The sequence below is a fragment of the Molossus molossus genome, unplaced genomic scaffold, assembly GCF_014108415.1.
Source record: "Molossus molossus isolate mMolMol1 unplaced genomic scaffold, mMolMol1.p scaffold_m16_p_16, whole genome shotgun sequence".
Taxonomy (NCBI): Eukaryota; Metazoa; Chordata; class Mammalia; order Chiroptera; family Molossidae; genus Molossus; species Molossus molossus.
The window spans coordinates 58,063,353-58,207,531 of NW_023425351.1; positions in this window are offsets into that span (position 1 = coordinate 58,063,353).

Below are 144,179 nucleotides of genomic sequence, written 5' to 3' on the forward strand. Positions count from 1 at the left end.
TATCTTCAGCAGTTACCTCACATACACTTCGGGAAGAAACTGTTAATTCATTAAGCTTAATGGCCCCCAAAGCATCCCAGGATGCTGCAGAAGCTAAACCTTTAATAAACAACTTTACTTCTAAGGAGGGAAGTATTGAACCTACAAAAGAAAAATTCTTTAAAGTGGAGATTAGAAAACTGAACTATTATGAAAGAGCAGAAACTAAGCCATTTTTTTTTTTTTTTACTAAGGGCAGTTAACAGAGGTGGATGCTATAAATTGTGTAACACCAGAAAAATCACTTTATAGTGATCAACTGGTAACAAAATAAATCTTAAAGGCCCAAAACATTCCCAAAAAGGCTCAGGAGGAAAAAATACTTTTATTGGGAAACATTGTGACAACATCAAAATATTTATCCTTGCCCTGGCCAGTTTGGCTCAGAGGGTAGAGCATCAGCCCAAGGACCAGCCCAAGTGTCACGGGTTCAATTCCCAGTCAAGGGCATGTACCTTGGTTGCAGGTTCGATCCTTGGCTCCACTTAGGGTTGTTTGGGAGGCAACCAATGTGTCTTTCTCACATTGATGTCTCTCTCTCTCTCTTTCTCTTCCACTCTATCTAAAATCCAATGGAAAAATATCCTCAGGTGAGGATTAACAACAACAAAAATTTATCCTGGGTGGAGCATGAACTAACCTAAAAGGTGATGGAGCACAACAAATGCATAGGAAGTGAAACTAGAGTCTTCATTTAGTGGTTTTCAAATAAAACACTCAAGGATTTCTAGTTCTGTGGTGATGGTTTCAGCATACAAAATGTAAAACTAAATGGAATAGTAAGATATGATTGCACATAAGGGGACAAGATGCTTTCTGACCTCCACATTAAATGCCACAGTAAGAAAAGTTAGCTCAGTGTCTGGCTTACAATAAGAACTCAAACACTGTCAGCTCTCGTAGTTGACTATTATCCTACTACCGACCAACCTTCGCAGATTTATAGGTGCTATTTGATCTAATTGCATATAAAGAAGAGCTAAAAAGACTGGTTGAAAACATCTTCCCAAATGAAAGAAAGAGCAATAAATGAAAATCTCAAGAAATCTAGATATGAATCAAAAAGACCCAATTCTATATTTGCCTACAGATAACGCCTTTCACCTGACCATCTGAAACTACCCAATTGAACTAGGCATGGAGCAAATACATGGCACAGCTTATACTGAATCACTTTTCTAATAGTTCAGATGTTTGTCTCCCTAATTTATTATGGCCAGACACTTATTTCCAGTTCTTTCCCCATCTTTTCTTCTGGCATTGAGGCTCAAACTTCCATCTGTCATTCAGATATACTCCTTGTCTCTTTCTTGTCCAAATTATTTCACAAAGATGCTATATTTTAGCGTGGGCGGCTTGAGTGAGTGCTACAGTTAAAATTATTGCTTGCCTAAGGTTTCATTTCGGAATCCTGATAAGTCATTTCGAATGTGAGCTGTGTCGAGTACATTTCAATTTATTACTTTTTCTAAGTGAACTAATCTAAATTAAAATCTCACCGAATCAATACCTCATTTTATCATAGAGCATTCTGATTCTACCTCCCGCTCATCCATCTATAGTTCACTGTGGCTTGGAAATTTCTAACAAGGAGTTACTTTATATCATACCCTGGAAATGACACATCTGGAGCCTGTGGTTTCATACACGTGAGCCCAAGTTTACAGTAAATGTTGCCTTACTTCAACCCCCTCGTTTTATTTATTCTGCAGGACCTTCCTATAATCCTTATCATGAAAATTAGCCGATGCTTATTACGGGTTCACAATGTGACCAATACAATTGGAAACTGTCACTAAAAATCATCTCATGTGTTTGGCTTCGGTTTCTTACTACAGTGACAGGCATCAGTCCAGACAAAGGGGGAGACACTTTTTGGTTTTCCAAAAGTTCTTCAGTGCCCTTTTTCCAGTGCATTCATTTTGAGTATTTCCTTTGGGTTTTTAAAGGTCTAGTGTTGACTCAGAGATATTGAAAAGATTTTTAATGCACATGCTACTCTCCTAATATATTTTCATTTCTGGTGACCTAGAAAAGAACAGAAGCAAAAAACGGTGCAAGGAAAATGTATTCTCATGACAGACTGTTTAAAAAAAAAAAAAAAAAAAAAAGGCTTTCAGGGATTTATTTAGTCAGGTCTCGTCTCTTCCATTATTCTTTTATATGCCACTTACATCGCATAGTCTATGGCTGATCCATAAAAGAATTATAAAAAGACCCCATTTTATGCAACCACGTAATAGCATGTCTGTATGAAATACGTGATGCATATATTTTATGTCCAGAATTCCAAATGGCCACTCATATTTCTTTTCTTTCTCAGCTTTCAAGGTTGGGTTCGTAGTTTTTCAAGAGCAAAAGATGTTCAACGCCTTAGTTTCATGAGGACAGGGGATGTGTCTGTCTTACTCTCTGCTTGATTCCAGGACCTAGGATGGATCCCGCCACGTAGCAGGATGTCAATACAAGTTTGGAAATACTCTTTCTTCTCTAATTATTTACCATCAGTCAATATCTCAGACAGGTGCTCTCATTGCCTAAAATTCTGAGAAGTAGTTTTGCAAGGCAACCTTTCAATTTTAAGAATGTATCAACACAGTGTTTAAGGATAGTAATACATTTGTCACCTTAGAAAAAAGGAAAGAAAACTCTAAGTACTGTGGCTTAGTGGGTATATGTCATATGTCATTAAAAAAATCTGCCCTGGCCGGTTTGGCTCAGCGGTTGGAGCATCGCTCCAGAGAGTCCCGGGTTTGGTTCCCACTAGGGGCAAGTACCAAAAAAAAAAAAAATCTGGACACCGATGAGGAGAGCCACAGAAGATGGTGAGAGTTTACTTAGTAGGTTCTAAGCCAACTTGATCATGCATCATCTATGCCTTTGTCCTACAGAAACTTCTAGAAAATGGGAGAGGATATATGTTACTAAAATCTGAAAGGATGAAAAGACAGCCACTGACTTCAAGATGCTTATCATCTAGTTGGATATAAAGCACACACAGAGTGATGTTAATGATAAACAAAAATACAAGGTTAACTATGGTGAATGCCTAATGAAATGAGAAAAAGGAGACTTATGGGTATAGGATGGTCAGGAGAGAGTTCTGAAGGATATTGGACAGGATCTAAGTCCTGAAGAATAGACAAAAACCACAAAATTAGGAAGGAAGGTTATAGAGGTGAGGAAAGGGGAGAAAGAATGGAAATTATTTTGGGAAGGAGAAATGGTGTCAGCTGGTAAAGTCTGGATACAAGAGTGAGGGCAAAACTAGCTAGTGTCATTTGCATATAATAATACAAAGGAGGCTTGCTCTGGAAAGTAATCAGCAGTACCGCTATGTCAGGGTTTATGCAACTATCATTGTCAGAATGAAACTGGATGGGCTCAGAGTTCTTTCAAAATAAAAAAATGATGATCGTGTTTATACACAAGAATATATTGGATCCCCAAGTGCAAATGAGTTACTTAACTATCGACTGACAAATTATATTCACCAATGGAAACGGGAGCTGAAAACTCAGTAGAGATGAGTATCACTTATTCCCTAGCAAACAGATGGGCCTTGGAGAGAGATTCTCTGTGCCCCAGGCGCTTCTTTGTTTGCAACCAGCCAATAGCAGACAATGAGTAAGAAGGGACTGAAGGCATCGGGCAGAAGAAGAGTGTAAACCTGGGTCTTGTGCAGTTAGCTCAAACGTTCCGTGGGCTCCTTAAGTGCCATTCAGGAAAACCATGCACATTATCCCAGAGTTCCTCAGCCTGGAAGGTGGAGGAGCAACCTTCAGCAGACTTTGTATTTAATGAAAATGTACATCCAGATCCAGAATGAAAGCAGGTGAAACAGAGCTGGCTGCTATAGAAATGCAGCAGCTGAAGCTTTGTCTGTCCTTGAACATCAAGCCCTCTTGCTCTAATTGTCACTATGGAGACACTATAAGATTTCCAATGCAGAGGGGAGAGGAGTGCACTCGGGTTTCCATGGAGCAATTTTGGGGATGTGCAGAAGGTTGATTTGTGGCTTATACATCAAGACCAGGTCAAGACCATGAATTCTATTTTTAGAAATCGATCTAAAGACAATAATCTTGGTTATGTGCTATAATTTACAAACAACGTTAAAAATGGCAAGAACTTGTTAGCAACTCAAATAGCCGCCAGTAGGAGCTATGCTAAGTAAAATGGTATAATATGCATACACTGGAATAGTGAGCGTGTAGTCCATAAAAGAGGAGGAGGGTCCATGGGATGTCAGCTGGAAAAACAAACAACAAAAAAGAACTCCCTGTTCAAATACACTTTAGAAACTGAGTGAAGCCAAGCTAAATGAATTTTGTTACTTAATATCTGAGAACCTTAAATAGGTGAAGATAGCCAATGATTCTCCTAGGGAGATGGAATAGGTAAGCTTTCCCAGTATCATTAACTTCCCTGGGGGTGAAGGATACCCTTGCATAGAACTTTGAACCCTGTGAAGAACTCAACCATTGTTGAAGGTCTGAGCTAGGTCTTCATACTTTAACTTTCTTTGTTTCTTTGTCTTGATGGGGAAAGAGTGAACAGCACCTTCTGCAGAGTCCAGAGAAAGCCACTTTTTGTTTGTCAGATTCCTAATAACTCTGGTGAACTCTGGTGTTCAGTTCTGGAATAAACATTCAGCCCTTTAAAAAGAACACCATTTAGAATCTTTAAAATTAATGTGAAAATATATGTATTCTGGGCAAGGGCTACACATTTTATTTAATCAGCATCCCATCCATCATTGTATAATGTATGCAGTCTCTGTAAATGCATAGGAAGGTATGCAAAAGCAGAGCTGATGAATTATGGAAACTTTATACGTGTGCTTAGTGCATTAAACACTTTCTGCTAACCCTTCCCCTCAACTTCCCAACAGATATGACCCAAATAATCCAAGGTAAACAAAGCTGCCTCATCACCTTTAATATTCAAGAAAAGAGAATACAGTTAATTAATATGCATAACAATTAAAAAATATGGTCACATTTTTCTGAGTGCTAAACTCAGCTATATTGTTTATACAGTTTTACCTATTGTATATTCTATCAAATTGAATGATTAGAAAGTAATTCATAATTTCAGTGCTTCTATCACCAATAATGTGGATCACATTTACCATCCAAAAATAAATAATGGGCACCTGGAACCAGAAAAGCTTTAACTTTCCAGTTGGTATTTAAATTAGACTAAAAGAAGGAGTTCTATTTATAATCAAGCAACATGAATAAATCATATATGGATTACATGAAAACTCAAAGTATAGGTCATTTATTTACTTAAAAGATTTTGTTTAGATAATTTTATTTTTATAGTTTGTGACCTTGAGAAATGATTTAATAGATATTTAATGTTTTTCAGTTGGCATATTTCATCCCCAAAACATTTCTACAATTTACTGAACATTTTCTATGTTCTAGGCACTGACTAGTCTTTCACAGACCTTATCTCATTTAAGCCTTATAAGAACCATATTGTATTACAGTTAATACATAAGGCAACAGAAATTCTGAGAAGTTAAGTATGACTTAGAGCAGGACTCAGATAAGAAGCTGTAGACGTGAATTTGAATTCAGACCTATCAGTCTTCTTCCTAATAAAATTCTTTGAAGTATTCTCTATTGAGCAAGGAGGATAAAAGTATTTGCCCTATGCATCTTCCAAGTTTGTATGAAGCTTGTAGCATATCATCTTCTCCAAAGATGGTTGCATCAGTACACATCCCATACATGTTCTTCTTACCATGTAATGTTGACAATTCTCTATTAAAAGGTAAGGTCTTGATACCCTTCACTTGAATCTGGACTGATTTGTAACTTCCTGAATCGACAGGCTACAGGGGAAGTGACTCCCTAGGCTAGGTCATAAATGGCGATGGCAAGATGACGTCTAGTGGCATTCTCTCTCCCCCCCTTTCATTGCTCGCTCCGGGGAAGCCATCATGCCATGAGGATACTCAAGCAGTCTGGGAGAGAATCCCACATGGTGAAACACAGGCTCCTGCTCAATGGCCATTACCAACTTGCCAACTATGTGAACACCTTGGAAATAAGCCCTCTAGTCTTCATTAAGACTACAAATGACCGCAGCCCCAACCAACACCCAAATGTGACTGTGTGAAAGACCTGAGACAGAACCACTTATCCAAACCACTCTCAAATACCTGGCCCACAGAGAGCATGAGAAATAACATGTCTTAAGCTACTAAGTTTTGGATAGCAATAGACAATCCAGGGCTCAAATAAAAGTGTGTATTTTAAGTGTTTCAGTGTTTTATAAACCATATGAATCACAAATCTAAAGCCTACTTTATACATGCAAATGGGTGTATATATTCTGAGAGAGGAAATTTAAATAAATATGCACTTTTAACAGAATAATTTAAGTTGTGGCTATGATACAAATAATTTGAATAGACTTTTCATCAGACAACTCCGGCAATGGGAAACCAGGAACAATGCCCTTCCTTTATATTGTACTTTATGGTTCCCAAAGACCTATAATAAACATCTCAGAAACTGATTTACCAGGAAGCTAAGGAAGCTTTGGCCTTTGGACCCTCATAGATAGAGGTGCCTTTCAAAACCCTGACAATGTGTTGACATGCTCTGTGATTTTGTAAAATCTGCATAAGTAGGTATTTTAAGTGCAATTTGTTAAGATGACTCTTTACTCTGACTTCTCTCATCTCTTCCTGGCCATTTACTTTGGAGTATTTTTGGCATTTGGTTAAAATCAATTTGAACTGGGAATATAGATTTCATAAAGAATTATAATTAATTTTTCTATCATACATTTCCACATTTATCTTACTTTTGTTTTTATAATATTGTAATCCTTTTTCTTAACCAGGGTGCTCCAAATCCTATAAGCTTCAGGCTCTACAGAACCTGGATCTGCCCTTGATCACCTTGAATTATAATCATAATAGGTTGTAAGGAGAGATTCTATTATCCTATTTCATAATGAGAAGAACTAGATTCTGAAATTCCAAATGACTTGCCCAAGGTCATGTAGTTATTAAGAAAACAAAGAAAATACTCAAACTCCAGAATTCTGATTCTTGGTTCAATGCTCTTTCCACCAACCCACACCTCTGAAAGCAGAAATCCTTTCTACTTCCTTAAATTTCTAATCAAAATTGATCTAGTGCTGGGCAGGTGGCTCAAGAAGGTTGTGGGTTTGATTTCTAGTCAGGATACATACTGAAGGTTTTGGGTTTGATACCCTGTTGAGACACGTGAAAGAGACAACCAATTGATGTTTCTCTCTCTCTCTCTCTCTCCCTCCCTCCCTTTCTCTCTCCCTCCCTCCCTTCCTCACTCTCTATAGTCAATGAACCTATCCTTGGATGAGGATTAAACAATCAAATAAACCAAAATCCAAAACTAATCTAGCTTTTGTCCCATCTTTTGCATCCCGGTCTCTCCTTGATTAATATGGTAATATAATTCAAACTCATTTAGCTAAAAATAATGGGAAACAAGATATGTGCTTCCACTGTTTTATATCTTCCTCTATTTCTTTTGTCAGTGTCCTGTAGCTTTCTGCAAATAGGTCCTTTACTTCTTTGGTTAAGTTTATTCCTAGGTATGCTAATTTTTTTGCCATGATGGTAAATGGGATTGTTTTTTCAGTTTCTCTTTCTGTGACTTCATCATTGGTCTATAAGAATGCCATCGATTTAAATGAATTTGGCAAAGTAGCAGGATACAAAATGAACATCAAGAAATCGACGTTGATTTTATATCCTGCTACTTTGCCAAATTCATTTATTAAGTCTAGTAGATTTTTGATGGAGCGTTTAGGGTTTTCTATGCATAATATTGTGGGAGACTTTTGCATGGCATCCATTCTGTTGCAGTCTGCTCTGCCATCTCCGGCCCCAGGGCGGGGTCTCTCTGCATACAGTGTCTGCATTCCTCTAGATAATTGTTTACTCCATTCTTTGCTTATCATTTGTTCCACCTGGGGTATTTACTGGAATTTGCTTCAGGTGGGATACTCATTAACTGTTTCACCTGTTTTTCCCCTACATATTATGTGAACTCCCCCTGAATAAACGAGACTTGATCAGAATCCTGTCTTGTCTCCATTTCTCGTGTCTCTTGTCCCTCCTCATCCTCACTCCCCCTCTAGAGTCCTTGTTGCTCGACCTGCGGGACGGGTCATAATATCATGTCATCTGTGAATAATAACAGTTTCACTTCCTCCTTTCCAATTTGGATCCCTTTTATTTTTTCTTCCTGTCTGATTGCTGTGGCTAAGACTTCAGTACTATGTTGAATAAGAGTGGTGAAAGTGGGCATCCCCGTCTTGTTCCTGTTCTTAAGGGAAATGCTTTTAGTTTCTGCCCATTGAGCATGATGTTGGCTGTAGGTCTTTCATATATGGCCTTTATTATGTGGAGATATGATCCTTCTATTCCCACTTTGCTGAGTGTTTTTATCAGAAATGAATGCTGGATTTTGTCGAAGGCTTTTTCGGCATCTATTGATATGATCATGTGGTTTTTATTCTTCATTTTATTTATGTGGTGTATCACATTTATTGATTTGCGAATATTGTACCAGCCTTGTATCCCTAGGATGAATCCCACTTGGTCATGGTGAATAATTTTTTTTATGTATTGCTGGATCCAATTTGCTAGTACTTTGTTCAGGATTTTGGCGTCTATGTTCATCAGGGATATTGGTCTGTAGTTTTCTTTCTTTGTAGTGCCTTTTTCTGGTTTTGGAATTAGAATTATGCTGGCCTCATAAAACGAGTTTGGAAGTCTTCCTTCTTGAATTTTTTGAAATAGTTTGAGGAGAATGGGTGTTAGTTCTTTTTTGAATGTTCGGAAAAACTCTCTCGTGAAGCCATCCGGGCCTGGGCTTTTGTTTGCTGGGAGAGTCTTGATTACCTCTTCAATTTCCTTAGTTGTTATTGGTCTGTTCAAGTTTTCTATCTCTTCCCGGTCAAGTTTTGGGAGACTGTGTTTCTAGAAATTTGTCCATTTCGCTTAGATTGTCGAATTTGTTGCCATATAGTTGTTCATAGTAGTTGTTAACGATCTTTTGTATTTCCGTGGTGTTGGTTGTTACTTCTCTTCTTTCATTTCTGATTTTGTGTATTTGGGTTCTCTCTCTTTGTTTCTTGGTGAGTCTAGCTAAGGGTCCATCAATCTTGTTTATCTTTTTGAAAAACCAGCTCTTTGTTTCATTGATCCTTTGAAATGCTTTTTGGTCTCTGTGTCATTTATTTCTGCTCTGATCCTTACTATTTCCTTCCTTCTACTTTCTCTGGGGTTTTCTTTTTGTTTGCTTTCTAGTTCTTTAAGTTGTGAAGTTAGATAGTCTATTAGAAATTTTTCTTGTTTCTTGAGGTAGACCTGTAGTGCTATGAACTTCCCTCTCAGAACTGCTTTTGTTGCATCCCATAGATTTTGTGTTGTTGTGTGTTCATTTTCATGGATTGAAAGAATTAACATAATTAAAATGTCCATATTACCCAAAGCAATCTGTAGATTCAATGCAATCCCCATCAAAATACCAAGGACGTATTTCACAGAACTAGAACAAATACTCCAAAAGTTCATATGGAACCAAAAATACCCCAAATAGCCACAGCAATCTTGAAAAAGAAGACACAATAGATGGGATCACAATACCAGGTATCAGATTATACTACAAAGCTACTGTAATCAAAACAGCTTGGTACTGGCACAAGAACAGGCAGATAGACCAGTGGAACAGAACAGAGAGCCCAGAAATGGACCCAAGACATTATTCTCAATTAATATTTGACAAAGGAGGCAAGAGCATACAATGGAGTAAAGACAGCTTCTTTAATAAATGGTGTTGGGAAAATTGGGCAGCTACGTGCAAAAAAATGAGACTAGACTATCAACTAACATCATACACAAGAATAAACTCAAAATGGATAAAAGACTTAAATATGACCCGTGAATCCATAAAAATCCTAGAAGAAAATGTAGGCAACAAAATTTCGGACATCATACGCAGGAGAATTTTCACTTATACATCACCGAAGGCAACAGAAACAAAGGAAAAAATGAACACATGGTACTACATCAAACTAAAAAGCTACTGCACAGCAAAAGTAACAACCATCAAAATGGAAAGGCAACCCACTGTATGGGAGAGCATCATTGCCAATGATACATCAGATAAAGGGTTAATTTCCTATATATATAGAGAGAGTGCTCATACAGCTCAACAAAAGGAAGACAAAGAACCCAATTAAAAAATGGGCAGAGGAGCTGAATAGACACCTCTCCAAACAGGACATACAAATGGCCAAGAGACATATGAAGAAATGCTCAATATCACTAATCATCAGAGAGATGCAAATTAAAACAACAATGAGGTATCACCTCACACCTGTCAGAATGGCCATCATCAACAAATCATCAAACAACAAGGGTTGGCAAGGGTGTGGAGAAAAGGGGACTCTAGTACACTGCTGGTGGGAATGCAGACTGGTGCAGACACTATGGAAAACAATATGGTGTTACCTCAAAAAATTAAAAATTGAATTGCCATTTGACCCAATGATCCCACTTCTAGGAATATACCCTAAGAAACCTGAAACACCAATCAGAAAGAATATATGTACCCCCATGTTCATAGCAGCACTATTTTCAATAGCTAAGATCTGGAAGCAGCCCAAGTGTCCATCAGTAGACGAATGGATAAAAAAGCAGTGCTACATATACACAATGGAGTACTATGCAGCTGTAAGAGAGAAAGATCTCTTATCCTTTGAGATGACATGGTGGGACCTGGAAAGTATTATCCTAAGCGAAACAAGCCAATAGACAAAGAAATATACCACATGATCTCACTTATTTGTAGAATATAATGAGTATAATAATCTGAGGAATAGAGTAGACCCCGAGATGTGGAAGTAGGGTACAGACTGACAACCCTCAGAAAAGGGGATGGTGGGAGGAGGGAAGAGCTAAACCACAGAACTTATATGCATGTATGCATAACCAATGGACACAGACAACAAAGCTGGGGACAGGGTGAGGGGTGATGGGTAGGAGGGTGTCAATGGGGAAAAAAAGGAGAAAAATCTGTAACAAACATAAAATTAAAAATAAATTAAAAAATAAAAATAAATAAAAATAATGGGAAACATCATTTAAGAGCTGCCTTCAAAACTATAGCCTTCGAAATGCCAGGTGGGATTTCGGGCACGGTTGCAGCAGGCTTATCCAGGTTACATTTCAGGCGCAAGACTTCCCCACTGCTCTCCAGTCCCATCACCCAGCTGTGTTTGGGACGAGGAAAAGGAGTCCTGGGGCACGGCACGTGTCACAGTACAAAGGCCTGCTGATGCTGAGCTGAGCTTTCCTGGGCAGTCATGAACGACACAGAGTGAAGAATGCCTCTCTTGAGAAGGACTTAGTTGGCATCACCTCGATGCTACTTCAGGAAACTGCCCTCAGATTCACGCTCTATTTGCCAGGGAACTTTGCCCTCAGGGAGTGTGTTGCCTCCTTCCCAGCACAGAGCATCACTCTGGGCTGTTGTTGATTCTTGTGCAGAGGGGAGTGCACCCCTATTCTGCATTCCAGGGACAGCAGTCTGTTTTGAAAGCTGAATGAGCTGTTGAGGCCTCTTGGCTCCTACAGATCTGCTGACAAAGGAGAACCCTATCTGTTGACCCAGGTGTGGGAAGAAATAACGATCTCCCGGGGGCAGAACTGAACTGGGTAGAGCTGAGGCACTGGAACAATTGATTTCAATTAGTCTTAAACAGTGATAACAAATGCTCAAAAGATCTCTTCCACAAGTGTCCTTCAGCTGATAATTTATTTCCACTCCTTCCCCTCTTCAGAGGGAAAACTTTAATGGACTGCCTTTTTGCAGCAAATCTTAATATAACAGTTAATATGCAGACAAAGTGACCGAGTCCCCTTGACACATGCGTCTGGTCTCCATTTAGCAGGAACGGGAGGGGAGAGCGGGAGGCAGGAGGAGGAAGTAGTTAAGGGAAGACAGGAGCCCTTTCCCACTACCCCGCAAAGCCCAGGCTCCGCTTGTCATTGGGATTCTTCTGTCAGTATCTCACGAATCTCTCTCCAAAGGCGGCAAATTGCGGGGCCATCCTTTTTAATTCCACAAATGGCATTGTGGCTAAAATGTAATTTCTCCACCAGATAATATAAATAGTATTTACAGTGGATATTTTATATTGTGTAAGATTTTAGTCACTGCATTTAATCTGTTTCCAGATGAACACACAAGACATTACTTTGTCTCGCTCTTGCTTCATTTTATGTCGCAAGTCTCTTACTTGGTCTCTTGTCCTGTCTCTTCTTTGCCTTACCCCAAATTTCCTAATGAACTACTCATTAAAACACCACTTAATCTGCATGTCATTTTGACCCTAAGCCTTCTTGTCCCGCTCACTTCTTAAATTCTCCTAGGATTCCAAGGCTTGCTCGTACTAGTTTTTATTTTTAGCTTCCCTCCTTCTTTCTATAATGAGATTTAAAATTATATTCACCAGTATTCCAAAGGACTGTCCCCAGACAGATGAGCAATCAGATCTGACCTGAGTGTGGAAACAGCCATAGGTCAGCAATGCCGTTGCCAGCACCGGGGCTTCGGAAGGACATGGGAGAGGGGAGCAGAGGAGAGAGGTCGAAGGGACAGCCCAGGGACACTGTGCTCTCCATGTGGACCCAGACAGGAGAATCTGGGAGAAGAGATTTGGGAACAATCCCCATGAAGGTGTCAGGAAGATGAGCACAATAAATTTTAGTATTCTCTGCAAGAAAACCTATACTAGATACTGTACTCTTAAAGTTTTTCTGTAACTGAGGTGTGTGTGTGTGTACCTGAGGGTGTGTGTGTATGTAACTGAGGGGTGTGTGTGTGTGTGTGTGTGTGTGTGTGTGTGGTTTGGAAGTAGTCTGGGGAGAAGTGGAAACTTCAATAATCAGCTTCAAGTTAGCCTAGAAACAATATAGGGGGGCAGATCTCTCTCTCTCCCCAAGTCTCTCTTCACAGCCCTTTTCTGATCTCTGTCTACTGAAGAGCACCCCCCACGCCAATAAGAGAAGTTCCCACCAGAGACGGAATCACCTTGGGTTACTGTCACTGAGAATCTATCTCAGACACATGGTTTGACGGTGGGCAGCACCTGCATTGGCTTTGACTTCTGGCGGCAGGCGGAGTTCTTTGCTGTGCTAAGGAAGCTGTTTATCAGATTCAGGAAAGAGTGGGCATGAGCACAGCTGTCGTGATACTTCCTTCACTCCCACACTCACTTCCTCGTCCGGTCTCTGAATTCTCTGTCTCCTCTGGAAAAAGGCTCATAAACCTTTCGACTACCCCAACTTAGCTTGCGCATCAATTTGGCCACTTGCATTTCTAGAACAAAGCCTTCTCATGAGCCTTCATAAATAAAATGAACAGAAAACTTAGTTATAATTGCGTGTTCTGGTGTTTACTTGTGTGTATGTCACCCTTGTTCGAGGAAGGCTTTCGGAGAAGACCCCTGGGCCACCTAAAGTCTCAGCGTCACTCATTCCTTAGGATGGAAAGGACTTTATGTGTCCTACTGACTTAAGGTCAGGAAGGACACTCAGCAGGTGTCTGGTTAGTGCTTTTAAAATGGTTTTAGGTGCCAAACTCTCTTTGTCAAACAGAAATCTTAGCCCAGACGCAAATAAGTGAAGGCGGTTGAAACAGAATGGTTCTGACCCCTGCCCCAGCCTTCTGCTCTCTCCCGTCACCCCTCACCACACTGCTGTGTGACCTTGGCGAGTTGCTCACTATATCTCCAGTGTCCTCCTGTGCAGAAAGGAAGGTCACAGGACCCACTGTGTAGAGTCAGTGCAAGGATTGAATGAGAGGGTGCTTGTGAAACCTTGGTGCCAATCCCTAATACACGTGACCATGACTACTCTTACTATGAATGGCAGAATGAAGACTAGAGACCTTCCCATGGGTTGTCTGGGCTCCTACATTTTCTGCACTGAAACATATACCATCTGTCTTAGCTTTGCCTTACTATTATTTTTACTATTCCCTCGTTGGCTGATTCCTAGTTATAGCAGCACCCGCCCAAGCAGCTGTCCCAGCCTGATCACCTACTCTATTAGCAAACTAGTGCCTGCATGTGCATGCACACACAAACACACACGTGCACACATAAACACACACAAATACACACATGTTCGTGCTCACAAAACACACATGTACACACAAACACACACATGTACACGCACACAAACACACATGTGCACAGAAGAACACCTAGACTTCCTCCCTGTGGAGCAGGAGGGTTCAAGCAGTCATCACTCAGTAGTGTTCATCTGGTCTCCCTCTCCACTGGTATCACTCTGTCTCTGTCTCAATCTGTCTCAGCTTTTCCCCCTTGGCCTTATAGAATAACGGGTTAGTCTCTGTCCCCCTCACCCTACCTTTTTATAATCTTTCTGCTTTTTCTTCCCTTACTCGCCTTGCAAGCCTACTCTCTCGTGTCCTCTGTCTTTCCTCTGCCCCTCCTGCCTGCTTGCTGACAGGAGCCTGTGTGATTACACCGCACTTCTGTTCCGTCCGACTGTATCCAGCGCTCGTGGTCTTTGCCTCACTCTGGAGGTTTCACGCAGGGACTGAAGACCATCCTGATGCTTGAGGCTGCATCATCACTTCACACCAGGGTCTCACGGCCACAGCAGGGGCACTGTTGGCACAGAAGTGGGAGCCAGGTGCCACCAGTGGTGCCAGCTCAGGGCCCCAATCCCCAGTCAAGGGCTCCGCACAGCCCACAGTGACATCCTAGCAGATGAACAGATGCCATCTGGATGCTCGGGTCTGGCCAGGAGGGCAGTCAAGTCGTGGTGCTCAGTACTTAATTTTAATTTCTCTTGAATAACCCAGGGGGCATTTTGTAATTTGCAATGTTGTAAATTTTGTCAACATGTGGGGAGCTAAACACTGGATAAACACTGTTTATCCAGTACATTCTGGCTAATCATACCCGGGCTGTCTTTCTGATTGCCAATTCATTTTATTCATACTTCTAAGGAGAGAAATTATTCCAGAGAAAGTGCTTGTCTAGATGAGCTTTGAAACTAAAGCCAAGGTTGAACCACTCGAGGATAACTGGGTTCAGAGTTCAAATATGCTGCTTCCAGGGAAAAGTAAGTCTATGGGGACTGAAGGAGTTGAGTCCTCAGGTACAACTGGGATCAAGAACTAAGGGATTTAGCTCACCTGCCCAGTCTCCCTGGTCATCCGTGGAATTACCTCTTCATCATCTGTTTCACTGGCCAGTGGTAAAAATATAACTTCTTTTACCCCCAATTCTGTTCACCAGAAACCTCTAATGTTGGTGCTTTGCTAGTATAATTTCATATAAAATATATTCGATATAATGTATATATAACTATATAGTTATAGGAGATATAATTAACCTATATAACTATATATAATTACATACAATCATATACTATGGATGTACTATATGATCTAATTACATATAACATGTGCTATATATATCACACGTATAATATATGCTTATTGGTGCTTTGCCAGTCAAGTTAAATATGCAATACGTATGGTTATAATAAAAAAACTCACAGTTCAGTTAAATTATGAGGAAACTTCTAATAGTTTAAGAAATTCATTCATTGATTCAACAAATACTTAAGAAACTTCTATATGTGAGCCCTGGCCAGTTTGGCTCAGCAGTTGAGCATCGGCCTGCGGACCAGAGAGTCTTCTATATGTGAGACAGAACTCCGAATACCAAATTTTGTTCAGTGAATTCCCATGTGAAGGCTAAGTTATTGGATTTTAATTACTATTTAAAGATTTGTGTGCACATATAAGATCAGATTTTGTTTCTCTTGCTTGTTTGTTGAATGCTGTGTATGGAATGATATGTTTGATTCAACATATATCATTTGTGCAGAGAACATTTGCTTCTTTCGTCTGCCCAGCATGACTGCCCTCCTGTCGTGACTACTGCCCCAGTTTATCTTTGGGAAACTAATCCTCCCCATTGTAAGCAGTAAAATAAAATGTATTTAAAGGAGATACTTTAAGTCAAATAGTTTCCACAAATAATTACTTATTTTTCCTCCTGGAGTATTTGCAGGTCAAGGGACTTCCTTTTGTCTCCTCTTTAATACATTCCTTCTTCCCCACAAATCAGTGAAATTGAGGCTACTGGGAAAATGTTTGTCTCAAATTCGCGATCCAGTGGTTTACGGATGCAGTTTCCTTTCATCTTTGCCAGTCTCCTCCCTCCCTTCCCGAGAGCTCATCATCCCACTGCCTGAGGTTTTCTGGGTCTCTATGACTTTGACTCTCTTCAATTAGGAAAGGGAGTTCATAGGGTCATGAGACACTTCAGCCTGAACAGGCGTATCACTGAGGTTCCCCTCTCCTGCATTTCTAGATAGGTTTGGGGATACACGTGAGCTATCTGTTCCCCCCGAACTGGGGGGATTCAGCCGCCAGGCCCACCTGCATGGCTTCGTTATACCTGTCCCCTGTAACGGAAGCCCACAGCCTACCCCAGCGCTGTGTCTTAGAAAGAAGGGCAGCATTATTAATTCATGGGAAAAGCTTAAAGCTTCAGTAACACTTGCTCTCCGTACTGCAAGTTTTACATCCCCACGAGTTTTCGGAGGATTAATTACAATTTTCTCTAAGAGCAAATTGTGAAGCTCAGGAGCTCTGCTGCAGGAGAGATTCTCACTGGGTGAAAATGAAAAATTTAAATAGATGCCCTAGGAGCCCAGGTAGCTTAAGATCTCCCCGGGTCCTCTTTACAGCTGAGTTATGTTCTACTGACTCCTGCTAAAGGAACTCCCGCAACTGCAGTGCTGCGGAGGCTGCTCCTTTTATCTACTTAGTAATACTTCTCTTCCCCATCTTCACTCCCTCTTTAGGGGCCCCACCAAGATGTCTCCTTTGTGAATGAGCTGTTTTCCTCCTGTGGTGACACACTCATCCTTCTAAGTGTCCTGCACGCATTTATTTATGTATCTCCTGCATTGTTTATTCTATACGATCTTGGACAATGAGAAGGCAAAGGTGGAGTTGCCTTGTTCGAGTGTCTGGTTTGGGTTGGAAGAGAAACACCTCCCACACACTCCCCACCCCATCCCACTAATCTGTACCTTACAGATTCTTACTGGGAGAGGCTTCTAGAAGCCTGGAGTCATTTTGGTGGCTCTGGAAGAAGTGGGTGTTTTTGTAGCATCTGCATCCAGACCCAAAGCTTCTTTGCATTCATTGTACTGCATCATCAATGGAGTCTTGAAATTAATATCGATTTTTATCTAGTTTTTTTAGTAAAAATCTAGTGATTTACACTCCCTGTGTTTGAATGTGGTCTGCCACTTACTAATGGTGAAAACTTGGGCAGGTTCTTCATCTCTCTGTGCCCCTGTTCTCTGGTACCCATCTCACAGGGTGCTAGTGAGGGTGAAATGGGCAATCTGTGAAGGCATTCGCCCCCTCTGTCGTACCTAGCAAGGGCTCACTTGATGCCAGGTATTCAGCTGCTATACGAGAGACTGTAGTTGGGTCCCCATCCTTGACTCAAACATGGAAGAAGCATCTGTGCAGGCCGTTCTAGTCACTTAACCACAGCGACGAATAAAATACCACTTCTGTTCTCCGGGAGAAAGCAGTCAGTCCAGGGGAGAGCTACATAGCAGTTAGGTAGCATACAATACGGTTATAAATGGTAGTCACCAATAACATTTATTGAATTTCTAAAACTATGCTGGCCATTTTACATGGATTATTGTATGTAATATTTTCAGAAACTTATGTAGTAGGTACTATTCTCGTAGTATTTATTATTTTGGCGAAGACACGAAGGCTTAGAAAGAGTAAGTAAATTCGGATCCGTCAGACTCCAGAAACTGCTTTCAGCACTTTTCTTTACTGGGTGCTGAGATACGAGCTCTTACCATGAGCTGAGTGCCCGTGGAGAGGCACGGACTGCGTTTTGAGAATCTGGTGAAGAGGAAGTGATGCAGGAGCCGGGTCCTAATGGAAGAAGGAAAACTTAAGAGGATGACGAGGTGAGGGAAGCATGTACAGCCACAGCGTGAAGGACCATGGGTGCAGACAGTGGGGACTGGCGACGGAAATGGGAAGGTTTGGGACAGGATGGTAAAGGATTTGGAGTCTGCTCAGGTGTTCGAGAGAGGTTTTTCAGAAGAAATAATACATGATGAAATCAACAACAACGACGACGACTTGGTCAATGCCATGCCGAGGGAAGACATCTGAACCAAAGTCAAAAATAAACTAAAGGCCGTGAGTCCCCCCACTTGGAGAGCACGTGTGCACACAGTGTTGGGCAGCGCAATTATCCGTGAGCTTATTCAGTGACTTTCTGTCTCCTCCACCAGATTGTTGATTTCATACGTTCAGTGGCCGTGCTAATTTTGCTCTTTTAATTCTAGGACCTAGCACAGTACTGGTACCTAGTAGATTCTCTATAAATATACATTGCTGGACATTTGGATGACTAAAAGATCAGAGAGGCGTGCCAGGCATCATGAAGGGCTAGAAAATCAAGGGAAGGGGACCTTGAAGCTGAGCCTCAGAGGAGGGTTAGACATGAGCAGGGAAATGGTGTGAGAAAGGGACACGCTGGAGAGAAAGGTCATGGGGCAAAGACAGGAGGCACAAGAGGACACAGTGCATTCAGACAACTCCAGCAGTTGGTCTGGCTAGACCAGGGTTTCTCAGCCTGAGCTCTGTTGACATTTCGGTGGGATAATTCTTTGCCATGTGTAGCTCTCCTGGGCATCGTAGGATATTTATCAGCACCCCTGGCCTCCACCCAGCAGATGTCAGTAGCATGCTCATTTCCCCCGGATGTGACAACCAAGGATGTCTTCAGACAGTGTCAAATGTCCTCCCTTACCAATTCAGAACCACTACCAGGGCTTTCAAGTGAAGAGATAAAAAAATATGGATAAGGACATAACACAATATGCTGCTGGGGAGGATGGATTTCAGAAGGCATGACCAAAGCGGGTGGGCTTAGCACGGGCACAGTGGGAGATGCCTGAGGATTTCAGCAGAGCAGTCCCGTGAACACAGCCTTGTGTTTCAGGAAAGTCACTTGGCAGCTGTGGTTTGCAGGGGGCAGGTTTGTATGCGCGGAGAACCAGCTGCTCCCGTCCTCTGGGCCAGAAGAGACGAGAGTCTGAACGGAGCCAGGGCAGGAGAACAGGAGGGAGCTGGCAGCTCGAAGGAGTTTAAACCAACAGGATGTGGTTCTGAAGGAAGATGGTATCATCATGGAGGAGGGGAAAGGAACCCTTCCAAGGACTAGGAACCGCTAACCAAGAGACCACTTGCTGGCAGCTAAACAGTTAATCACAAGAGAAGGCCGCTAATCAAATGAACAGTGTGAAGTGAAAATGCCAACCCCGGGGAGGAAACCCTGCCAACACCAGCACACTGCAGGCTGGAGAAAAACGCAGGCAGCCTCAGCGAGATGCTCCTGAAAATGGAGTCTAACTACCTAAAGGATTCAGAAAGGAAAACAGATGGTCACTGCGTTGTCCTCAGTCACTGGACAAGCTGGATGAGTCACTGTTGCCAGGGAAGGAATAATAAAAGCGGAATTTTGCCAGTGTGATGGCTGCCATGGCCTTTGGTTCAGAGCTGGCTTCTGGAGGCGAGGAAAAAGAAAATAAATATGGAGTGATGAAGGAAAATCAATTAGCCCCCAGTAGACAGGCCTCTAACATCCTAGGGACTGTTACTGTCACGAATAGGAGAGGGTAGTAAGGTGTGCAGAGAAAGCACGTGGAGGAGCCGTGTGCTGGGCTACAGGAGATCACCTCGCAGTGGCAGGAGCACCCGAGGGCCAGCTGTGGGGGCGGGGCCAGGCCAGGGTGGCCAAGCTCCCCTGGGAGGGTGGGAAGGCAGATTTTCAGAACCGGACCGTAGCCGTTAAGGGTTCCAAAAATTTTGTTGACTACAGAAATCCATGGGGCATGTGTGAGATTTTAGGGGGGGAGAGATGAATGGACTGTCGCAATATGCTGTTTTCTTCTCATTAAATATATTATTGCCATGAGTTTACATTACAAAAAATTAAGTTTGAAGTAAATATTCAGCACACAAGGCTGGCTCCCAGAACAGGAAGAGTACAGAAAAGAGAATAATGTACAAGTACATGTGAAGAATTATATAAAGTAGTTGAGCTAGACTCTGGCTTCATGTAACGTTCCACAAATTGAGATGGAGGAAGAGGAAGGGGAAGGGGGAGGAGGAGAAGGAGGAAGAAAAGGGAGGGGGAGGGGAGAGTGAAGGAAGGAGGAGGAGAAGAAGTAGTAATTTCTAAACAAAAATTATCATAATTTTTTTTTTCACCAGAAAGAGTATTTATCAAGACAGGGACTGGGGTAATAATTTGAGGTTTTGCTAATGTCTCTCTTTTATCATTCATAATTGAAATGTTATTGACATTTCTTGGGCATCTTTTTTTTTTATCATCCTCACCCGAGGACCTTTTTCCATTTTTTGTTCAGGTAGAGTGGGAGGGAGAGAGAGGAACAAAGAAAGAGAGAAACATCTATGTGAAAGGGACACATCGAGTGGCTGCCACCCGCACAACCAACCAGGGCCGGGGACAAACTGCAACCAAGGTACATGCCCTTAGCGGGAACTGAACCCGGGTCTCTCCGGACCGCAGGCCGATGCTCTAACCGCTGAGCCAAACCGGCCAGGGCTCTTGGGCACCTTAAGATGAGTTTACTTTATTTCCATGTTTTCTGAATTTGATATCAATATTATGCATGATGCCACAGGGTGTCGAAATGAGACTTCAAAAGCAGTTGCTATAATTAAAGAAATGACTTGCATCTTTTATAGCTCTTTACGTGATTTCATTTAATCCGATAACACCTCTGTGAGAAAGGCCGAGGTTCTATTAGCTTCACTTTTTCCCCTGCAGAAGATGTGACCGTCCAGACTCACAAAGCCTTCCAGGCTTTCTGAGCTGGTCCCGCGAGGGCGTGACTGAGACCAGACCCTCCGGCACCGGCTAGTTCTCCCTCCCCTGCAGCCTGGTGCTCGCTAGAGGAACCAAGTTTAAATAGACTCAGGAACCCAGAGTGATTGTGAGAACCCTTTTGACAGTTGTCTAAACGCTCTTTTTAATAATTAATAATTAATAAAAAAATAACGAATACAAAATTGTTTCTTACTCGACCGATTTACCTTTTAAGCAACTCACACACACTCTGAAGCCATACCTGCTGCTAATATGCCCTTCCTCAGTTTCCCCATTAACCCACATCCCTACTTTAAGACCAGGAAAACTCTCCTTTTCTAGAAAGTTCTCTTTGATTAATTCCATCATGATTACCCTACTTTTAGACTAAGGGTTTCTTAATTCTTAGTTTGCACCAGGTTGGGTTGCCTTTTTTTTTTTTTTTGAATAGTGATTTTAGCTATAGTAAGGTTTTTTCGTCCATTTTTGTGTAGTAGGAAGAGGTTTCAAAATGTTAAACAATATGAAACTGCTACGTTATAAGCAAAGAGATAATGAATTTAAGGAATAGATAAAAGTGTCAGAAAAAACATTTGGTGACCCGGGCCGCAGGTCGATCAACGAGGACTCTAGAGGGGGAGTGAGGATGAGGAGGGACAAGAGACACAAGAAATGGAGACAAGACAGGGCTCTGATCAAGTCTCGTTTATTCAGGGGGAGTTCACATTATATATAGGGGGAAAACAGGTGAAACAGTTAATGAGTATCCCACCTGAAGCCAATTCCAGTAAATACCCCAGGTGGAACAAATGATAAGCAAAGAATGGAGTAAACAATTATCTAGAGGAATGCAGGCACTGCACGAGGAGAGACCCCGCCCTGGGGCCGGAGACAGCAGAGCAGACTTTAACAAGATGGATGCCATGCAAATGGTCTCCCACAATTTGGGGTAAGAGCAAGGCCTTTCCATCGCCTTGGCTAGGAGGAAAAAAATTCCTCAGATCAGGGAGCAGGTAGGGCAGGAACAGAGCTGAAGGGGTCAGAGCCAACTCCGTGTGTCAGCCTGTCTGCAACAAGAGGGCTGGACCCAAAGGAACACAGACTGTGAGAAGACGGAGATGTCCAGAGAGATCACCAGGCTCCTCCCAAGAGAGCACTGCCCATCATCAGTGGACAAGCCGCTGGGAAGCTGACGCAGAATGAGGTACTGAACACCTAATGGGTCTACCTCAGAGTTACATTTCCTGTCCTTTGGTAGCCTCTAGCATGTTGTTCCTTGATCACCCCGAAAGGAATGACTCTACTCTGTGCCCCAAGAGTTAGTAGACTCTACTCTGTCTACTTTCCTCCCTAGAGCCAGCTCCTCCCCATTGCATCCAGAACCCCAGACCCAAGCTTTGTCTACTCAACACTCTGGCAACATGCTTGTCCAGGGCACCCAAGGCAGACATGTCATTCAGATACGCATGTCCCCTCTCGCACCTGCATATGAATTTACAGAGCCCAGAGCACTTTGCTATCCGATCTTCAAGTTTTTCCAACAGATTTTTTTCAAGTAAGAGAGAAAAGTGCTAAGAATTAAATTCTCTCTTTTTATTTTTCCCACTGAATTGGCATCAAGGGATACTGCCCAGCTGTTGAGACATATGTCATTTATCCCCCCATTTTAACACTGTGTTCAGAGTAAGGGAAGAGACTCAATGGCTGAGTCCCCTTCTAGGTGCCTCAGGGGGATGAATCTGCACTGGTGTGCGAGGTGGCTGGAAGGGGAGAAGCGGTTTGGGGAGGTTCCCCAGTAATCCGGGAATGAGGTGGTCTGTTCAGAGGTGTCTTATTGAACAAGGCTTTAAAGATGATCATTATTTTAGTGATTTGTCACCTAAGACCTGGGTTAGTCATTAGAACAAAAACATTATTTATTCACACGTTTCTCATTCTTTGGTGTGCTAAAATTACTGAGCCAGGAAAGATTTATGTGACATATTTAAAGGCCCAAGACAAACAGTTGAAAGAAAATCAATTTCACAGAGATTGCTTCCTTTTGTCATTAACAGTCACCCTCCTTTTTAAACGTTTTCCCATGTGGTATCTCAGTAGCATGTGACACCCCTCAGCTGAACAGGAATTGTAGAGGATTCGGGCTACATGGCTAATTGCTGATAAAACAAAAATTGACTTTCAGCAGATGTTAGCATGGGGGAAGTCACTTGTGGAAGACAGTATAAAACCTCCAACGTGTGTGCCCTGTCCAGTGTGGATCAGTGGGTTGGAGCATCCTTCTATACCCTAAAAGGTTGCGGATTCAATTTCAGGTTAGGTCACATACGAAAGTTGCAGGTTTGATCCCAAGGGTGGGCATGTACAGGAGGCAATCGATGTATTTGCTCTCTCTCTCTCTCTCTGCTCCCTCCCCACCTCTAAAATCAATAAACATATCCTTGGGTAGAATTTAAAAAAAATAAAAATAAATAAATAAGCCTCCAACACTTTCATGGGCTTTGAAAGAAGACTGTTGTTCCGAGACTGCTCAAGACGAACCTGGTCTTGCTCCAGTATCTGTAGGCTGTGAGCAGAACTCCAGCTCAAAAGGACTGGCTCATTGTTTATCTCGAATTTTATTTTTCAGGGTATTGCCTAGTTGCTGAAGCCAGAAATTGGACATTGTCTTCATTTCCCTTCCTCTCCTTCAACCGGCCTGTCCAATCAGTCACCAATTCCCAGAGCCTAGGGGCTCTCAAATTTTAGCATGCAACAGCAGTAGCCTGCTGGGCCCTGGCTGGTTTGGCTCAGCGGTTAGAGCATCAGCCAGAGAGACCCGGGTTCGGTTCCCTCTAAGGGCACGTATCTCGGTTGCAGTTTGTCCCCGGCCCTGGTTGGGTCGTGCGGGTGGCAGCCACTCGATGTTGTCCCTTTCACGTCAATGTTTCTCTCTCTCTCCCTCCCACTCTATCTGAACAAAAAATGAAAAAGTGTCCTCAGGTGAGGATAAAAATAAAATAAAATTTAAAAAGTAGCCTGCTGGGTTTGTTAGAGCACAGACTGCTGGGCCCCAGCCTCAGGGTTTCTGGGGTAAGGCCTGAGGATTTGCAATTCTAACAAATTCTTGATGCTGCTGTCCATTTGGAGACCACACACTGAGAAGCACTGCTGTAGACTGATTTCCGAGCATCTTCCACTTTCATCCATTTCTGCCTCCTCTATGCTGTTTTCATGCAGGTCACCCTCTCCGTCAGCTGTACTCTGGCCGTGGTCTCCTTCCAACCACAAATCGGATTGATTCCAACCCTGCTGAAAACTGCAGAGCCCAAACCATGGTCTCCCTACCTCTGTGCCTTCCTCAGAAGCAGCATTTTAATCCTTTATCTGATAATTTTGTTACTGAGCTCCACGTTTCAAAATCGTGTCCTTGAATTACTAGTTATATTTTTAGTCCTCAGCATTATCTATTGAATTACCTCTATAGAAAGTAAGGGCTTTGCTCTCTCTCGAGCTTTGACCCTTCTGAGCCCTACGCAGCCTCTTTTGCTCTCATTGCGAGTGTCCATCCTTTGCCTAACCACGGATACTCTGTGTTTATACTCTATAATGACTATGTAAATACTATTCACAGCTCAGCCATTTATGATAACTTTGTTTCCTGAACAACTTTTTGTTTTCCCTACAGCTAATACAGCTAATGAGCTTGAATTCATTTGCTTAATTAAAATATTTTTTTTCTTTATTGATTTTAGAGAGAGAGGAAGGGAGGAGAGAGAGATAGAAACATTGATGAGAAAGAACATAGACTGGCTGCCCCCTACTGGGGATTGGGCCCACAGCCCAGGCATGTGCCCTGACCAGGAATCAAACCGGGGACCTCTTGGTGCATGGGTCTACCCTCAACCACTAGCAGGGCCATTTGCTTAATTTTTTATACACGTGCTGAAATTCAACCCCAAACACTTCTGTGGTTTTAAATCTCATCCTAAGATATCCAGATACATCAGGGACTCTGTTTTTATTTAAGGATCTATTGACCTGTTGTCTTCTGGACTTAGCTGCCTTCTGTGTACAGCTGTCATCCTGGCTTCTCCCTAAACTAGCATCCTGGGCAGGAAGAGAGAGATAGAAACATCGATGAGAGAGAACATCAATTGGCTGACTCCTTCATGCCCCTTACTGGGGATTGGGCCTACAACATGGGCATGTGCCCTAACCGGGAATCGAACCAGCGACCTCTTGGTGCATGGGTTGATGCTCAACCACTGAGCCACACTGGCCGGGTGCAAAATTTTATATATATATATATATATATATATATATATATATATATATATATAAATAATAGTTATACATATTTACACATAGGTATACTGAAAACACTACAAATAAATAATCCTCAAATGTACACATCAGAAAAGATGAATGAAAATCAACAAAGTAAGAATACATGTATGTACATGTATATACTGCATACTACACACACACAAATACATATATGTATATATATATTTAGTGGAATTCAGTGGCACAGCATTTTCTTTGGGGTTTTTGCATTCTATTCATAAGTGAATGTTTGCCTGAATGTTTTCTTTTTCACCCTGCCCTTGTCTAGTTTAGAAAACAACGTTTCTCATCCTTTTAGAACAGGATAGGAGGTGTATTTGTATCCTGTGACTGTCATAACAAATTACCACAAACTCGGTGGCTTAGAACAACAGACATTCATTCCTACAGTGATGGAGACCAGAACCATGAACCCGCGGGGTCAGGAGGCCATGCTCTCTCCAAAAGCTCTGGAGGGAACTCTGTTTCTCGCCTCTTCCAGGTTCTGGGGTCTGTAGAAGCTTCCTTGGTTTGTGTGATCACATCACCCCAATCTCTGTCTGTGGTCACACTGCCGCTTCCTGTTCTGTCTGCAAACTCCCGCTGGCTCTCTCTTACAGGGTATATATCCAGAAAACACTGGATAAACTCTTCCTCTCAGAACCCTGAAATCAAGCACGTGCTGAGCCGTCCACGTAAGGCATAGTCACTCTTTTGTCATATCAGGTAACAAGCAGTTTCCAGGGATTACGACATGTACATATCTCTTTGGGGGTACTACTGAACCTATTACAAGGAGGTTTACTTCTTGTTTTATATTCTGGAAAGTTTTTATAAAGTAGCGATTAATTATTCCATGAAAATTCCTGTAAAACCCCCCACAGGTTTTGAACCATTTATATAACTAATCATTTAGATTTATATAACAAGTCATTTTTAACCAGTTATTTAACTCCTGTAATGTTATAAATCTAATCAACTGCTCTTTCCCTTCTCATATCAGTTTTGTCCAATTTTGTTTTCCTAGGAAATGATTTTGTTTCTCTAAGTTTTAAAATGTATTGGCATAATGGCATTTAGAATATTCAGTTATGGATTTTTCTGTTGTTGCTCCATCTCTAGTTATGTTCTTCTTTCCATGCCAAATGCTACCTGTGGAAATTTCCTATAATTTGCAGACAAACCTTGTCTGAGATGTGTTCACCTCCCTTTTCTCTAATCTTGTTTTTTCCATTTAGGAAAAAAAAAAAAAAAAAGATGTGTCCACCTTATTTCTTAAGAAAATAAAACAAATTTGTTTTTGTTACTACTCTAGTCTTTGTTTGCACTATTATGAAGTTTTACTCTCATCCTGATTATTTTTATATTTCTACTTTCTTGGTTTATTTGGTTGCTCATTTACTAACACCATGAGTTGTACGCTTATTTCATTGATTTTCATCCTTTCATCATTCCTAACATAGGCTACAAATTTCCCTCTAAATGCCAATTTATCTGCATTTGGGAAGTTTTGACATGTAGTGGTTTTATTATTTTTCATTTTAAATATTGCAATATTTTCTTTAACCCATGAGTTATTGAGAAGTACATTTAAAATTTTCCAAAGGGACACTTTTGCAAATGATTTCTAATTTTATACATTGCACTATCATTAGAGAATGTGATAAATGTAATATGAGTTCTTTGATGTTTATTGAGAATTACATTGACTAATTTTTTGTCACTTTTTGAGAATGATCCTTATAGAATCAAGTATAATATAGGGTGTCCCAAAAAATGCATACAGAGGGTCTATAGAGTCGATTACATTTTGCAAATAAAATGTATTTTAATAAACACTGGCTTTATAATTACACTTTTTTGTGTATACATTTTTTGGGTCACCCTTTATATATTATCTAGTTGTTGGATGTCAGTCAATCTAACTTATTTTGTTGTTCAATTTTATTTTATTTTCTTGTTCAAATCTTCATCTTACATATGTTCAATTTTTAATATCCTTACTAATTGTTTGATTAGTTGACTATATATTATAGAAAGAAGAATGATAAAAAGGTCTCATTATAGTTATGGATTTATGGATATACCTCCTTCTTGGAATTCTTGCAATGCTTGCTTTATAGTCTTTGAGTCTATGTGGGTAGGCATACACAATTTCAACAATGATGTAGATTTCTGCCAAAGTAGTCCCTTCATTATTATATACTACTTCTCTTTATCCCTAACATTGTATTTTTTTTTTTTTTGCCTTTAAGTAATATTCTAATATTAAGTCCTATCAGCTTTATTTATGTTAGTATATTCCAAATATATTTTTAAATAGTTTATTTCAATATGTTGGAGGTGTCACCTAATTTAGTTGTGTTTCTTCAAAAGAATATATAGTTCTTTACATGTGTTCATAAATGTTCCTGATAATATGAGTTTATTTCTCACATCACATTTTGAGCTTTTTCTTTACTTCTTTTCTCTTTTTCTGCCTTCTATTGGAATGTTCCATTTTCTGTTTATTTATTTATTTTTTTATCCTCACCCGAGGATATTTTTCCATTTTTTGTTCAGATAGAGTGGGAGGGAGAGAGAGGAAGGAGGAAGAGAGAGGAAGGAGAGAGAGAGAGAAACATTGACGTGAAGGGACACATCGAGTGGCTGCCACCCGCACGACCAACCAGGGCCGGGGACAAACTGCAACCGAAGGACGTGCCCTTAGCGGGAACCGAACCCGGGTCTCTCCGGACCGCAGGCCGACACTCTAACCGCTGAGCCAAACTGGCCAGGGCAATGTTACATTTTCTTTGTCCAATTTTGTTTTCCTAGGAAACAATCCTGTTTCTTTAGATTTGAACTATACATAATGGCATTTAGAATATTCAGTTACAAATTTTTTCTTTGCTACTGCATGTCCAGTTATGTTTTCTGTTTTATGCCAAAAGCTATTTATGAAAATTCCCTATAATTTCTAGATAAATCTTAATTTTCTTCATTTACTTATTTTCCTCCTCTAATGTTTTGGAAGTTTTATAATTTATTTCTACTTCTATTTAGATTTTATGCATTTCTATTTAGATTTTAGTTTTTTCACCTTGGGCAAGTTGCCTAATTTTTCTATATATATGAGTTTCCTTATTTGTAGATAAAAGTTGACAGTAAAATATTCCTAACAGAGTTTCTGCTAGAATTTAATCAGAAAATATATCTAACACATTTTCATATTTAGCATATTGTCTAGCTCAGTGATTTTCAACCTTTTTCATCTCATGGCACACATAAACTAATTACTAAAATTCTGCAGCACTTCAAAAAACATATATTTTGCTGATCTGATAAAAAAAAATAGGTGTAATTTTGATTCATTCAGACTAGATGTCTATTGCTGTGTTGGTGGTTGTCATTTTTTTATTTGACAAATTAAGGGAACAGAGGTCAGTGCCCTTAACTAGATAGTCAGATATTGCATGTTTTAACAATTCTTGCAGCACACCAATGGAAAATCGCTGATCTAGCTCGTAATGAACACCCATAAAAAAGATTGTGCCATCCGGCCCGTGTGGCTCAGTGGATTGAGATTCCTCCCATGAACTGAGAGGCTCCGGTTCGATTCCTGGTCAGGGCACATGCCCAGATTGCAGGCTCGATCCCCAGTAAGGTGTGCAGGAGGCAGCCAATAGATGTTTCTCTTTCACATTAATGACCTCTCTCTCCCTTAAAAAAAAAGAATAAAAATGTATTTTTTAAAAGTAGATTGTAATTATTATTAATATTTTGAATAGTTTTTATAAATAATCTGAAAATGTTTCTAGATACTCTACTAACTGGAAACAATTGAAAAGCAGAGTGTGTATTTCAGTGTAATAATGCAATTTGCTCGGATGCAGGGAGTTTAATTGCGTGCCTTCTGTGAAAGCCTTCAGTGGGAAGTCAGAATATCAGCACTCTGGGAAACTGATTGATAACTCAATCAAGATCATCCTCAAAGATGACTCCGAAAATGCATGTGATAGCTTGTGGCTGAGGAAATCAGTCAGCATTTGGGAGTCAGAGGAGTTGGGGAGAGGGATGGTTTTCTCTGAATTATTAGTGTGGCACTAGAGGGATATTATGTGCTAACCCCATGTAGAGAATGCTTCCTGTTACTTGCTGAGTTTTTAAAATATCTCTTCAAAATGTACTCCAAGGTGATTATTAGTTTCAACTCTGGAGTGCGGGGGTATTTATTTGCCCTTCAGAACATAAAACTGTTTCTGGTTGTTATTTTCCTCAACTTTATTGAAGGATTATTGAAAAATGTAATTGTATACCAAATCATCATGCCTATTTTAAATATTTACATGTACAAAGTAGAACGATGATCAAGATCAAGAGAATGAACACATCGATCACCTCACAGAGTTAACTGTTCTGTGTGTGTCATGAGCACACTTAAGATCTGCTCCCAGCCATTTTCAAGTGTGCAACACCACTTTAACTCTACAATAGATGCCACCGAGTAAATCACAATTTTTATAAAAATGTAAAGAGTCCATTAGGAGGCAGTGGCTTTGGCACAGGGAAGAATCTACACCAAATAACCAGAGGCACAGACCAACTGCTCATGTTTCCCGATCCTGAGAGAGTAACATAAACTTAGATCAGAGTTGGGAGACGTGGATGGCAGAACTGATAAGAGGTCAAGCTTGTCCTCAGTAAGTACTTCACTGTCTACATCAAGGAAGCAGGTTCTACACACACACACGCACACACGCACACACTTCTACACACACAGACTCATTTCCAGGGTCAAGAACAAAGTTGCTATTTCATGAGTCAGCTCATTTCATTCTTGGGTGACTCCAACAGTTAAAAATATAAAATTCTAAGTTTGCCATTCAACATGTTAGCAAAATAATAATTTCATCCACCAACTTGTATCATCAGTCTTTTCGCAGGATGCCTTCTGTGTATTCATCCAAGTTCCGGAGAAGAATTTGGACAGGCGCTGATGCAGAGCAGAGTGTGCAATGCATCACTGAAGACATCTTTGTTAATCTATACGCTGTGGGTATAGTCATTCTAGGAAGCCCAGCTTACATCTCGACACATCTGCTTAAAACATTTCAGTGGCTCTCCATCATCTCCAGTCATGTTATTTAAAGTGTGGGCTGCAAACTGTTTATTTTTAGTCTGCAACAAGGTAAGTACAGAAATTAAGAATAAGTGTAACGGTTACTTGAGTGATTTTATGTCAGTTTAATCTTATAATTAAACATTTGGCTAGGATTTTGTATGTCTTGAGTTCCTTTTCCTAATTGTTCATTTTAATGTGTTCTACAAATGTACTAGCCTGTCACGGAACAAAAATTAAAAAGAGAAAAATGAGTCTTTTACAAAAAGAGTTGGAGAAGTGCTGACCAGCAGGATGAAGTCTCAGCTCTGGGTGACTTCCAAGGTCATTTGTGTCCTGATCGCTGCCCGAGTCCTCAGCTTCCTCGCCTGTCACTGCCCCTCCCTTCAAGCCCTGCGGTTTAGCCACATGAAATCACATGCCTTGTCCTTTTCTGCCCGGAATGGCTCTTGGAGTCTCGACTGGCTGCTAAATTTCTACTTATCGGTAGAACCCAACCTTTCTGCATGAGTCAGGACCTTAGTTACAAGTGCCACATCTCAACATTTAAACAGAAAGAAATGTGTGCACAGAGGGGAAGCAGGTTTAAGACTCAGTAGGATACAGCCCCCCACTCCCACCCCCTTCTTGCAGCCTGGTCACTCTCTTGGTCTTACACTCTTTTCTGCAGACAGACTTGCTCCATATAGTGGAAGAATTGCAGAACCCAGCTTCATCAACCCAACTTAACAAAGCAAGAGGAAGGAGAAGATGTCTTCCTTGGTTTCAGAATAAAATCATCCCAGAAAGGATTCTTGTTCTCAGTTGGATCCAGTGCCTGCCTTTGACCTTTGCACCAATTACTGTGGCGAGGGAGAAGGGGTATTCTCTGCAGATCAACCTCCCCCCTTCCCCTTGAGAGATTAATCTAAAGTGCAATCATGCCTAGATTTCACCTCATCTTTAAGACCTCACTTTCCCTTTCTGCAGGAAAATAAATCCAGATGTTTCATTCTTCATGAGCAAGGTTTGGTGTTTCCCACCACTTTCACTGAAGGAGCAAAACACACAACCATTGTCTGCCTCTGTGGCTTTCATGTGTTGAAGTGCCTACCCCTCCTCCAACAGTCCAGGGGTGAATCCCTAAGCATCTCTTAAAACAAACTGAGGTGTTCCCTCTTTTAGTAAGTCTTCTCTGGTTATCTCTAAACACAGATATAATTGCTCATTGAGACTATTTTATGCTTTGTATCTTTTTATCAATGTTCTTGTAACACTCCATTATAATAACATGTCTTTCTTTCCTAATACATTTTCTCCTAACCCTTTGGGTTTATCCACATAACATTTGCCACCTAGTAGATGCTCAATTTGATGTTTGTTGAAACAAATTATAGTACTGAATGCTGTTTTGTATTATAAATGTACATGCATGTAAGTTCCTTTCATACTCAAATTTGATCATTTGAATGTGGAAAGTTCCTCACTACATCCTTAGAGACTAGCATGGTGCTTAAAACACTGTAAGTGACAAGTAAATGTGTATTGAGGATGAATAATTGAATGAATAGATTAAGAAAAAGTAGGGATGTAGGGAACACCCTTGATGACTCCACCAAGACTTTCTTTGCCGCAGAGAACTGGTTGGTACCGAGGGGTTACATGGGCCAGCGTCATGAGCCTTCCTGCTTTAAAATGAGTCACGTGACTGGTTAGAACAAGATACATGAGCAGAGGCTGTTTAACAAGGAGACAAAATTGATTGCTGGGCACTGGGCCATGGCTGAGACTCATGACCACCTCCTGGTTCTGCTCAGGGTTTGTTAAATGACACCTCAGGTCAACTCACTTCCCTTTTAATAGCTGGGCTCAGAAGGCAGGGACCTTCTTCTCTGTAATCCTGATAACTTTGAAGAAATTCCCATCTCTAAAAGAGCCTTCCATACAGATTCTCATGAGGCATACACATCCAGAAAGTGATCTGGTTCTACAGAGATGCTCACAGCAGCAACTGGGTGTGCATCTTGTACACGGGGTGGGGGTAGGTGGTAAGGAAAGGAGAGGGGATGGCTGAGATTCACCATGGTATATAATAACAAAAACAGATCACGGTAACCATTGCCATAGTGACAAGCCATTTCTGTCTCTCCAGCAAGCACCTAACTTATCATTAGTCACCATCTCCACAATGTCATGCTGACACGACCTGAGGAGTTATTAACATCTCAAAACTGCAGGCAGGGAGAGTTATGCCGTAGATATTAATTTCTGCTGAGCAAGAGCTAAGAACGATTTCTCAGGTCCTTGCTTGCTGATATTCCGCGCTGCTTTGGGATCTGGAGAGTAGACTTATTTGGCTTATGGCCTTGATATGTCTTATTTGAAAAGATGGCACAGCCCGATTAGAAATAATCACTCTGGAAGAAGCTCTGTTACTTGTAAGAGGATGAGATGTTTGCTATTACTGAGCTGTCTATTGTTTATAAAAAACACTTGATAATTATTTTGTTGATCTTCTGTGAAAATCTCTGGCGAAGGTCCCTGTTAAGTTCCCTCCTTGACCAGTGAACTTTGATACATGGGCACGGATGGGGTTGTTTCAAATATGTTCACTGTGCTAGAATGATTTTGACATTTAGAATAGAATCACCTAGGTAGAAACATTATGGAAAACCTGGAAATACTAATTTTACTATTACTATCCAATTAGCTATTATGACTGTAATTATGAGATTTGACTGTATCAATAGGATCAAATTGCTACATTGCCAAACACATAGTAGACATTCAAAAATACTATTAAATAAATAAATGAATGAACAACTGAAGACCTGTAGGTATAGGATTATAATATAGTGGTTGGAGTGAAACCCTGAGAAACATATGAAATGAAAGTAAACATTGTATCCACTCTCAAGTATTTGCTGTTTTCCAAATATGTCAGGTTGTCCAACCACCAATGTCTTGATGCACCACATTCCTTCTCCCCTGAGGGTCCTTCTCCGTAAGATAAGCTCTTAGGCAGTCTACCCTGATCTCACCGGTCACTGCCCCAGTCCTTTCGCTGTCCCCCCTAAAGGCACAGGTACTCTGCCCTACATGCCAGCCTGCAGCTTGTGAGTTCCTGCCAGTCTGACTCCAGTAACCACATGGCAATATAATGAGGTCTGTGTTTATTTATTTATTATTATGATGATTATTATTATTATTTGTACATGCCCCTAGCGGGAACCGAACCCGGGTCTCTCTGATCCGCAGGCCGACGCTCCAACCGCTGAGCCAAACCAGCCAGGGCTAATGAGGTCTGTATTTAAACTTCACCTGGCTCTCTCAAGACCAGATGTGTCTCACTGAGCTTTGAATTTCCAGTGCCTGTGTAGAGTAAGGACTCCATACGTGTTTTGGAAAACCATCCCCGGATACACCAGAACAAGATTCAGAGGCGGTCAGAATTTAGACCCTTGAAGAGTGGCGTCTTGATGCAAATCTAAAGTAGTCACAGTCACACAGCATGTGCGTGGCAGGTTCTGAAGACCTTCCAAGATCTGAACCTGGCTCTCTCTCATGCCATGCCACATTCTTTCTGTCCGGTCCCGAGGGGAGCCCCGGGGCCGTGGGGGGTACTGCAGCTAGGAGGGAAGTTCCTGAAAGAGGTCCCTGCTTTTGACCATCTGCAAATCCTGGGAAGAAACTGCTCCGAGAATTAGTAACAGAAGCAGGAGGAAACAAAACCAGAGTCCCTTCCTTTAGACTCCACTGTTCACTGACGTGCCAGGAGAGGGCTCCCGTGATTCTCCACCCAATGAACAAAGGGATGAGATACCAAAGCCATTACCTGCTGCAGTGAAGTCTGCAGCTCCAGAGCCTGGGACCCCGCAGGGGAGCTGGGTGGATTTTCCCCGAGCCTTCTCCAGGGCTGGAGTGCAGGTCAGAGCAGAACTTCAGCGAAGCAACGATTCTTAGTGAGTCTTATCCCCACACTCTGGGTGCTGAAAGGGAATTTTCCAAGAGGACCCTTACATAATTCGAATCTCCAGAGAGCTCTCTGCCCGCCCCCAACCTTCCTTCTGGCTCCCCCGCAGGTGACACACAGAACCGCCCAGCATCTGGTCCACACCTGCCTTGGACCCTGTACCTGCAGAACTGCGGGAGTCCTTGGGTCCCGGACCACAGACAACTTCCAGCCCTTACATAGAGGCTGCTTGAAACACTCTGCCAGGGACTTGGGAGACACTTTTTTCAAAGAAACAAATAAATTTTCCTTCCCGAGTTCCATGAGGCAAGGCCAAGTTTCATTTGTTTTTTCCCCACCTGTTCCCTGTCTCAGGCTGGGAGGCAGCTCATTACATACAGGGGCCCAAGGGGATGTCTTCACAGGGGCGCCACACCGGATGGAGGTCTCGGTCAGGGTCGCCTTCCAGAAATACAAATGAACATGACAGCCTCCACCTGTGAGTCAGGGCCAACCAGCTTCAAAACCTGGTGGCAACGGCGGACACGCACTCACAGGCTCGCGACTGGTGAAAATGTGCTCTTTCATCTCCGGCGACAGAAATTGATTTTCGGAGCCTCTTCAATTGTCCCCGAATGACTTCGATGTTAAATCTCCGAAGTGTCGACATAAAACAAGAAGTCCCGGGTGCCAAGATCAAGCCTTCTTTGGCCTTGAACGTGATCTGAGCATCTGGCTTCCTACCAGGACCAGTCAGTTTTAGCACAGGAGCTGGTGCATGGCCATCCGGGTGCGGACGGGCAGACTCTGCGACTAGATTTAACCCATGGTCTACGTGTAGAACATGAAGACACTTGTCTGGCAGAGTTTAGTAGAGCCTGTGTGGAGTCCAGTTTCCACAGAATGACTATAAACAAATAAATCATCCGTGGCTTCTTTCCTATCTCTGTGCCTCTGGAGATTTCTCCTAGCCTGATACTCAAGGTCATCTTCCCCTGGTAGGATCTCATTCTACATTTCCCCTGATATTGCATTGCATTTCAAACTGCATAATTTTTCAATAAGTATTTATCTGTATGTGTATTATATTGCCAACACTGTGCTCAGCACTTTACAAACATTTCAGTATTTGCAACTTTACAAATATCACAATGTTACCAGCCTTTGCAGATATTACAAATGTTTCATGTTCTTCACTCATTCCAAAAATCTCCCTGGATTTTTTCATGACTTACGTCTTTGAAAATTCAGATGGCTATTCAAAGTGGCTTTCCCTGAACATCCTAACTAAATGCCCCCTGCCGATCCCTCTGTATACTCTATACCCTGACGTGAGTCTATTACCTCATCACCTCTTATATGCTGGGATTAATTAATGAGTTATACATTGATAACATCTTTGTCTCTGCACCAGCACATAAGCTCTATGAAGCATCAACACCCAGGCCTAGAACAATGCCTGGCACATTGCACCTGCCTCTTTGGATAGCCATCTGAATGATCAAAGACGCAAGTCATGAAAAAAATTCACGGAGAAGACCTTCTGAACAGAGAGACAAGGAGGCAACAGCCCTGAGCTTCCATCTGGTGTATTTGAGAAATGGCTGAAAATAAGTGAGGGGGGAAAATGATAGGAGATGAAATCAAACAGAAGGTCAGAAACCTGACTTTATAGGACCTTGGAGAACATGATAATGGGTTTGCATTTTATTCTAAAGATGATGAGGAGTCTATCTGCATATTTTAAATACCATTGCATTGGCTGTTGGTAGGCAAGGGTGGAAGGGGGGGACAGTTAGGGGCTCTCACGGACATTCAGGTTGGGGATGACAGTGGTTTGTTGTCACATGGGGTTAGTGAGAAGGAATTGGGGTGTATTTGAAGGCACAGCTAGTAGGAAATGCTCATTTGACCATACAATAATTCTTTGAGATGAAGACACGAAGTTGGTTAGGCAGAACTGTGATACAATTTGAGGGTGGATGTCATAGGAGTTAACTTTATAACAACCCAGAGAGGTGGAAAACTGAGCTGACAGGGATGTCAGACTCCATTGGAAAACCAACCAGGGCACTGAGGCAATTAGACAGATAATTTGAGCTAAAATTGCTCACGATTTCTCTTCCATTGCTACCTGGACATTTCTAAGGGAATTCTTCATTTCGGCTGAGTCACTCATCATCCCTTCACTCAAAGTGTTTCTCTGCTGAGGGAGACTCAGAAGCTCCACACTGTGTCCCTTATTTATTTAGATTGTTCGCATTACCATTTGATGTCTACTTCTCCCCTATCACTGCTGATGAGTCCCGGGAAAAACAAGCCTGCTTCTACAGACCTCCAGAGCTGCGTTTGCTGCTCTGTGTTGACAAGGAAGAGGATGCTGTTGGCAAAACCTGACGCAGCTGGCTGTTTGTTTTCTCCGAGGACCCAAAGGTGAATGCAAATAATTTAAAATAGCTTTTATGATCTGTCTGTTCCTGGGTGACAAAACTAAATGAATACAGCTAGATTGAAGAGGGAGACATATTTTCAAAAATGGAAGGAGAACGTAAAATTTTATTTGCCTTCACAACTATTTATTGAGCAGTGACAGTGTGGAAGGAAACAAAAAAAGGAATAAAAGCCTGTATTTCCTGGGTGCCGTGTGCCCTGAAAAGACACAAGGCAAGAGGAATGATTCTTTTCGTCTTCATGCACGAGGAAGCGAACAGGTCTGCAGAGCTGAGCGGGGTGCCCCTACCCCCACAGCCCGCCAAGGGCAGGGCAGCCTCTGTGCACCGCCTGGTTCTGAGGTCATGTCCTCCACGGTCAGGGACTGCTTCCCAGGGGCTGGGTAGGCATTCCCCTCTGGGGGCTTGGGGCCAGGAAAGGCTGTTAGGAGCCAGAAGTGATTTGGGGTCGTTGAGAGAGGTTCCAGGGAGGAGCTGTCACTTTGGCTGGGATTGGAAGGACGTATATAAGACGAACAGGAAGAGGGCAAGTGTCCTCAGGCCAAAATGATTGGAAAAAGTGGGGAGTCCAGGTTGTCACCTAATGAGTTTTCTCTGGGTTGCCAACCAATATTTCTGCATATTTATTTCTTTTATTGATAATATTTATATACAATATACAATATGATGCATATATATTACAAATATAACTAATATACGTTATATATTATACTATATAAGGCATAGTATATTATGTAATATTTAATATGTGCTATATAAAATTTGATATAAATGTACAAACAACTTTACATATACCACTATAATATTCTATTCCTAACATGTATTTATATATTTATGATATATATGTTATTATATTTCACTATGTATACTGTACATATAATATTATATGTATATTTCTTTCACCCACCTGACTGACTTAGTTTCAGTTTGTGTAATGAAGAAAGACCTAGACTGGAAGTCTGGAGATGTGAGTTTCCTTTTTTTTTTTTTTTGTCAAGTCCCTTCATTTCTCAAGGTCTCTTGCTCCAACTTGGACAATGAAAGGGTTGGACTGACTATTTTGAGTATCTCTTTCAACTTTAAAATTCTTAGGTCTGGCCATGCAAACCCAGCCAAAGGCTCCGCCAGCTGGTGACCTGGCCTGCGTGGGTGCCGGCTGCCTGCCTGCCTCTATTGCACCGACTTGCTCGTGAACCTATCCGGCCTTCTCCACGGGGAGCTCCCTGAGGTCAGGGGCGGCCTCTCGTCCGCCTTCATCTAGCCGCAGTAAATGCCCAGTAACTAATCATTTCTTTCTTGTACAACACTCTTTTGGGTGATTCTATATCATTTCTTTTAATTGGAAAATATCATTCCAAACACACGTCCTCATTATTCTAAAGTAGTTCATTTCCAACTTAATAAAAATAAACAGTTCCTGGCAGTTGAGGTTTAGGCTGGAATCCCTTGCCAGAATGTTGCTAAAAGGCTGCATAATTACTACATATTTATCCTTTCAACAAGAAATCTCAGAACAATTTACTAAGAAATCTATCACTTCATAATTCTGACTGAGGTGCAAAGAGATCAGGAACTTATTAAAGGTTAATCAATTATTCAGTGATTGGGAATTGAGCTTCTGAGCCCCAGAATCACAACTTTCTAGACTAACCCAAAAGAGCAGGCAAAGGAAATAGTGTTCAGAGGTTGTGTGTACCCAGTGTACTTAGCATAATCAGTTTACCTGTGTCAATTTCATTACCGTTTATAAATAGGGATGCAGCCTCGTGAGAAAAGCAAAGCTTCCCTACTCTCTTCCTATCTTCAAGCAGGGTAATTCACCATTCAAATCTATTCTGAAAGGGACACGGAACTTATTTCAGCAACTCTGGGAAAGGAGGGAGTTCTCTGCAGAGGCAGCCCCTCTGGGGTTTGAGTGGGGTAGCAAGTGTCCTAGGTTAGATGTTTTATGTCCCTCGACCCTTCATTCTGACAGCTTTCTTCATCAGAACCATGTTTGAAAATCCTTTTAACTTCCTTTGACCCTGCCAGGCTGCTACCCAAAGGAATACACTCTAATCCTTCTCAGCCTGTCTGGAGAGATTTAACTCTCAGTCAAAGGAGTTTCAAAGAAAAGATTTTCAGCAGTCCTGGAAGGAAAAATGTATTGTCTATAAAGAAATGGGTCACATTTACTTGTTTTTGTGAGCGAGTTGGAGATGCTTGGGGAAATTTAAAAACATACAGATATATATGGGTGTTATCATCACTTCAATGTTTCAGGGAGAAGAGAAATCATAACTTCGTATAAATTTGAATAGGCTACCAGCATATTCCAGAAGAGCTTGAATTAGGGAATATTCAGCACTAAAGAAATGCTCTTTTGTTACTTTCTAGCACAAAACTGATTCAGATTAAGAAAATTGTGCCTAATGAAAGTCCAAAGAGAATGGGATTGCCCGAGTAGAAAAGAATTGCTAAAATTAGATTAACTTCATGGTAATATAGAACAAATTTTCTTGAGGGCACTTTAAAATTTGACTCACTCTTTTTTGTCACAATCATTTAAAATATTCCTTTTGCAAATGTTTTACACTTTCAACTGCACAAAATTTGTATCTAAGAAAATAGCACCCAAAGAAGCAAATCATGTCCTGGAAATAATATACACTTTAGAATCACACCTAGTTCTCATCCCAACTTTGCCCACTTGCTGGTTGGATGGGCTTGGGGCTAGTTCTTAACCTCTCTGAAACCTCAGATTCTGCTGTAAGAATGAGGAGAAACACCTCCCTTGAGAGACTGTTGTGTGAATAAGAACATTTTCATAGTACCTAGCAGCTGGCAGAAATTTTTTAAATGATGCTTTCCATTTTTAAGCCATGTCTTATCCCAATTGCCCTAAATGCTAAAATAATGGAGATTGAATTAAGAAGGTATTTACTCTGTTATTCGTCTCTTTGCTTTGCTGACCTCTTTCCCCATGGTTTAGGCATTTCATTTACTTCCCATTATGTTTCTCTAATAAATATTTTTAAAATGTGACTTGTGGTAAATTGGAAAAGAATAATAGATTTTCTGTTTTCCTTTGGGAAAATAAAATGACGAATGACAGTTACTGAAAAAGTAGTCATCTTTCTCTACCTCCAACTCTATTGCCAGCTGATAGGTATTCAAACCTACAGGTAAATCAAATGATAAAGACACGCATGAATTTGGGGATTAATATGATGGAACACAACATATTAAACTTTTCTCATCTCAATGAATCCCTTCTTTAGTTATCACTTCTTTTAGCGACTTGAACAAAACACCTGAATTCTTTAAGAATCTAGTTTCCCAACAACTAATAAGAAAATATTACTACATAGACTTAAACCTGAGAGAGCTGCAGGGGTCAGACAAAGAGGCAGGAGGGCCAGCTGTGTGTGATATTAATTGTTGGCAACTAATTCCAATTTTTATTTTTATTTATTTATTTATTTTTTGTTCAGGTAGAGTAGGAGGGGGAGAGAGGAACAGAGAGAGAGAGAAACATCGACGTGAAGGGACACATCGAGTGGCTGCCACCCGCACAACTGACCAGAGCCGGGGACAAACTGCAACCGAGGTACATGCCCTTAGCGGGAACCGAACCCGGGTCTCTCGGGACCGCAGGCCAATGCTCTAACCGCTGAGCCAAACCGGCCAGGGCCTAATTCCAATTTTTAAAAAATGTGGTCCAAACAGTGACCTCCAGTTCCAATGATCTTGTCAGTTTCCTCCTGCTAAGACTCATATGAAACAGGTCTTGTCTGTAATCAATGAATTTAATCAATTCCGTTTCCTAGAGTTCAGTGTGTCTCCTTTTACAGGGGTCTTGGGAGCATCAAATTATTCTTAGGAATCCTGATCAATGGAAATCATCAAAGATATAGAAGGATATAGTATATCTATGCTAGTGCATAATAGGGAGGGTGATGAACAAAATGTCTCTAAAAGGTCATTTTCAGATCATGAGTCATTTTACACTGATTTCAAGGAGGAAAGAACAATTCTTTGGGCTGGATGCATCCTCCCTGGACTGAGGAACTTCAGCATTGCATAGACAAATAACCACATTGTCTTTCTGGATCTTCCCTCCTTTCCCCAAGTGGTGGCATGACTATATGCGTCTTCCCATGAGGAAACGTGTCTGTGTTTCAATATGTTACTGACTGCCCTACTTCCTGTACTAGAGAAAGGGCAGAACCAATATTCTTTTATTGATATCATCACTCCCAGTGATACTATATTTTTTATTAAAATATAGTTGATATGCAATATTTTTTAGTTTCAGGTGCACATAGATACTCAGCATTAACATTCCTATGAAGTGATCAACATGCTAAGTCTAGTGACCGTCTGCACGGTACAGGGTTACTGTGGTGTTATTGACTGTATTCTCTGTGCTGTGCATTCCATCCCTGTGACTTGTCTATTTTATAACTGGAAATGTGGACCCCTTGTCCCTGCCCCTCTGGCACCCGCAGTTTGCCTCTGTGTCTATGAGAGCCTGTTTCTGCTTCGTACTACTTGTTCAGTTTTCCTGTTTTTCAATTCCACGTATAAATGAAATCATATGCTATTTGTATTTCTCTGAGTGATATTGTATTTTAAGTGTTTTTCTTTACCTGAATACTTGCTATTTGGCGATTAATTTTAAACTGTGAATCTTTCATGTGCATTTTGTCTATATGCACATAGACTTGTATTCAGTGACATAAGAGCTTATAGGAAGCAAAATACATTGCCCTCCTTCTAACTCCATCACTCAGAGCAGACAGCCAGCTCGGAGCACTGTGTGAGCCGAGCAGCATGGAAACTTCAGGTCTGAAGGCAGTCCGTTTGGCAAGGCGAGGCAGGAGAAGGCGATTTTGAAGGACGGTGATGGGTAGCGACTAAGAGAGTGTCTAAGGAACTAATAAAGCTACAGTACAGCAACGATCACTTTGTGACTGGATGTTAAAGAACATGAAGGAAGATTTATATCTTCTTTTAACTTCGCCCTGAGATAGTTTCACATTCAATTGCTGGGTTGCTTTAGAACAGAGCAGAAGTTCAAGAGGAGAATGTCTCTCTGCAGACCTATGAGGATTTAGAATAGGCTTAATCACTCTCTGCTCTCTCCAGGAAGATTACTGACGTGACTTACGAAGCAGAATGTTGCGAACTTTATCCTCGGAGAGGAGAGATGCTAAAAGCTCATTATGAACAAACGCCTTTGCACACAGTGTCCTTCACATTCTGAGAGTGAGCAGAGATTCACAACTTGGAATTGGAAACAGCGCATAGGAATGTAGAACATGGTGTGGCTTCTAGTGTGATAAATGGAATTCTAAGAGCCTCAAGGCTGTTAGCAGAAATGAGCTGTTCTCTAGCTGCAAACTCAATACCCACTTTAAATAAGTTGAAAATCTGCATGCGTCTAGGAGTAAGTTGTTTTTTAAGTGAAAAACAGTAGACCCTCTGCCTGGGGATTCAGTGAGATGTCTTTATTTTCTGAGTGTAGTCTATCATCTCATACTTTGCTCTTCACACCCTAATTCCCAGGCAGGTGGAAGTATCCCCAATTCCCTGTATTCTGAATTTGCTTTCCCCCCTCTTTGAGCCATTGATAAAAATCTAGAATGTTCTTCTCACTCATCATTGCAGTCAGAAGTCCTAATTATCCCTCAAGGCCCAGTTCAAATAGTCCCTCCTTCAGAAAAACTTCCCTTACTTACAAATTAAAAGAAGCATATACCCCTTTGAACTCCTAGAGCTTTAAGATGTGCATGATGACACCACCTTCTATTTTACACTCTGACCATATAAATATCATGCTTCTCAATTTTCCTACTGGCTCCTCTCATTCAATTTTGTATCTCTCACAGCTCCTAAAACAGTCTTTTGTCCTTAATAGATTCTCCTTAAAATTCATCACAGGAAACTAACATTTCACTCACTGATATTCCTAGGTACACATGAAATTGTTACATGATGGTCAGTTTTCATTCATGTATTCCACAAATATTCATTAAGTGCCTACTGGGTGCCAAACGCTATTATAGATATAGGGAATAGACAGATAAACAAGATCGCGTATCTTCTGGTGAATAAATGAACAACAATAAAAATATAGTTATAAATAGTGTATTGTAAGTTAAATTAAGACGATGTGTTGATGAATGGCTGAATGAGGAGGCACTACTTAAGATGAAAATCAAATGACAAAAGGAGCCACAAGCTCTGATCGGGAAAAACGTAACGTTCCAAGAAGAAAGACGAGGCAGAGCAAAGTCCTAGGCAGTCGAGTTTGACAGAGTGGCATTCGGGATTTGGACAGGGAAGTAAAAACCGTTCCAAATAGTTCAAGCAGAAAGAGATTTAACACAGGGTAGAAGAGGCTTTGGAAATCTTTGAAAGGTTCTGGGCTCAAACGTCCAAGCTAGCCTTATGTAGCATGTAGAAAATCTGCGCTGAGAGGAATCAAAGGAAATTGTCAACAAAATGTGTAATTGTCAGGAGATCCAAAAGCAAGTATAAATGACGTTACAACAGGCTTGTATGTTGATGGAAATGATTCAGGAGACGGGATAAATTGAGGGTGCAGGGAAAGTGTCAAATTTCAGACCCACTGTCCCTGCGAAGTCTGTAGGGCATGGGACCCCATAGCACAGTGGCCTTTGATGGGAGTAAAGACATTTCACCCAGAATTAAGAAGAGAGAAGGCAGAGGTTTAGGCGGATGCAGGTGGCAGTGGAGGTGTTGGAGTAGGGAAAAGAAAGTGTTTCTCTCTGGCAGATCTCATTTACTCTCAATGATGTATGAGGTCACTAGCTGAGAGTGTGATGTTGGAAAGAAGAGGCACAAAGGTTGGGCAAGAAGAGAAGCTATAAAATAGTCACTTTGGAGAGTGGGGAAGCTGGGGAAGTGAACAGTATGTTGAGTACCCACATGTGATTTGAAATCATGATTTTAAGATGAAAACAGTCATCAGCAGCCAGTTTTGTTTTTTTCCTCCACAAATGTTCAGCTCCTGGAGTACAGGCAAAAATAGGTAGATAGTTTGATTTGATTAGACTTGAGACTTTTCCAAGTGAACACAAAGTAGGGAGAGAAGAATGAGGTATGGGGAAATGAAAGTGTTGGCAAGGTGTGATGGGAACCGTGAACAGTGGGAGCCGGAGAAGAAGAGAGGGTTGTTAGGGCCGAGGGGCAGCATCCATGATTTTCATAGTTCAGAAAGATCTGGAATTGGTAAAGTATTGGTATAAGTGTGTTGGAAGTGCAGGAGGTGGTGGTCAGAAAGTGGGTCAGAGGTGGGCAGTGGTTAGTGAGAATGAGGTCAAAGGTTATGTCCCTGAAAGAATTTTAGCGTGCGCAGAGTCTTTGTAAAGCTATTGGGGTAAAGACCCCAATCCTGTCTTGCTTGTGATTCAAGCTTTCCATGTGCCTTTTTATACCAGTGTTTTTTATTTGTCTATTTCAAAGAACAAAGATTGAAGCGTGAATTCAAAACTAACAAAAATATATAAAAGCCAGCATGAAGTAAAGTACATAGGATAGTAGAAAATGAATTCTAACTTATTGTTTTAAATTTATTTTAAAACCAACTGAGACTCTGTACTTGAACCTAAAGACCTGAAATAAATTAACAATGCCCTGTGCAATAACAAGCTGAGCCTTGGCTCCAGGAAAAAACCCCATAAGAAACTGGGTCATGATTGAGGTTCACAGAATCAATGAGCAAAGGACCCTTTCCTCTGAACCTTAGGCAAGAGTCTGAATCACAATGATGGTGATAATTAAAAAGATGGTGATGGCAGCATCGCTGATGATGAATTAATTGAGCACTCAGTATGTGCCAAGCATTTTACACAACATTATTTTTCCATTTAATTATCTCAATAATCTGTTTTACAGATGAAGAAACAGAAACTCAGAGAAGTTTATAACATGCTCAAGTAAACAAAGTAAGTTTAAAACTGGGTATTTTGACTCCAGAGGTCACCCCTTAATGACTTCAGTGCACTGCCTGTCACTCTGAGGTGTCCCTACGTAAAAGAGGCACAGAGCGATCTGTTTAACTAACTCCCAACTCAATCCAGCCTTTCCTGTGAGCAAGTGAAGACTGACAAGTCAGGGCTTATGCTAGAAAAAGCAAAACCACAGGATTCACACAGACCAGAGTGGGAAAACACAGACTGATCACATACATATTCCCCATGTAATCTTGGGCAAATTACTTAATTTCTTTGGGTCTTGGCTTTTCACCTGTAAAGATGGAGAGACTATCTACTCCTTACCAGCATTAATGGAAAGATGAAATGAGACAGCATCTGGGTAGCTCATGGTAGAATTCTTCTTCCTTTGTCTGAGCAAAGAAAATGGATCCTACTCAACTTGATGTTACCTAAATTATCAAGTAAGTACCATGCAGATAGTAATGCTTAATAAATATGAGATAATAAAGGATTGATGGTAATAGATGACCAGTTTGAGATTGTGGTAGATAAATAAAAGAGACCATGGAAGTAATATGAGGTGTCCTGCTCACTGTCTGTGTCCAGCCCCATCTTTCTCAACCCTTAGCAGTGGGGCAGTGTCTTACAACTTATTTTGACCAGTGAGTTATGAGCAGCAGTGATGTGTGTGACTTCTAGCCCAATGCATCTAAGGACCCCGAGCCAGTGAGTGATTTCCTAGTTCTCTCTTGCATGGATGCTGTGATTATAGCGGACTTCCGACAGCACGGGGACAGCCAGGACGACCAAGTCACTGCAAAAAAGATGCAAGACATAGAAGTAGGGTACAGACTGACAAACCTCAGAAGAGAGGGTGGTGGGGGTAAGAGATAAACCACAAAACTTATATGCATGTATGCATAACCAATGTAAGAGATAAACCACAGAACTTATATGCATGTATGCATAACCAATGGACATGGACAACAAAGCTGGGGATGAGGCGGTTGGGGGCAGGGAGAAGGGTGTCAATTGTCAATGGGGGGGAAGGGAGAAACATCTGTAACAAAAATAAATTAATAAACATAATTTAAAATAAAGCAATTTCTAAAGCAAAAAAACCCAAAAACACACCTCCCTGGAGTAACAGGACTCCACCAGACTGTGAATAAGCTATAACTGAATTGACTGAATTTGCTTCTGCAGCATAACCAACTTTTTTTGCTTCATAGAGGGCCAGAAGTCATCTTTCCAGCATGACAGATATTTGAATTTATAACTAGGATCAAAATAATTAAAAATAGTCCTGCCAGTGTGGCTGAAGGGTTGAGCATCAACCCATGCAACAAGAGGTCACCACTTTGATTCTCGGTCAGGGCACATGCCCAGGTTGTGGGCCCGATCCCCAGTGGGGGGCATGCAGGAGGCGGCCAATCGATGTTCTCTCTCATCGATATTTCTATCTCTCCCTCTTACTTCCTCTCTCTCAGAAAAAAATTAAAATTAATGTCACAGATAAGAAAAAAATAACTTGAACAGAGTAAATGCCTTGGATAAACTTTGGGAATTTCACATTGCTCGAATTTTATAAGAACACATCTTATAAAAGCACCATCTAATTTAAGCTACGACAAATATATGGTGACAAAAGATGATTTGACTTTAATGCAATACACAGATCTTGTATCAGAAATGTACACTTGAAACCTAGGTGATCTTATTAACCAATGTCACCCTAATGCATTTAATAATACATAAAGAAATTAAATTTTAAAAATAATGATTTAAGGTATGAGATCCATATTTCAGGGTATTAGAATATTTTTTCAGAGCTCATTTTCTCACAGATTTCAGAACCTCAGGTATGAAGATATCTCAAAGGTCATCAAGTATAACCTCTTAACCTTACTGATAAAAAAAGATAAGGGTCACACAGTTAACTGAGTTTCCCATGGCCTCTCCTTGACTCCGGGACAGAACTGGGCTTACATGGCCCATCTGTTATGCTTCAGGCCGATGTCTTCCTAACTCTACACTCAGAAAGTTTTTTCCATTATTATGATTGCCTAATGATACCTGTGTGCTCCGGAAGAGTTAATGCATCTTCCACAGAGTTATTACTTTTGTTGTTGTTGTTCTGAAGAAAGCCAAACTGGATAAAAAAAAAAAAAAATCAGAGGATTTGATCCTTCTTGAGGGTGCTCATCCAGAACATGTTAGAAGATGAAATTATTTAGAGAGAATCTCAGTAAAATACTTACAGGGGGGAACAAAATGAGTTCTAGCTATCCGATTGGAAATTTACATAAGTCTTTATAGAGGATGGACGCCAGTGAAGTCAGCACTTCTCCCAGGAGGATAATGGGATCACGCCTTAATTCCCTTCAGTTTTTAATTTGGAAGTGCTACCACTAGGCATGTCTGAATGAGTCAGCAGAAAGTGGATCTTGTTAAAGAGCTGGCTGTGCAATGCACAGCGTTTATCACATAGTGATTGCTTATCTGTTTGGAGTGGAACAGTTCTCAATGTTTGCTGCAATGCCTAATTTTTTCTGCTTCCTAAAGAAAATAGTTTTAAGGCCCCTAAAGTGCCAACAAATTCAAAACTCAAGAGATTTTTTTATTCAGAATAATAGGAACACATGTGGCAATCCCACATTTTTTTTTTTTTTTTCTCACACTTCACCGGATTTTTAAGGACTTCTGATGAATTTAGGTTCATGCCTGGTGTGCAGAAATAAAAACAAAGCAAAAAAATAAAAATAAAGTAAAAAACAGCCTGTGGTCACAAATGTTCTCTCTGTGAAGACATACCATGTCATCGATGCCGTGGGTTCCCAGGGGACACTGGAGTCAACATTCTAAGTCTATTTCAATGTTTGTATTTTGTTTCAGCTTTCTGATTTGGTCTGTCGTGAGTTTTATCAATGCAGAACTATCAATTAAATTAAGAAGAAAGACAAAAAAAAAATCATCATTATTTCTGGAATTTCAAAATCACTGCCGTCTTCTTACTTCCCTGAGATGTTGACGGAGGCCTTCGCTGTCTCTGAGTCCTACAGGAACGTGTATTCGTGCCATCGTGGCGATGCCACTTCCCAGCAAATTTTGACTGTTTGCTAATTAAGTGGTTGGCGTTATCGCAAAGTTTCCCTTCACATGGCTCAAATTATTAGTGATATTAAGCATCTTTATATATGGCTTCCTGGTCATTGTGTTTGTCTTCTGGGATTTGCCTTTTCCTAATTTATTTCCTATCTCTTTTGTTTATAATAGTTTTTCTCGTTGAGTCAGAGGATTCCTATAAACATCATTTACCTCTTGAATGTTAAGTATATGGCAAATATTTCTCTCAGGCAGGTATTTCTATATCATACCTGTACATGGCTTCTTAGACCGCATAAAGGTTTTTACTTGTCACATAGCTAAACATGCCAGTGTTTTCTTTTCTTGATTCTAGGTTTGGTTCATGCTTAGGAAGTCCTTCCCCATCCCAAGCTATAAACCTACTCTCCTAATTTTTCTTCTGGTGTTTCCCCAGTTGTCTCTGATGCCAACCCTGTGTATCGAGCCAGACACCTGAATGACAGGTTGTAAGGCACACTGGTGAAGAGTACAAACTCCAAAGCCAGTTGCTTTAGTCCACATTCTAGCTTCACTTAGTTCTAATTGTACAACCTTGAGCATGTGGGAAAAGCAGTAATAATAGTCCTTGCATCACAAAGTTGCTGTTAGTATTAATAAATCCATTCACACAAAGCGTTTAGAATGGTGCTCCATGAAAATCAGCTATGTGAAGGCACTGAACATCATTCATCTCCATGAGTCTAGCCTGAGCACAGTTGCTAGCATAGAACTCACACTCAGCAGATAGAAAGTTAATCAATTCATTCAAAATATTTTTCCACATTCTGCTTTTTCATAAATTATTTATTACTGAATCTGTCTGGCCACAGTTCCCATAATCATTTCAGCAACTCTTAGCATAAACAGTTGTTTTGATTCTCGGTTATCTTGAGGCTTAGATACAACACGTGAGAGAGCTTTGCAATAAGATTTAAGCCAGCCCGTGGTCTTTCCTCATATACCCCATCATGGCCACAATTCTTTGCAATGCAGCGAACCTTTATTAGCCTGGAGGTGTAAATAAGGACTTTGCATCTTTTTCTATCAAATTTTATTGATGCATTTTCATCTTGCAGCCTCTACCTAGGAGTTCAGTGATGATTTGCATGGTTATTGGAAAGAATCCCCATTCTTTGGCACCAATAAATCAGAAAGCTTTATAAGAAGAAAGAGAATGGAATTGAAAAGACATAAAAATACAAAACCCCAAAGCCTTATCTATGTGTCAGAGTTGCTGAAGTTATGGAGGGAAATGAAGCCAGGACTCACGGCAGCATATCCCTCAATTTATCAGATGCCTCATTCCAACCCCCCAACCCCTGTCTAGACCGTAGACAGAGACTCAACTGCTCGCTTTTGCTCCATCTGCCATTAGTTCCCATGATCTACTAACACTGGAAAAGATTGGCTTCTCCTCGCCCATTGTCGCACATTCTTTCTAGCCAGAGCAGCAAACCTGGTGGCCTAACCATCCCAGGAGACACTTCACATCCTTCAGGCTTTGATCTCACTAATAGATAGGAACTAGAGGAATTTTGAAGATTCCGTCTCTCTCAAAACACCCGGTCACAAGCTGTCTCCCTACTGATAATGACTACCGTGAACGTCAGAAGTGGAGCATTACCTGGTTTCTTCTCAGTTCGTTCCTGCAGCACCAATTTGATTGCCTCTGGGCGGATGGATGCCTTCGCCTCCCTAGGGAGAAATCGATGACCTGAAGATGCAAAGGAGGAAAGCTCATTGATATTTTCCCAAAGTATCATCCTGACTAAGCATGCAGAGTGGCTTCGAGGCAACCATCAGGCATGTGGTTTGAAGTGGACATTAGGTCAGAGAAGAAGGGGACAAGGAGGTCAGAGTACTGCAGGAAAAACATTTTGGTAATGTCCTGGGAGGCAGTATTCGAGTTTAATTTAATGGAGAACCAGAAGTTTTGGTTTGCTCACTTGAAGAAGGGTATTCTGATTGAAAAGACACTTTGGAACAGGAGTATCATACCTCACATAAAAACAAAGGATGCATTGGAAGGGTGAGGATGGAATATAGTAAGGGGAAATGGAGCACCTGGGAGTCTGGTGAAGTCACTCTGTAACAAAGGTTTCTTGGCCTCAACAAGGCTCGCAGATCATGAAAGAAGGGATGTAGCAAGTAGTAGCCACCTATGCACCATTGGACAACAACAATGGATAAAATCTAACTTTTAGCTCAAAGCCCATGTCTATGTGACCGATGCCGAGGTTACATGGAGAACTGAAGCCAGGAGAGCAGTGTGACTCAATCCATCCCATACCTTCTCTACCTTTGTCCCGGGCCTTTTTCTCTGTGAATTGTCAAGGGGAGTGATCCTATGAGGGAGATGCCAGGATCATTCCTATTCTACAGATGTGTAGATGAAGCTCAGGGAGAATAAATAACGTGGTCAGGGTCACATACTTACAAAGTGGCAAAGCCAGGATTTAACCCCAGACCCGCTGACTCTGGAGCCTGTATATTTAACCCCTGACCCTTTAGGTCTCTGCAGAGACCCTGTCTGATTAAGGACGAAATGGGAGACTTGACTGCAGTGGCCAGTAGTGAAAAGGATTTAAGATGACTTCAAGGTTACTAATTGAGCACAAGTACCAATAATGGAGATAAAACATTATAAAGGGAATTGATAGCTTCCTAGAAAAATATTTAAGCTGATGACTCCTTTAACAACCACTTACTGGGGACACATTGAGGATCCAGGCACAAGTGTCCACTAGGCACTGTGCAGGTTTCTGGAGATGAAGTAGTGGAGAAGAGCAGTCCTTGCTTAAAGGAGATCAAACTAGTAGAGGAGTTAGAGTCTTCATTTTATTTATCACCATAATGAATTTGTTTAATACCTTGTGCAGAGCAGACAGCTCTGGGTAAACATCCAGGATAGTATCAGAGCTCAGAGAGAGGTACCGACTTGGGACAGGGGTTAAAAAGGCTTCTGAGAGTGGGGTACACATTGACTTTTAATGGATAATAACTAGCATTGGATGGCAAGGCAGGTACACGGTAGTAAGCAGAGGGCTATGCCAGGAGTGGGAAGAGTGTGAACAAAGGCACAGAAGCACAATGGAAAGAGCTGAGTCATCACCAGTGTGGCTCCAGACCTTTCTCCTACAGAGAATGAGCGCGATTCCAGAGCTGTATATAAGTCAGGCTCATGATTAGTTCTTCATGTTGGCCAGATCTCTTCAGCAGATGTGTGTAGGATATGTTTGCGTGGGATAATCCGAGAAGCAGGAAGACACTTGGCAAGGCTCTTGTATAAATCCAGATGAGAGATGACAGTGGCTTCGATCCAAGAAGTGGCAACTGAGTTTGGAGAATGAAGACCAGATATGAGAATTATTCAGATAAAGGGTTTGGAAATTTGTTGGATGAGGAGGGAGATGGTGGGGGCGAAGTTGAAGATGACAAGCTGGGGTGTCTATGTGAATTATGGTGCCACAAGATAAATGAGACAATATAGTAGGAGAAGCACATTCAGAGAGGTAAATGTGGAGTTCAATTCGTAACAAATTATTAAAATCTTGGTAGCTTAAAGCAAAATAAATTTACTTTCTCAGAGTTCTGGAATCCAGAAATCCAAAATCAAGGTGTTGGAAGGGTTAATTCCTTTGGGAAACTCTGAGGGAGAAGCTAAGCTGTTCCTTGCTTCTTCCTAGCTTCCAGGGGCTGCTGGTAATTCTTAGTGTTCCTTGGCCCATAGACGCAACATTCCAATCTGTGCCTCTTCTTTACATGCCCTTTCCCCATGTCTCTCTGTGTTATCTCCTTTTCTGACACCTGTTACTAGATTTAGAACCCACTCTTACCCAGGATGATCTCATCTCAAGATCTTTACCCTCATTATATCTGCAAAGACTCTTATTCAAAATAAGGTCACATTCTGAGTTTCTGAGTGAGCGTGCCTTTAGGGCACCACTATTCAACCCATTACAGTCACTATGAAAATACCCAGGACTGAGTCAGAAGAAGAGGTCTGTGAGCTGAGAGTCATTAGCATTTGAGTACTAATTGAAACCAAGATAATGAATGAGAAATAGAATGAGGGGGCTAGGGAGTAAAGAACAAAATCGGAGTCAATTTCCGGATTCTCTGTTCTGTTCCACTGGGCTATATGCCTGTTCTTGTGCCAGTACCAGGCTGTTTTGATTATAGTAGCTTTGTAGTATAACCTGATATTTGGTATTGTGATCCCACCTACTTTGTCCTTCTTTTTCAAGATAGTTGTGGCTATTTGGGGTCTTTTTTGGTTCCATATGAACTTTTGAAGTATTTGTTCTAGTTCTGTGAAATATGTCGTTGGTATTTTGACGGTGATTGCATTGAATCTATAGATTGCTTTGGGTAATATGGACATTTTAATGATGTTAATTCTTCCAATCTATAAACAAGGCATGTGCTTCCACTTTTTTTATAGCTTCCTCTATTTCTTTTTTCAATGTCCTGTAGTTTTCTGCAAATAGGTCCTTTACTTCTTTGGTTAAGTTTATTCCTAGGTATCTTAATTTTTTGGCCATGATGGTAAATGGGATTTTTTTTTTTTTTTTTTTTTTTAGTTTCTCTTTCTGTGAGTTCATCATTGGTGTATAAGAATGCTGTTGACCTGCAGAGTATTATCCTAAGCAAAACAAGCCAAGCAGAGAAAGACAAATGTCACATGATCTCACTTATTTGTGGAATATAATGAACATAACAGTCTGAGGAACTGGGTAGACCCAGAGACGTGGAAGTGGGGTACAGACCGACAATCTCCAGAAGAGAGGGGATGCGGGGAGATAAACCACAGAACTTATATGCATGGATGCATAACCAATGTACATGAACAACAAATCTGGGGATAGGGCAGGGAGGGAGAGGGAGGAGGGTGTTAATGGGAGAAAAAAGAAGAAACATCTGTAACAACAACCACAAAAAGAACAAAATCTGAGCACATCATTACTTACTTGACAGAAACTTTAGGGGGTGTCAAAGGTATATGAAGGCATAGTTGTTTCAGAGAAAATCAAAGCATTATTTTATGGTGCCTATATATCTACAAATAATTGAGAAGGTACTATGTTTCAGGCACTAGAGTCGTTTTTTACACATACTTAGTTCCCCAAACAGGTGTTTACAATAGGTATTTTTATCTCCATGTTATACACAGAGAAAGGAAGCCTTAGGAATTTTTAAGTAACTTGAGCAAGATCCAAGAACTAATTAGTAATGAACTCAGTAAGTGAACATGTGTCTGATTCCAAAGCTTCAGGTCCTTTTCTTCACTATTCTTTTTTGCAGCATTTCAACAAAGGAAACATTTGAAGATAGAGAAAATGTTTTAAGAGATTATGGCAGTGACAAATTTATTGTCAACTTTTTGCTTTCTAACAGAATCCTGTTTTTTGGTGTTTTTTTTTGAGGTAGTGATGTGCCAAGCTTTAGAAGACATGTCTCTCATTTTTCCCTGGAGATAGGACTGGCTGTATCACAGAAAGGTGACCAATGATATATAAGTAGAAATTGTTGGGTCTAGGAAATCTCCTTGAAAAGATGGCTACCAATCTCTAAGATGTCCTTTTGATTTTTCCCCTCTTTCTTCTCTCCTATTTCCAGCCATATAGATAATGATGGCTGGAGCGACGGTGACCATTTTTTTATCACGGGGCAACTCTTTGGATGGGAGCTAACTGCTAAGCAAAGAGGAACAGAAAGATCACAGGAGCCTGGGCCATTGTTGCCAACACAGAGCTCCTGTACTAGCCCAGAATGCCTCTTCCATTCTTCATGACATGAGGGGAAAGAACACCCTAACTTGTTTAAGCCTCTGTTTTTCTGGACTCTATACAAGCAACCAACAAAGTTCCCAACGGGGTGGTCCCTTCCCACAGCCCTGAAATGAAAGGAAAGAATTAGAAGTCAGAAGTGGATATAAATAAGTTTTAGGTAGGGAGGTAGGACAGTTAAGGGATATTAAACTCAATCGCTTCAACTTTTAGGATGAAGTAAGAGGTAATGTCAACTGAGATTGAATGTGGTAGGGCTTGGAGTAGGGAGACTTTTAATCACTTTAATGGTGTGCTAAAATGAAATACTGTACTAACTGCTGATCTAATGTACCTTGTCTACTTTGTGCTATAACCTGTCTCTGAAAACGTATTGAATAGCATTTCTCCCTTTCTGAACATAGAGAACATTTGGTTTTTGTAGTTGTGCGGACTAATTCCATTTGGAAACTCATCGTGAACCTGTTCAATTTTTCAGTGATACTAATAATAACCTTCAAGCTGGTCCAAACTGAAGAACAATCTTCTTTTTTTATACTTCAAAAGAACTACTAGAACCTCACTTGACCACAGAAAATCTTCAAGGTAGATCTGGAGGCTGGTGGACGGACGAGTGAAATTTTTGGGGTAGACAATTAGCACTTATTCTCCATCAGCTTAAAGGAAAGTGATTGAGATAAGAGGATATCTGAGCAAGACTCAGGTTTTCTTTTTTCTTTTTTTTTTTTTTTTTTTTGCCTTTCTAAGGTTTATAATTAATTTTCTTAAGCCAATTTTTCAGTGTACCTGAGATAATCAATATTCTCAGATTTTTATCACTAGCTTGTTGGCTACAGTCCATAAGTTCACTGCATCTTGATTTATGCTCAAGCACAGCTAACTGTGAGATGAATTTTTATTTCTCTCAGAACTGGGTTTGATTATAGGATCCCACGATGTTTTTCTAGCAGGGATCATATTCTTCAGAACCCATCCTTCTAAGAGGAAATAGTTTTATTCTCCAAAGTATGTTGTCAATGGTAATTCAACCTCAGATTTTACCAAATTTAAACTTAAAAGGAATTGAAATATGTGAGAGAGAAAAGGGGGGAGGGGAGAATATTAATTACCACATATCTGCAACATCATTATCAAATGACAAGATGACACATACTTATATACATATGCTGAGACTATAAAAGTAAATGTTAATTAAGATTACTGAGTCCATCTAGACTTTAACTTTTCGATATTATTTATTGATGTGTTTGTTCTCCCTGGTCCTCTGTACATTATCAGAGAGCAAGGATGGTATATTGTTCATCTTTGTCTCCTCAGTATAAAGCAAGCACAATTCCCGTCACATAGCTAGTCATCCATAAACGTGTGTTGGGTGAGTTAATAATTGATTATAAGTAACAGATGTCACACAATTCCTTCAACAAACATTTCTTACATACCTCCCAATTTTAGGTATGGTGTGAGGTGCTGGGAATGAAATCAATTATTAAGAAGATATAGGTGCTATTCAGATTTCACACACATACGAATACTTACGTACAACATCATGTAATTAATGCATCAATAAAAGTAAATACCAAATGCTAAGGAAGGATGTAGGAGAAAATAAATGCAAGTCAAAGTGTCAGAATTTGGAAGGCGAGGACTTAAGGAAGTATAGGAAGAGTAAAAAAACGAAAACAATTCTGAGGTTGGTGGTTTAAAATCATAGTGACTGGCCCCTGGTACCACCATTCTACTCTCTGCTTCTATAAATGCAACTCTTTAAGATTCTACAAATAAATAAATAAGCATGTAAAAATACAGGATTTTTCTTTTTGTTTCTGGCTATTTCACTTAGCATAATATCCTCTAGGTTCATCCATGTTGCAAAAGGAAGATATCCTCTTTTAAGGCTGAATAGTATTCCATTTTGTATATTATATATTTAATATTTATTACATGACAGTATCTAATATACACGTAGATAAATATATGTATATATGCCATATATATGCATTATAATTTCTTTGTCCATTTACCCATCAATAGACACTTAGGGTGTTTCCACATTTTGGCTATTATAGATAATGCTGCAATGAACAATAGAGCACAGATGACTCTTTGAGGTATTGGTTTAATTTCTTTGGGTATATATCCAGAAGAGGGATTGCTGGGTCACATGGTGGTTCCATTTTTAATTTTTTAAAGAATGCTCACACTGTTTTCCATAATGGCTGTCCTGTTAGGGTTTTATAACAGATGTGCATGTAGGAAGCAGAATGGGAATCCATCTTAGGAAGACGTCTGGCATGTAAGTATCAAGTCAGGCATCATGAATACATAAAAAGAATATTTAAAAGTTTAGCAATAAAAAAGTTAATTACAGAGAAGCATGTAGAAACTGGGGATGGGGGAAACTGCTGAGCATGACTCAGCACCATTAACCTACCTCTCTTCTGTTCTTATATTGAAGGCTATTCATTCCTTTAAGACTCAAATAATATCCCCACTTCTCAATGGCATCCACTTTCTCCTCTCGGCATGGTTGTGTATGCCGTGATTTTGTCACCAGATTTCTTGAAGAGAGAGAGCACATTTCTTTGTGCCTCTGCAACTAACACAGTGCTTTGCACAGATCAGTACTCAATAAATGTGTGTGGATAAAACTGATGACTGCCTGTTTTGACCATTAGATAATGCAAGCTAACAGTAGACAAGGAGCTTCAGCCACAAACAAAATCACCGTCATCCTACTTTGTCTATTAAAAACAAAACAAAACAAGAGTATTCAGAATAATCCATGCTCCGACCTCAGCCACAGCAGCAGAGACTGCCTACAAGAAATCACACACTCATTTTTATGATTAATTTTATAAAAGTTCCCAGCCAAGAAGGTTTTCCCTTAAGACAGGTTCTATCATACAAATCCACATGCTGTACGAAAATTCTGCGAGTAAAAACTCTTCCTGGTTGTACTTATTCAACTATCCAAACTTAATTAAAGTCTCCATCATTTTCCCTGGAACCGAGTCGAAGAGATGAGATTCAATGACCTATAATTTCTGGAATCTCCTTTCATTTTCCTGCCTTTTTCTCCCCTGACAGGCGCAGCCTGGTAATTTATCCTCCAACCTTTGAGGAGAATTTCTGTTTATGGAGGACATGCTACATCCTTACAGGCAGTGCCGCTATTTCACAGTTTATTTCCTTCTATTCTCAGATGAATACCAGGGAAAACTAGTGATTTATAGTATTTGAGTCCTGAAAGTTACTCAAGAACTGAATCCTCAGAGACAGAGACACACACACTTGATTTCCCCACAAAGAATATTTGTGCTGCAGAAATGTAAAGATTTTGGCCTCTACGTATCACGTTAGAACAAATTATCAAACAAGTTCTTCTTTTTCTTTTCTTGTTTTTTTTTTTTTTTTTTTCATATTTGGTTTCTCCCATGATCTTTGGCCATTGTTCAAAAAATTAAATATTAGAAAACCTATTTTCATCTTAACTCACGGGATAGTTTACATGCACAGTTCAGACTCTCGCCTGTTGTTCAGATGCTGCTGCTCAAACTGGTGAGAAAAACTCTTCACTTTGGGAGCAACAGTTCCCAGTACGGAGCAGGGCTCCTGGACTTTTTCAATAAAGGCCACTAGTCTTTATTTTTTAATGGATTGCTTTCTGAGAGAGAGAGGAAGGGAAAGAGAAACACTAATTTATTGTTCCACTTATTTATGCATTCATTGTTCGCTTCTTGTATGTGTCCTAATCAGGGATCAAATCCATATCTTTGATGTATTGGGACTATGTTCTAACCAACTGAGCTGCGTAGCCAGGGCCAAGGCCACTACTCTTTGCTCAAGTTGGATAATGGAGTGGATGTGTAGTTTGTTGTTTTTATCTACCTAGTATCTATTTACACTTCTTCTGGAAATAACACTTCAATGTAAGAGGGTTGCTCCCATCCCTACTTTTAGTTCATGTAGTTCAGATGGAGTTGAACTCATTAGCTGCCCTCAGGAGTCAAGTTAACCCGAGATGGGCCAATCAAAGCATTGCATTTTTCCAGCCACAGGGACTGTTCCAGGGATGGGCACACCACTGAAGCCAGACTAAAACTCTCAACCCTGGTTCAGGTTTGCAACATCCCCCACATGCCTCAAGAATGATCATTCTATACAGTCCCATCCTATGTCTTGGCTGTCCTCAGATAACTTTCACTGTAACCAGGATTACATGCAAGTTTCTACCATGACCCATGAAGCCACTGTAATCTAATTTCTATCTACCTTATTTATCTCATCTTATTTCTTTAGTCACTTTACTCTGTGCCTAGAATAGGCTATGCTGATTCTCATCTTAGAATCTGTACACTTGCTAGTCTCTTCACTTCAAATATTTTTACCTTAGATCATCACCTGGTTGCCTTTTTCTCATAATAATTCATGTCTTAAGTCAAATGCCCTTTAAACAGATATGAAATTCCTGAATGATGAAGCAAAAATAGCCATTGTATTGACTTCCTATCACAATACCCTGTCTTATTTTTTTTTAATATTACTATCCAGAGCCTAAATTATCTTGTGTTCACTTCTTTATTTTTTCTCTCATGTACCAAGATGTAAGCTCTCTGCGAGCAAGGACCTTAATTATCTAGTTCACCACTGTACATAATTCCTTTATTGCATACATATCAGGCTCACAAGTATTGGCTGACTGACTGTGGAGATCTTTTTTGCTGGGCTTGCTCAGCTACCGGGATATGAGCCAGAAGTTGCGTGTGTCAAACTAGCAGTCAGTGAGGCCAATACAGGAAAAAGGAGAGCTGGGAAATGGAGAGAGAAATATTCTCAGTAGTATACGACAGCCAGATACCCTGGGATGTTGGTTATACAAGCCAATAAATTCACCTTTATGCTGAATTCACTTAGGTTTCTGTCACTTGCAACCAACAGCGTCCTAACAGAGAGTTATATGAAAGAGGTTGGAAAGAATGATGCGTCATACTCATGCACATACTGTGTTCTGTACAATACCCATTTCCTATCATAACATATGTCTTTCTATTTTTCTGTCTTTGGTCAGAATCTTGGTTACCTGAAAGGGTTAAAGACCTCATTTGAGAATATTCAGGTAATTCAGCAGTGGAACATTATCTACATTCTGTCTTCAAAATACAACCTATGTAATTAGCTTGATTGGAGAAATCATTTCTCTCTATATATAGAAATCAATCAAAACATCATGTTGTATGTGTTAAACATATGCAATGCTCACTTGTCAATCACACCTCAATAAAGCTGGAAAAAATGTTTAAAAGAAGAAAACAAAGTATGTATAGTCAGAATAACTGGCTTTACCATATTATGGTCTACTCTGGTATTATTATTGTTGTGTTTAGCTTAAAAGGTGAATTGTTTGGGCCCCTCTCCTGCTAGGCATGGCACAGTGACTACGAGAATTGCTCTCACAGTGAAAATAGTGATACATTAACAATAGATAATAAATAAAACAGATACAATTTGTGACATAACTGTGTTTTGGGGAATTGAATAAGTAGCACAGCACTGCAATCCTTGAGAGAAGGAAAACATGAAAGGTAGGGATCATGGTTATGTCATGAGCACCCAGACTTCTCCCTGCTGGAGAACAGGGCGAAGACGCCCTCCCAGGGCAGGGGTCTCACTACGCAAAGGAGGCAGAGATGGGAATTGCCAGTTTCCAAAGTGGCTGTAATTCGCAGAGCAGGATACCGGAGAAGCAAGAGCTGCAAGGGAATGGGGTGGAGGGGTAAGTAAGATAAATACTGCACGAAGACTCAATAATTCTGTAAAATATAAATGGACTAAATGTTTCCGTTAAAAAGCAGAGATGTCCCAGTAAGAAAACAAGACCTAACTATTTCGATACACAAGAAATCCACTTTAAACATAAAGACGAAAAGAGTTTGAAAATGAAAGAATAGGGGAAAAACGATGCCAGGCCGAAAGTGAGCTTCAGAAAGCTACAACAGCCATGTTAATATTAGTGAAACAGGCTTTGAGACAGGCAGTGTTGCCAGTGGTCTCCCTAACTCTAAAACCATGAATTTATACTGAAATGTTCGATTGCAATCCAAATCCACAGGGTCCCTTTTATTCTTCCTCCTTTCCATATTTCCAATTCCCTTCCAGAGTGAGAAACCTGGCTCCCGTTCCCACCATATATTATTCATTGGCTCCAACCCACATATAACATAGTTTCAAAATGACTAATAAATATGAAAAGCAAGCCTACTGGGGCAGGAAACACACAAAATAAACTTGGAGCACCTGCTAATTCCAGAACATAAGAAAGTGCTCAAAAACAAATAAACAAAAAATACATGAACAAGTTCATGTCAAAGGGACAGAGGAGCCTGGCCTGTGGGTTGAGCATCGTCCCATGGACATGCCCAGGTTGCGAGCTCAATCCCCAGTAGGGGGTGAGCAGGAGGCAGCCAATCAGTGTTTCTCTCTCACATCGATGTTTCTATCTCTCTCTCCCTTCCTTTCTCTCTAAAAAAATCAATAAAAACAGTCCGGCCGGTGTGGCTCAGTGGTTGAACATCGACCCATGCACCAAGAGGTCGCCAGTTCAATTCCTGGTCAGGGCACATGCCCAGGTTGTGGGCCCGATCCCCAGTGGGGGGCAAGCAGGAGGCGGCCAGTCAATGTTCTCTCTCATTGATGTTTCCATCTCTCTCTCTCGCTCTCACTTCCTCTCCCTCTAAAATTAATAAAGAAAAAAATCAGTAAAAACATTTTTAAAAAAGGGGGCGGTCAAAGGAGCTAACTGAAAGAGCTTTCCAATGGCCAAAACTGGAACAATCTGAGCAACAAAATAAGTAAAGTAGTATTGGATTATAACCCAAAGTACAAAATAAATATCCATGAGACCACACTGATATACATAAATTAATCAAGTAAATGAGGGAGAGGAGACAAATCTCACATAAAAGAATTCCAAATAATTTAGGTACATACTCCGCCCTCAAGGAGAAGCAGCACAGTGGGCTTTGGGTGGTGACTTCCTTCCAAAGAGTATAGTATGGAAGGGTGGGGGGTCACCTTGCGGCAGAGAAACCTGATAAACACATTGAAAGGGGATCAAGGTCAATGTCAACAGTAAAAAGTTATATTGTTAGTGTGTACTCTTGATATGATGTGATGATGATATCCCTTTACCTCTGTGTGCTTCCTCTAATAAATACGAAACCCCAGTCTAGTCATCAGGAAAACATCATACGAAGGCCAATCGAGGAGCATCCTATAGAATACTTGACCAGTACGCCTCAAAACTGTCAAGATCATAAAAAAATAAGGGAAGTTTGAGAAATTGTCACAATCAAGAGCCTAAAGAGACATGACAACTAAATGTAATATGATATCCTGTAGGTGACCCTGAAATATAAAAAGAACATTAAGTAAAGCTAAGGAAATCTGAATAAATCGCACATTGTAATTAACAAGAATACATCTGTTTGGGTTTATTAAATGTAACATGCACAATAGTACTGTAAGAAGTTAATAACAAGGGGAAATAAGCATGAAATACAAGAAACCTCTCTGTGCTATCTGCTCACATCTTTTCAATTTTTCTATAAATCTAAAACTGCTCGAAAAAATAGTGTCTATTACAAAACAGAGTTAGTACTGATTGCTGGTTAAACTCCATCAACATGAAAAAAAACCAGTGGTTCTGATCCTTTTGATTATTTCTCCCACTTGTGAAATGGAAACACCTGCCCATTTTCTATAATTAAACAAGCAAACCTACCAACCTAACTCATATTGTATTTGTAGAAATAAATATATGTGTGCCTTTGCATATTATACTCTAGGTGTCTCTCTAAGAAGTCACAAAGGTGAGGATGTACCAGAAATAGTGAGAATACCCAGGGATTGGCTTCTAAATTGCATTCTCCTTCAAAAGCAACAGGTTCCTTGAAGAAAAGGTTGACTCCAAGTCTCAAATACAAGATAAGCCTGGAACATTCTCCTGTACCAAAATATAAGGAATCTAAGATGATGGGCATATATCAACAGGACACAGGAGTGAGCTTGAAAGAACCCCACTGGCCAACTCTGGGTCAAATTGAGCCTCAGTATAAACAAAGATGTAAATGACTCATAGAAGATTGAGTATAATAAAAATCTGAGTCCAGATGGATGTAAATGCATTCGTTTTCTTTTTACAGTAGAATGCTAACTAATAAATACAGAGAAAATGGTGGAGTTTAAAAAATCATCATTGAATGCTTAAGTCAGTTTGATGAGGAACAGATAGTTACCTACGTCAAAGTAATTCCTTACCAATTACTTACAATGGAGAAACCTGTGACACTATTGTAACCAAGCGATGAAATCTAGCATCACCAACATTAGCACAACCTGGCATCGCATGACTTCTGACATGATGCAGTGAGGACACCACATCACATGTCCAGCAGTCCTGCCAGAATATACTTAACTTGAATTCAATCAAGAAAAAAAAAATTTGAAAAATTCAAACTGAGAAATATTTTCTAAAAGTAAATGGTCTTTAAACCACATCACTGTCAAGTAAGGTCAAGAAAGGCTGAAGTAATATTCCAGGATAAAGAACACTAAAAGACATGGGTGATTCTGGATAGGATCCTGGGCTGGAGAAGAAAATAGCTATAATAGATCTGAAAACAAAATATATAATTTGAATATTCCTGTGGATGATGTAATGGTATTTTGGTCAATACTAAATTCCCGATTTGAGAGTTACATTGTGGTTATATAACAGAATGTTTTTGTTAGGATTTCTGCCAAAAACCTAAATGCATTTGGAAGTGGATTCTTTCCCAGAGCTTCCAGAGAAGGACCTGTGTGTGAATACAACCCTGCACACACACACACACTCCCCTACATAACCTACTGATGGGCATGAAATGTATCCTAGCAGAGCGCTGACAAGAAGTAGTTATGTATGAACATCGAGCTGGCTGAAATAAACATCAGGGTGGTTAAATCATTGTTCCTTTAGAGACAGGTTGTATTGGATAACCTTCAATTCATGGTGGAATGTCTGTGGTGATAAAAGATAGTCCTCAAAAGGAGAAATGCCAAGTGACACATCCCTTCTTGATCCTACACACATGAAACCACCACCTGAGCACTCAAGGAGAGCATGCATTCAAAGCTGTGCTTGGAACCAGAGACTCGGGGAGAGGGAATGAAGTGGTCATAAGAAAGCTTGAATCCAAATGAGAGGCTAACTAATGCTGTGGTCAAATTAGATAAGAAAAAGAGATTTTGATTTATACAGTAGTCCCCCCTTAACTGCAGTTTTGTTTCCATGTTTCAGTTACCTGCAGTCAACCGCAATCCAAAAATATTCAATAGAAAATTCCAGAAATAAACAATATCCAAGCTTTAAATTGTGTATCACTCTGAGCAGCGTGATGAAATCTCGTACTGTCCTGCCCCATCCTGCCGGGATGTGAATCAGCCCTTTGCCCAGCATCTCCACACTGGAACCCCCCCCCCCCCCCCCCCCCGTTACTCAGGAGCCGTCCTGGTCGTCAGATGAAATCTCTAGGTATCACAGTGCTTGTTTGTATTCAAGTCACCCTTATTTTACTTAATAATGGCCCCAAGTGCAAGAATCATTTAAATTTACGTAGGTGTGTATGTATAGGGAAAACATAGAATATATAGGGCTTGGTATTATCATGGTTTCAGCCATCCACTGGGGGGCGTCTTGGAATGTATCCCTCATGGATGGGGGGGGACTACTGTACTGCATTCTCTGGGGTTTCAAATTCTTTCATAGCTGTTATCACATTTATCCTCACAATGACCCTTTGGTCCTTCCTTCCTTCTTAAAAACATAATTTAAAAAATATTATTTCTTTCTTGACCATAGGATAAAATCCAAAGCTGTTTCCAGGGCAAAGTGATTTTACCCCAACCTACATCTCTAGTCTCATATTTCTCCCCCCCGCCCCCACCCCCACCACCTGTAGATTCCCACCACAGGACAAGTCCTCCAATGATGATCTTGATGATTCATGTTTTTCTGCCTTCTCTTTTGCAGATTATACCTCTGCCTCAAACGCCGTTCTTAATTTTATCATTGTGGTAAATCCTCACTTATCCTTCGGGATGTAGAAAATGTGGGTTCTGACTGCATCATCAGGTCTCCCAGAGAGTGGTGGTTTCAGGTATACACGAACTCCTTTTTGATCTTGGTTTATTGTGTTATTCATCCCAGATGAGACTGCTACTCACAGCAAGTTAGACAAAAGCAGTTAGAAACCTCATCTTAATATACATTAAAGATTGCTGGCAAAAATGAATAAATAAGTAAATGAGTCAAGTAAGGAAACAATATTGGGATAAAAAATTTGATGGTAAGTTGAGTTTTGATCACCCCTTCTTCTAGAACATTTAGAGTTGATGCTGAAATAAAGATTCTTTCCCACCTCATTTTATTTTTTCTTTTATTCCCCCCACCTCATTTTAGTTACTTTTAAATATAATATATTCTTCCACAAGGATGACTTACTATTTCTCAATTCATTTTTTTAAACAACTTTATAGGAATATAGTTGATATACCATAATTAACTCATTTAATGAGTTATAATTGAGTGATTTTTAGTATATTCTGAGTTGTGAAACCATCATCACAATCTAATTATAAAAGATTCTTAATTCCCTTTTGTTATCTTTGACCTTACTCTTAATTCTTCATTCATTTATTTATTTATTCAATCAATCACTTAGCATATTTTTAGCCAGACAAAAAAGGAACTTTCATATGTAAAGAAATAATTAAAGCCCTGGCTGGTGTGGCTCACATGGTGGGTGTCTTCCCATGCACGGGTGTCCAGGTCAGAGCACATGACCTGGCTGTGGGCTTGATCCTTGGTGGCGGGTGTGCAGGAGGCAGCCAACTGATGTTGCACATTTCTCTCTCTCTCTCTCCCCGGTACTCCCTCTCTAAAAATAAATTTAAAAATAAAATATATATTTTTAAAACAAAGCGATTATAACACCAGGGGGTAAATCCGAAAAAAGGAGAAGTATATGTCTCTTCAAGGGCAGAGGTGAGGCATAGGGAAGTGATTCCGGAAAGAAGTGATGTGTGCAGAGCCAGGAAGAGTGCAGCAGAGACTGCCCGGTGACGGTGGGTGGGGCAGAGACCAGGCATCCAGGGCAGAGGGTTCTGGAGTCTAGCCTGTCCTGTAAAAATCCAAGTCAATTTTTTTTACATGAACATTCATGGTAGCTTTTTGGGGGAAATGTTTAAGAACTGACAACGACCCAAAGGCCCATCCACAGGTAAATGGATGAATTGATTGTGGCCTATCCATGCACTGTCTAAAAACATAAAGGAATAAACTCTTGGTACACACAGCAATTTGTAGGGAATACTAAAGTCTGACATACTGCATAATTCCGTCTACATAAATTTCTAGAAAATGAAAATGAATCCATAGTGACGGAATGCAGATCAGGGGTTGCCTGGGGACAGAGGTGATTGGTGGGTTGGGATTACAACAAAACCTAAGGAACCATTCAGGGGTAATAGCAACATTCATATTTTGATTGTGGCTTCCAGGGTGAATACATATGTCAAAATGTATTAAATTTTATACTTTAGACATACGTAGTTTTTTGTATGTCAACCATATCCCAACAGAGTTGTTTTTAAAAAGATGTCCTTTTTGGATGGTAAATGATATGATGTCCTTATTAATAACTGGCATCTAGGGAGTGCTTAATTGGTGTTGGGTATTGGTTTTACTGTCAGTGTTAAAACATTAGTATCAGTATAATCCTAACCGCCACAGTCACACAGGCCCAGGGATGAAGCTGGTTCTCATCTGCAGATAGGCCCAGACAGTAGATCTAAGACTGGAGGGCTGGGGAGCCAGTACAGTCCATGCCGAAGAGCTTGAGTTGGGGGCAGGAGGGAGACAGACTGGGTTAAAATCCTAGCTCTGCCATTTACTAGCCCAACTCACATGACACCTCCCCCCAGAAGCCTTCCCTGATTCCCCCACTCAACGTTAATTATCTCCTCCTTTGTGTCTCTTTAACACTTTGTGGACATCATAATGTATTATTTTTCTTGTCACAGAATACAACGTCCTTACATCAAACAGCTGTTTTACACCAAACTTTGATTAATCTGCACACACAGTAAGATAAAGCTAGGCAATAATATAGTAAGGTAAAAAAGAAAACCCTGTGACATGTGAAGTGGTATAAGAATGAATGAAACATCAAAAATCATCCTTATTTTACACTCTTTATCTGAAGACTATGCAACTAAATCTTAATTTTTTATAAAAAATAATGCCTACTTGTTATAACATGCTGTTATAAATATTATAGAAAATCTAATGTTAAAATAAATGATGTCCCCCTGCTCCTATACCCCCAGAGTGTGGAGGTAAACCACTGTTCACTCATTCAGTTATCTTAGTTCCTAATAAGAAGATCATGTTCCAAATAAAATAGAAATAATCTGGAAAATGGAGGATTTAAATAGTTTGTGAGTAAGAAAAAGAATGACTGTCTCATGTGACAAATAATTTAAGTAAATGTTACATTGAAGTAATTTTGAATAATAGATAACACCTTTCTGCGTTAATGACAGTAGAATTAGGAAAGCTTTTTCTAATTAGCATCATCTTTTAAAAGCTCACTGTTTCATTTCAATAAAAATCATTAAGATAACATCATAATTTTCTAAACCTGGAATCAAGCTTTCTATTACTTTTGGGCAGAACTTGCTACAAAATTATAGGTGAAACATTCTAGTTGGAAACTGCTTTCTTCTAGGAGATACTACATATCAATTCATTTTATTGATTTGTCTATCTCAATGTTCTCAAAAGTCATTACAATGATAAAATGTTAAAGTGTAGAAGAAACCATACATGTTACGTAGTCCCGATCTTCCATTCTACAGATGACAAAGCTAAGTTCTGGAGAGAGCAACCTGACCAAACTCAGCCCAGCAATGCGGCAGCACATGGGCTAGAACTCTACATTCCTGACGCCCAGTTCCAGGGACTCCTCTCTACAAGGCGCCTCCCTCAGTGAACAAGACTCTGAATCTGGAACATGAGTTCAGTGTTGCCTCAAGAGGCATCTTTGATTGGGAGGTTGATTTAAATACAGGTAACCACCCATCAAGTGTTACTTTTGATGATTCTTCTAGTTACTACTCCTGTATAACAATTACCCTGCACCATAGTGGCATAAGACAACAGTCATTTTATTTTACTCATGATGTTACAGTGGAGACATTAAGAAGGGTTTATCTGAGCAGACAGCACCTCATCTCGTATACAGTTGTGGTCAAATATAGGCTGGAGCTTCAGTCAGCTGGAAGTCTATTGGGCAGAACACCCAAGAGGGTCCCTCACGTGGGGGGCAGTTGGTGCTAGTATCTGCTGGAAGCTCAGGGGGAGTTGCTGGCAGAGGGCTATACGTGGCCTTTCCCTCATGGTAGTCTTACATGCTTGCACTTGGTGGCTGGCTTTCCCCGGAGCAAGGGTCCTGAGTCAACTAGGCAGGGGTGACAAGGCCTTTTTGGAATTATGCAACATCACTTCTACTGCATTCTGTTTTTCATAAGCAAGTTTAGGGTCCGCTTAGATACAAGAAAGGAGAGAGAGCCCACCGTTTAGTGTGAATAATGTCAAATAATTTATAGACATATTTTAAAACTGCCACATGATCACAGAGAGAAAAATCAGAAGCAAGCTAGGAGACGTGATATAAAGAAAGGAGGAGAACTGATCAGTCACTTATACCCATCAAAGAAAAACAGAACATATACCCCCTCTGTGTTTATCATCCTAAATCCCTACAATAGAAACTGCAATTAAGAGTAATCAACCTCAGCTTCACCCAGTTTCCAAGACAATGGATTGACATTCAAGATAAAACAGAGATGACCTAGAAGGAAAAAATAATAATCCTCAAAGTCAGGAACTTGAGTTGCAAATCAAGTGTTTCACATTTGAGTTAATGAAGAAGCACAGTTATTTTTTTAATTGTGCTGCCAATGAGCCTGTTGAATTAAATTTTCTGAAACTTCTTGGAGTGGTTCTTTCTTGCTTGATTTTTATGGCACTCTGGAGAACCCAGTGTGGAGATAAGTGCTTAATAAAATTCAGATGATAGAAGATAATTTAATTAGAAGACAGCGGTCCACAAATGTCTGAGTCCAGAGAAATACCGAGAAGACTGTAGGATAGATGTCTATAATTCCAAGAGTTAAGACGAATAAAGGAATATTTTCCAGCATGTGTGATTTCAAAAAATAAAAAATGGCAACAATCTCTAATGGCACTAATAAGGGCCATAAACACCTCTTAGCATTTTAAACTGTATATATATAAAAAAAAGAGATATAAAGATTAAAGGACACAATCAGTTACTCACTAGGGAATCCATTAGCATGCATACTGAAAAAATCATCTCCATTTCTGAGTTCTTCTTAACCTTTCCCAGAAAGGAGATGATATTTACAGGTAACGGGTGTGGCACAATGTAAGGACATGAGTTCTCACACCATGAGGAGAGGACCTATTTGTGGAGGTCATTAAAAACGACTTTCCCCTTCCAAATCTCATCTTTACCAATAAGGATGTAAATGTTCCAGATTCCAGAAGGCTGATTTAAATTATGGCGGAAATAAGTCATTTCCATTAGGGTTTGAAAGTTGCATGGTGAAGGAGAACAGGATGTACCATCCCTAAATGTGCCATTTTGGCGTGCGGATAATTTTGAGCAGAAGGCAATCAAGACCCAGCAGATGGAGAAAAAAGCTTCTATCTCTCCCTTTAACCTTCTAAAATATTTTAGATAAGAGGCCTGGCCCAGAAAAAGAGCGATTTTATGAGATGCTGTTTCTATCTGAAAGGTTCCTCTGCATGGCAGGGCCAACGCCTGCTGCCCAGACATCCCCTCTTCTTGGCTTCCTGGGAATTACCCTCCTCCGCTTCGAGGCCTCAGGCCCCTGTCCTATTCCTTAGCTCAGGATGGGATCTAAACCTCAACTGCCTGACTGCCTTTGGGCCTCACTGTTGGGGTTTCCATAGGTAATTAAATTTGTTTTCTCCTGTTCATCTGTCTTTTGTCGATTAATCATTAGGCCACACAAAGAACCTGACAGAGAAGAAGGGAAAATTTTCCACCAGTACAGTGGCCCACCACCCCAAAACTTGAGGAATTAAAAATCAATGACTTATCACATCTTGTAATTCTACAGGATGGCCGGGTTGTTCTCTTGGTTGGTTCAGCTGGGTTCACTGACGTGATTCTGAACTGGGCCAGAGAGGCAAGGTGGCCTCGCTCATACAGCTGGGAGCTTGGTGCTGGCTGGGGAATGGGACTCCTTGGTTCTCCTGCCCTTGGCCTTTGTGGTAGCAGACTAGTGCCCCCCCCCCCCAATATCTTGCCTTACATAATAAAAGAGACGTTGTAGATATGGTTAAGTTAAAGGTATTGAGATGGAATTGAGATGGAAGTGTCCTAGATTACACACGGGGGCCAATCTAATGACAAGGGTCCTGATAGGAGGGAGACCACAGAAGCCGTGGTCACAGTGATGCCAAGGAAGGCAGGTGGCTTCCAGGAGCTGAAAAGAAAGGAGATGGATTCTCCCAGCCTCCAGTAAGAACTCAGTGCTGTTGACCCATTTTAGATTCCTGACCTTGATAATTGTGAGGGAATAACAGACTTGGTTGTTCTAAGCCAATGAGTTTGTGGTAATTTATTACAGCAGCAATAGGAAGCTAATACAGCTTCATATGTGCCAGGAGGCTATGCCAGGTTTCAAGGAGTGTACCCAGAGAGCCAAGCTCATTGCATACTTTCAAGCATCTCCTTGTGTGAAGTCCCATTTGCTAAAGTATGTTACATGGCCAAGCCCAGGGTCAATGTGAGATGGGAAAATGGCAGTCTCATTGCTTGCATATTGCTATAGGAAAAGAACTGTCTATTAAACTATCTCTTAAAGGGGATATAATAAGTTTTAAGGGAGTAGTTGGCTTGCGCTTTGAAAATCTTAACCCTTTGATTCAATCTGTTAGTCTGATGCTTAAAGGTTAGATCTCTACCTACCAAACCTTCCATCATGCTTAACCCAATACAGCCCTGTCACAGCTGAAGCTCAGATTGATCATGACTCTGTTTCTTCTCTGCCCATCCGCCGTCTGGCTCCTCCTCCCAACTCTTCTTCTTCTGATTCTTTGCTGCTGTATCACAACTTCCAGATGAACTTCTCGGATTGCTGAGCATTGGAACATCCGTGTTTTATGGAGTCTGCATTTTCCAGTCTTTCTTTCCCTTCAGAGAGGTTAGTTTACATGCACTTTTATGTGCCAAATAGTTCCTGTGACTTAATTGTGAGATGTTCATTTGCAAGAAATCCAATGCCAACTGCCAAGGCCATGCATCAGTGGCTATTAGGCATTTCTCCTGTGTATTTTAACTTGAAGAATGGCATGTGGAGACATTTCAAAAGGCAGAGAGAAAACTCCTTTGGTGTTCTTCAAATTTGCATTTTCCTTTATCTCTTAAGTGAGGAATAAAATACATTAGAGCTCTCATCGTTTACAGCATGTGTGGGTAAACTTAAGATTTGCATCTAAATACATTCAAAAACAAAGATTTCTGCAGAACTTGCGAGTAGATCAGGGGAAGAGAGTACTTTCTTGCCAAAAATCATCAAAATTGAATTCCTATGTTTTGTCACATTTGTTTATTTTTAAAGCTTATATTGGTCCAAACGTAGAACTGTGAGTTTCTTAAATAATTTGTTGTTATCAATTTTCTACATGGGTTATATACATTTTAGAAGTTAGTTTTTAGCTAACTGATAAAACTTCATGTAAGTTTCACCCAAGGCAAAAGAAAGGAAGTTTCCAGGTAATGCATGTCACTGCATACTTTCAAGCATCTCCTTGTGTGAAGTCCAGGCTGACCAGCAGGAAACCTTAGGAGAGCATAATTTGGGGATGCCCTTACCATAACTGGGGGCCTAGTCACCAGGCTTACAATTCCAAACAACCAGATTTGAGCTGTTTTTAATGATTTCAAACTTCTTACTGACCATCTTGCTTCCTGGTATTGATGAGCTTAGTATCTGAATCAAAAGGCCTTCCCGAGCCCCGGATTTGAGCCAAGACAAGCAGATTGTCAAGGCTCTTGATGCCGTGATGAAGACTGACCAAGCATGAATGACCCTTGACAGCATTCTCCTGTCTAGAGAGCTGAATGTCAGGGTTTCCCACGTTCAGAAATGAACCGTTTCTCCACTGAGCTGCTTCTGTGATCCCTGGGTTTCTGGATGGTACCTCTCAACTGCTCCGTGCCCTCTTTCTTAACTATATCAATCTGTATCGATTAAGCCATGGTGTAGTAAAGGACGCACAAATATGTGTCATGTGTCACCACCCTCCCTTCCTAAGCAATTGTTCCTTTGAAAACAGTCTCTTTCCCACTGAACCCTGCTCAGCATGGTGCTCCATGGCCACTTCCAATCAATGTGAACTGATGCATGAGATGAAGCCGGGGGTGCACAGCATCTCTGGTGCAGAGGCTCTTTCCAAGGACCTAGGCGACTCCCTGTCTCTTCTCGTTAGATGCTTATTTCATTTGACAAAGGATACAGCTGAATTCTAGCTCTGTAATGATGACTAAGGCAATGGATTCAGCTCCTCATAACCCACTCGGTTTTCCTCTGATTCATAAGCATCACCACATGCCCTGGCCGGTTTGGCTCAGCGGTTAGAGCGTTGGCCTGCGGTCCAGAGAGACCCGGGTTCGGTTCCCGCTAAGGGCACGTACCTCAGTTGCAGTGTGTCCCCGGCCCTGGTTGGGTTGTGCAGGTGGCAGCCACTCGATGTGTCCCTTTCACGTCGATGTTTCTCTCTCTCTCTCTCCCTCCCACTCTATCTGAACAAAATATCAAAAAATGTCCTCGAATGAGGATAAAAACGCAAAAAAACTTAAAATAAAAATAAGCATCACCACACCTTTCCTCCACAAATGCATTGTCATGAGGGAGGCAAATCGCGGTGGATTAACACAGGTTCGTATTATTATGGTAATACATCACACTCGTGTTTCTCGCCACCAGATCCTCAGCATCCTGAGAACTGTGCCTGTTCTGTTAACCCTTATATCGCCAGTGTTGACACATGGAGCTTAGGAAATATTTAGTGAGGACATAAATGCTTGTCTAATCGGATGAATAAATAAAACATCTCAGAGCCTGAAGCTGCCAACAGCTGGACTTCTTGTATATGTCTTTACAATAACGTCTCCCAGATATTAGAAATACGTTCAACAATATAGTCAATTCTCACATGACAGGACCCAGCTATTCCACAGTTTTTCTGTTCTGCTTGCTTGCTGTGTTTGTCTGCAGTGCTACGAGAATGTTGCCAGAAAAAGGAGTTGAGAGGAAACTCAACTTTACTCTTCCTTTCTGTCTGCGTGTCTTTTTATTTTTCAACTCTCCTGATAATAGTAGCGGTAGGTGTGCTCGAAACCGTCAAAGGTAGATTTGGGGACTATAGTTATAGTTCACTTCCTTCACGAGAATTTTCAAAATGCTTTTTTGTGAAACCATCAATATTTTAGTTGCTGACCTATCCCCCCCGCCACCTCCCTAGCCCCAAGCAGCTTTTAGTCTAGGTGAAGTGAGGAGACTTACCCCAAAACAGCCTTGAAACACAATGCACTATGTAGTCACACTCCAAAATGTTTAATAGAAGCAATGAACACAGTGTTGTACACAAGCCCTGACATTCGGCCTTCAACTAGATGACCCATGAATGTGGTTTCAGTGAAGGCGTTGATGGAGGAATATTACATAATTGTGGTGTCATGACATTTAGGATCTAACAAAGTTCTTTGCACATCATCAGGGTTCACTATTAACTTTCTACCTCGTATTACACTTGGTTAATAGCAACAGTCTCTGAAGGTGCCCCAGAAGAAGACCAAGGTGTTATGCTTGAGTCTACCTCTCTCTCACCCCACATACATAGTAAATCTGCAGACATCTTTCCTACCCTCCTAATAACTTTTTATTCACTCGCTTTCCTTAATTCCCTTGTCACAACTTTGTTCTATCAGAAAGCCTCTTCTTAACTAGCATCCCTCTTGTCTCCCTCTGGTCTATTCCGATTGCCACCAGAATGGCCTCTCTCAGGAGCAGATATCAGGACATTTGCCTTTCATTTAACCTTTCATGGCTCCTCGCTGATACAGTAACTGCAAGCTAAAGTCAGGTCCTTGGCGTGGCATATAGAACCCTTCTTAATGTGCTTGCTTACCTTCTCTGCTCTTCCTTGTCTTTCATCCACTCTAGATCTCGGCCAGACGCCTCTCGGCCCCAAACACGCACTCCCACCTCGGTCCTTGGATTCTTCTTATTTCTGACTCGGACTCTGGCTCCACTGACTCTACCTGACTCACTCCTAATTGTCCTTGAGAGCTCCCTTTGGTCTCCTCACACCAGAAAGCTCATCTGTGCTGCTCAAGTGTTTTGTGTTCACCCTCATTGTAGCAACCATCTCTCGTCTTAATTGCCCATTCACTGCCTGTGTGTCTCATCACTGACGTGTGGTCTTCCTTACGGTCGTGTCTTGCTGCCTAGTTCACGGCAGGAACTGACGACACATTTAAGGCAAAAGAAAATGGGTAAACAAAACACATGTATGGCAAAGAACTTATTAAATGTAGCCTTGTTGATCTGTTGCCTCCCTCCCAATAGAAACTAATCCCGGGCATTTCTAGGATCTTCTTCAAACTGTTGCCAGGACCACAGTGCTGGGGAAAGTGACAAAAGACTGTCAGGCCACCTTAGCCTAAAGCTACGCTGTAGACCGGCTTGCTGGAGTGGCTCTGGGCGAACAGCACCCAGGATTGCAATTAGAGCTGGCGGAGCGGAGGAGGGGACAGGCCGGCGCAGCCGTCAGCAATCAGCGCACTTCTTCCCCACCCCCTCTCAGCCTGGGTCCAGCCGCTCAGGGGGTCCTGGTTTTAGGCGGTGCACTTGCGCCATCTAGTGGTCGTCTCCCTCGGCCTTCTGCAGAAGTGGGTTTCAGCTGCTGAAAGCCCAGCAAAGGCAGAACCGCACCAGGAAGCGAGACTTACAATAGTGCCTAAGGACAATCGAAACCCAAATAGCGGAGTACAGTGTTATTTCTAGCCCTGTATCCATTTGTGATCTTTTGAGACGAGGTCACCTTGACCGGTGTTCGATGACCTACAAGGTTACGGGAAGGCTGTGTCGCCCTGTAAATCAGCCAAACTGGAACTCCCACTTGAAAGAAGCTTTTATTTCACGGAGGAGTAAGAAATGATCTGAGCTCAGCAAGGGCTGAATTTTTATTTTTATTTTTTTACGTCTCCCAAATAATTCTAAATGTGTCGCAAACATTGTGTTGAAATCATTTTCACCTAACAGTGAGCTAGAGAATTTCAAAACGGAAAGAAAAGCTACGACTGTCTCTGCTCCTCTCAGCACAGAAGTGCCAACTAGCCAAAGAAAACAGTGCTGAGGTTTAACAACAGCGTTTCGGGGAGCAGGGCCGACGTGGATGAGAACGGCCCTGGTTTCCGAGTCCTCAAGGGAAGCCGGACTCTCTGTTTTCATGGCCCGGTGCTGGTGATTTGGGACAGACCCATCCGGAAACCACGCCCACACACAGAAGCTACAGATCGCTCTGCACACGCTCCATGCCCGAGAAGTCTGGTCTGGAATGAGTCTGAAGACAACAGAGCAGCAACTCAGCAGAAGCAACAAGAGTGTTCACCACCAGCTTGAGAAGCACAGGTTTCTCGGGCAGAAACTAGATTTACCTAGCTATACAACTACACCGTGCCTCCACACAATAGCCACCTCCTAGAGCAGGAGATGGGGGCAAGGATGAGGAAAATCCTCTGCACCTTCTTTTCAAATTGGTTTCTTCTGTCTAAATTCCCCCATTGTATGTATATCACAGTCTCCAATATTCTAATGTGACCTTCAGCTGAAACTTGCCAACAGCTGACATTTACAAACCCCTGTCGGCCACTCCACAAGTTTTCTGTCTTCTCTAGTCTGTGTTGAAACAGGCTTGCTGTTTGTTCAGGTAAACATGGAAGGGGGTGGCCCTGTCTGAAAGACTCAACAATTGGTAAATTGAGTTTAAAACATAGATGTGCTTCTGAAAAAAAAAAAAATCAGCTAATCCAGGTGTTTGATTTAAGAACATCCAATTCACTTGTTCATTAGAGTATTTAAATACATACGTTGTTTTACCATGTTGACACAGCCGTATGTCATAGGAACTACCTTTAGGCTGGCAACTGCCTACGGTATAAGACTGATGTTTAGTATGTAAACCGCTCGTAGGGAGCAAGCTAAATACTTCTTTTCTTGTCATTCAGCTAGGTGAGAATATGTGATTGTTGGGCAAATTATCTTTCTGGACAAGAAAAGAAAAAGACTAATGACATTCATGTTTAAGAAGCACTCATTCAAAACACCTTCTTGGAGAAAGTTTTATTTTTAACAAGAGGAATCAAACATTCATCTCGCGGGGGAAAATGTCTTTAAACGGCCTTACTCCCAAAGAAATGTACCGCATGCCCCTAGGCAGGAACGGCAGAAGGAAACTGCAGTAAGAATATAAAAATTGGGTTAAGGTATTCAGGGAAATAGAAAAAAAAAAAAAAAACCCACAAAAATGCTGCCTAGATAACAAACTCCAGGTTTGGGAAAGCTTTGGGCTCCCCTGTTAATTCTACAATAGCAGGTAATTAACAAGTGGCTCAAAACATAGGTTTGTTAGGATGACATTCTCAGTCCCTAGGCTGCCAGACATGATGCCTGAATTGCTTCTGCAGTGATGGGGGTGGGCTCCCCACCACCATTTCTTTTGTCTTAGGGAAAATCACTGAGTTTCTGGGCCTGTTTTCCTTATTCGTAAGACGAAAATAGTTATTTGGTTAGAAAACGCTGTGTGTGTAAAGGCAGAAACGGTCAAATATGAGCAGTCTTGTCAGTTCTACCGAGTGAGTCGCAACTTTCATGGCCCTGGGAAGCTAGGGAAACAACCGACTGCGATCCAGACATTAATGTCCATTTCTAAGTAGCTGATGGACAAATCGTGGAGAAAGCTTACTCAGGCAGAAAGGCCCTGGACAAGACAGGTTCACAACCAATTTATCCGTCAGCATCTTTGTCAGCGAGTCAACGGGCTGTGTAAGACACAGATACATGATTTTTTTAGGACCCTGCACTGGAAGGGTGAAAAGTAATTTTAGAGTATCTGGGAGCGGGAATTACTTTGAGGCCATGATACACTGGACAGAGGGCTGGACTTGAAATAAAAATATTTAGGTGAGAATCCTTACTCTGTGGTAAACTAGCTCTGTGACTGACATGTGGTCTAACTAATCTCTTTGATTTTGTGCTTCCTCACCTCTAAGATGGAAATAATAAGTGCATAAGTAACAATAATAACTTTCATTTATTCGGCACTTAACCGTATGCCAGGCCCCCTACATTATCACTATAACACCACAACAACCCAATGGGGAAGGTATTCTTGCTAAAATTCCCTGTCGACAAATGAAGAAACTGGGATTCAAAAACAGTAAGTGGCCCTGGCCAGTTTTCTCAGTGGTTAGAGCATGGGCCCGGAGACCAGAGAGTCCTGAGTTCGGCTCCCACCAAGAGCACGTACCTCGGTTCGTCCCCGGGCCCGGTTGGGGTCGTGCGGGTGGCAACCAATCAATGTATCTCTTCATCGATGTTTCTCTCTCTCGCTCTCTGTTCCTCCCTCTCTTCCTCTTGCTCTATCTGAAGATAAATGCAAAAATGTCCTCGGGTGAGGATTAAAAATCAACAACAACAACAGCAGCAAGTGCCAGCGCACACAGAAATGGAAGGTAGAGCTGAGATGTGAACCCCGCAGTTTCAATCTCGAGCTTGCCTGCGAACATCCTACACTGCTTTCTGTCTGAAGGGCTCCATTCTCATCCAGGTTCTTCCACTCATTTGCTGTACTGGACCTTGATTTCCTCTTTAGCCTACTGAATGGATTGAACTAGACTCGGATGCTAAATGATTTATGTCAAACACCCAGCCTGGTCATTTTTTTGGAAGCTTCCAGGAGCATAGTGCTCAGAAAGACTGCAGGAGCCATGTCTCGGGTCGGTGGGAACTAGCAATGTGATTAACTGGTGGTGTTTGCCAAGGGTGGACAGGAGGCATTACAGCTTATTTGCTAATCCTGGGAGGGAGAAAGGACCTCTGGCTGCTATATTTCATTGTTCTCGCTGCCTCTTCTCTTAGTAGCTTCTGAGAGGGTGACCAAGGGTGCTCTGGTCAAGCAAGACTTGCTGATAGGACAGGGCTGTCTCATGGAGTTTTTTGCCGTATCAAACATGTCCAACGCAGCAGCTACTAGGCTACCTGTGCCTACTGAGTACTTGAAATCTGACAGAATAGCTCTTTTAAAAATATTTTAAAATTTAAATTAATAAAATTATAAACTTAAAAAGACCCATGTAGCGAATGGCCACTGTATGGATCAGTGCAGTTCTAGAAGAGTTCAGTTGGTTGTAGATGAAAGTCGTGGGCATGACAACTGGGGGTTTGAGGAGTGGTCTGACCAAAGGGGATGCTGAGGAGGGATGTGGATGTCAAAGCTGACAAGTGGTGGTAACTTCAGGGGCAGGCGTGGAGAGCAAGTAATAGGAGATCAATGATCTGACTTCTTGGCTGTGTAAATCCTGTGTTAGGGACTACCAGGTAATTCCGAAACAGGCAGGGCCTGGTCTTTGAATGTCTGTTGTCATGCTTTGCTTCCAGTACAATTTGCCCTAGGGTCCCCACCCATTCCCAGCTCTCCCTGGGAGCACTTCCAAATCCCCAGCATGCCTTAGAGGCTTCCCAACGGCCAGTGTCTACCCACTGGCTGCATGAACTAGTCTCACCTCTGCAGCATGACTGATGCAGGTGAATTGTTAGCCTGCTTGGCAGGTAGCTCAACAGTTTGGGTACCAACAACCTAATTGATTAATTTAATCGAAATGAGGGATTAAAGGAAAGGTATTAGAGCATCTCCTGTTAGAGATGCTTTGGGCTACAGGAATGGAAACTGCTAGGCTTCTGCAAGAAGTGGGAGTCAGGCAGGACTTTCTGTCTCTCATTCCTCTTTCTGTCCATGAGCCCTCTTGCTTTGCCATGCCACCGGGGGGCAGCTGCCCAGCAGAACTTCTTCCAGGAGGAAAGACAGCCTGGTCTCTCTGGTTCCAAGTTTTAAAATAGCAAGAAGGGAGCTCTGACCCATCCTGGGTCCGGTGACACCCTGGAGCTCCACGTGGGGAGCAATGGGGAACAGAATCATGTCTCAATATGGGCATTCCTATGAGAAGTCACTAAGTTGGAATGGGGGGGCAGTTCCCAGAAAAGGAGGGGGTGCTGTCCCAGGAAGAAAGAAAGAGAAGTTAGGAAAACAAAACAGTACACTTTCATTGAAGAAACAGTGGGATGACCTAACAAAGACAGCGTATATTCACGAGCAGAGGCATTTTTCTTGTGAAGCAGACCAGCACGATACAGAACTTGGCCATCTACAGAAGCAAGATGAATTTTCCCCTTATTAAGGAAAGCAACCCAGATGCTTTAATTACTTTGACTGTGGAGGTGAAGGGGAGCTTTGCTTTTAAATGAACGTTGTATTTATCCATTAATTGTATCAGGAAATTGAAGAGATGCTTTGGTTTTATATTTAATTATCTCAATACCTATTGAATAAAAAAAGGATTTTTGCCTCATTAGCAGTAAAATATTAGGGATAGTGATGGATCATTCAAAGTATTATTTCCTTATTTTGGGTTCTAATCAGTATATTTAATAAGGAAGAGCCAGGTTCAGTAAAGGATGGTCTGGTTTCAAATGATGGATCGATTTTTAGAGAACTCGCATAGTTGGCCACTTCTTTGGGAAACAAGACAGTGGGAATCACAGTCCCCTGCCCCCCGGCCCGCCAGCTTTGCTTTCACCGAATCCGCTCCCGTGGACCAGCTGGGGGCATGTTTACCCAGACGCCTCCTTTGACTCTCACATCCTGAACTGATGCCGTAGGTAGGTAATTAGCTGCGGGGACTGAGGTCTGTTTCATCTGTATGCCGTCAGCTACAGGGTTTGCCTTTGCTGCTTGACATGTGAATCTCTGCCTTTCCTTCCCTGTTGCCTCTCCCCCGTGCTACTCTGATTAGGATGTCAAACTGGATCACCCTGTAGGGTGCTGAACTTTTTGAGATTGTTCCAGGACAGACCTCTCTGGAGCTGGGGGGGGCGGAGCAGGGTGCAATTGTTCTTTGTAATGTCATTCCCAATTCCTCTGGGCAGCAGATGAGCTATTCTTGAGCATTAACCACAAGGAGCGAGGCATGACAGGCGGCAGATGCCGTCGATGGAGATGAAGGCAGGGAGTCGGTGGGAGAAACGCAGAAGTGCACACAAGATGGGCAGAGCTGGCTTGAGGGACGGAGCACATCTCTCGGAAATGGAATATAAGCCCCCCCGCCCCCGAATAAAAACTCTGTCACTGCCTGCTGCCAGGGCATTCTAACTATTTAAAAACACGAAGGTGGCTTATTTATTGCTTTATCTCCAAAGACGAGACAGGGACCGCAAATACCTGGTGTGTCTGCTGCCGTCGCTCCGGTTCCTTCCTCCACAGCTGATGTCGCTAATCACTCATGACACTTCTGCTGAGCCCCAGGTAGACTCACCCCGCCACGGTGACCACCCACTGATCCAAGTTGGCACAAAAGATGGACTCTATTTGCAATCCCTGCTCCAAAACATTGTGAGCGTTTGGTACATACTTGTTGAGTGCACCCATGAATGAAAGCATGTTTCTAGAGATCATTGGACGGCACTGCAACTCTTCTTTCCTGCATTTACAGGGCCTTTTCCTGCCCCTCAGATGCTTCCAAGAGTCATATCCATTATTGTTCTTTAATTGAGGTTCATCGTATTACCTTCCAATTTGATCTAAAATAGGAATAAAGATACGTTGTCCTCAAGCTGCGTTTACCCTAGAATTCAGGCGTGTCTGGGTGTGCGTGGAGGATGGTGAAGTGCACCCCAGGACCGCATTCCAAACCAGAGATCTGAGCGCCTGAGCTTGGGTCTGCAGCAGCCGACCAGAATAGAAGGGAGGTAAAACCCTGCTTCTTGGATTTGTCACTTGAACAATTTGCCAGCCCATCCATGCCAGCGCCTCAGGGCAGGTGAGTTACATTGGAAGGTCCCGTAAAAACTACAAAACACTAGTTCAATAAACTAATGATGTGAGTGTCAAGCACTCGGGCTCTGGGCAGTGGGAAACGCCACCCTTTCGACAAGGTCAGCAAGGCTCCTTGGCAGGAGGGGGGTGGAGAGCAAAGGTCAGGGGCACCCTCCATCCTCCGCCTAAACCAATGCCTGAGCTGCTGCTTGGGGTTGACCCCGCCAGGAGATGTCAGCAGAGGGAGCTGGAGTCCGACTGGAGGCAGATGAATGGCAGTCTCCTCAGGGCACACGAGAGGACAGGGTTTACCATTTCCAGGTGAAACGCCTTGGGGAGGTTCAGAAGAACTTAGGAGTGATGTTGGCGTGTGTGCAGGATTCCTGCCGAGCACCCTGGGGGAGATGAGAAGCGTGTTATCATGTCATTGTGACTGTCCTTTTATGGACTGAGCAGGTCAGGTTGCAGGTATAATGAAGACTTTAGGACGTCAAGGACTTTGAGCATGAAGGACAACAAGCGAAACACACATACCTCAAAAAAAACAAAAAAAAGTACTCCAAATGAGGAATCGTATTTTCTTTATAGCAGCTGATCTTTAAGCAGGGAACAGACTGAGGAACCTCAGAGGGAAGGGGGAGGAAGGATGGGAAGCGATAAACTAAAGAACTTACATGCATATATGCACAACCAATGGACACAGACAATAGTGTGGTGGAGGCAGGGGGTGGTGTGGGAGCTGGGAGGAGGGGGTCGATGGGGAAAATATGGGGGGATATCTGTAATACTTTCAACAACAAAGAAACTTTTTTTTTTTTTATGCACATTAATTGAATACCTGATAGCAGCCCCACATTTGACTTGCTACAAAGGGAACACCGCAGAATTCAGACTCAGCCCTCCGGGAGTGTATACAAAATTAAAATAACCTGTACACCCTGTAACAGCCAAATAAAACCCTCAAAGCAGTGCACGGATTGTTGGTGCAACGTTCTATCACATATATGTCACTTTGCTAAGAGGATTGCAAGCTGCTTGAAGCACATAAATATATTATCCAATTTTCTTGACAAAAATAAAAGCTCAGAAATTCAAAATGACAGGAGCCAGGTCTGTGTGGCTGCAGGGGAACCTAAGCAGTCTAGAAAATTTGATTAACTCAATTTGCCCCGGTTCCTTAGGGAAGCTTCAGAAATCAAAATTACTATTTAATAGTCCAAGTAGTAAATTTGGATTGAAAAGATCTTTCTGACCTTTCTGCAATTCTTTCGGAGACACAATCTTACCTGAAGGGTCGGAGCAAACAGAAGTAAAGACATAAGGGCATTATTGAACTCCAAATTACAAAGAAGTTTTCATCACCTCTGAACCTCTACCCTGGACAAATAAGAAAGAAATACAATTAAGGGTTGGGGGGGGGGGCTTCAATGTCCTTGGATCGTCCCTAATCCTCCCAGATTTCTCTGAAGAATGAAATGATGTGAGCCAGTGTGGTATAAAGCAGTTCTCAACCTTTTATGTCCATCAGGATCAGTCGGAGACCTTGTTATGATCCAGATTGCTGGGCCCGCGCCCAGTTTCTGATTTAGTAGGTTTGGGCTAGGGACCAAAAATGTTCATTTCTAACTCATTCCCAAGCGATGCTCATGCTGCTGCACAGTCCGAAGGCCACTCGTGAGATGACTGATGACCACGGTCTGAATCAGTCACTTCACTGGGTTTGTAAAATGATGACTTTCTAATTTTATCCTTTGCTTTTTATTTATATGTGGACATTATTCTGTGTAGAACTCTCCTCTGTCCATGAAAGTTATGTGATAACTTCGGAAATACAGGTCAGACCAGAAAGGCAGGAGAATTGTTTGATTCTCTTCCTTTGATTATTAAATTTCAGAGTAATGATTAGTGTTGAACCATCTCTGATGGCGCCCAATGAGTTCTCTCTCCAGAGTCACCAACCAGGTAAGTTGTTCCTCGCCATAGACAGAGGTCAAGAGCATTACATTAATAAATATCCATCTGTCCGTCTGGCAGGAAACAAGACTTTCTCTTTTATTATCTCTTTTTCTCTCCAGACAGACTAGCAAATGTAAGTACTTTGCCTATTTTCTTGAATTTCTAAACAATTAGCTTTGAGTTTTATTAGCAGATCTACTGTATTTTTTCTGTCTTGTTATAAATTTCTTTTTTCTTCATGCCTTTCTTCCACTGTTTATTGAATTGTTCTTTTTTTAAAAATTTTTATTTGGATGTTTAATGTATTTTCTTTTTGTTGATTTTGGTATTTGATGTTCAAATTTTCCTCTAACTGCTTACTATAGATGTATCTCACAGACACTGATAAGTCAGTTTCTATTCATTTTATTTTCTACAAATTCTTCATCTATTTTTCCCTTCCCCTTCAACCCATAGTGAATTACTTTAATAAGACAAGATTACAAAAAATAATTTCATTTACTGCTACCATCCCTTGTTGTATAGTTTTTAAATATATCAATACAGGGTGGGCAAAGGAGGTTTACAGTTGTGAGCATGCAAAACACAGTTTATTCTTATCTTATTGATTAATTATTGTATTATTTTCTGACCCGTCCCGCAGGTCGAGCAACGAGGGCTCTAGAGGGGGAGTGAGGATGAGGAGGGACAAGAGACACGAGAAATGGAGACAAGACAGGGTTCTGATCAAGTCTCGTTTATCAGGGGGAGTTCACACAATATATAGGGGAAAAACAGGTGAAACAGTTAATGAGTATCCCACCTGAAGCAAATTCCAGTAAATACCCCAGGTGGAACAAATGATAAGCAAAGAATGGAGTAAACAATTATCTAGAGGAATGCAGACACTGTATGCAGACAGACCCCTCCCTGGGGCCGGAGACGGCAGAGCAGACTGCAACAGAATGGATGCCATGCAAAAGTCTCCCACAATTTTCCATATGAACAACTATAAACCTACACTCTGTATATTATAATCTCTACAACAGTCATAATTTTTGCTTTAATTAAGCATTTATCTTTTAATGTGATTATGAATATATTTACACTCATCTTTACGACTTTGAACATCCTTCCTCATTACCATTTGGTGTCAGGTCCTTGTCTGCAGAAAACTCCCTTCAGCAGTTCTTCAAGGGAAGAGTCACGCCAATGAATACTCCCACTTTTGATTTATATGAAAATGTCCATTTTGCTTTCATTTTTTGAAGAATAGTTTGGTATAGAGTATTCATGATTGACAATATTTGTCTCTTAACACTGAATGTGTTATTCTGATGTGTTCTGGCTTCCTTCATTTCTGATGAGAAGTCGCCTATTAATCACATTGTTATTCCTCTGTAAATAATTCAAATTTTCTTCTTTTGCTGTCCAGATATTCTTTTTACCTTTTGCTTTTAGCAGTTTGGCTATAAAATAATTATGTATGACTTTCTTTATAGTCTACAGCATGTGTTTTGGTGAGCCTGTCAGATATGTAAGTTTAGAAAAGTTTGGGGAAGTGAAGAGTCATTAATTCTTCAAATATTTCCCCACCCCTTTCTCTCCACTCCTGCTGGGGTCCAATTGTATGTGTGTTGGAACACCTGATACTGTCCCACAGGTTTCTGAAGCTCTGTTATTTTCCTTTCATTTTTTCCCCTCTCTGTTTTTCAGATCAGATAATTTCTATTGACCTATCTTCAAATTCACTTACTTCTTTATCTCCAAACAGCTCTTGAGACCACGTAGGTAAGTTTTCATTTCATTTAATTTTTTCAGATCTAGAATTCTCATTTGGTTCCTTTTATAGTTTCTATTTCTCTGTTGAAATTTCCTCCCTGTTCAAACATCAAGACTAAATTTTCCTTTAATTATTTGATTATGTTTTCTTTTAATTATTAAAACAAGTGCTTTAATTTTCACTAAATCCAACAAGGGCCCTCTCAAAGTCTATTTCTGCCAACTGCCTTTTTTCTAAGTGTGGGTCAGACTTCCCTGTTTCTTTGTATATTTACTAATTTTATTTTATTTTTTTTTTTATCCTCACCCGAGGATATTTTTCCATTTTTTGTACAGATAGAGAGGGAGGGAGAGAGAGGAAGGGAGAGAGAGGAAGGGAGAGAGAGAGAGAAACATCGACGTGAAGGGACACATCGAGTGGCTGCCACCCGCACGACCAACCAGGGCCGGGGACAAACTGCAACCGAAGTACGTGCCCTTAGCGGGAACCGAACCCGGGTCTCTCCGGACCACAGGCCGATGCTCTAACCGCTGAGCCAAACCGGCCAGGGCTGTATATTTACTAATTTTAATTGAAAGCTGTACCTTTCAAAGACTATCTTGAGGCAACTTGATTCTGGCATGAACTTCTGAAGAATTTAGTATTTTGTTATAATAGAGAATTAATTTGTCTGGACTCAAATGATAATGTCTGGACCCCCACAAAGTGTTCTTTTAGTAGTGAGTTTATCATTTATTTTATTTCAAGAAAGTTTTTTTTGACATATAGTTGTAAATATTTGTTCTGTCTTATTGATTACTTTGCTCATTTGGGAACTCTAATTACACATATGTTGGTTCTATTCTATTTGTCTTTCATAATTTCTTGAATCATTTCTTGTCTCTATCCACTTCATTATTTTCACTATTTCCCCCCTTGAACATGTATTTTCAACATTATGCTTTATATAATGTCTTCTTGCTTTTGTATTTCTCTTAATTCAATCATTTTATTTGAAAACATTTTTCTAGTTCACACTTACTTTCTTTCATCTTTCTTTTTATCTCCTGCTGTCCAATATCTCATTTCTGAAATATTTTAAGTCTTGTGTCTGCTATTCTTTCACTGTTTTGATCATATTCTTAATTTCTTTTTATAGGACTTGAAATTCTGGATTCAATTTTAATGTTCTTTGTAGATAAAAATGTGGTTTTTAAAAATGTTTTTATTGTCCAGGGAGATTTTTGGTTGACTTTCATCACATCTTTTCAGAATTCTTTTTTTCTTTTTCTTTGTTTAAATGAGACTACTAAGAGCAAGTTCTCCTGTAGAGGTTAAAGATAGGCCAGGAAAACAGAAAGCATTCCCACGTTTATAGCTCAAGGAACCCCTCTTCCGTGGTCACACAGAAATAGAGACCTGGCATTCTTGTTTGTCCACTTGGCCGCCGCTCTGGGCTCAGCCTGATTTATCCTTTGCTCCTCTGGAGACCTATGGGCTCTGCTTTCCAAAGTGTTATGTTCACCTGTATTTTGCTTTTACACATTTATTTTTCTGTGCCCTCTGGATCTCTGCCTGTTTCACAAGTATTTGAATCAACGGTGTCCCCACCTTGATCAACATGAATCCGGTTCCCAGCAGGTTTTTCAGCAGAGGATTCTCTCTGCTGCTAACAGGATTATTTCTGGGATTCTTGAGACATGGGCTGCTTGGATGTCCTGCGGTTTCTTAAATGCTCCTCACGGTTATTTCACACTTTCTTGTGCACAAAGGAGCTCTCTGAAGACAGCTCTAATTTTTTCTGTGCCTGTTCTCAGATTCATTCACTTAGCTTTTTACTCACTACGCAGATTTCCTTTTTGGGACTAAGTGGACAATTTCTGGTTTCGAGGCCCATGGGCTCCTTCCAGGCTGCTCTGTCTCTGCCACCAGGTCTTTGCAGACCTGCTGGTCCCCAAAGGCACTGCTCATTCGGACTGAAACATCAGCTTATTTCTTGACAAGTACTCAGGAAAGGTTGCAACTAGATCCCAGCAAATGGAAATTTCTGAGGCAGCGCACATGACGCACAAAGGACAAGAGAAAGCGCTCCCCGTGTTAAAGGAGCTTTCATGTCTTCGTGTAACATCCCGTGCACTGAGAACGTTCCTCCAGAAAACCTTCCCTGACTCCTGCCATTCCCGTCCACCTACCTGTCTAAACGCAACCCCCTTCCAGTCATTCTCCCAGAGTCTTTCATGATCTGCGTTTAAACCTTTAGTATGCATGTGCTCATCTTTTATTATAATTTTCTGCTAATATAAGTGCTCCTGACTAGATTTCAAGATAATCTAAGGCATGTATACATTCCAGTGCTTTTTTTATATCCCCAGAGCCTAGGAGGCATTTAAGTAGGTAATTACATTTATTATCAAGTCTTTAAGAGTCTTGCTATGGGTGAGGCGTTGTTATGGATGCTGAAAGCTAAAAAGGAGCCAAACTGTGTCCACTTGGCCGACCTGGAGGGGTTACTCTGCCGCTAAGGTTTCCACTGCAGATGCAAGGAGAGAAGAGTCCTTGTGCCTTGTGTATGACCGGGGCAGCCAAGGTTAAATGGAAAAAAAGAAAAACAAAAACAAAAAGCACAGAGTTAATACATGATAACACCGGGGAACAGACGGAGAGAGAATTTTTGCTATTCAGAAACAACCTTGTAAACAGCGAAGAGCTTTTTACACCCAAAAAAGGATAGAAAATTTGAGTAAAAAAGAAAGTGAACAAAAAAGAAGAAAATAGCCCTGCCCTCCGCATAGAACTTTCACTAGTGGGATGATGATGACGACACCTGTACCGGGCTGAGAGCCAGACACTGGTCTGAGAGTCCCTGATGTATGTCAACATCTTCGGTTCTCACGACAGCCAAACGGTGCAGGTACAACTACTGTCTTGGTTCAGGCTCCAGAAGCATCCCTAAGACAGGATTTCGTGCAAGCAGTATGTGGGTAGTAATCCCGGGAACACGGTGGCGAGTTGGGAAGGGAGCTAGGGAAGGAAAGAGGACAATGCCACACGGGTCCCCAGGGCACGTGACTGGAGCTTCCTGCCCCCGGGAAACTCTGGGAGATGCGAGAATAAGCCTCGGAGCCATCCCAGACTCGAGGGGAGGGAGCCTCAGTATTCATCACCAGCTCCACATGTACCGCTGTTGAGGGCTTTCCAGCCACGGGGTGGGCGCGCACGCCCGGGCACAGGGCACAGGCACTCTACACTCAGCAGACAGGCGTGAACAGACAGATGCCAAGGGAGGTGGTGAGGCAGCTCCTGCTGCAGTTACTTTCTCCATTTTACAGACAAGCTACATGAATTATCTAGAGACAGAGCTAATAATTGGTGGAGCAGGAATTTAATCCTTGAAATCTGGCTCCAGAGTATATACTCTTAACTATTATACTCATAGTATAGAAAGACAGACAGAAAGAAAGACAGACAGACAGACAGACAGAAAGAAAGAAAGAAAGAAAGAAAGAAAGAAAGAAAGAAAGAGAAAAGGAGGGAGGGAGGGAGGGAAGGAGGGAAAGAAGGAAGGAAGGAAGAAGAAAGAAAGAAAGAAGGGAGAAAAGAGCCATAGTTTCTCATGAACACATTTTATTTCTATTACTAGGTATAAGCTTCCAGAGAACAGAATTCGCATTTTATTAATCTTTATATCACTCCTCATCCCTCCTTCAACCAACCCTGCAAGCCACCCTGAGCACCACCAAGAAATGTCTGGGACAATACTTTACACACAATAAACCTCAATAAATATTTGTTAATGGGTGAGCAAACCTCTGTCTGAGGAGAAACTCTCAGGCACTGAACACTAGGATTCTTGTGATTGAAAAGAATATGCCCTGGCTGGTTTGGCTCAGCGGTTAGAGCATTGGCCTGTGGACCAATGAGTCATGGGTTCGACTCCAGTCAAGGACACGCACCTCCGTTGCAGGTCGTCCCTGGCCCTGGTCCAGTCGTGCGGGAGGCAACCAGGTGATGCGTCTCTTTCACATCTTGTTTCTCTTTCTCTCTCTCTCCCCTTCCCTCCCACTCTATCTGAAGATAAATAAAAATATATATATCCTTGGTGAGAATTTTTTAAAAAATGATGTCTTTAAGTCATTTTTAGGCATTGAAGTTAGAATGACTTGCATAAAACACTTGTTCTCAAGACATCATATTCCATTATGGCTCATACTCATAATGGGTGTGTAATAAATGGTTTCTTATCTGTAACACTGCATGACATTTCACAATTTACAAAAATGGTTACACTTTCCTTATTTTATTTATTTCTCCGTAAGTTACTTCACATGCATACATGCCTCTACGGGGTGCTCGTGATTGCCGTGAACCGTATAGAAGAGGAAAGCAGAGGCCACAGTCTATAAAAATGAAAACAAAGGCATGTTTCATTAAATCATCTTTCAGCAAATGTTCCCTCCCTCGCTCCCTCGGGTGGAGTCTATTTCTCTGGCCCCCTGACAGAAAGCATGCCGTTTGCTTCAGTCAAAGAAACGCGAGCAAAAGTGACGATGTGCCTATTCCACGTTGAAGCTTTCAAAACCAGAGCAAGTTTCTCTCCACCCTGTTGTGTTCCTGTGTCCATGGGAAGAGCGTCCCCAAGAGCACGTCTTGGGTCCTGGAGGACAGGTCCAGTGAACCTGAGCTGTCACCTGAAGCAGAGCTGGGCCCAGCTGACTTGCAGCCCTGTGAGCAAGAAAATAATTTGCCTATTCACTGGTAAGAACGCTTTCTGAGTACTTGCTATGTTTGTTGTCATATGCCATCGAGATCTGGGAATTGCATGTTTTGCAGTGTTATTGCAGTAACCGTTGGCTGAGAGCACAGGTGTGTGGCATTCGAAGTTCTCATGTGTGATGGGCCGCTTCCCAGTGCTCTTAGACTCCTCGGCCTCATCAGATCTTCCCCACTTGAGCAGTGGCGTTGTGTGGCTGGGAACAGAAGCTTTGCTTATTTCTGTCCATAGGTTCAGGACCCTCAGGGGATTGAACACTGGTGGAAGCCACAGCATGGCCCACAATGCAGGTGGTCACGCTTACATCCAAGTAGGCACATCTGAACTTCAACAGCGACAAGGTGATTTTTCACTCGATTATAATATCCTGAATGAAATTTACTTTCTAATCATTAGCCACACATTTCTAATGTGTTTATCTTTACCATCTGCTATCCAGCTCTGCTAGGCTGGAAGCCTCAAATCCGTCAACCAATAAAGCGTTCCTTGGGTTTCACTTCAGAGACCAATTAAAAGTATCAACATATTTTCTTCCATTAGACGGGGAGGTTTTACCTCCAGCTGTTGGGATCTGGGCTTTTAAAAGTATGAAGCATGATTACCCAGGGAGAAGGCACTTGAGACAGTTGGAGGAAAACAGATTCTGTCGAAAGCTCCTTTATGGGAGCTTGTTTATGCAAGCTTCGTGGTTCCGCCCTCCCCGCTTGATCCGCAGGGCACATACCTTCCGGGACAGGCGGTAAATAATGCAGCTGGCACTGTTGCAGGGGCGTTGCTGCTCCCAAACCTGGAGGGAGAGCTGCCGGGAGACAGTCCAGGGCAGTCATTTATCACGGTGCAGGCACCGCTCCTCTCGCAAAGGACCGGGAATGAAAGAGGAAGGAAGGGAACTGGGAGCTCTCTCACCATCCGGAGTCAAGGGCATTCCGAAAAAGGGAGCTTGGCTGACATCGAGACACCAGACCTGGCCATCAGCCTGGTTCCTCCAAATCACAGGGTTTGAATTCGAACAGACACTGGTTGGAACATCAGGTTCAGTCTCAGATGAACTATGCCTAGTGCATGACCTCTCTGAGCCTCAGTTCCCTTACATGCTAAAAATAAATGAAACTGGCCCGGCCAGTGTAGCTCAGTGATTGAGCGTGGACCCACGCACCAAGAGGTCACCGGTTCAATTCCCAGGCAGGGCACATGCCCAGGTGTGGGCCCGGTCCCCAGTGCGGGGCATGCAGGAGGCGGCCGGTCGATGTTCTTCTCTCTCATCGATGTTTCTATCTCTTTCCCTCTCCCTTCCTCTCTCTCTAAATTCAATAAAGAAAAATAAATAAATAAATGCAACTGTATAATCCTGTTTTACTGACGTAGGTGCATAGACGTAGAGCACCTAGCAAAGTGTCCAGCTACCCACAGACACTCAAAAAAATGTTCATTCCTCTCTGTGCTCAATAACTGACCCCAATTTTTCACCCCTGCCTGGATCCTTACCGTTGCCCGACTGCATCTTGGCCCACCGCTTGCTTTGCGCTTGACTTCAGGATGCTTTGACCAATGAATGCGGGCAGAAGTGACAGTGTGCCTGTCCTGAGACTAAGCCTAAGAGGGCTTACATGTTTCTACTTGCCCTTTGCACCTCCATTGTTAACCCAGAGGCAAGGACACGTGGAGCAGGGCTGCCCCCGCAGATCTGCAGAGCGGCCGAGCCACGCTGAGGCCAGGACATCGGAACGCCATCCAGTGTGAGACCTCTGAGATAAACAATGGTGTCGGGAGCCACTGTTTTGAGGCGGAGTTGTTTAGGCTGCAATATCTCACAGATACGTTACCTCACATTCCTTGTCTGAGTTCTCATCGCATTTCTGCCACGACTTATTGACTGACTCTCTTTTGCATTGCTAATATTACTGCTTGGGCTCAGAAAACAGTAAGCTTCAATGTTTCACAGAAACTTCTGCTGAATTATTGGTTTAGATCTTAATTTCCGAACGCCGGTGTGCAAGAAAAGTAACTTTGTTGTTACAAATCCCCTGTTCTGCTGAGTGGCAGAAAATATTCCTCCTCAATTCGGGGCCTCTTCTCCCTCCAGGGTTGTGTTGAAGTTTGGAGGCTTTTCGTAGGACATGATGAGGAGGTGGAAGGGGTTGGGAGACAGCCCTGGTTGTTGACCCCTGCCGCTCTCTGCTGAAATGTCTTGGTCTGTGTCAGCAAGGATCCGGGGTTTGATTTATTTTTGGCTAATTTTCTTTCGGAAGCCCTATAATTATTTTCAACTCGAGGAATCTCGGGGCTGCTCTCAAATATGCAAAAATTGTTCTGAAGCATCTACATCTCACGGGGGGGGGGGGGGGGGACATATGAGACATTGATCTTGGACCTGCCTGTCTGGAAGCAGCAGGTGGACATCCCCACTATCGGCTCTTATTGCCTCCCCAGGTAAATGGATTGCTTAGGCCTCCCTGAGCCTCTGCTAGCCCCCCTCCCCCCTGGATTGAACATAGAGTTATGGCAGGATGTCCAAATGCTTCTCAGGACTCCAGATGCATTTTCCCTTCTAACTCTCCTCATTTCTTCCACTCTGAGGAGCTCTACTATTTTCCTTTCCAACATCTGAGAGACCTAGACTTTTGAAATTCAAAAACTGAGAACAACTTTTCTGTTTTTTGTTTTTGTTTTTAATCTGGATAATTGCTATCTTGAAACACAGAGTATTGCAAAATCCTAACTGTGGCCTGAGTTGGTTAAAGAGTCAAGGGGCAACAGGCAGTTCCAGGGACGACACCCACAAGCTTACATCAGTTGATATTTTAAAACGACTTTCCTTTACAATTGTCTGTACTTGTTTCACGGAGCGCGAGATGTTATGTGCTAAGTGCTGCTTTGCATATGCAACATGATGGATTTCGCTTTTATTCTACTACTGAACTCAAGGAGATATTGGGTAAATAAGTGAGTTGAATAGTGGAATTTCTGTATTAACTCTTGGTCCTAGATGTGTTTGGGGTTTTTTGTTTGTTTTAGTTAGTTTTTTTTTTTTTTTTTGGATGTTCATTCTCTGGTCCAGCTGTATTTATGCCGAGATTAACCAGAGAAGTTGCCAGCTGTGATCTGCAGATGTGTTCTAGTTCCACAATGCCAGAAAAATTCAATTATGCACACTAAGGTCATCTCTGTAAAGCATGACCGCACTGACATTTCACAGTGAATAGTGGCCATCAAAATACTTAGCCAGGAGCAGATTGTGTCTGCTTATATTATAATGTCCAAAATAACCAGGTGTGAAACCAGTGTTTTAGCTATATTTACAGCCAAATTGAACCACGCAATGATCCAAGCAATGGGTTGGCACACAGCCCAATTCAAGCTGAGCAAGGGGGATTTCATGCTGCAAAGTATGAACAAAAATGCAAGCCACTGTAGCATGTTTGGAGATTTCTAATAGAATAGACCCTCCTGGAGAGAGTAGGTGCAGAAGCGAACCAGCTGGCTTCTGAATATTTATCTCAATTTGCAAGTGGGCGTCAGGGACGAGATAGGACTGTTGCAGGCATACCCTCCTATGAGGTATTCTCTAGAGAGCTGCTTCCAGGCTATAATGGTCCTCAAAACATGAATATCCATGAAGTAGTTAAGGACTTCTATTTTTGGTCATGAATAAGTAGAGGGTGAGGATTTACTATTTTACCTTACAAAATTAAACAGACAAAATATGTAAGATAAAGTTTTTCAGACATTAGACAACGGGCAGAACCGGAGAGTGAGCAATGGGAAAAGAGAAACAAGAGATGAGCCTTAGGATTTCTCGTCTCGGTGCCTAGAGGGGACTTTCAGGTCGGATTGCAGCGGGGGGGAAGCCAAACAGTGTCCAGAAGTCTTCCTGATCTGATCAGACAAGAGCTGTGAATCTGGGCAGCCCATGGTGGCTCAAAATGACGGGGACAACAACCAGAGATGAGTTTGCTTTTCAGAGAGGAGAGCTCTGAGGATCGAAAGAGGGTTCCTTCAGGGTCTTCAGTTGCGTACTTGCTCAGTGCATTCATGTTAGGAAACTACCTGAGGCCAGAAAAGGAACCAATAGGAAGAACCTCCCCCACTTCCCGCACCCCCCCCCCCCCCCGGGCTCACACAGAGCAGAGACTAGTTTGTATTCCTATCTACCCAAACTCAAAATCCTTGTAACTTATGGGGGTATTGCCTCAGTTCTGGGTCAAAATTACTCCTTGACTAAAGGCTGCTCCGATCCTACCTTAAATTCAAACCATGAAAGGATCAATCTGTTTCCAAATAACTTAAATGTACCCTAGAGCAAATATAAAAAGTGCTTAAATGTACACAAAACTACCTAGCAACCAACAAGGTGAAATTCACAATGTCTGGCACCCAATAAAAAAATGCCAGACAGAAAAAAAAAAAAAAGATTACCAGGCAGGCAAAGAAACAGGAAAAATGACCCATTATGAGAAGAAAAATCAATCAATAAAAATGAGTTCATGAAACAGATGCTAAAAATAATAGACAACAAAACATCTATTCTAACCATATTGTAGATATTCAGGAAGGTAGAACAAAGCATGAGAATATGAATCAGAGACGGATGGTATAAAAATAACCCAATGTAAACTTTTCAAGATTAAAAGTAAAATGTCTGTAATGAAGAGTAAGATTAATAGTAGGTGAACGTGGCAAGAAAATGTTCAGGAACACATAGCAGTTGAAACAATCCCGGAGAAAAGGGAGGAGCCGGACTGGAAAACAAAACCCAACGTGAGCTGCGAAACAACTTCAAAATGCCCAATAGATGTGTCATTGGAATCTCTGAAGTGGGGGTACTGGGAAAATATTTGAAGAAACATGGCCAAAATGTTTCCAAATTTGATGAAAACTATAAACCCATAGATATAAGAATCCCAATCAACCTTGAGCACACTAAAACTACTCCAAGGTGTATCATTAAAAAAAAAAAAAAAAATCATTGAAATCACTGATTAAGAGAAAATCTTAAGAACAGAGAGGATGGACACATTCAAAATAGAGAAAAGGAGAGAGAAATAAAGAAAGAAAAACGAAAGACTGCAGACTTCTTGTTAGAAAGAATGTCAGCCTGATAATAGTGGGCCAACGTCTTCAAAGTCATGAAAAAAGTTTCAACTAAAGCTTTAGGCCTAGTGAAAATATCTTGCAAAACTGAGGATGAAATAAGAATTTTGAGAAACAGTATGAAAGCTGAAAGAATTCATTATCAGTAGACTTCAAATATAAGAAATATTTGGAAGTCCTCCAGGGAGAAGAAAAATGGTACCAGATGGAAATATGGATTTACACAAAGATGAGGGAATCAGAACATCTAAATACATGGGTACAGGTAAAACATCCTTATAACTTATAATTGTAACTTTGTAATTTTATAAATATCTCTATAAGATAATTGACTGTATAAATAGAAAACAATAATGAATTGTGGGCTATATAACATGTAGAAGTAAAATGCACATCAACAATAACACGAAGGTCCTAAGGGAATAAATGGAAACAAACTGTTGTAAGCTCCGTATACTATACAGGAAGTAGTATAATTTTCCTTGAACATGGACTGTGATAAGATCGAGTTGTATCTAATAAACTCTAAAACAGCTATCGTAAAAACAAAACAAAGCATTTACCCAATAGCCAATGAAGAAAATAAAATGAGATAAAGAATTTTCAGTTATTCCAAAAGAAAGCAAAAGAGAAAAAGGGAACCAAAAACAACAATAGCAGATGAGAAAAATAGAAAACGAATACCCAGATGTTATATTTAAATTAGTCACGTCAATGATCACATTAAATGGAAACCATCTAAACCTGCCAATTATAGGGCAGAGACTCTCAGACTGAAGAAAAACATAAGACCCAACAGTATGCTGCCTGCAGGTAATGCTCTTTAAACATAATAGCACAACTAGGTTGAAAGTGAAAAATAAGTAGAAAGAGGTACTACTAAGGTTGGTTCAACAATTCAAAAAGTAATCAAGTAATTCACCATAATAAGAGGCTAGAAAATAAAAATGATAGAATAATTTCAATGGATGTAAAAAAAAAGGAAGCATTTTTAAAAATCTAACATCCTTTCATAATAACAAACCTCAGCAAAGTGAGATTGAAGGGACCGTCCTCATCCTGAGAAAAGACTTCCACGAAAGACCTACAGTAACATTATACTTAACGATGAAATAATAGAGGCTGGAGGTCAAGAACAAAGAGGGACCTCTCTCTCTCTGTTTCTATTTAACACTGAACTGAAGGTTCTGGCAGTTCAATAAGATAAGTAAAAGATGCCAAAGTAAGAAGTAACACTGTCTTGATTCACAGATAACAGAATCGTCTGTGTGGAAAATCCTAAGGATTTCACCAAAAACCCACTAGTACTAAAAGGAGTTTAGCAAGATTTTAGAATGGGAAGTCAATATACAAAAATCAGTTTCATTTATATATACTAGAAGCAATCGTAAAGTGATATTAACATATAATGTGTTTTATAATACATCAGAAATTAAAATAGTTGGAATAAATTTGACAAAAGAGACATATGTCCTGTACACTGAATACTATAAAACACTGAAAAGAGAAACTAAAGAAGGCCTAAATAAATAGTTGTATCCCATTCATGGATTAGAAAACTTGATATTAGCAAATTGATTATAAATTCAATGCAACCTCACTGAAAATTGCAGCAGTGTGTGTACACATGTGTGTGTGTGTGTGTAAACTAGCTAGCTGTTTCTGACACTAACATGGAAATGCAAGGGACCTAGATGAGCCAAAATAAAAGTTTAGAAATAGACCCGCTTATGTATGGTTAACTGACTTTTCACAAATGTCCTAAATTAATTAGTGGGGAAAGGATGATTTTTTCAACACAATGATGTTAGGACAAGTAGGGAGCCAGAAGCAAATAAAAAAAACCTCAACCTTTTCCTCTCTCCATATATAAAATTTCCCCCAAATGAGCCATTTGACTTAAATGTAAGAGCTAAAATTATAAAATTTCCAGAAGAAATCACAGGAGGACATCTTAGTTACCTGGAATTTGGCAAACTAGGATTAATAGGACATGAGAAGCACAAACTGTAAAAGTAAAGCATCACTAAATTGGACATTATCAAAATTAAATACTTTGCTCTTAAGGAGTTCATGTGATAAAAATAAAAAGACAGTCATGACGAAGATATTTGCCAAACTTGTATCTGCCCAAAGGACTCGCAGCTCTTTATATAAAGGTCCTTATGTCTCAAAAATAAGAAGGGGAACAACCCAACATAAATAGAGAAAAAACTGAACTAATATAAATATATGGATGGCAGAATAATTCATGAAAATATGCTTAGCACTATTACCATTAGGTAAATACAAAGTTAAACCAGAATATGTATCGCACGCCCACTCAGAATGTCTCGAACCCAAAGGACTTACACTGAATGCTGGTGGGGTACAGAACCACTACCTTCTCGTACATTGCTGACGTGAATGTCAAATGTTTGGGAAATAAGGTGGCTACTTCTTTAGAAGTTAAACATACACCTTCCCTATAACCCAGCCATTCCACTCATGGGTATTTATTCATGAGACTGAGAACCTAAGTCCACACAAAACGTTGCATACAAATGTCCATAGCAACTTCATTTGTAATGATAAAGACAAAAAACCCCATTCACTAACGAATGAATGGATAATCAAATTGTGATCTATCTGTGCAATGGAATATTCCTCATCCATCAAGGAAAACAAACCACTGATTTGTACAACATGGATGCATCTCAAAATAATTCTGCGAATGAAAAAATGCCAGACAGAAAACCGGCATGCTCTATATATGCAGTTCTAGAAAATGCAAACGGATCTGTACTGACAGGTCGGGTTTTACTTAGTATGGGAAATGGGGAAGAAGTGGATTACAGAGGGACCCAAGGGACATATTAAAGTGATAGATGTGCTCATTTTCTTGACTGTGTTGATGGTTTCATAGGTATATACATATCTCAAACTCATAAAATTGTACAGTTTAAATATATGCCGTTTGTTTTATGCCAAGTATACCTCAATAAAGTTCTTATGAAAAGAGACATTTCATGAAAAAGAAATAGTTTGCTTGGTATAGACAACCATGCTCACCAATACTCATTTTGTATTCCAACTGAGTGCACAGTTAGATGTCCTCCACCCCACCCCCACCCTCCAACAGTGCTCTGTAGCCAACCCACTGAGCTCTGGCCAATGGAATCAATGACATGCGGCAGAAGAGATGAGCATCATTTCTAGGCAGGGCCAAAAACAACCACCACCCCTTTTGGATAAGTATGCACTCTCTCCTTTAAGCCATATTTGACTCGGTGGTGACTACTCAGAACCACAGAATGGAACGAGCCTGGAACCCTGGGTCGCTGTTTGAAGCAGAACTGCTTAAGGGATCCCCAAGACTAGATCACCCGCTTTGAACTGTCTCATGAGGGAACAATAAACGTCTGTTTGTCAGGGAATTAAGAGTGGGAGGTTTTAATCATTAGAGAAACCCGTTCCTTTATTGGGGACGATGCTAGGACCAAAACAACAACAGAAACAAACTAAAACGTACGGCCCAGGTCCAGCAGTCAGGTGGCGGTGGTGAGTAAAAGGACATCACGGATTATACATACAGCGAACTCTGATATGCTCGGTGGGTAAAAATTTGGTAAAATGTTCACCTATGACAACTGGAAGGGGGACACTCTCCTACTGAGCTGTTAGGGACCCCTGCCTTATTTCTCTCATCCCAAATCCCCCTCTGCTTCTCTCCTGTCACATCACCGTGGCCTCATCGGGGCTCCTGGATGGTCCGGGGCACCGTCTCCCCACCTCCAGATCCTTCACTTGAGCACACCCGCGGTGTTCTTTTGTCCAGATCGGGTAACATGTCCAGGTTTCAGGTATCACAACCTGATACCTCTGGGTGCCATTATTCGGCCTCCTGACGAAGGGATCCATTCTTCAACACGACAAGGTTTTAAATCTGCTATTTTAAATATGCTTAAATGACTAAAGGGAACTACTTCTAAAGAACTTTCTTTTCAAATATGTTTTGTTGATTTTTTATTTTTGAAGGGAGAGGGGGAGAGAGAGAGAGAGAGACATCAATGAGGGAGAGACATCGATTGGCCGCCTCCTGCACGTACCCCTCCAGGGATCGAGCCCGCAACCCCAGCATGTGCCCTGACCGGGAATCAAACTGGCCACCTCCTGGTCCATGGACCGATGCTCAACCCCCGGGCCACACCGGCTGGGCATCACTGACAACGTTTTAAATCTGCTATTTTAAATATGCTCAAATAACTAAAGAAAACTACGTCTAAAGAAGTTTTTTTTTTGTTTGTTTGTTTTTTTAAATGTATGGAAAGGATGCCTCACCAAACAGAGTAAGAAATTGTGAAGGAGAACAAAAAAATCACAATTTTTCGGAACTGAAAAGTGAAATCAGTGAGGTGGAAAATCCATTAGACAGGCTCTCACTTGTCGACAGGCACAAGAAAGAAGAGCAGAGTCTGAGGCCAGCACCTCGAACTTCGTTGGTGCATGTCACAAAGAAACTTCCAGAACACAGGTCAGGAAAAGGTGTAACTCTGGTAAAATCACACTTTGGGGGCAGAGGCCTTGTCCTGTGTGGAAAACAAAGAGCAGAAATGTGAGTTATGGGCTTATTCTAGATGATATACATTTGTCATCTTTCACAAAAGATAAAAGAAGGAAGAAATATTATGAGAGCCTCAGAGACCCGGGGCCATCGCTATACTAACAGACACGTAATGAGAGAAGAGAGGGCCACTGTGTGTCTCTTGCTGTGGGTTGTGATGTAGGCAGTTTGCAAAACGCTGATCTAAGAAGATACTATAATTCCTTTTGAGGGCAGCTCTGTCCTCATAGAGGAGATAATTTATTGGTTCAAATTCCCAACCTGTGAAGTCGAAGCCAAGTTATTGCCCATAACTTAACTAACCGACAGCTGCCATCTGTCTTCTGTGATGGCCACACATGGAATAGCAACATCCGAGGCTCCTCTAGGACCCCACTCTACTGAGGTTGCCTTAGCAACCAAAATTATCAACATCGGTAACTGATGTGAGTTTGTCTCCATCATACAATAAAGTGTTACAGGTTTGATTCATGTAATCTCCTTGACTCCTCACAGAAGCCCTGTGATTGGTAATATCGCTCCAGTTCCACAGACTGCAGTTCAGGATGATTTCACACGCTGTCCAGATGTGTGCAGCTGGGCAGGAGAAGAGCTGAGACATGCACAGGTTTCATCTGATTCCAAGTGACCCAGATGCTGTACCCCCAGCCGCTCACCTCTCCATGAGGACATATGTGCATCTACATTTCACATATGAATGCATTTTAAATGAAGATAAGGTCTCTTGTTTACCGCACTTCGTTACTTTTTACTGATATGCAGTCAGACCTCAGAGATATTGCAGGCTCGGTTCCAGACCATCGCAATAAAGTGAGTCTTGCAATAAAGCGAGTCATAATCTTTTGCCTTTAATTTGTAAAAAAACACATCTGTGAAGTGCAATAAAATGAGATATGTCTACAATTGACCTATCACATTATATTAGTTCAGGTGTACAACATAATAGTTTGACATTTCTATATATTGCAAAATGATCAGCATAACAGTTCTAGTTAACATCTATCACTATACACAGGCAATTTTTAAAATTTGTAATTAAGAAAAATAATGTTTACTATCAAAAGTTAAGTCTCATGGCGTCAAGACCACTCACTTGTAGTGCAGTAAAAGAGACCAGAAAATGTTACCAACACTCCCCACACAGAAGGATGTGTCCTTTAAATATTTCTAAATATCTCTTGGTTTCATGGGAAGGTAGCCTGTCACAGAAAGCTACTATAGCGATGATGACAAATGTCTATTGCACTAGATAAACAGATCTGAAAAATACCGCCTATTAAGAATGATTCACCACTATCAGTTAACGTTTAACAAAGAAAAATCCTGTGGTTCTGTTTTTAGATCTCACACACACGAAACAAACAAACAACAAAAACAGAAAAAATTTCAGAAATAGACCGAGGAAAGTGGACCGTGAAGCAACAGCTCCTCCTACAGTACCTGAAAGGTGTTTCTCTTTTCTTGGTCGGCTGTAGGCCTCTATCCCAATTCAAATATGTTCACTTTCCTCTCAATCCCCAGGAAGCTCCTCCTTTATCAGAAAGTACTGTCGGGAATAGATTTTAAACTCACTCACCCTAAGTGGAAAGTGGCTTTGAAAAGTCTAATGAGTTCCCTTTATAACACAAGCCTAACAATTATAGTGGCAGAGAATAAAACAAATAAGTCCTCACAAGTGAAAAGCTGGTCCCCAGATTTGATGAGAGATGCCCAAGCCTGTCTGTAGGAGGGCCTCCCTGTGATGCTGTTAGGAGAGACACAAATTCACCTAATTTTGCCTAAATGCTTAGACGTCCCAGGTACTTCACTCCTTGTTGGCTACCTCTTAATTTCTTTTAGTGTTGCCACTAGATGGCACTACTCTCCAACTGTTCGTTTAGTTGTGCCTGGTCTGCCTGGAAGTAGGAAGCAAAAGCATGGGGCAGGTTCCATGGCTGTGTTAATGGGTTTTTTTTGTTTTTTGTTTTTTATTGAAAGATATATTAAATGAACAAATTATGCTTTCAAAGGAAGCTTCAGACATCAGGGGGAAAATACTTGAATTTATGAGCTACTTCATCGTGAATTTTAGTAAATACTTAATCATAGATACTTTTAACACATGGCATCAGAAACTTGCACTCGAAAAACGAGTAATTCCACGAACCATTTTGAGAACGCTATTATTCTTTGTTTTTGAGACACTGTCTCCTGAATCAATGAAAAAACAAGCAATGATTTTTTTCTCTTGAGAAAGTTTCCCATGCTTGTGATGAATTTTAATTTTTCTTTGGGGGCTGGAGAGGCGAACTGTTTGGCAGTTTCTAATATAGATTTTTAGCTGGCTTCAATCACTGATTCAGAAAGCCCGCACACACACACACACACACACACACACACACCCCTGCTCCTCTGATAACACGAACTGTAACACTGTGTTCCAGTCTGCCTGACCCCTCTCTCCTGAAACCTTTTTTTTGGGGGGGGGTGTGGGGGTGCTCCACCATCATCAAAGCCAACTCTGATGCTACTTCCTTGCCAGCCTCCTGTTTTTATAAGCACATTTGGTTAAAGTTACCAGGCCAGCATTTAGAACTTAGTTGGTAAATGTCACAAAAAAAATCTTCCAACGCACAGCTCAGAAAAACATGTAACTTCAATAAAAATCACCCTTGGAAGGAAGAAACTTTTTCCTGTGCGGAAAAGAGAGTAGAAAGGAGCAGATGTTGGCTAGTTATGGGTTCATTATAGATGGCACGCATTTTCTATCTTTCAAAAGTTCACCACGGTGATGACAACTGGGGGGAGTAGGTGTGTTTAAAAATGTCCCTCCCCCACCAGCTCTGCACCCCAGCTCCCTTCTCTTGGCTTCTCAGCTCTGTCCCTCCGCCCTCGGGTCTCCAGCACGGGTGGCCCCGAGCTGCGCATGAAGCACGAGCTCCGCCTACTGGCATCTGGGGAGAAAGACAGGCTCGCTCAAACCCACCCAAGGCTTTCCAAATTAGATTTTCTCCTGAAGTTAATCCAAGTTGTAAAAGAATTGTTCACTTGTTTGTGGAATATAATGAACAAAATAGACCCAGAGACATAGAAGGGAGTACGGTTCAGACTGACAAACCTCAGAGGGGGGGATGAGATAAACCAAAGAACTTATACACATATATGTGTAACCAATGGACATAGACAACAATGCTGGGGCGGGGCGGGGATCGGGAGGAAGGTGTCTAGGGGGGGAAAACGGAGAAACAGCTGTAACAAAAATAAATTAATAAAAGTTGCTTAAACACACAAACAAATATAAATCAAATTATACTTCAAATGTCATGCATTTGAAGGAAGCGTTTGGTTTAACCTTCTGCAAACATATTTTCACCGATAGATTCATTACGCAAACAATATATGCAAAGTAGGATCAGCTTTCTGTTCAATCATATGTATGCCCCTTCAAGGGTGTTGAAAGATGGTCCTGAGACCCAGAGATCTCCTCTGCTGGCTCCCAATCTACTCTGTAACAAGACAGCAAGCGTTTTCTCTGTCTTACGTCTACTGTAATGGGCCCTAGGAGATGCAAGAATGAGTGTTGAGGAGAGGATGGCGGGGGGAGGGGGGGCAGGAATTTGGGGGTGACAGGCACCTAGAGGGAGCCACACAGCAGAATAGGTTAAATTTTTGAGTTTTTTTTTTCCCATTTCTACATTGAGTTGACTCTTCCTGGAACTGTCACTTACTCTCCCTTCTTGTCTTATTACAAGTTGATGGTTCTGTTCTGAATTCTTATAATTTGTGAGACATTGTTCAGAATTATCCCAGCATTCTCTCGTTGCATGGGACATTCATTTGAAAAATGCTGATGTGTCCAATACTGCTCAATTATAAAGATAAGAAGACCTGACCGCCACCTTTAAGGTTTTCTCAGCCGATCAGAGGAAACACAGGCAAACACAGAGGGTGGCGGGGCCAAGAGCAGAGGGTTGGCTGGACAGAGATGTATGGCACCAGGTGTATTATTAATAATCCAACAATACAACGTTGTGTGTTCAGTGCTCTGGGGCTGCACTGTTTTCTCTGGGAATCTAGCCAACCTAACCCTGCCACCCACCCACTTGAACTTGTCTTAAGTATTGTCCTTATTGTCAGCTCTGGGATCCAATACATCATGTTTAATTAAGTAATATCTAAGTATCTTTTTCACCTTTAGCTCTTCTGCTTTCTTTTTTTTAATCCTCACTTGAGGACATTTTTTCATTTTTTGTTCAGATAGAGCGAGAGGGAGAGAGAGGAAGAGAGAAAGAGAAACATCGACGTGAAAGGGACACACTGAGTGGCTGCCACCAGCACGACCCAACCAGGGCCAGGGACAAACTGAAACCGAGGTGCATGCCCTTAGCAGGAACCAAACCTGGGTCTCTCTGGACTGCAGGCCGATGCTCTAACCACTGAGCCAAACCAGCCAGGGCTTCTTCTGCTTTCTTAAAAGCAATTAATGGCCTACTTGCATCATGATTCATTTAGATGCCATGATCGATCTCTCTCTCTCTCTCCCCCCCCTCTCCCTCCCTCTCTCCCCCCCCTCTCTAATTCTCTTTTATTTTTCAGTTGCAGTTGACAGTATTTTTTTGTGTTAATTTCAGGTGTACACATACTTTACAATATGATCCCTCCAATATTCTCTCCCAGCACCATACATAGTTATTACAATATTATCGACTATATTCCCTATGCTGTATTTTACATCCCTGTGACTATTTTGTGGCTTCCAATCTGTACTTCTCAATCCCTTCACCTTTTTCACCCAGTCCTCCAACCCCTCTCCCCTCTGGCAACCATGAGTCTGTTCTCTGTATCCATGAGTCTGTTTCTATTTTGTTTGTTTGTTTATTGTGCTCTTTAGATTCCACATACAAGTGAGCTCATATGGTATCTGTCTTCCTCTGACCGACTGACTTCACTTAGCATAATTATCTCCAGGTCCATCCACGCTGTGGCAACCGGGGAGAGTCCATTCTTTCTTAGAGGCCACGCTATCTTTAGTAATATCACAGTGATCGATTCTCCAGCCTCAGTGCATCTGTCGTCCTGCCATCGCACAGCCGTTGAAATGACGGCGTTTTTCCACTTGGAGGAAGGCAGCACTGGCGGCCGAGAATACGGAAGTCACATCCCAGGCTTCGGGTTTCCGATGAAATTGTTTAAGCCTACAGCCAGCCAGCAGTCTGAAAGCAAGTGCTCTTACATTGTAAAAGAAACGGTTTTGTCTCGTGATCAAAGGATTGTATAATTGCAACAAGCCAGACATTGGCGAACTGACACTAGAACATCACAGAGCAGGGAAGAATTCGGAACACGACACAAGGGAGCCGCTAGCCCTTTGGTGTCAGGGTGGGGGAGGGGCTGTGGACAAGACACCAGGTACCAACCGCCTCACTTTCTCCTCCCATTGTTTCTGAGGCCGGAACTCCAAAGCCGGAACACGATCCGCTAGGTGGATTTTGGTTGGTGGCTGGTTTTCGTTCCAGTTCCCTGAACTTGGGAGATTATAGAAGTCTTTCAGAACAACTAAAATCAGAAAGGTATGACGCTGGCTTGACCCAGAGTCACGAAGGCTGAGGGAAGACCTGGGGATGCCCCATAGGTCACAGCAGCAGAGGGTGGAGAAAGCCCCCCAGAGGCCAGATGGGCCAAAAAGGCAGGAAATAGAGCTGAGAGACCAAGGACCTTACAACTGGAGATGACGGTCTGACTACAGCATAGCATCCAACAGGAAGGTGAACCAGTGGCACTCTGGGGACACCAACACAGGACAACAGTGACAAGAACCTGGGATCTGTCAGTGAGGGCCAGGGGTGAGCTACAGCTGGACCACGGTGTCCCTCTGCTCTGTTGAAGGTACTTAACCCATGTTTGTACCCAGGTGATGTCTTCAGAAAGAGGAAGTGGATGAGAACCCCCTAAAAGAGGGAGTGGATATTTCTGTTAAGGACTTTCAGCTCTAGACTGAAATTCTATCTATCTATTTATCTATCTATCTATCTATCTATCTATCCATCCATCCATCCATCCATATATATGTAGGTGTGTATATATATTTTATTTATGTTTCTACACACCCAGATGTATGTACATATGTACATGCATACAGATCTGCATACATGCATATATATTTACCCTGGTTATTGAGCCTGTTTACTCTGGCTATTGAAAGCTGATTGGAGATATCACTGGGCAGCTACACATTCAGGAACATGTTGATAGCAGGAAATTGACCACAGTGCAGGTACTTACACCATAGAAATGGTGCAAATCAGGAATCTCCATCCCCTCAAGCAGAATGTTAATCATTGATCGGTACACCACACGCCATTCAATGCATGTGTGTGCTTTTCCATTCAGAGTGAACGTTTTAAAACTGGTGCGACTGAGTTACCTTTAAGTATTCTCTCCCCCATCACCCTCCAAACACACACACACACACACACACACACACACACACACAATCACCATCAGAAATAAGCATTTCATAGCAAGAGATCTTTATTTTTTTTAAGTTGTAGGTCCTGCATATGTGAGACCTGAGGAGTAAATTTCAGCCCGCTGTGCCTCATAAGCAGAAGCACATCCTTCGGGTCAGTGTTGGAAACGTCAGGCGCTCGGGTCTCTGCCATCACGGTGGGCATGTCCCTCTCCGCTCACACTTACTGATGTGTGATCCTGCGTCCGTCAGTCATCCACACCGACTTGCGTTTCCTCACCCGTGCAGTGGAGGTAAAACATCCCTACCCGGCAGGGTAGTTGCAAAGAGCAGCGATGCAAGTCAACATGAAGCGTCATCAGCCGCTAATGAAGGACCCGTCCTCAGTTCATTAGAACAGACACGTTCTCTCCTTCATCTGCCGCGGGCTGGAGAGCGCCCACCAGGACTGGGGGGAGCCCCCCCAGTCTGCAACCAAGGGACGCATCCCCCCAGCTCCATTCTTACAACACGGCTTAAGAGTCTGCAGTGACTGTGTGCCCGGAGCGCTCCGGGGTGGGAGCAGCTTGGCTCCTGCTCGGTGTCTCGGCCCCGGGCGCCCCAGGCCGGGCAGAGGGCCGTCCCCGGGCGCCCCAGGCCGGGCAGAGCGCCGTCCCCGGGCGTCCCGGGCCGGGCGGAGCGCCGTCCCCGGGCGCCCCGGGCCGGGCAGAGCGCCGTCCCCGGGCGTCCCGGGCCGGGCAGAGGGCCGGCGGCGGAGGAGCTGCCGGGACACAAAGGCGCCGGCCTGGACGGGGGCTGCTGGCAGCTCGGCTCCCTGGGTGTGGAGTGTTCGTGTGGCGAAGGGACAGAACACCGCCAGCCCGCCCGGGGACAGGGCATGGCTGAACCATTCACACGCCGCCCGCAGGAGACAGACAGGGAGGCGAATACATGGAGAGGCGAAGGCCATCCTTGCCCCCAGCGGTTCCCTGGCAGCGGCGGGGCTTCCTTCACACCCCCGCCCCGTGGGTCGGAGGGGGAGGGCCGAGGGTTAGGGTCCACCTGCGACCCGTCTGGCCTCCTCAACATGTCCCTCCCCCTCCAGCCCACTTCCAAACTCATAAACATCTCAGGCTGTGAAGTAAGGGCCATAACATTGTTTTCAAGAGAGAGCGAGGCCTGGAGGGAGCGATTCTGAAAGGCACAGGATCTATTTCAGAGGATCAAAGAGCGTCGCAGTGACCCGCCTTCCCGCCCTTCACACCCTCTGTTGGAAGGCTTTGAAGACGTGCCCGCGCCCGGCGCCTCCTTTCCTGCCGTGTCCAGAGGGTGGACGCAGCGGCAGTGCCAGGAGTGGATGTCTGACTCCCCAGGAACCGCTGGCAGGTAATACTGACCCCGGGGTGGATGGCAGAGGGAGGTGGGACAACAGGGAGAGGGAGCACCCGACGATGCCCTAGACCCAGAGCCAAGGAAGCCGGGCCCTGTCTGCCCCATCCGTGGGCCTGGGGCACGTCCCTGGGCTAAAAGTGCCGCGTGTCTCTCTGAGAGCCAAGGACGCCCTGGCTGGCAGGGCAATTAAGAAATGGAGTTCGGGAAACTGGTTAGAATGCGAAAAAGTCCCAGAGCAGAACTTCTCCTGTTAGTACCTATGCAAACACGTGTCCTCGTTGTTACTGCTACTGTCGTTCAGTCGATCAATCTGCTCATGCATATTCAAGGACACCTTGTTTCATTACTGTGCCTGGCCTCCGTGTTTTCAGGAGATGATGGTCCCCGACTCAAGACACAGGAAGTCCAGTGAAAAAGACGAGTCTAGCATCCACAGCAGAATCCCACATATGGTGAAATGCTAAGTAAACAAATAAATTCATGAAAACTAAAAAGAGTTAAAAAAAAAAGGCAGTGATTTCTTTTTCTCCTTGATAACAAGGAAGATAATTTTACTCTTCAGTTTATCTTCAGCACACAGCACGACATGGTACACAAAATAAGAATCCCATAAATGTGGGTGGAGTCAACTTATTGCTCCCACTTGTGGGGGACAAAAGACACCAGGAAAGTTTTGGCCACAAATGCCCCTTTTCAGTGGTGGGAATGCAGATGGGTGCAGCCGCTATGGAAAACAATATGGTGTTACCCCCAAAATTTAAAAATTGAACTCCCATTTGACCCAGTGATCCCACTTCTAGGAATATACCCTAAGAAGCCTGAAACACCAATCAGGAAGAATATATGTACCCCCATGTTCATAGCAGCACTATTTACAATAGCTAAGATCTGGAAACAGCCCAAGTGTCCATCAGTAGACAAATGGATAAAAAAGCAGTGGTACATATACACAATGGAGTACTATGCAGCTGTAAGAAAGAAAGGTCTCTTATCCTTTGAGACGACATGGAGGGACCTGGAAAGTATTATCCTAAGCAAAACAAGCCAAGCAGGGAAAGACAAATATCACATGATCTCACTTATTTGAGGAATATAATGAATATAACAGTCTGAGGAATGGGGTAGTCTCAGAGATGTGGAAGTGGGGTACAGACTGACAACCTTCAGAAGAGGGGGTAGTGGGGGAGAGATAAACCACAGAACTTATATGCATGTATGTATGAACAATGGACATGGACTACAAAGGTGGGGACAGGGCGGGAAGGGAGGGGGAGGGGGAATCAGTGGGGGGAAAAGGAGAAACATCTGTAACAAAAATAAATAGTTTAAAAAAATAAATAAATAAAGTTACCATCTTGTGTTAGGGAAAAAAAAAAAAAAAAAAGAGGTAGCTAAGTGGCGGAGAAACAAATGTTTGGCTTGAAACACTTCATCCAAGGTCTTCTTCCTACATTATTGCTTATTGTACATTCTTGGACAAGATGCTTTAACCCTCTGACTTAGTTTTCTAATCTGCAAAATAGGGATAACTATCCTTTATGGCAGGCTCTATGTGAGAATACAATTAGAGAATGCAAGTAACAAGTGGATGAATAATGAGTTGAGTGATGAGGATGGTGATGATAAAAAGCTATCCATCAGTGGACTAAGTATCACTTTCTTTAAACTGTAAATTTCCTTGGGAAATAGTAGCATGCAATGTGCCCATCACCTCCATGCCAATGAAGGCAGAAAATTTCTTCTGGGAGTTGAATGGCCTTGATCTGGTGTAGAGAAGCTGGGCATCCAAGGCTTCAAAGTCTTGCCTAGTGGCTTTCCATACCAGGTTTAGATTTATGGAAGACGTTTTCAAGAAGCAAGTGGAAAGAAAATCCTAGTAGTGCTTATTACAAAATTCTCTCTTTATATCAAATGGTAGAGAAGGGTCTTTGAGATGCTGCTTCAAACACACGATTAGCCAAGGTCAAATGTGAGGCCAGCAACAACCAAATGTGAGGCTCTAGCTCACCCCTGGCATGTTCCCCCTCAGGTTCTCTTCAGGGACTTGGAGGCGGGAATGGCCAAGGAGCACTTGAGCCTGGGCAGAATGAGTGGGCACTGCAGGAAGGAAAAGGGGAGCAGTTCTTTCTGCAGTGAACACACGCCCTCTATAAACCTCGGCTATAGGGAATTAGATGGGAGGTCATCCCTTCTTGCTCTTCCTCTCCAGCTCTTTGATTCCTGATCAGGCCAGGACTAGGTAACACAACGGACGTAACGTTTCAGGAGGTACTCACTCCCCCTCAAGGTCATGCATTTGTAGGGTTAAGCTTGATAGAAAAGGAACATCAAATGTTGCTTAAATATAGAATAAAACGCAAATGGCCAACAATCAGCCTGAGACTACAGATGAAGAAAAAGGGAGCTGGGAAGCCACTTTCTCTGGGAGAGGTGTGCACTGTATGTACGATTCAGGTACAGGTAGCACTGACTAATAGAGTTATCACCTTTCCTTCTTGCTGCGGTCCCTGATTCTCTGGCCATCTGTCACTGCAGACTCGCAGGATCCCAGAAGCATCAGGGTCAGGGCCATTGTTCCACTCTGCTTAGCTCTCATGTAGAAGTCCTACAGAGGTTCCATCCTGTTAGCGGTTCCATCCACGTGTCCCCCAAATACTCTTTACCTGTATCTTGTTCACCTTTAACCGTGAGAACCGACTTCCTTTCTTGGCACAGTGATGGTGTTCAACATGTTGTGTGGAAGACCTGATAAATGCTCAAGTTCACCTCCTAACACCTACACTGAGGGCATGCTATTCTTCTGGCCTCGGTCGAGGGAAATCGCCTCTTACTCTTGTCTTTTAGATGTATCATCAGCTCATGTTCTCAGAAGAAATTTTCCAATGAAAATAGAACGTATTTAAGAACACAAATTAGAATTCATTTTTATTAAAAAAAAAAAAAGGAAAAAATATTCAAGTGCCAAAGAGCCAAAAAAAAGTGTGTCAAGGAATTTTTGCAATGCTCCACACAATCTAACCCAGGAATCACCCTGACAGTGTTTGACTGGCTGATTTTTCTAGGCTAGCTAATTTTAAAGGAATTGGGTTGAGGTTAAAATGGCAAACAAAAACATTTTTGCCTTTCTGGGTAGAACATATGCTTGGATCTTAAGGTGAGAATGTTGATAAAGAAGCCCTTTCTACTACCATTCTCAGGAAACCAATGCTGGAACATCCGATATCCTGTGCTTGCTCTGAAATTACATCTAGGTGAGAAGTTGTTCATGAGGGACCTATGAGAGGGTATCTTAGGGCCCCCAAACTACCTGAAAATAACTGCAAGATATTATAGGAAAGCATGCGTGTGTTTGTGTGCGTCTATGGGCGTTTTGTGGAAAAGAACCATCAGCTTCCAAAGTTTAAAAACTACTGTGCCACATTTACACTTTTAAAAAATATTTGTTAAATGAATATCACAATTTTATAGTGGAAAGAGGGTCATCTGGGACCCACAGGAACTAGTGACTGCCTATACCCACGACAGACCAAGAACAAAGTTAATTAGATTTGTTGAAGCTGAACTTTCTTAAGTATTTTAAGAATTTTAAGTATTACCATCAGGAGAGAGAGAAAGATTTCCACATTTAAAAAGGATATTGAAAACAATTAACAATTTCCTCCTTCATCTCCAACAAAGAATTGGCTCATGTACAGTTCAATTCCAGAGTCCAGATGGGCTTGCTCTCTCCATAGATGAAATGCAGCGAAGGAGATGGGCATTCCTTGGTATAAGTCCTGAAGAATGCCCTATCTGCCTTTGCCAACACTGACACTTCTCCAAGGAGCCTTTGAAATAGTGCAAAAGCCTGACAAGACAGATATCTGGAGATTCACACTTTCTTAGAAACAAAATTCAAAGTCTAGATAAAGAGAGTTAAGGGTCAAGGTTTAGAATCTGCAGCCCAAGAATTTCATACCCCAATATACTCAGGCTAAGAATGTGTCAGAAAAGACAAGGATACTCCTTTTTTGGTTTTGGATAAAACCAAGGATTAGTCAACTGTAGAAAATTTTACCTGGGGATAATGACATCAACTTCTTTTAGAGACAAAGAGTAACCAGACCCTAGCTGACTTGGAGGTACTACCGCCTATTTAAATTTCACAATTGCATCAAACATGAAAAAACAGGAGGAGGATAAGGAAAAGAAAAAAACATGACATGAGTTTTTCTCTATAGGAAGAGATAAAATTATTTTTCTACTTCCTTTCTCTCATTTTGAAAACATTAGAAGAAAATACTCAGCTTAAATATGTAATCTGGGAGAAAGTAAATTAAAAAATATATATTTCAAACTTTCTGCTGATTCTTTGTGCTCGTAGTGGTACAAAGATGAGAACATGTTGATTTTTATTTATTTTTTAAATGAAAGGGTCTTTTGAGGTGAGAACAACAGGCCCCATGGACAGCATGTCCAACAGTGGTTCTCAACTGCTGCACTTCCCAATCACCAGAGGATTCTGATCGTCTTGGACTTAGATAAGGCCTTGGAAGCAGAATTTACAAAATTCCTCTTCGATGAATCTAACGAGCAGTCAAAATTAAAAACCACTGTTTTAAAAAGAGAAGATTGAGGGGAAAACAAGCTAAATTTCTCTGCTTAATCGAGTTGTAAGAATTCTTAGTTTGGGGGACTTCCGGTCAAGATGGCGAGGAGGTAAACGCAGTATCCGTCCTCCCACAACCACATCAAAGTTACAACTAAACTACAGAACAATCATCATTCAGAATCGCCTGAAATCCAGCTGAATGGAAGTCCTACGACTACGGAATTAAAGCAGCAGCCACACCGAGACTGGTAGGAGGGGCAGAGGGGACGGGCTGGGCCCACGTGTGGCGGATAAAAGTCAGGAGGAGCCCTGGCAGTTTGGCTCAGCGGTTAGAGCGTCGGCCTGCGGTCTGGAGAGACCCAGGTTCGGTCCCCGCTAAGGGCATGTACCTCGGTTGCAGTTTGTCCCCGGCCCTGGTTGGTCGTGTGGGTGGCAGCCACTTGATGTGTCCCTTTCACGTCGATGTTTCTCTCTCTCTCTCTCTTCCTCTCTCTCCCTCCCACTCTACCTGAACAAAAAATGAAGAAATGTCCTCGGGTGAGGATTAAAAAAAAAAAAGTCAGGAGGACACCTCGGTTGGGAAGGTCCTCCCTGAGGACTGAGGGGTCCCCGTCCCACACCAGGTGCCCCGTTCAGGGTCCCAGTGCCAGGAAGAGAATCCCCATCACTTCTGGCTGGAAAACCAGAGGGAACTGAGGCTCAGGGAGGCTGAGGCGGCTGGAGCCCCAGGCAGCTCCTTAAAGGGCCCGCGCACGGACTTATCGGACTCTCTCCCTCTAAGTTCGGAGGGGAGGCAGCTCGAGGGGCACCAGAGACACACAGGGAAGAACTGAGCTGTTTGGCACTGGAGTGAGGGCTGGAGAGGGGGCTTTCTCCGGGACAAACGTGCTGTCAGAGGCCTTTGTTCCTTTGGTGAGCCCTTCCCAGGGGGCGGCAGACAGCTGCCATATCTGGGACTCCAGCAACCTGGCTCACACTGGTAGCCCCGCCCTGGTGACTCCCTGAGGCCCCGCCCCACCCAACATTCAAGCCCACCCAAGCTGTTGCCACTTGCTGAACCATAGGATTGGCCTGTCTTGGATCCTGCTTCAGGTTTTTCCTAAATTCTTTCAAACAAAGAGCATCTGGTCTCAGCGAGCCCGATACCTCTCATTAAGTAATACACTGAAACAAACACAGGGAGGCAGCCAAAATGAGGAGACAAAGAAACAGGTCCCAAATGAAAGAACAGAACAAAACCCCAAGAAAAGACCTAAGCGAAATGGAGATAAGCAACCTAACAGATGCTGAGTTCAAAATACTGCTTATAAGGATGCTCAGTGAACTCAGTGAGAACTTCGGTGAATTTAGTGAGGGCCTCAAGAGCATAAAAAAAGGACCAGTCAGAAATGATGGATGCACAGTCAGAAATGAAGGAGGCATTAACTGAAATAAAGAATAATTTACACAGATTCAATAGTAGAGTATGTAAATCCAAGGAGCAAACCATCGATTTGGAATATAAGGAATCAAAAAATGCCCAATCAGAACAGCAAAAAGAAAAAAGAATCCAAAAAAAATGAGGATAGTGTCAGGAGCCTCTGGGACAACTTCAAGCATGCCAACATTCGCATCTTGGGGGTGCCAGAAGGTGAAGAGCGAGAACAAGAAATCGAAAACCTGTTTGAAACAATAATGGCAGAAAACTTTCCTAACTTGGTGAAGGAAACAGACATACACATCCAGGAAGCACAGAGAGTCCCAAACGAGATGAACCCCAAGAGGCCCACACCAAGACACATCATCATCAAAATGCAGAAGGTTCAAGACAAAGAGAGAATCTTTTTTTTTTTTTTTTTTTTTTAAATTTTTTTTTTTATCCTTATCCGAGGACATTTTTCCATTTTTTATTCAGATAGAGTGGGAGGGAGAGAGAGAGAGAAACATCAATGTGAAAGGGACACATCGAGTGGCTGCCATCCGCATGACCCAAGCAGAGCTGGGGACAAACTACAACCGAGGTACATGCCCTTAGCGGGAACCGAACCTGGGTCTCTCAGGACCGCAGACCGACACTCTAACCGCTGAGCCAAACCGGCTAGGGCCAAAGAGAGAATCTTAAAAGCAGCAAGAGAAAGGTAGCTAGTTACCTACAAGGGAGTTCCCATAAGGCTGTCAGCTGATTTCTCAAAAGAAACTTTGCAGGCCAGAAGGGAGTGGCAAGAACTATTCAGAGTGATGAAAAGCAAGAACCTACAACGAAGATTACTCTATCCTGCAAAGCTGTCATTTAGAATCGATGGCCATAGAAAGACTTTCCCAGACAAGAAAAAGTTAAAGGAGTTCATCACCACCAAACCGTTATTATATGAAATGATGAAGGGTCATTTTGAAGAAAAAGATAAAATATATGAACAAACAAAATGGCAATGAATACATATCTATCAACAATGGAATCTACAAACAAAATGAACAGGTAGAACAGAAACATTCCCATAGATACAGAGAACATTTTGTTTTCCAGTTTGGAGGGGGGTTGGGGGAATGGGTGAAAAAGGTGAAGAGATTAAGAAGTACAAATTCCTTGCTAGACTGACAAACCTCAAAGGGAAAGGGGTTGCGGGGGGGGGGGGATGGGAAGAAATAAACCAAAGAACTTATATGCATAACCAATGGACACAGACAATAGTGTGGGAAAAGGCGGGAGGGGAGTGGGAGGGGGGAGGAGGGGGTCAATGGGGGAAAAATGTGGAACATCTGTAATACATTTTACATTCAACAATAAAGATTTTTTTTAAAAAAAGAATTCTTAGTTTGGGGTTGATAGCTTGAGAGAGAGGGGTCAGGAATTATGGAATGAGATAAAGAAAGAATAGAGGCAAAGGGATTAGAAAGGAGATAAATCTCAAAGAATGGCTCAGACAGGGGACTCTACAGGACAGGTAAGTAGTAAAACACTCCCTGCCATGGATGGACAAGTATTTTCAAGACTGTTGATGTCAAATGTCCTATTTTAGGTATTTACTTATCTTCTGTTGTACTGTAATGTTGCTATTAACCAACTCTTAGTAATATACTATCACACAATATTTTGTCTGGGCGATCTTTTGGGAAATGACAATAAGAAGGATCACAGAATTCCTCTGGAGTAAAAGTAAATGGAGAAAAGATCCAGAAAATAAGTATAATACCCAGAAAACTTTTGGAATTTGGGGGAAAGTGTGAAGTTCAGCCCAGATCATGAAATGGGAACTTGAGTTACTTTGTTCAACAATTATACTAAGTACTTTTGCTCCTGACCATGATGAAAAACCTGGTACTGGATTACCCATCCCACCATCAATAACTAGAAAATTGGACAAAACTTATGAAAAAACAATATTCAGACACTACATAAAGTACAGCACAGCACTGTAATTTCCAAAGAGAAGAAAACAAGTAAGGTTTGGTTGTATACCAGACAACTGCTCTGATTTGCACAGGACTGAGAATATTTTGAGTCTTAACCAACAAGAGTTGGGAGACTTCACTGAACACTCAGGGCATTTAGTAGAGACACCATAATAGCCACACAGGAACAGAGTTACACCAGAGAAAGAGTTAACACTTCTCCAGACAAAGCCCTAACAAAGCATGAAAACATGCCTTGATAGAATAAAGGTGACCTAGAAGCAAAATCACTGATTCCCAGAACAAAATCTGATACTCTTTTTAGGAAGAAAGTAATATCCAGGTCCTTAACCAGGTAATAATCACAATACCTAGTGTCAAATAAAAAGTTATTAGGCCTGTAAAGAAGTGGGAAATCAGGATTTATCATAGAAAAGCCAAAACCAATTTTAAAAAAGTGAGACTAAGTAGGAGAAATTGAAATTTCTAATTTCAAGATTCATTATAAAGCTAGTGTACTTAAAAAGACTGCTCTAAGGACATAAGCATAGCAATACATATCACTGGGAAAGAATATTGATTTTGGAGAAAGTTTAGGATGGAATTCAATGAAAAAGAATTCTCTTTCCAGCAAGTTGTGCTAGAACAACCAAACAGCAATATAAAATAATGAACCATACTCCTTATCTCAAACCACACACGCACACACACAAACTTAAATTTGATTAAATCTAAATTTTAAAACTACAACTATATAATTTCTGAAAGAAAAAAGAAGAAAATCTTTGTGACGCTCTGGTAGGCAAGATTTTTTTTTATTATTATTACAATAAGAATTCACCCTAAGGGGTGGGAGAAAAAGATGGATAAATTGGAATCTGATCAAAATTAAAACCTTCTCTTTAAAAGACACTGCTTGAAAAATGAAAAGGAATGCTGAAGATCAAGAGAAGATATTTACAACATATATTGCAATATCTACCTGAAACCATTTTCAAAATATGTTATGAAAGTTTACAACGTAGTCATTAGATAAACAAGCCAATAAAACTTGGCAAAAGTTGGAACAGACACTTCACAGAAGATATTCAAATGGCTAATAAGTGCAAGAAACACCGTTCAATGCTATTCATCAAGGAATGCAAATGAAAACACAATGGCATACTACTAGAATGACTAAAATCTAAAAAGACTGACAATAGCATGTGCAGACAAGGACGTGGAGCAACGTGAATGTCATACATCGTCAGTGGATGTGTGAAATGGTACACTACACTGGGAAACAGCTTGGCAGTTTTCCCTATAGTTAAACACCTACTTACTATATGACCCAGAAATCCCACTCCACGAGACAGGCAAACACATGTCCACACAAAGGTCTGTACACAAATGTTCACAGCATCTGGATGCATTATAGCCACAGACCGGAAACAACACTCATATGCATCAAGAAATGGTATATTCATGCAACAAACTATTATTCAGCAATTAAAAGAAAAAATCTATTAATATATACAAAACTATTGAGCCAGGTACAACAACACTACAAGATTGTATTTACATGAAATGAATCCTTAGATACAAAAACCAGTTCATTCTGGCTTGGGTTTTCAGAAGGGAGTAGGCTGCAAAAAGGCAATAGGGGAAAATTAAAGGCATTGAAAATATGTGTGTTTTTTTATTGTGCTGAAATAACCATACATATTTCTCAAACTTCATCAAGCTGTACAAGTAAATTTGGATAATTTTATTGTGTATAAAATGTACCTCATTAAAATTGATAAAAATAAACAGTTATGGAGAGAGACTCTGTCAATAAAAGGGGAGAGTAAAAAAAAAAAAAAAAATAGACAACCTAGTAGCTACAGAGTCCTAGAAATTCAATCAATGAGCTATTTTGCACCAGAAAAGGAAAACAAATATTTATTAATCTGTCAGTACCTTTGTTTTCTCATTGTAAAATAGGGATCACGTAAGTACTTCTTACATACAATTGCTCTGAGAATCAAATTAGTTAGTATAGGTAAAACACTTAGAATAAATTCTGAAATACTAAGAATAAAAGTTAACCATAGTTATCATTATAACTACCAAGAGTTGGAAAGTATACCAGGCCCAAGGAGAGATACAATGATAAGCAATGTAGAGATGCCCCTTCCTTTGGGGAATTTAGGCTTAGTGAGAAACAATACCAGATAATTCTCAGTCCACAAGGGATTATTCTGGGAGACTGCTGGATAAATTCTTTTTTACAGACATGGAAGCTCCCCAATATTTGTCACATGAATATTTATTTTTTGTTTTTCTCTTAGAAAATCAATTGGGTGGAATTGGCACCTTATGGGTATTGCCTGTCATTGTTACAAAATTTATACCTATTGAAACAAATATGTATTTCTTAATAAGCTGAATGTTTTACTTGCTTACTATTTTTATGTTGCAAGGGAACTTCCTTCAATGGAGGTAACAAAATTGTGATTAGATGTTACTATGGTTCATCCTGTCAGCCTTAAGAGATACGTTAAAAGGGTCAGAACTCTGACTGAAAAAGTCACCTGGACATACATGCCTATTGCTCTTGGGTTGAAGGTAAACATTTCTTTATTCATCATCTAAGACCAAATGCTGTAGTAGCTTCCTGTGGCTACTGTAGAAAATGAGCACAAACTGGTTGACAGAAGACACGAGGTGCATTCTCTCACCGTTCTGGAGACCAGGGATCCTACACCCAGGTGGAAGCAGACACAGCCTCTGCGGAGGCTCTGGGGAGAGCATCCAGTTCACATTTCTCTTCTAGCTCCTGTGGCTTCCGGTAATCATCGAGTTCTGGCTTATAACTGCATCACTCCAATCTCTGTCTCCATCTCCACACTGCCTTCATTCCTTTCATCTTTTTTACCTCCTCTAAGGACATTTGTCATTGGATTTACGGTTTACCTGGTTAATCCAGGATGATCTCATCACAAGATCCTTAACTTAATTATATCTGCAAAGACCCTTTTTCCAAATAAGGTAACATGCACAGATTTGAACACTGACACACCTTTTGGGGAGTCACCATTCAGCCATCCTCCTATATGCTATCTTTCTACAGTGCTGGGATTTTTGAGATAATCTCCCATGTTCATCACAGGACACAAGATTAGTTGTGGAATGATTGACTATTACTCAGCATTGCCAGGGTGGGGGACAGGGGAGAACGCAGGGAATAGTTCAAGATCCTTGGGGGCTGACACTGTGTAATTTCCTCTTCTTCACCAGCACTTGTAACAGTGCCTGGTATATAGGAAATTTATGATATATGTTTATTAACTCCAAGAATTAATAGCTAACTCATGAACTGGTCTTTGTAGTTTAGTGTTCCGAATGAATCAAATCTGGCCTCACTTAGTCTTTGAAATTTCGGTAGGGTCCTCAAGCAAAGAGAATATAACCAGGAAAACCTGAAGACATGGGCCAACAGAAATGCTCCTGGTAACCCAAGTTGGGTTGGGTTTGGTGGTGGTGTTGGGGTGAATCGTGTCTTTGGGGGTACAGCTGCAGATGCAGGAGACAGGACAGGTTTCATATTGGGTTCTGGGGAAATGTCTCCCATTTTCAGCAATCATAAATATATATCTCATCTGTGCTTCCTTTTATACAATAAAGCAGCGGTTGAGGAGGAGAGGTAATGTCCTTTTTGAAGCTTCCAACTACAGGAAACCATACATTTTAAAAAGCAAAACAACAAAAACGAACTCTTCATGAGTTTTTCTGTAAAGAGAGAGGATGAGGGATTTCCAGGTGCATTTGTTCTTCCAATTTTCATCCCCTGTGTTTGCCCAGAGACCCTGATTAGCAGGCGTTCACCCAGGAATTGTGAGCTAAAGGGAAACCCAGTAACGGGGGCAAACAGATAACAGTCACGAAGTTCTCTGAGCGACACTCTTTATGACCTTCCGAGAGACACTTGACCACTCTGTATCTCAATGATTGGCAAATCGGGGAGAGTGGTAACAACACTTGCTTACTCTGCAGGGGTCCTGTAAGAGCCAATTGACCGTGGGCAGTGTCCCTGGAGATGGGAGGATGAGCGGCACTGTGCAGTTACAAGGCGTTATTACTGTAGTGTGAGTGGTGAGTGAAAGTGGAGTCTTAACGAGGAAATTCATCGGTCGCCTTGCAGCAGCTTTCTGATAAATTGCCAGTAAAGCCTTCCTAATTTATCTCATTCTGCCTTTGTGGTGACTTGTACCCAACAGCCTGCTGATGACAGAGAGGGAGAATGAGGAAGCCAAGTCAGGTACAAAACACTGACAACATGAAATCAGGCACCGCAGAGGAGACTTCTTCTGAAGTTGAATTTTAACCATCCTTTTGCATGATATGTAGAATGGGGCTGAGCAAGGGCCATGGAGGAGTTTGGCAGGAGGTTGGAGAAGAAGGGATGCACTTTGAAGATGCATTTCACCTGGAATCACTAAGCAGTGCCCTTCAGGATTTAAAGTGGAGTTCATCAGTTTGACTTCAGATCCCCTAGTGAGAAACTCGACACAGACTGAGCTGCAAGGCCAGACAATGCAGGCTGATGGCTCAGTATGAGCATTTTAATAATGTGGGAAGCCCATCTGGCCCATAGCAAAGGTTGCCTTAGATATTAAAATACAAATACATAAGCATTACGGAGCTGTGAGGTCACTAGCTTCAGAGAAGGACTGGAAAAATTCAAGGCTGTCTTTAAATCTCAGCCAATAAGCCCAACCCCACCTGGGAACTTCAGCCCAATGCCAGCTCTGGTGTGTTTATTACTAGCTCCTTGTGGTGCGTAAAGAGGGAAAAAATCAACTTGCCTAAGAAAATAAAGAGAGGGTTTTAAGTGCCAAAAGAACTCAGACCACTGGGACAAAAAAATATCTGCTCAACAGAAATCTGATTCAACCAAAGAAATTTAGGGACTTAGGAGGAAATCCCCAAACCTGGAATACCTCAGAATGCTAAAAAAATGTTGAAGATTGTTGGAGATGAAGAAACTATTGGGGAATGGGAGGGTAGACATGCAGGGCGTGGGAGGTAGTCATTCTTACCATTGTTTGAATACCATTAATTCCTTCTGCCTTTATTATCATTATCATTATTGAGCTCTTATATCAGACACTGCTAAATAGTTTAGATGTATTTTCATATTCAGTCATTGCATCAGCTCTATAAGTTAGAGATTAAAATTATTCCCATTTGATACATGAACCATTTGAGGCTCAGAGAGGTTATGGAACTTTCTTATAAACACAGAGCTAACAAGTGGTAAATGTGGAACTCAAACCCTGAAATTGTGATTCCAAAGCTCTTGTTCAACTACTACTGGAGTTCTTGCTTCTGAAACACCTTTCTAGGCAAGGCAACAACTTCTGCCCAGGTTTATAGCTCAGACTGAATGGAATAGTGCCTTAAGAATGCTATTAAATGATACTATGAGATTTTGTTGAAGAAGAGATACATTCTGCTGTGCTGAGGAAACGGGTGATGCAGAGCAAGAGAGGAGAAGCAGGGATGTCAAGGGTGAACTCGTCACTGACCTCCTTAGCATTAGCTCATTGTCATCTCATAAACTCTTCATAAGTCCTATGAAGCTAGTAATATTTTACCTGTTTTATAAATGGGAAACTGAAGGAGAGAAATGTAAAATAAGTGATCCATAGTTGTATATACAATGGGAACAGTAAGAGCCAGAGTCCCACACTGAAGTCCTGCTCTGAGGACCTCCTTCCTTCCACTTCACATTGCTTCATGGAGGAAGCATCAGCCAAGGAGAGACCTACATGTCTGGGGTTTCCACAGGAAGAACAGGCAAGACCTTCTGAATTAGAGAGATGGTTGGCTTGGAGATGCAGAGGTGGGAAAGTGCAGTGAATTTTTGGAAAACCATAAAATACTCTAACATTTAGATGAATGTGAAGGGTCAGAAGAAGCTGGAAAAGAATGGCTTACAAAGTCATGAATTTTACCTTGCTCAAGAAGTTTGAGCTTTTATTCTGAAGACAGTAAGAGTTATTGAAGGTTAATTACACTCATTGTGGTAACCATTGCACAATATATGCAAATCAAACCACGATGGCCTACACTGTAAACTTGTACAGTGCAGTGCATCAATTATATCTCAATGAAATGAAAAAATGTTTAAATAAAAAATGTTTTAAAAAGAAAATCTTTTCGCAGAAAAGAAAGGCGATCAGAGCAGTACAAAAACATCAATGCATATGCTGTGTAAAATGCAAAAGTTGCTCTGTTGGTTTCTTTCCATGAATCTGCCCTGGAGATACCACATGCGCAAAAGATTGAGGAGTCTATCACAATTAAAAAGAAAAAAATAGAGAAAACCCAGACTCAAGGGAAAACAATGGGTTAGATCCTTGCATATGTTTTGGGGGCAGTGGGGTAGAGTAATTAACTCAGAACATCTGGATGTGGAGCAAGGAAGCCATTTCCCATGCACTATTTTCTCTCCCCAATATGGCCTCAAGATTATTAAAGTGCAGAGCAGAACAAGAGCAAGCAGCCCAGCCCCTGCGGTGAGGGCAAGGAAACATGGGTTGATGCTGAAGCCTTCCGGAGGGTAGAGCAGCTAACCACAGGAGCAACAGGCCCGGCTGGCTTTTCCAGTTCCCCCCTTCCCTGAACATTCCTTCTCCACACCAACTGTGAAGTGCCCACGACTAACTTTAACAGTTCTGATCAAGAGCAGTGCCAAGGTCAATATATAAGAATTCATTTCATCAAATGCTTTTGCTGCACCTGTGTCCATCAATGGATGAATGGATAAAGATGTATATGTAAGCAATGGGACACTACTGAGCCATTAAAAGGTGAACTCCTGCCATGTGTGATGACATGGATGAACTGTGAGGCATTACGCTAAGTGAAATAAGTCATGGGAAAAGACAAATGCTGTATAATTTCACTTACATGTAAAATATAAAAACAAAAACAAATCAACAGCAAAACAAAGCAAACCCATAGAGGCAGACAACAGATAGATGGTTACCAGAGAGGAAAGGGTATGCAGGACGTGTGAAATGGGTAATGGGGGTCCATTTTGGGGCGATGGATGGAAACCAGACTTTTGGTGGTGAGCACCATGTAGTACATAGAGATGCCCAGTTATAATGGTGCACACCTGAAACCTGTATGATGTTATAAATCATAATAACTTCAATAAAAAGTTAAACTGCCATATAGATTTTCTCCTTTATTCTATTAATGTGGTGAATTAAATTGACTGATTTTCGAATGTTATACCCATCTTGCATTCCTAGGATAAACTTGACTTGGTGATGATGAGATTCAATCCTTTTTGATATATGGCAAATTTGCTTTGCTGATACTTTGCTAAGTGAAGGATTTTTACATCCATGTTCAAGAGGGCGATTGATCTGTAGTTTTATTTATTATGATGTTGTTCTTGTTGTAACTTCTTTGCCAGGTGTTGGTATGCTTCCTGAAGGTCTCAAAAGAAGTTGGGAAATGTTCTCTTCTTTTTTGTTTCCTGACAAAGATTGTGTACGTTTGGTGATCATTCTTCCTTAAATGTTTGAAAGTATTTACTAAAGAACCATCTGGGCCAGGAGTTTTCTTTACGTGAAGATTACTGAAAACAAATTCAGCTTCTTTTAATAGACTAGTGATACTGTCTGTTTCCTCTTGTGTTCATTTTGGCATTGTTATTTTCAAGAAATGTGTTTGTTTCAACTGACTTGTGACCTAAGGTTATTAATAATATTCTCTTATTGTTCACCAAATGTCTGTAAATTCAGCAGTGATACTACCTCTATCATTTCTGAAAGCATATTAGTTCATCATATTATTTTCTTTAAAAAAATTTTTTTTTATCCTCACCCGAGGACTTTTTTTTTTTTTTCCATTTATCTTCAGATAGAGCAGGAGGGAGAGAGGAAGGAAGAGACCAAAACATCGATGTGAGAGAGAGACACATCAAATGGTTGCCACCCACATGACCCCAAATGAGGCCGGAGACAAACTGCAACCACGGTATGTGCCCTTAGTGGGAACAGAACCCGGGTCTCTCTGGTCTAATAGCCAACACTCTAACCACTGAGCCAAACTGGCCAGGGCTAGTTCATCATGTTCTTGATCTTTTTATCTCTACCAGTCTAGCAAGAGGTTTATCAATTTGAGAACTTTTTCAACAAACCATCTTTTCACTTAATTTACCTTCTTGTATGTCTGCTTTCCACATCATGGACATTTGCTCCAATATTTATTAGAAAATTTTTGTTCTTTGTGTTTACTTTGCTCCTTTTATTTCTTGTTTTATAAAGTAAAATTAAGTAATTTTAGACCTTTAGTTTCTAATGTAGGCATTTAATACTAAACATCTACTTTAAGCATCTCAAAAATGTTAATTTTTTTATCATCCAGTTCAAAATAATTTAATTTCCTTTCTTTTTTGATCTGTAATTACTTAGAAGTGTGTTATTTTCAAATATTCAGTTTTCCTACATTGTTAATTTCTCCTTCAATTCCATAATCTGAGAACATACTCTGTATAATTTCAATAATTTTAACTGTGCTCAAGTTTGTTATATGGCCCAATTCTTGGTCTGACTTATTGAACGTGTCTTATGCACTTGAAGAACGTGTATTCTGCATGTCTTTGGTGTATTATACTATCAATATCCTTTAGGTCAATGTAGTTGGTAGCTCTTGGCACATTACTTATGTCTTCATTGACTTTTTGGTTGTTTACTTGTTTATCTATTGCTAAGTGATGGGTGTTAACATCCCCAAATATTGTTTGAAATGTTTCCCTCTCCTTTTAATTCTGTTAATTTTTGCTTCACCTCTTTTGAAGCTTTGTTATTAAGTGGAAACACATTTAGAGCTGCAATTCACTTATTATGAAATACCCCTTTGTATCCCTTTGTCTTGAAGTCTTTCTGTTATTCAATATTAATATAGCCACTAACTCTCTTAAGTTTGCTGTTTGCATGTTATTTTTTTCTATCCATTTCAATATACCTCTTTATATATAAATGGCATCTATCATACAGCACAGAGCCAATGAGGGGCTGTTAACTGGTTAACTGCTTTCTTTTCTTTTTCTATTCTGGTAATTTTAGCCTTTCAGTTGTTTAGTTTATATCTAATATAATTACTAATGTGATTTGATTTAGGTCTACCATTTTATTATTCATTTTCTTTATTCCTCTCTATTTTTATCATTGTTCTTCATTTCTCCTTTTGCATCACTGGGGTATTTCATTAGAATCCCATTTCAATGTATCTATTGGCTTTTGGTTATACCTCTTTGTAAAGTTTTAAAGTTGGTCTGCTGTTAATGACAATATGTAGCCTTAACTTTTCACAGGCTACTTTGAGTTAAGATTGTATCTTTCATGTAAAATGTGAAAATCTTACAATTGCATGGAACCATCTACCACCCCACCCTGTTCTTTATGCTACAGTTATATATGTATTACATACATTTCTATCATAAGACTGATAACAAAATGTCATATTTTTGCTTTCAATAGTCATATTACTTTAAAGACATTAATAAAAATATATTTATAAAATAGTTATAATCTATAATGAGTATCCTTCAGGTATCATTTTCCTACAGCTTGGAGAATTTTTCAGTATTCTTTGTAGGCTGTGTCTGCTGGCAATAAATCCTCTTACTCTTATTTCATCTTAAATTGTCTTTATTTTCCCTTTATTTTTACAGGTTATTTTTACAGGATGTAGATTTCTGGGTTGACAGTTTTGTTTTTCTTTTAGCTTTAAAGATGTTTTCCCACTGTCTTATGTCCTTGAGAATTCAGTAGTCTTTTGAATTGTTGTTTCTTTGTATGTTATTATTTTTTTCCCTTCCCTCCCCTCCCCTCCACTCCCCTCCCCTCCCCTTCCCTTCCCTGTAGCTCCTTTATAGATTTCTTTTCATCTTTGGTTTTCAGTAGTTTGAATGCTTCCTAGGTATGGTTCACTTCTTAATTATTCTGCTAGGAGTTCACTGAACTTCTTGAATTTATCTCTTTGACCAAATTTGAAAGAATGTCCACCATCTATTCTTCAAACTTCACAAAAAATGAAATTAACTATAAAGTGCACAATTTGATGGCATTTCATATATTCTCAATGTCGTGCAATCATCACCTCTAACAGTTGCAAAATATTCTGATCACCCCCAAAGGCAATCCTGTAGCCACTAGGCAACTACTCCTCAGCCTCCTCTCCACCCAGCGCCTGACGACCACTAATCTGCTTCTGTCTCTTTGGATTAACCTCTTTTGGATATTTCATATAAATGAAATTATACAATATCTGACCTTTCATGTATGGCTTCTTTCTCTTAGCCTGTTTTCAAGATTCGCTCAGGTTGCAGCATGTTTTATCACTTCATTCGTTTTTATGACTGGATAATATTCTATAATACGGCTATCCACATTTTTCAATCCATTCATCCACTGGTGAACGTTCCAGTGGTTTCCAGCTTTCTGGTATTGCGTCCAGTGCTTCTGTGAGCATTCCCATGCAGGTATTTGCTGGAATACCTGTTTTTAACCCATGTCTCCGGCGGTTGCACACTTGGACCTTCCCACCAGCAATATACATGGCCTCCAAGTTCTCCACATCCTCACCAATACTTGTTATTCCCTGCTATATATGTAACAATCCTAGTGAGCGTGAAAAGGCTTTTCATAGTGGTTTTGGTTTGCATTGCTGTAATAACTAGATACTAAGTGTCTTTCATGTGTTTGTTGGCCATTTATATATCTTCGCTGGAGACAGTCTATTCCAGTCCTTTGCTCATTTTTAAACTAGGTTATTTGTCCTTTTATTGTGGAGTTGTAAGAGTTATTTATATAGTATTATGAGACTCTTGTCAGATATATGATTTGCAAGTATTTTCTCTCGTTCTATACGGTGTCTTTTCACTCTCTCGATAATGTTCTTTAGTGCACAAAGGCTTTTAATTGATATATCTGTTTGTTCCTTGTGCTTTTGTGTCTTCAAATTTTTTTCTGAACTGTTGTATTTTTCTTATCCTCTGCAATTCCGGTTATGCATGCGCTAGACTTTTGGCATTGTGTCTCGGGTCCCAAGGCTCCCTCACCTTCGGATGCTTCCTTTGTCATCTCCACTGTGTTAAGCGACCCCCACCCCAGTAATTTTTTATTTTCCTTTACATCATTACACACATCTGCTTTGAAATCCATGTTTTCTAATTCCAGTGCACCTTACTAGATGGTTTATTATCTTCCTAGTTCTTCAAATGTCAAGTGATTTTCTAACATATCTTAGAAGGTGATATTATAGACTGTTCTAGTCTTCCAAAGAATGGGCACGTTTGTTTGTTTTAGGTGACAATTAACTAGGTTGGGTTCAAGTTGCAAACTCTCTTTGGGGGAACAGCTCCAGTCTAACTTCAGTTCCACTACCTGTTACTGTACTGCTTTCATTCTGTCCCATGTGTGAATGTTCCATGGTTGGCCAGAGATTTGGGTAGACTTTATCCACAAAATTTAGGGCTTTCTCTCTCCTGCTCTTTCTTTCACTGGACCCCCCACCTCCTTACTTCCTGGTCGTCATGGTTCCCCAGCACTCTGTCCACTGGTTCTTCAGGCCAGAAACTCTCTGTTTTTCCTGGAGTTTTAGGCTTTCATGGATGTTTAGGCTCACAGCTAAAATAATGGAAAATGCATCCCATTGTGGTCCCTTCTTGCAAGTGTGGACTCTCCTTCAGAATATGCCTGTTATTCACCCTCTGTACCTCCAGGTATTTTTCTGTTTTGGACAGAGTTTAGCGTTTCACTCACAGGAGGGTGGACTCCGCCAGGCTTACTCTACCACACCAGAAACAATATTTCTACCACAGTGCGAACCATGCTTCGCCTTTCTGTCCTTTAGACTGTACTCTTCTTGAGCATAAAGATTCTACCTCCTTTTAAAGGTGTAATCTTTTTACTACTCAATTAATTCCTTTTGGAAACACCTGTCCTCTCGTCCTAGATGGCATATCCGTCCCCCAGACCCAACCCTCCCACTAGAGTGGTGGGCAAGTGCTCTAGGTAGGATCCATCCTAGTCCCGCTGGAGGGGATTTGGCCACTTGAAGACAGTTTATCTCCTTGTTTTATTAAAATCTGAATGGCCCATGTAAGTCAGAAATACCCAGGATTTTCCTTTGCTCTCATGTTGAAAGAAACTTCCTGAGATAAAAGCCTATGAAGGGGAAGAAAATCTCGGAGAAGAAGAAAGAAAGAAGAGGATTCTGAAGGTATAATTTTACCCTGGAATTCCATCTTCCTTAAGACAACCCGAATTCCTTTGACTTCCAAATGAAGGGAGTCATGAATATTTATGAGAAGAGAGTCTGAGCTGGGTTTCCCACACTGACACATAATACTGAATCCTCTATACCTGGCACAGTATGTACATGCTTAAGATAGAAAATAAATGCTTAGATGAGGAATGAGTGATGACAGGTAGATGTATATCATTAGTAAAAAGGGCCAGCCCCCGACTGAGCATGACATAGGCATCCAAGGTTATCACATGGGTCACTGAAAGGGAAAACAACCCAACTAAAGTTTACTTTTCAGTATTGGTCAGAGTTGACCTGACCCTGACCGGAAACCCAAGTCACCCTTTTCAGCTCTGCCAACCTCGAAACATGCAATGAAAGAGACACTCGGCTTTGTGATAGTCTGGTTGTTAAATTTGCTCACCTTCAGTAATAAGGATAGAGCAGTGATACATATGCCTGTTTCTGTTTTTACTGCTCGCTCTGAAGTGTTCCATTTCCAAAAGCAAGCAGTTTGGCAGTGTGGAAGGCCCTCTTTCCTAAGATCTTCACCTTGGCCTGCTCTGCTCCCTCTGTCAAACGGTGAGAATGTGGCTATTGTTGGGTGACATGTTGTTCACAGAGTGGGAAGCCTCCCTCGCAGGTTCTGCCTCCAGTAACACTTACAATATAAGAAGCACCGTAGCCAGCTGAGTTGGTAAAAGCTCTTTTCTTGTGTCTTGCCAAGAATTCAATCTGTTTCTGGTTCCTGCAGACTAACAAATGCTGTTGCTATGTTATTACCCTTAAAGATGAAGCCACACAGTCATATGTATGCTTCTCTTTATATGGTAAAATGTCACCAACTGATAGACCAAGAGCTTAGAAAACTGTATTGGAATGGTTAACAAGCCTGTCAGTCTTCAGTACAAGTTGAATAGGTGGGTGATCCCTAACCTATTCTATCTCCATTAGTGATATCAGCAATAGCTTCTTGAGATATTTCAACTGTTTTTGATTGATCTGAGACTCAAATCCAACAGCAGAAGCTTCAGAAATATAATTTTAACAGAAATAAGATTTGGGTGTGAAATTGCAGCTGTGGTATGATGGATACGTGTTTCTAAAATATAAAGAACTCATAAAAATTATTAAGAACAATCCACCAAGGATCTCAGAAGAAGAATATCTAGCCCTGGCCGGTTTGGCTCAGCGGCTAGAGCGTCGGCCTGCGGTCCACAGAGACCCGGGTTCGGTTCCCGCTAAGGGCATGTACCTTGGCTGCGGTTTGTCCCCGGTCCTGGTTGGGTCGTGTGGGTGGTGGCCACTCGATGTGTCCCTTTCACATCAATGTTTCTCTCGCTCTCTCTTCCTCTCTCTCTTTCCCACTCTATCTGAATAAAAAATGGAAAAATGTCCTCGGGTGAGGATAAAAAAAAAAAAAGAATACCTGAAGGAAAAAGAGATAATTATATAAGAGGAAAAAAGATAAATTAAATTTACATGAAAAATGTTTAACTTGCCCTGGTCGGTTTGGCTCAGCAGTTGGAGCATCAGCCTGGGATCAGAGAGTCCCGGGTTCAGTTCCCGCTAGGGGCACGTACCAAAAAAAAAAAAAAAAAGTTTAACTTAATAAACAAGGTAATATGAATTAGGAGATACAATTTATTTATTATATTAGCAAAGATGAAAAAAATGTATTAACGGGATTAGGGCAAGAAAAAGTTTTTTATCCCAGTGGGTGAACATAAGAATATGGAACCTTCCTGGAAGAAAAAATGGCAAACTCTTTTGCATTCTGTATAGTCATATATGAATTTATCCCAGAAAAAATTTCAGGTTGATAAAAAAAAGATACACAAATGTAAAAAGAAGAAGAGGAGAATGAGGGGGCGAGGTGAAGGAGGAAGAGGAAAAGGTGAAGAAAGTGAAGAAGGCAAAGAGGAGAAAAACAAGAGGGAGGAGCTGGGGAGGAGGAGGGGGTGAGGGAGGAGAAGAAGCAAGAGGGTTGGGTTGGGGAGGAGAGGGGAGGGGAAGAGAGAAGACGACCATGTTGGAGACAATATGGACCTGAAAATATGTCTGAGAGTCAATGGCCTGAAGAGCTTGACCAAGCTTTTAAACTTATCTACCAGTCAATGGACAAGGAAAATTCTTGTGAAGACAAAAGTGCCTTCCCATGGTCATTCACTGGATCCTTTGAAACTGTGCGGTGCCTGAGCGCCACCCAATGGCAATACGTTGCTTGCTTTGCAGAACCTCAGAGCCGGCTGCCCTGCCCCGCTCCCAGACAGGCTCACAGCACCGTGGGACCTGGCGTCTCCTCACTTTGCTGAGAGGCTGAGGTTTGCATAGAGAGACGACAGCATCCTTTTCAGTGGAAGCCTAAAGCTCTTTCATTGTTGTCTTGAAATGTAATTATGTGTAGACAGGAGTAGATAGGTGGTTAGTAGCCAAAGGGGTAGAGTGTGCGGACTGACACTGTGGTCCCCGTTTCTCTGCTGTTCCTGATGCAGGGGCTGCAACTCAGGAAGCCACGAGTCTCCTTCGCCAGCTGGATCCCACGCAGCTGTGCTCCTGGGGCGCTGGCGGGGAGACTCAGGGCGACGCAGCACCTGCTCGGCCGGCTCTGTCTCCATTCCTGCGGCGTCACCGCGGCTCGGGTGTCCCAGCGACAGTCTGTCCTGCAGCACCGCACTGGCCGGGGCTCCCACCTCCCGAGCCCGCGGGCACTGCGTGGGACGAAATGTCACCCAGGCAGCAGCCCCTCACAGAGGTCTGCGACCCCCATCCACACGGACCTTCCTTCATGCTCTTCAGTTCTCGTCATTCCAACTTCCTCCCTTTCCTCTTCAAAGCCTAGAGGTGCACTAACCAAATCCGTGATACCTCAGCAGCAACATGTTGGCTCGATCCCTTGTATTACATTTTCTCTTGTCGAAATAAATCTCTTCCACTGAACCCAGACTGATACAATGGTGACAATAATAATACCTGTTTCGCAGAATTGTTGGTGTGTGTGTAGGTGTGTCATTAGAACATATAATATGCCCTAAATCTCTAAACAATTTTACATACAATGTTATACATATTACACATAAAAATACATTTTATATAATATACTTAGAATTGTATATGGCACATAGTAGTATATGTTCAATAAATATTGGCAACTTTTCTTAGTAGCGACACTACTATTAACAGCATTGCCTTGGGAACTGGCATTCTGACATAGGACGTTGTGGCTGACTCCGGCTGATAGACTACATCCCAATGACAAACCACAAGGCACCAACAGCGTGACAACTACCTATAACGGAGGCAGGTGCATCTACCTAAATGTTCTGAAATGACAAGTATCCAAGTCATTCTTATTAGCTGACCAGGCTTACACAGCCATCCTCTCCAGACCAGATGGAATAGAGAAGCCCAGAATCTCGATATCCCAGAAAGGTTTTCAAAGAAAAGAGAAAGGATTATGCACTGACCTCTGGCTGCATACCAGCTAATTTCCAATGCCATCCCATCCACACTTCTCATAAATCTAGTGAGTTAGGTATTGTTATTCCCATTGTATGGATGGAGCAACAAAGACTCAGAGAGCTGAGTTACATAGCTCATCTTGGGTTGCTTACATTAGTAGAGGCAGAGCTAGGATGTGAAACAGATTTGTGTGTACGAAAACGTAAACATCATTAGAAGGGAAACCACAGCATGTGTGCCCCCATGTGGGAGATTGCAACAAATGTAAGGAATCAAGAGTTAAAGCTCACACAAGGTTAAAGACTTTTTACAGTCCAATGAGAAAACATTCCAGGCGGCTTCAAGAAGAATGACTGTGGAGGCTCCAGCCCAGAACGCAACATAGAAGCCGAGCGGTGCTCTTCTCCCAGAAGCCCGCTGTACTGCTCCCTAAATTACCGTCTGCACTGCCCGCCTGGAAGGGCGGCCCAACATCCATCATGAAATCCACTGGCTTATGTGACTTGTGAACTCCGTGGGATTTTTTAAAATCACCTTCATCTACTAGAAGAATGAAACGCAGTAGTTCCAGGGATGTTTGTGACAAGTCGACACATAATGATGTTTTCATATGAAGAAAGAAGAAAGGAAAGATTAAATTTGGGAGTGCACGGCATGCCGTTGCCAGGGGAGATGGGCATGGGAAGGGGGGCTGTTAATGGTCCTTGTGTGCAAGGGAAAATGAACTGGGTTTTCTTATAAAAACATTGACTAAAGTAAAGAAATTCTATGCAGGCAAATGTTACGTGAATATACTATATAATGCTGATGGGCTGTGGCAAGGAGGTTCTCATGGAAGTCCACCAGTGTACATGTGAGAAACATTCCTGTGAGGGACTGGGGGTGGGGCCATTGACAGAGGCACGTCCCAGAGAATGCAAATTAGCCACTTTTAAAACGACCAATTTTGGGATGTTTACTCTGCCTTAGACTCCATTAAGCACTGTATTTGTCATAATAGACTAGATTATTTTGTGATAACAAATATACCCACAGGCCCTGTCGGTGTGGCTCAGTGGTTGAGCGTCGACCCATGCACTAGGAGGTTGCCGGTTTGATTCCCGGTCAGGACACATGCCCAGGTTGTGGGCCTGATCCCCAGTGGGGGGCATGCAGGAGGCAGCCAATTGATGTTCTCTCTCATCAATGTTTCTCTCTCTCTCTCCCTCTCCCTTCCTCTCTCTCTCTAAAATCAATAAATAAACATTTTTAAAAGCTTGTTGCATGAATAAATGCAATGATAAAACAACATCAAAAACAAACACACCCACAATTCCAGAAGCTAAAGACGACAAAGGTTTATTTCCTGCTTATACAAACCCTTCTTGGTTTTCCAGGCTTCTTGACCCTCATGGTACCATCACACCCATACGTGATTTTGCCCAGGAAAGGATAGGATGGAAAGACCAGCACCAGCAATTCAATATTTCTACCTAGAAGCGACACGCCTCATTTATGCTCATAGGCCCCTGAGTGTGTCACGTGACAGCTCTTAGTTTCAAGGGTAAGGGAAGTGCACACCTCCCCCACGATTAGAAATGGAAACCAGAGAATGGTGAAGAGCAGCAATGTCTATGCGGAGCCCTCTACATACACGGCTCATTTAAACTTTCCCCAACCCTGTGATGTACAATATTATGTCCTTTTTACAAATAAGGAACTTGAATCTTAGGGTCTGGTGTCATATATTTGCCTGGATGGCAGAGCCAAGACTCAAGCACAGGATTAGCAGTAATCCTAAAGACATACTTCTAATCAGTATGCCTTCCTACCTCCCTGGATGTACACAGGCATCTGAATGGACTTCTACTTTCTGCCATGATTATTTCTCTCAGGAAACATCCCCCCAAGAACAAAGCTTGAGAAAAGTCTAAGATAACTGAGTCTCTAATCTCAGCAAAAGAGAGAAACAACCCATCAGGGCCCACACTTTAAAAACTTGCAACAGACTACTAAACTTTTTAATTTTTTCACATTTTTCCCCATGGTATCCCTAGTATTCTCCACAAAATGAGTAGGGCATTTTTAAAGGAAGAGAGATACCATGAGCTTGTCTTTGGGTGCAGCAAAGATGACAGTGTCTAGGGAGATGACACTATTTCTTGGTGAAATGAGAACCTCAAAAAGATAGCGGGTGCTGTCGGGATTAAAGAAGAGAAGAAAGTAGACAGTGTGCCTGGTGCACACCATCTGGACGGAGAGATGCACTTGAACTACAGCGAGACTCTGCACCTGGCCCATCAGCTAGGATCTGGCTTTGCTTTCTGAGCACTGAAATGGGAGGGCAGGTATCGGCTGCTCTCCCATGACCTGTGTGACTCACTTGCCAAGACACCAGCTGGGGTCTTCAGCATCAGCAGCCATTAGGTACCCACTATGTCCAAGGCACAGCACTGGCTGGAAATAACTTCTAACCCCATGAAGCAGGTAAGACAGGAGCACAGGTGAGGATAAACCACCGATTCAAGAGAGGTCCAAGCAAAGTGACGGAGGGAATTGATTTCATCTGGAAAGAAAGACGCAGACAAGTTTCTAGAAACATTTGTACTTCACGTGGGCTTGGAGAAAGGGTAGGAGTGGTACTGATTGAGATAAAAAGCCAAAGCATAGACAATAGAGCAAAAAGCATTAGAAAATGAATGGGTACGAAAAGGCCTCGGATGAATTTGAGAAAAAGTCAGTAACCTACTTTAGTTAAAGAATCCAGTTCACAAAAGACTTATAAAAAGATGAGTTTGGAAAGCGATGGTGGAACTAAATCAGAGAGGTGCGAACGTTTTCCTGGGAGAATCTGACCCCTTGGGTTTTAGCACAATCATTCCTGAACCCCTGCAGGAGAAAATACACGGGACATTTGATGTTGGAAAAGAAAAAGGATTTAGGCTGTGAAGTCAGAATACCTGGGTCCAAATTACAACTCTACCACTGCATCACTACATAACTGTGAGAAAATTGTTTAAACTATCTGCCCTTCCTGTTCTTACCTCTGAAATGGGGGTGATGTTAATTAGGGTTTGTGAAGGGTTCAGTTCTGGAAGCCATCCCTGGAGCATGCCCATCAATGCTAATGTTATTAACTGTTTTTATTCCTTGAAACACACCATCTTTATCTTCCCTAGAGACATGGCAATAACTGACACGATATGAACGTCCCCGTGGGAAGGGCTGGTACTCAGAATAACTGTTAATTTCACAAACAACTCCCTAAGATACAAGCCATTTCAAATCTGCCAATCATTTACATGATGACAGAAATCATGTAAAGGCCATAAATGAGCAAAGATGATGTGCAAAAAAAATCAATACAAGGACTAGACACACAATCTCACTCACCAAAGTGTTGGGTCTCCCAATGTTTTTGCTTTTACTTTACATACTTTACAACATCCTAACAAACATGGTGAAAACTAAATGTGTCTGTTGAGACTCCACAGAGTTGGTGCCTGCCTGGGACATCTTTGAGGACACAGGTGTTTTAACTGGGTAAAAGGGCTGGCTGTGAGCTGGGTCTCTACTCTAGAAAACGCATGCATGTACACGTGTGTGAACACACACGCCTGTGCGTGTGCACGCATACACATTCTCATGCCCCTTTCCGTTAGGAGCCAGAGGCTAGAAATATTATCTTTCTCTGGGCTTGTCTCATAACACTTTTCTAGGCCCTCTGTGATCCCAGTTTAGGGGGGAGCATAAAAAATTACCTAAATGACTCGATTCAGAAAATACCTTTTATTATCGCTGGTGTTTAGAAAAAAAGATGGTTTGCTTAGTTCTCCCAAATGCCGTAACTTTTGCCAACACTAATTAATTTCCTTCAAATGTGGCCACCTGTGCAATTTATTTTATTTCAGTTTTGGCTACCAAGAGCTGAATCATCATAAAAGTTAAAAACTGTCTTAACTTTTTTTTGATTATGCAATTTAACAGGAGTAGGAAAAAGTGGTTCAGGATAGAACAGAATAATAAAAGGTATGGAGTTTTGGGAGAACATCTGAAAGGAATTATTTGGTTCAAGGAAGGCTGGAGGGGTGACATTCCAAGTCCTCTTCCCTTTTAGAAGAGAGGAAAAGAGTAACATTTATTAAATTTCTAATACATTTTCTGTATGGTGCCATGGGCTTTTGCATATACTTTCATATTCTCATCATAAGAACCATACTTAATAAATAAGGGAACTGAGGCTTGGAGAAGTTATACTATTACTTACCTGAGATTAATTACTCAGAAGATAGCAAAGATAGAAGGCAGTTGATTAAACAGGTTATTATGAGAGAAAATATATTTGATGAAAAAGTTTTATTACTTCAAAAAACAAAAAACTGCCCCTTGGTATTTATTGTAATAGCACTTGACATTTACGAAACCAAACAGAAAACATCTTTGTCATGACATTTAAATTAGCCACAAATACATCATGACATAATATGAAGTCTGGAAAACAGTTCCTAAATATTAATTGGTATACAGCTGCACATTTGGAACAAGAACCCCAAACCCTGAAATAACATGGGGGGGGGGGGCTGTTCTTAAGGTGGTTCCTAACACGATGCTGAAAGAATTGTTTACATTGAAATGTCAACATCACTGTGGTTTGGCTCCCTCTCCTGAATCTTCGCCATTCTGTCCTCACTCGCCGAATATAGCATGTCAAACAAAAGTAGTAAAAACCCATTTCCACGTGCACACGAAATGTAATGTCTTCTCTCCCCAGCACCGCGTGCCCCAATGCTTGGACCACAGAAAGGAGGGAGCGCCCTGGGTCAGGGGCAGGAGCTCACTCTCGACAAGCGAGGACGCGTTGCTTAAGCAGCAGCGCAGGCCCGTAGCTGTAGCATCTTAGGATCGGATGTGATCTCAGAGCAGCACATCCTGGGGCCTGACTCGGGGCCATCTCAACCCAGAACCCGTGGTTTGGGGTCTTTTCCGTTACATTTCTCTCGCCTCCCAGTTTGCGATTCTGGGACACAGTCCGGCTCCGTCCCGTTGAAAGGAAGACCTTGAGGCACACACATGATTAGAAAGCTGAACTTGAAATCCCTAAAGAAATGTGGCTGCGTCTAATCGCGAAAGAGAATTAATGAGTTCGGCGTAAGGGTCCTCCAGCCAAGGGCAAGAGAAAGGGGATCTTGCTGATGGCTGAATGGTGTTTTTAGAATTCATTAATATTTATTTGGAAGCTGGTGGTTGGAAAGAAGAAGGAGAGAACGTACCCACCAGGTTCGCTCTCCGCTGTAAAGGTCCATCTGGTGTCTCAGGTATGTAAGCCAAACGGCGTGATTAAAATAACACATACAAAGGGCTGTTTCTTTTATAAGTTGAAAATCTGTCTGATTTTTCACACTCTCGCAAATCAATGTCTAGAGAAGAATTGTATAAATTTAAAAAATATGTTCTCTGTTGATGTTTCAAGTTGCGATTAAATTGGGCCTAAATCTCATTTGGAAGATTTGAAACTTTCCCAGATGGGATTCTATAGACAATAAGAGCTGAGTCTTCCCTAAGGGTGGTCATGGACGGCTGTCCTTCTGCAGGGCAGTAAATCTCTTCCTCTGCCGTGAATCCTGTAATCTGTTTCCTGCTTTCACGATTCCTCATTCTCAAGACCATCTCCCACAAACCCATCTTCTGTTTCTGGATTACTTTTTATTGTTCCACATATCACAGGGTATAAAGCCTGCTCCTCCTCAGGGACTGTGAGTTCCTTAAGAGGGTCTGCTTCTTGTTCCTCTGCCTATCCCGAGTGTCCGGCACGGTGCCCAGCATCCAGAAGGTCCTCCCCCGCACTTGTTGCATTGAAATGAGTCAGACACGGTTTGCCTCCCTGACCCGACAGCACAGAATAACACACGAGCAGTGGCTGTGGCCATCGGTCAGAATTCAGGCCCAATCTCAGGAACCACAAAAGAATGACTGCACCGATGTCACGGAACAATCACCTTGGTGTAGCTAAACTCCATATGTAAATACTAAAACTGGCCAAGAAAAAAAAACACAAAACTTTCCCAGAATCTTTGTTTAACGCAGGGCACCTGACTACTCATCAAAGATAGATTTTACGTGTACATATTTGCAACGGTCAAAATATTCTTTGAACGGGATATATGGCTTAAGCTTAGGTAAAAATATATAAAACCATAGCTGTAAACTTTTCGAATTTGAAGTGATCTTAAAGACTACCAAGTCCAATGACTTCATTTTCTAGTCTAGAAGCTCAAGTCCGGAAAGAGGGAACAACTTCTAAGGATACAGAGTCAGTTAATGAGCTACAGGACTCTCCCATGAGTCCTCTGCTGTGCAGCTGAGTGGCCTTCTACTGGCCCCAGAACGGTACCAACACCCCAGAGGCAAAGAGAACCATGCAGGGACAGCCGTGTTTCTGAGGCTAAGGCCCAGAATAGAAACCGCTGAACAGTGGTGAGGTTGGGGCTGGTCTACCGTCCTGTCACCCCAAGTGGCTCTGGTATGACTGCAAGTCAGAGTAGATAGGCACAATGACCCAATCTGTGCACACTCATGAGTCCAAGAACATAGGACCCATTCGGGACCAATTAAATTTTGGACAGACAGCCTCTCTTTCCTCAATAACATGAACAATGATGTCTGCTTAGAGGCTGCCTACAGCCAATTTTTGTGTGTTTTTTATTTTTTAAATCACACATAGAGGGAGTTCTCTGTAGCAGGAGAGAACAAAGCAATAGGTTTGGAGGGAAACAGAATGAGCAGGGCTGGAAGACGGCGACACTGCGTCTGATAACAGTCTGGGCACCAGATCTCACCAGGCTGGAAGTCCATCTGACCTTGAGCTTCCCAACCACATGAGCCAGAACATTATTTCCCAGCTTCAATGGGTCTAAGATAGGTTACTTATATTTTCAACAGATAGGGTCCTAATGCAAATACTTAGGAGTCTGTTTCACCGCCGCCTATATAAAGATCTGAATCTAACACTGAATTACAAATGTCTTAATGTCAAAACCGTGAATTTTACATCCGAAAGGCTCACCGAGAGACCAACAGAACTGGCGGTCAGGGAATTTTAAAAATCATTTGAAAGAAGATATTTTTAAATGATACATAATGTATAAATGTACATTCATTTTTCCATCTTTTGATATACAAGGCCATATTTCTGAGAACAGGTCTAAGAGATTGGCTGTTCTTGCACAAACCACAGCCAGGATGCATCTTCTATGATTTCCAGTCTCCGTTTCATTAAAAATAAAGCACGAACTGCAACACAATTACCAACAAGTCTAAGGACAAAAGTCTTCTGAGCCTTTCAATTTTTCCCCTAATTTGTTTTCTTCTCTCACCCCAACTTTTAAATGTTGACATGCATCTACTTGATTTGCCAGCATCTTTAGTGACACATTTATTTAGTCTTTCTCCGATTATTCAGCTTAGTTTTTAAACAAGCAAATCTGTTTCTTTGCACACGCATGTTTTGTGGGTTATAGAAGAATTATATAATTACAGTACCTAGTAATACTGGCATAGTTAGGCTTGGGTACAAAGAAAGCTAACTCTTGGAAGCACAGACCTCAGCTTAGAGGGTGGCCTTTGGTTTACAAGATAAAGTGTGCCCAGGGCATGTGGCATCTATGCTTGGCAAGGGACAAGGAGAGCACGGGTTAGCCCAAGACGGTTGAGCAGAGGTTGGGTAAGACAGCTTTTAGCGCACATCCATTAATTCCTCACTGGTAGCACAGTACCAGGCACATACTAGGAGCTCAATAATGTTGGCTGAATGAAATAATCAATTCTACAAATATTTCTAGAGCTCGTATTCTGAGCAAAGCTTTGTCCTAATCATAGAGGGGGAAACAAAGTGTACATAGAGGGGGAAACCACAAAGTATACATCAATGCTTCGCCTCCACTGAGCTTATATGTAGAGATGGAGTATGTTAACTAAGGATTGCATTTGCTTGCTAGGAACACAGAGCAAACATAACAATGCTTCAACGAATCAGGTGTTTATTCTTGGAGCCCCTGAGTTTAGCAGTTCAGGACTAGCTGGCATGGTGAGTCTCTGAGGTTGTCAGAAGCCAAACTTTCTTTTATCCCTTGCTCTCACACCCTAGACTGGGATTTCCTCCTTCAAAACCACCTCCTGAATCATACAGGCTGCTAGAGCTCCAACCATCAGAACCAAACACCAGATTGCAGGGAGAAGAAAGAGAAATTAAATTGGCACATTTGCAAATGACTGAATGGCTTTTTAAAACTTGACCGTCATGCAACTTTACGTTTTCATGTCATTGGTACAAAATTTCATGGCCACACTTAGCTAGAAAAAAAATCTGGGAAATGCGTTCTTTTAACTAGAATCATTGCCACAGAAATAAAACTTGGATTCTGTTACTAATAACAAGAAGCAAATGGATATTGAGGGACCACCAAACCTCCCTTACATTGTAAGATACCAGCTAAATTATGTGAAACTCATCAGGTCACCAGATTAACAGGCAGGGTGCCATTTTTAACAAAATAAATTCTGCCCTGGCCAGTGGTGCAGTGGTTAGAGCATTGGCCTGCATACCGAAGTGTTGCTGGTTTGATCCCAGGCCCAGGAAAGGGCATGAGTGGGAGGCAACCGTTCAATGTGTCTCTCTCACATGGCTCTCTCTCTCCCTCCTTCCCTCCACTCTCTCTAAAAATCAATGGGCCCTGGCCAGTTTGGCTTAGTGGTTAGAGCATAAGCCTGTGGACTGAAGGGTCATGGGGTTCAATTCCTAGTTGAGAGTTGGGATGCTGGTTCGATCCCCAACCCCCGGTCGGAGTTATGCGGGAGGCAACCAATTGATGTGTCTCTCTCACATCAATGTTTCTCTCTCTCTCTCTCTCTCTCTCTCTCTCTCTCTCTCCCTCCCTTCCTCCCTTTCAATCTATCTAAAAATCAACCGGAAAATATTCTCAGGTGAGGATTAACTAAATAATAATAATAATGATGATGATGCTATGTGAGTGCAAATGAAATTTGGTAAGAAAAGAACATTGCCCCTTAGCTTGAAGCAGAGAGTAATGAGAAGATTCCTGGCAACCGCATTACTGTCTTGTCTTTCAGAAACATCTTGGTCGGGAGAGAGCTCTCAGGCAGGTTTCAATTAACCTTAAGTTGGGAAGCCACCTTCCTTTGAAAGGAGGCACAAACGGTTTGGGATGAAGAGATGGCCCGTGTCATGACATGTTCCTCAAAGCATGATGGTAACAGCGCCCCCCAGTGTGAACTCTGGCTGTAGTCACATGCACGTGTGGCCCAGAGAGCAGCCTCCAGGCTCGATGAGCACCTGGCCGGCGCCCTCCCCCCACATCCTTCTCCTGTCGATAAGCACTTTTTCATTCTTAACCTCACGACGAGCCTTTTCTCAGATCACTATTTCCCCCTCTGTGCAGTGACATGCTCAACAAACAGCTCCTTTTGGATCCCGAGAAACTCGTGAAAATGAAGCAACACCAGATTTTCTCTCTGACATCGCCCTCCCTCCAGGGACAGCTCCGAGAAGCCCGTGCATGTTAAACTTGGTGTGAAAAAACTTTGGTTGGTGTTCAAACTGTCAGAAATACTGTGGAGGCCCCGACTTGTAAGAAGATGAGGCTTCTTGTTCCGACAATTCCGGTTTCTCCTCCTTCTAAACCCTGCAGGGTTTTAAAAACACGATGATGTGAGTGAAGGTTTCTCACCTGCCCTTCGGGGCGCTCTCCCTCTGATTGATTCTGAGACACACCTTCCCTTCCTCCTTCTGTGGCAGGAATTTATTGTTTCGATTTTAATGAACTTTGCTTTGACAGTCTCCTGACTCTGCTTTATGGCTGAAGACACGCTGCGGTGTGGCAAAACGGGGACTGTCTCCACCTTCGGAGACAACAGAGTTGCTCCTTTATGAGAAAACCCAGACAGAAAAGAGTAGAAGGTGGCATTTTGAGACAATACATTCTCCAAAGAGACCCCAAACTGGTTATCATCTCTGCCTCCCTAAGTGGGAAATTTGGAAGAGAAACTTGTAGTTGATGGAGAATGATACAACAGCCTGAGAAAAACCCGAGGGGATTCCTGCTTATTTTTCAGGTTTAAAGAACATTTTATTTCTTTTTTCATGATAAAAATAAACTAAAGGAAGAAAGTTCTCCAAATGTTTGGTGGGGGATGACGGGGGGGTATTTATATCTATAATCTTGAGCCTGAATGGTGCAGTTCAGTGGTTTGTGAACTGCCCCTTGGGACCACTTAGCCAAGCAGAATGTTGGGGGCTTCAAGGGAGAGTCCACCATCCTGGCTCGAAACAGAGAAATATGTATATGTATATGAAGAAAGAACACAAAACTAGGAATTCAGAAGCTTTGATTTCACTACTGGAAGTATTCTGCCATTAACCAGCTCTGTAATTATGAACAATTCGGTGTTTGTCACATGAGAAGGCTAGCTGACCACAAGGTCCCTCTGAACCCTAAATTCTATGCTCTGATGACCCTCAGGTCTCAGGTTTCTCTAGAGGAGAGGAAAGCAATCAGCTTGAATCCCAAGGATTGTAAATGCTCTTGGACAGAAGCAGGTAGTACTTCACTATCAAATACTCTTCTGATCAAATGAGGGAAGACAGGACTTTAAGCATGGGTTTGCTCTTTCTATGTTGCTTCATACAGAGAAGAGATATTCACCTGTGTTTCCCAAATAACACCTGACTGGAGAAAAGAATAAAAAGGAGATCACCTGAGAGCTCACTCAGAAAAATGCTCCATGCTTCCAGGCTCTGGGGGAGGTCTGGTCAATATTTATGTCCAAGTCACCCTAGAGCCAGGGACACTAGTGGAGAACGGTGACCTCCAACCATCACAAACAAAAACATAAGGTCAACCTCATGCCCATAGGCTGGGACCATGCAGAGGGCAGGCACTTCTAGAACAGTTACATTCGTTTCTTTATCCACCAATTCATTCCACCAATGTTCACTGAGCATTTACTACATGTCAGGCTCTCTGAGAGACGCTGGGGAAATGCAAAGAAGAAATCATGAAGCATCCATACCTTTTAGGTGGAGGCCTGCTTACTAGCAGAATAACAGGTCAAGTTCACTGGGGATGTGCATGGTTTGCTCTGGTTGGACAGAGGAAAGACCCACACTCCAGCTTGCTGTAGGTCACAGGAAGCTTCCTGAAAGAGCTGGTACTTCAACAGGGCAAAATACTTAAAGTTTAAGTAAACAACTGAAGATGCTTAAAGTGGATAAAAATTTGCTCATTGAAAAAGCCTGAGAAACCCGGGGGGCAATATTACCCTTGGAAGAGAAACAGTATTCCCGTGAGAATCTGCACACATGGGCATGAGGACGAGAGTATCATTACCCGTGAAAACCTGCCAGGGACTGATTCTCTGCCTCACCCTCTGTGAGCCGGGGTGAGGCTGGGATGGCTGTGCTGAGGTCAGGGGGTGCCCTGGAGGGTCACCAGCACCAGACAAAGAAGGAACCAGTCCATGTTCCCCCCTTTATCTGAGATGCGTCAACGGGGAGTCAGACACAGTTCTGAGCTGTCAGAACTTTATCTTTCCGAGTCCTACTTCTGACACTCTTTTGCTTAAAATCAAATCATCTCAACCTTCTGGTTTGATGGAGAATAATGATGGCCTCCTAAATCTGACTCTCTTCACACATGCCCCCCAAACTCATCTGGATAGATAACAACAGCAAATTAAACCACCCATAATCTGGATTTACTGCACATCTAAGGAATAGAAAATATAATTCTATAAGTTTAAAACATAAGTAAGTAGAAAATATTTTTAATATTTTGAGGAAAAGTCAGGCGCAGCTATTAAAGAGATCAAAGTGAAGAGAAAAAGAGGTGCAGGGACCCCAGGGGAGACAGAGTCCAGGCAGAACTACTGCTACGTAGTCGCCGCCATGAAGCCCACCGTGGGCTGGAAAACACCGAGAACAAGTTTTAAATCTGGTAGTTCAGAGTTCTGACCACAAACTACTCAAAAAGGAGGGGATTTCATGTGAGCAGGACCCAAAGCCGCAGGCTTGGAAAGCAACTCTTCTGCGTGGAGAAGGGGCAACGTGAGAAGCGGACATGCCTCCTGGGTGCTTGGTGATGAACGGAAATAAGAGCAGGAAACACTACTGGGGGGGGGAGGTCAGAGGGAGAGAAAGAAAGGGAATCTTTGGGATGTGATAGATATGTTTATTACCTTGTGTGTGGTGACAGCATCCCAGGTATATGCAGATGTCCAAACTCATCAAAATGTATATGTTAAATGTATGCAACTTTCTGTATAAGTATACCTCAATCAAGTTTTAACAATAAAAAATAGCTTTGGTCGGTATAATGGAGTGGTTAGAGCATCCACCCTAGGACCAAAAGGCCACAGGTTCGATTTCCCGTCAAGGGCATGTCCTGGGTTGCAGGTTTGATCCCCAGTCCTGGTTGGGGTGCATGCACAAGGCAACCACTATGTATCTCTCACTCTTTCTCTATCCCCTCCCTCCACTCTCTCTAAAAAAATCAACGAAAAAAATATCCTTGGATGAAGATTAACAATAAATAAATAAAAGATAAAGAATGGAGGAAACATATTATTTGTCTCTGCTTATTTGTCTTTAAATCCAAAGAGGTGAGCAGTTCCTACCCTGTCACACTGAGAAGGGTCATGTAACATGGTGAAGACAGCAGACACATGCTTCAGATACTCTGAACTAGATTCTCCCTCTTACTGGCTGGGTGTTCTGGGGCAACTCACTTAACTTCTCTGGCCTCTTTTCATTGTACGCAAATGGGAACAAGACACTACCTTCCCCAAAGACTGTTGTAAGACTAAAAAGGAGTCAATATTCATAAAGTCATTCAAACAGCACTTGGTACATAAATGTCAAATCGTTTACACTGTAAATGGTTGGGTACATGTTTGCCTCCCTGTCTCCTCCCACCTTGACCCCTTCTCTCCAGACTGTGAGTTCCTTGAGGTCAAGAGCTCTACCTAGAATCGTTCTATGTGGGACATCCTGGAAGGAGCTCAGATTTGGGGTCACACAGACCTGGGTGTGAATCTAAATTTTGTTACTAATTAGAAGTTACTTAACTACTCTAAGTAACTATTCTTAATCTGTACATTTGCTTATTTATTCATCAACTATTCATTATTTCCTCACTAGAGTATAAGCTCAGTAAAGTCAGGGATCATGTCCACTTTGCACTTCGCTTTGTCCCCCGAGGCCAAGATAGTGCCTGGTTCATGGTAGGCTAGTGATAATCTTTTGATGAACAAATGCACATATGGATAAATGAGCACCTAGTATTTGCCAGAAACTGGGTGGAGCCATCTAGGATAGGATGAAGAACAAGGCAAGTGCTCACCCTTGGCAGAGTTTGTAATAAGGAATAAAGAATAATAATAATTTCTCATAAGGTGATTGTGGAAATCAAGGAGATCCTATAAGAAAAGCTGAGCAGAGTCCCTGACACAGAGCAAGATGCCATGGTTGGGATCCCAACAGTGGCCCAATAAAAGGCATATATATTTCACATCCTAATAAAACACACTCCTAGCCTGATGTCTGAAAAATATGCAAGAGGCAGAAATGCATCATTTAATTTGTGTACCCAGGGTTAATAAGCAAAATGGTAAATCAGATAACATTTGGTTAATGTAAGAAGTGAAATATCCTGGAGATGTTTCAGGTTGCTCTCTGACTGAAACAGTGTGAAAGATGAAAGAATGCATGAAGGTGTGAAGGAATGAATGCATGAATGCATGCGTGCATGCAGAGCTGCAATAGCTGGACACAACAGTAAAGAAAGAGGTGATGCTACAGTTTGAGCGGTGCTTTCTCAGCTAAAGCTAAATCATTTTCACGGGTTGCACAGCCTGTACCTCAGCCAGAAACAGCTTTCCCTGGAGGGTTTGCAGCCTCTGAGAGCAGATATTCTCAGAGGAAGTAAGATGATTCATGAGATGACTCCTAGGGAGACTGTCAGAAATAAACTCTCCCAGGAAAAAAAAAAGAGAGAGAGAGGCCAACAGAGAGAGAGAAAGAGATCAAAGTGATTCATCAGATTTATTTGCTGTTGATCATTCATTTGGTGCTGTTTCTAGGTAATATACAGTCTAAAGAGAGGTGAAGTGATGTTGAAATGAGTTTACAAAGATGGGTAGCTGAGCAAACTAAAAGGGAGTGATGCAGGGGAAGAAAGCTTGGCTTCAATAACCCCTGAGGTTTGGGATTTGGAACCTTCTAGAATCCTCCTCTTGGTAAAATTGTTGTAGGTGCATAATGTGAAGAGTTCTGAGCTGTCTCTTTTTGAACCACCCGATAGATATTTTAACAGCATCACAATTTACTCCCAAATGAGAAAGATGACCTCTCTCATCCTGGTGTGAATCATAAAAACACTAAGAAAATTGTGTCTGGTAGAA